The following is a 144,179-nucleotide window of genomic DNA, read 5'->3' on the forward strand; positions in this document are numbered from 1 at the left end:
TTAATTGATCTCTAGCTTGTCAATAGCTTGATGATCATGAATTTCCCGCTACAATAACCATCAGGTATTCTCAATTCATTTAACCATCGACAAACCACTTTAGCTTCTTAGGAAGTTAGACTTTAAGTAGCCTTGGGGTTTAATAACTTCTCATTCGGTTGAGGCTTCAACTCCAAGTCTTTTTGACTCCACCAAATTTCCATGTCTTTTCTAACCTTCTCATTATATTTTGTTTTGCCTTGAACATCCATCACTATGTTAAATATATTATCAAAAAAATTATTCTTGATATACATAACATCAAGATTATATCGCAACAAATTATCTTTTCAATATGGGAGGTCCCAAAATATACTTCTTTTGTCCAATTATGTGTGACCTCATATCCTTGAATTCTGCATGCTTTACCATTATCTGTGAAATTTGACAGTTCACGAACTCGGTTCCATACTTCACCTGATGACAATCGACAGGGAGGAAAATCTGTTACTCGCTCGTATTTTTTAAAATCATTCTTGTCGCTTAACATGATGTTCTGGTAGGAATCTGCGGTGACAGTCAAACGACGAACTTTCCCCTTTGTTTTCCAATGTAAATGCGTTGGTGTACTCCATACAATGAGAACAACCCATTTTTCCATGTGTACCCCAACCAGACAACATGCCAGTGAAAGTCGTTAATAGTCCACATCAAGGAAGCTCACAAAGTAAAGTTTTATTTACAGGATATATCATAAGTCCATTATCCAATCCACAACCTCTTCAAATCATCAATTAAAGGTTGTAAATACACATTGATTCTGGCTTTTGGAATCAACGGTCCTGGAATAAGGCAAGTCAAAAACATGTATAGTTTTGTCATTCATGTCTCAGGAGAAAGATTATAAGGGGTTACAATAACTGGCCAACAAGAAAATCCACTTCCCGACACTTGGACATATGAAGTAAAACCATCAAAGCATAATCCAAGTCTCACATTTCTAGGTTCTGCAGCAAAATTAGTATGTATCCGATCAAAGTGCTTCCATGCCTCGCCATCATATGGATGTCGCATAGTGCAAGAACTTATTTTGTTTCTATGATGCCATGTCATTTGACTTACACTGTGCATTGAAGCAAACATTCTTTTTAACCTTGGTATTATCGACATATAAAATATGGACTTCACTACTACACATTTTTGCTTATGATTAATGGCTTTACTGTGAATTTTATAACTTGGACTCTTACAGAACTTACATTCCTCCAATGCTTCATCATTAGTACCAAACTCATTGTCATAAAACAATATGCAACCACTAATGTAACAATCAATCTTTCTTACTTCTAAACCAAACTTCGACACCGACCTCTTTGCACAATAAAAACTTGTAGGCAAGTTGTCTTTCGTAGGAGTCGCGTCCAACATCATTTTTACGAAGAATTCCAAACACTGATCAGGAACATTCTAATTTGAATTGGCGACCAATAATCTCACACACATTGATAATTTTGAGTCTGACGACCCCTCAAACAACAACATATTCATTTCTTTCAACAACTGATAAAATCTCCGCGCTTCCTCATTCGACAACTCTTCCACATCAAAATCTTCAGGTTCATTATAGGTCACATTCACCCCCAAAAACACCATCAACAATCTCATCAATCACATTAAATTGTTCATCATATTCCATATGTGATCGACTACTTGAAGCATGCGTATTAGATGTCTCTGATACATTACTCGACAATTCTTCTCCGTTATATGTCCAAATCCAATAATTTTCAATGAAACTCCTTCTCCTCAAATTACGTTCTACTTTCTATGGGTCACTAATTATAGATCTACATTCACATTTAAGATAAGGATGTCTTACTCCTCCTTCGCTTCGACAACATTCTTGAGAAAATGCCCACGTGATAAATCTTGTAACTCCTTTCTCAAAATTTAGTCTAAGTGCATGTCTTCATAGATACACCCTATCGTACATTCAACTACGATAGTATCAATAATATTTCATACTGCAAATTTGTACAATCATTGTCATTTTAATTAAAAATATGATTATAATATATGCGAAATAATATGATTTTTTTGCACATAATTTAAGTTTCATACTATATATGTTTAGTCGAATTGTATTTCCTTACTTAAATAAAAATATTACTTACTATATATACTTACTATAAATAGTCATTTCATAACTATTACTTTATATATATATATATATATATATATATATATATATATATATATATATATATATATATATATATATATATATATATATTACTTAAATGAAAATACTACTTAATATATATATATATATATATATATATATATATATATATACTTACTTATAATATATTTTCTTACTAAATAGTATTTCCTTAAAAATATATATATATATATATATATATATATATATATATATATATATATATATATATATATATATATATATATATATATATATATATATATATATATATATATATATATAATATATATATATATATATATATGCTTACTTAATATATTAATAATATTTTTACTTACTAATATTTAGTTAAAAATATATACTTACTTAAATTGTATTTATTTACTTATTTAAAAAATATATACTTACTCAAATTTTCTTTATTTACATATCTAAAACATATATATACTTACTTATACAAAAATATTACTTACTAAATATATTTACTTACTTGATATATAATAATACCGACTTAAAACATTTAATTAAAAAAATATAGACTATCTTAATATATAATAATTATTTTTATATATATATATATATATATATATATATATATATATATATATATATATATATATATATATATATACATATATATATATATATATATTTACTTAATATATAATTTTTTAAATAAAATATATTTAGTTACTTAATATATATTACTTAATAATATTTTTACTTACTTAATAATATTTACTTTAAAAAGTATATTCCTACTCAAATTTTATTTACTTACTTATCTAAAAAAAATATACTTACTTATATAAAATTATTGTTTGATAAATATATTCTTAAAAATAATTTACTTACTTATATAAAAATATTTTTAAGTTATTACTTAATATATTTTGTTTAATATATTCTATATTTTATAAAATATTAAATAAATCTAATAATATATTAAATTCGAAAAAAAACTATTAATATACTATTTAATATATTATTTTTATTATTCTATAACTATTTAATATATATTATGTTTATTTTTATAAAATAATATATTATGATATTAAGTGTATATATATATATATATATTCTGTTAAAATAATATATTATAAAATATTATGTTAATGCATATAATATATAATGTTAATATCTTCTATATGTTATAAAATATTACATAATTTTAATAATATGTTTAATAATATATTAAATTTGGAAAAAATAAAAGTCTATTAATATACTATTAATAAATTTAACATTATATTATAAAAAATAGGATTTTTAAACCTAATAATATATATTTTTATATTAATATACATAATAAATTATACAAACATATAAAAAGTTCTAAAAAATAAATCTAAACAAACAGCAAAACCCTATAATATTTATATATGAGTTTATGGAAATAAAATAAAAACATAATTGCCAAATACCTCAAATGTAGCATCAAAATATATTTTGTGGAGATGCAACCTTGAATGAATCTCTTAATAATCTAAGTTAAAAACGGAAAAATAAAAAAATATTAATAACAAAACGAAAATAAATTAAATAAAAATGAAATAAAGGAAAAAGAAAATAAATAATTTTATACCTTTGAACTAAATGGATGAAGGTAAGATAATATTATGAAAGCATGAGAAAAGTGAAGTTTGAGGTTGGAAGAGAGAAGGATGAAGTTTGAGGTCGGAAGAGAGAAAGGAGTTGAGAATGAGAATGAGATGAAGAGTGAGGAAGAAATTTATTTCTGCATGGAGGAAGAACGTTGCAAATAATTATAGCCAAACCAACGTCGTTAAAATCACGTCGCAACTCAGTGACGCGTAAATCACGTGGCAACTGAAAAGTAACTATTGCGTTGCGATTTAATTTACACATCGGTAATACTGAGATGTTAGAACGGGCATAATCATGCCCAACCATCAATTCAAGTCAGTCAAAATTCCCTCTAATTTTTTTCTTTCTGAAAAGTGTTGTGAGATGTGTTTTACACCTCACAACTTAATTTTTTAAAAATTTGAATCTCCCATCATGTGATGACACCAATGCCTTTTTTTATTTGGAAATATAAGTTACGACGTGTTTAAAACGACACAATATTTTCTTTATTTTTTTTAAAACATCCCACAATCTGAAAAGCTGAGTTCCTTTATTTAATTATTAAAAAACCTTAGCGACATGATAATCAATAACATTTTTTTTTGCCACGTGATTTTCATGTCACAATATTATGACGCTGAGAGAAGGTTTTCTTGTAGTGAAAGTTGGCTGGTTTGAGCCTCGATTCTCAGCGCTTGCAATTTTATGTTTTATTACTAAAATGGTTCCTTTATTTTTTATAGTTTTTGCGTCAGATATGTTCTCTCGGTTTTTTAATAAAATCGAGATAAAAACTCTCTTAATAATTTTTTTATTCCATTAAATTTAATGTTAAGTCTCATTCACTTTTTGCGTCATAGCTAGCGAATGATACTGAAACACTATTCTTCTCCAGTGAATAAAACTAAAACACCATTATTCTCCAAGAAGGAAGGAAGCTCGAACCTTAAACCAACACTTTTCTTAGAGTCTCTCATCATATTTCTGGTATGTACAAATTCTCCATTACCGTTGTTGTTTGTTTGTTTGTTTGTTTGTTGTTGTTATTGTTATTGTTATTGTTATTGTTATTGTTATTGTTATTGTTATTGTTATTGTTGTTTCCGTTGTTGTTGTTGGTTTTGTGGTCGTCATTGATATTGTTGTCTCATTATTGTTGTTCTTATTATGGTTTTTGAGACTTATACAGTTCACTTTTATTGGTTGTGTACTACTTTTATTTTATTTTTAGAAGCTATATGTGATTATGGATCGTAGTTGGATGATAGTCAATAAATTAAGTAAAGAGTGTGAGAATGAAGTGATTCAATTTCTTGAATTCGCGAAAAAAACCTTCCTAACGATAATCGTTGAGAATGTATCAAGTGTGAGTAGTGCGGGTAATAGTCTCATATTGGTTGGAAATATGGAGACTTGAGCATTTATAAGTGAGAGAACCCACCCACCTATCACCTTAAGGTTTTGGGTGAATATGTGGTGTGTCTCTCACAAAGGTGTTGCTCCAAAAAAGAAAAGAAATCCCATAATATTCAATGCTCCATGATGGAAAACTCCCCCAACAAATGATATCATGAGCCTTTGGTTCGAGAAAGGGACCAACTTACTTGTATCGAAAGTCAACGGCGCCACAAAGGTGGTGAATAAGAAACGTTCCATTGAAAAGTGGCAACTACACCAAGGTGGTGAATAAGAAATATTTTGTGCGATACAATAGTTTGTGGAAGTAAAAAGAGCTTCCATTTGAGGGGGAGCATTGTGGACTCACACTTGAGGGAGAGTGTTGAAAATGTATCAAGTGTGAATAGTGTGGGTAACAGTCCCACATTGGTTGGAAATATGGATACTCGAGCATTTATAAGTGAGAGAATCCAACCATCTATCACCTTAAGGTTTTGGGTGAATATGTGGATTAGATGCTTTCAAGAAAGCTAATATGGTAGATACTTTGTAAAGAGACATGGAAGATTCGTTGTATCTGGGATGCAAAAGTTTTACAAGACTATCAACTCTGTTAAGACTATTTAATCTTAAGGCAAGATGTGGATGGACTAATAGAAGTTTCACTGAATTGCTTGAATTGTTGAAAGAAATTCTTCTAGAAGGTAACACGTTGTCGAACCGTAGTTATGAGGCCAAAAAGATATTATGCCCAATGGGTTTGGACTATGTCAAAATACATATATGTCATAATGATTGTATATTATATAGGAACGAGTATGAAAACTTGAAGGAGTGCCCGAGATCCGGGGAGTCACGCTACAAGTAGAAGGAAAATGGTGTTGAAGACGACGACTGTGTAACTAGAAAAGGTGTTCCTTCCAAGGTGATGTGATACCTACCGATATTCAAAGGTTCAAGAGATTGTTTGCTAATGTAAATGATGCAAAGAATGCTAGATGGTATGGAGATGAAGGAGTATGTTAGAACCTTTGCATAGTATGAGGTTGTATGCCTCAAGTACCTCTTTGGTTTGTGTAGATCCTGTAAGGACTAGGACCATAGTGTCAAATTAGTTCAGGATACCCTTAGAGCCGAGTGGCCTTATGGTTCAGTAGGAGCTCCATTAAGATGTAGCATCTCATCTCATTTTTCATTTTTTATTTTCAGATAAGCAGGTGCGAGTGATTAAAGAAGCAGAAGATCAGAGGAACTGGAAGATTATATTTCCTTTTTTGGTTCTTCTCCATGTACTATATTATCTGGATTATTTATTATATAATGTATCGTGAACATACTTGATGTATGAGTATGCAAAAATTCTATACTCATGTAATACGTATACTATTGTACTATGTTTGAGTACTAGTATTAAATTTCTGAACGGGGTAATTCGAGACATATCTCGTTTGGATTGTTACACTTGGTATCAGAGCAGGTCGATCCTGGACCCAATCAGCAGATGCAGAGTCATCCTCAACCTCAATCCTCTTAGTAAGACATAAGAAATCAGGGTTTCAGGAATTTCTACCGGATGAATCCTTGGAGTTTGGAGGAAGTTTGAACCCATTATTGGCTCATCGGTATGGAGAGAATTTTCAAAGTGATTCCTTGTAGCGAGGAAGACAAAGTGACCTTTGTCGCTCACATGTTAAGGGGATCAGCTGCAAGATGGTGGTCTAGTGCGTTGGCATATATGTGTACTCACAATCCTCCGAAGGACTGTCGCACTTTAAAGCGATATTCCTGAACAAGTACTTTCCAGAAAGCTTGAGGACTCAGAAAAAATTGGAATTTTAGTAGCTTTGACAAGGGTCGATGTCAGTAGCAGAGTTTTTAGAGAAGTTTGAAGACATGGCGACTTATTCAAGCTCGTCATGAGAGTCATATAGATTGACATAAAAAATCTTTGGAAATTGAAGGAGGATTCGCGCTCTAGTGAAGCTACCTAGTTGCGAGAGTCGGAAGCACGCATAATTGCTTCATATGTTGATGTGACCTTAAATTTTAAGGACTAAATTTTATTTAAGGGGGGGGGGGGGGGTGTAATATCGCAATTCTTCAAATCATAAATGTGTTCACTAGTTAAAATTTGATGGTGAAGTAGTTTGGATTAAGGACACAATTATGAGCATGCCATAGTTAGGAAATTGACTTTTAACAGACAAGAAAACATACCTTAAACAAAAATTCACTTCTTCACTGCTATCGAAATACCCTTTGCTCATCTTCGCGAACTTCAATTCCCAGAAAACAGTGATTGCATATACGATTCGCTTAAGCAACTATGGTTATTGAACATCGCTTAAGCAACAATGGTGATTAAACTTCACTTGAACAACAATGGTGAACTGAAGATAGGGGATTAGGGAAATGAGGGATTAGAGTTCTTCGTATTTTTCAGAAATGAGATTTTAAGGTTCTGTTTTGTTTGACAAATTAAAGTTATACTAATTTTTATTAAATTGGAATATACAACATTTTTGTTAATTAACAATGTGAAATCAATTAATTTAAATAAAAAATTGAAACAAATCTGACATAGTTCTACCGTACAATTGTCACGTCATTAATATGGATGTCAACTTGATAAAATTTGAAGAGAACCAACTAAATTTCAAATAATGTAAAATTTAGTAAATGTATTAGTGAGAGATTTAATTGCCTCCTCACCTAATATTTTATTATTAACCATATAAGTGAGCAAAAGTATTAAATTGGTATAATTAAATTTCCTTCCTCTCTTCATCTCATGATTATAATAAAATAATTTCACAATGACTATGAAAGTTAATTAAATATAATTAGTTTTTCTAAATTTTATTTATAATATTTTTAATTATATTTGATAATTAACTATCAATATTAAATATTCTTAATTAAATTAAAATAAGATTAATTGAAATACACTCTTCAATTAACATTGATCATTTTGACATATAAGCATGAAAGTAAAATAAATAAATTAAATTATAATTAAATTATTTTAATAATTACTCATTCTATATTTCTTTATCTCCTTATGTGTCAAAATGATGAATTTTAAATTGAATGACAATGTAAAGTATAATAACTGTGTATTTTAATTAATATCATTAAAAATATATCTTAATTATATAAATATTATTGAGTTTAATGATAGTTCACTTTCAATATAAAAAAATATTATATATATATTCAATCAATATATTTTAAAGTGTCAAATTATATAAGTAATTTAAAATTTATAATCTAAAAATAATTTATACTCGTCGGTACACTATCATTTTTTTTATATTAATTAGTAAAATTAATTTTTTTTATAATAATGACGCGAGGAAGAATCTTATATGTTACAATTAATTTAAATTTGGAGTTTTCCATTTTTATATATTTATTTATTTATTTATCAAATAGTTTCATAGATATAGTAAAATGACATAAATTTTTTGAAGGTTTCAAGTAAGATAAAAAGGATAACCGAGAAATGAAGATCAGCGGCGGAGTATTGTGTGGTGGAGGTGCTCGCAGCAACGCCGTGCCTCTGTTTCTCAGCCGCCGCATATCTTCTCTTCACATCTCTTCTTCTTCCTCCATCTCCGGTAAAATATCATCTTCTCTTCCCTCAGCTCATTCTAATTGTTTAGTTTTTTCCTTTGTTAGCTTCATTCTTTACTTTTTCCCGTTGCAGACCATGTTTCTTTTGTAAAGGATGTAGCTGCAACTCAACCGCCTCAGCATCTCTCACAACTCTTAGCTATCTTGAAAACCAGAGGTAAAACACTATTCCACATTTTCATGTTATTAAGTATGAAAGTGTGTGGTCTGAAATTTGAAATAACTCTATTCTAATTGATTTTTGTTTGTCATGGTTTGTGTATAACAGGTGATACAATTATTTCTCCGGGTGCCAAACAAGGTTTAATCCCCCTTGCTATTCCACTCTCACAAAACAGCTCTGGTATGGGTTTACTAGTTAAGAGCTTTTATAACTAGTGTGTTTTTGGATAAACAACTTAATTATGTATTTATAGCATAAACACTTATCATATAAGTACTTATCTATAATCTATTTCGAAAGAAAAAATAACATAAAGTCAAATTCTAAGCTTTAAGCTGTTTTCTTAAACTATTCTGAAGAGCTTCTGGAAACAACTTATTGAAATGTCATAAGCTGTTTTCATAAGTTTTTTCAAACTATAGCATGGATGCTTATGCGAGTAGATATAGGCTCAAATAAATCGATCCAACATGTGCTAAACCTTAAACTTATGCGTGGTATTGTTGTGATTTTTTTCCGCAGGTGCTGTAACCGCGCTGCTGCGATGGCCTACGGCTCCACCCAAGTGAGGCTCCATCTTCATCCCTTTTTCATGGATAGTTTATTGTTCTGAATCTGATAGTCTCATAGTTGCAAACACCTGCAGATTGGAAATGCCGGTGGTGGAAGTGAGAAAACATGGAGTGTGGCTTTTAGCTAAGACGGTAAGTGAAACACCACTCTGGTGAGATTGAAGGAAATGCTCGGCGTAATATACACATTGATTAATGCAGGTTATATATTTGCTTCATACAGGTAGACCAATATATTCACAGGATATTGGTTGAAGAAGATGCGAAGAACAGTCAAGAGAGAAATGAAGAACTATTTAATGCTTCAGCTGATGCTGGGGAAAAGCTTTATAGAAAGGGTGATTTTGCGGAGTCTGGAATTTCTAACTTAGATGGTTATCTTCTAAAAGAGGTATTCATAAATTAGCAAACCTGTAATGCATCATCCACTTTCACAATCAATCATTGCAAGAACCTAATTTGTTTTTAGGTTGGTATATTTCCTGATGTCTTAGAGCGCAAAGTGAAGCGGCATTTTGAGGAAGGAGATCAGGTATTATAAGATTCTTTTGAATTTAATTTGTTCCACAAGCGTTAGTCACTAGTCAACTGATACATATTGATTATGTCTGTATGTGGAAGGTTTCAGCTTTAGTAACGGGGGAATTTTATGCAAAGAAGGAGCATTTTCCAGGATTTGCACGACCTTTTGTGTTCAATGCTGAGGTTATGTTGAGGTTGGTTGTAAACAGTTTTTATTCGGGCACTTCTTGAATTTGTTCAAAATGAGAAATCTGAACTTACTGCTATCAACTTTATATAGGGTTGGGCGTAAAGTAGAAGCTAAAGATGCTGCCAGGGGAGCTTTGAAATCACCATGGTGGACTCTAGGTTGCATGTATCAGGTACGGAGTCTTTATTTAAGTATAACGTTATGATTCATCTTTCTTTCTTTTTAACGTATTCACATCTATTTCCTCCCTTTTCGGGTATTTCTTCCGTGAATTTTACTTGTTTAGGACGTTGCTAATATAGCCCAATGGGACGATGAGCAAATTGAGTATATTAAAGAGAAAGTGACTGAAGAGGGAAGACAAGAAGATCTTAAAAAGGGGAAGGCGCCTGCACAGGTTTCGTATAGTGTCAACTATTTATTATGGCTATCATTATCGAACATGCATGACAATGGCATAAGCTGGTACACACATAAATCTTTCTTATTTTCACTTTCAAAACAATTGCAGGTTGTACTTGATGAGGCAGCTTTCTTGTTAGATTTGGCTTCTATTGAGGGAAATTGGGACGATTATTTGGAACAGATAGCCAAATGTTATGAGGAAGCAGAACTCAACGATGTTGCAAAATTCATTCTTTATAAATCGTAATTCATCTGGCAGATTTTTATCCATCTACAGGTTTCAGAATCTTCCCTGTTCGGCGTTTCCAGTACTTCATATTAGAGTTTTGGATATAATTGCTTGAATTCACATTTCATTCAATTCGACATCTCAAATGTCCATTATTTTTCATGCCTTACATGTATGAATAATGACATTAACTCTTAGTTCATCATATATTACTTTATGAGTGCTCGCATGTGAAATAAGTCAATATTAACTGGATACTTGCAATGTCTCAGTTACTTGCATCCCTTACCCCCACTGTCAGTTCTTGGTATGTTATTGCAAGTTGATGAGAGTGTGTCTCTAGTAAGACTGCATCAACAAAGTGAGCAGCTGCTAAAAATGCTTATGAATCAGAGACGACATCTTGTGCTGCTTGCTGACTTAAACCTTAGTTAATAGTTAAGAGAAGTATAGTTAGCTCTGATTAGTGGTGCAAGATATAGTGATGAAATGTACTTTCAAGTAAACATCATATGGTATCACGAGAAAGTGATTATTAGTTGAATGTGAAAAATGAAAATACTATAGGTGCATAACATTACTCTACATCAGAATTCCACTTTGAGCAATCTGGTATATCATTGGATTATTAACCTTCACATTCCTATATGCAGGAAATCATCATTCTTGCTTCTGGTTTCAGAGCAAAACATCACAACTCTCCCTTACACTTTTTTCATACTTCATTCATTCTATCTATCTCTCGTTTCTCATGGCATTACTTGTTCATTTCTAAGTGTATAGATTGTGTAAAAGACATTACTCGAGTTAAATTTCTCTTTTGGTTTTGGTGTTGGTTTTGGTTTTGAACGACTATTGTACACTTCGCAAAATTGATCCATTTGATTTTGATTTATTTGGGATACTCTTGTATTTATTCTCTTAGGTAATATGTCAAAGATAAGAAACTCAACAGGTGATGGAATTTTTGAAATATATGTAAGTTAAATGACACGGTGACCTGGTTTTTGAACTTGTTCACACTTATAGCATCCAGGCCAACAATCCGAAAGGAGTGAGGCTTGAGTTACAAGACTTCACTCGAGCATCATCCTCCGTAGTGGTGTTCAAAATCGAATCAACTTAATAGAAAACCGCTGATTGAACTAAAGTAAACCAAACTTTTAAAAAATTCGATTTGGTTTGGATGTGTCTGAGTCATTTTTTAATAAAATCGCATGGTTTGGTTTACGATCTGTATTTTTTAAATTGAATCAAATCAAATTGTATTATGTTAGAATCAAAATTGCAAAAAACTACATTTGATTCAAATGTGTTGAGTCATTTTTTAACAAAATTGCACGGTTCGGTTTACGATTTATATTTTTTAAAAACTTTTCCTTCACCTACATCCAACACAAATATAAATCTATTATACCTTATCATTACGATTACATTTTTATCATACATCTTATTCTCTAATCTCTCAACTTTTGTGATATCTTCTTTGATCTCTAGTCTCCTATGTTTTTGATATTATTTTATGTTTTTTATTCCACTTTTAATTAATCTGGTTTTTTTATATTAAATGGATAGTTATATAAATATATAATTTTTTTGGTTGTTTGATAATGTATGAATTGTTAAATATAAAAGTTATATTGTCCTCTAAATATGTATATATAATTTTTTTTTGTGTGTAAAATATTGAACCAATTCAAATTATATTGGTTTTGTTTGGTTTGATTTTATTTCTAAAAGTTAATCGAATCAAATTGAACTGCACGTTTTTTTTTCTTGCGGCCAAAACCGGATTGCAAACGACCATATTCACCTCTCTCTCTCATATATATATATATATATATATATATATATATATATATATATATATATATATATATATATATATATATATATATATATATATATATATATATATATATATATATATATATATATATATATATATATATATATATATATATATATATATATATATATATATATGGATGGCATTAAGGCAAGGAGTAGCACAACATGTGAAAAGTTTCTCCAAATCCCATTTCTTGTTAGGGCTTGTTATCTCATGCAAACTTTAATTAGTGCTTGTATTCTTGGACCCCTTTCAATTAGTATAACCAAAGGGATATTGTCTCCAATCCACGAACAAATACAAGTACTTTATGTTTATGGCTTGCTTCTCTTTGGGAATAGTTCAACTTTTCCTTTCCTAATTATGTTTTCTCTTACTATCTTCACTTGTTTGAAATGATGTGATACTGAGTTTGTGCTCTCCCTCTCTTTTTCTTCTTCTTTTTTTTTTACGTGGAGAGAATAATAATTTATGAGTTGGTATCAATAGTTTTTTTTAATAAAAATAATCCACTTTTTAAAGAAAATTCCCAAAATACCCCCGATTTCAAAAAAATTCCCAAACTACCCCACTTTTAGGAGGAGTCGCCAATTGAATTGGAGACTCCTCTTAAAACTTGAATGGAGGCGCCAATTGGATTGACTAGGGCAGGTGCCCTAGCCAGTCCAATTGGCGCCCCTGTGTAGGGTTTAAGAGGAGTTGCCAATTCAATTGGAGACTCCTCATAAAATACAATTTGTTTTGGTAAATGGTATACGTGATAGATAAATTTGATATAGGACCACTTTATATTAATAAAATTTATCGTTTACACAAAGAAACCTAATGGTGATGACCGGGATCACCTAACCGACCTCCGGTCCCACATCCTCTAGCTACCCTAACCCACGTTGACGATTTTGTACCGGTGTTTGAGCATCTGAGGGGCCAAGAGCGTCACTACCAACTACAGGAGAATGTCTGTTGAGGTAGTCAGACAATTCAGCATAGTCTTCAGTATGCATCGATGGTGTACCGCCGTAGCTGAGCTCATGACCCATGCCAGAGAAGTTGGGATGTGGTTGACTCATTGATGGGCGACCGAGACGGTTGAAGGGAGACATGTGTGTGAACGATGCGTCAAGGAAAGGTTGGAAAGGTTGTTGGGGTGTTTGGTAGAGATAAGGTTGTTGGATGTTTTGGTTTTGTGATGTTTGGGCTTCTTGACTACGGTAGGAGGAGGGGCGGTTGGTGTTGAATGATCGTTGTTCTGGCTTAGGTGACTTTGGTAGGGTGATGGGGTGGGTGCGAAGCGATGTTGAGTCTCAGGTTGATGGTCAATTTGTTGCTGGTGGTATGGGGTATGCTCTTGGTATTGAGGTTGGGTGTATGGAATATTTTGGTTGTATGTTTGTGTGTTGGTTGAACGGAACGTTTGACGGACAGGGGGTTGTGTGTATCCGGTCTGACACTGTTGTTAGGGGTTTGATGTTGAGGTGTCAGGTGTGTAAGTCATCTGGCGTGGGTCGTACAAGTACATATCCTCGGCGATGAACTGAAAACAAACCGATTTGTACCAAGCCATATAAGTACGACTTGGTTTTTCTTCAGTTGGCATGACTGCGTCAGTTAACACATGGTCATGACGGTGCTTCCATTTGTGACACTCCGATCTTGCGAAGCTTTGCCATGGATTGAAGTTTCATTGGTCGTTAACTTTGCACAGATGCCATTCTCCTAGGCTAGCTGGGGGATCTGGGATATTTTGGAGCATACCGAACTGCAGCTTCACACGATCACTGTTGTGCATCTCCACAGTTGTGAACCGTATTATCGGTGTGCATGCAGTCCATACGGCCGCGTCTTCAGCGTTGACCTCATGGTCATGATCCAAATTAAGGTATGGACGCCAAATGAACTGAAATGTGAAAGAAGATATGATTATAGTCAATGTAGAAGAAGTTAACAAAATATAACGAAATAATTAAGTTATTTTCCTTACGTTTGTCGGTCGAAGGTGATCCAACAGGTTGCGATACTGAGTAATACAGTGTCTTGGACATCTGTTGTAACTCATACCACGTGCAGACCATCTACACCAAAAAGTCAAAAAATATTAGTTAGAGGTAATAAACTTTAAAGAAGTAAGTAAAGATATATCAATTTAAACAACTTACTTTTGTGCATATGGAAATGTGAAAGGGTTGTTATTGACGGGTGCTAGAGACGGTAGTCTTGACCAACCCCATGCTTGTAGCAAAACAACACATCCAGAAAATGTAGATGTGTCTTTGTGTGAGTTTTTGCATAATGAGCTATAGAGATAGGCTAGACAAGCAGATCCCCAACTGTAACTTCCTATTCTATCTACATGTCTAAGTAAAGGTAAATACATAATATGCATGCTAGAACCACTACCTTCGGTAAATAAAAACGAGCCAATTAACAGCATAATATAACACCTAGTTTTTATTATTCGGGCATCTTCGATAGAATGCTCATCTAAGTATAAACTATTATAGTACGACTTAAGGCGTGAGAGTAGTATGCCTTGACCTCTTGCATTATCATCTAACAAATCAGTCTCCAAGAGCTCCATGCAAATTGAATTTGCATAGTTGGTTTTACCATTAACATCCTTACCTTCAATGGGTAGTCCCAAAAGCATGTAGGCGTCTTCTAACGTCACGGTACACTCACCGGTTGGGAACCAAAATGTGTGTGTCTCTGGTCTCCATCTTTCGTATAAAGCTAGAATGAATTTGTTATCTATTGACCAAGACAAAATCTTGCTTATATGACCAAAACCGGCGAAGATGAAAGAATAAAAGAAAGAATATTCGTGGACCCTAGTTCAGAACCTTGATAAATCCTATAAAAGAAAGAATAAAAAACTTGACTAAGTTGGTATGTTAAAATAAAAGGGGGTTGGTGAAGATGAAAGATAAAAAGTTAACAAAAGAAAAAACTTACATATGTTGCGATATTTGCAACCGTTCCTCTATGTGATTCGCCCATATTGAGGATAGACATTTTGTCGGGGGGTTGGTGTAGATGAAACTACAAGAAGTTATTGTACATGAAATTGTAGAAGAAGTATTGTAGAAGAAGTAGTGAGAGTGATGGTGTGGAAGAAGTGTTGATGAAGTGGATGTATTTATAGGCAAATAGATGGGAGCATGAAAAGTTGTGCTTGCGTGGTGTCTTCACTTGAATTGGCGACCATGTACAACCTTTAAGAGGGGTCGCCATTCAAATTGGCGCCTCCATAGGGACATTCATGCAAGACCTAGGTCTGATTGCTTGGTTTCGAGGTCTGAATGCATGGTGTCTCCACTTGAATTGGCGCCCATGTGCAAGGAATGAGTGGGGGCGCCAATTCATTTGGAGTGTGTGTCTGCATGTCTGACACGTGACGTCTTGTCTCTTGCATGCTGAATATGTCACTTCTTAGTAGCTTGCATGGTTGACACCTCATTTCGGAGTAGCTTGCATGTGCGACACGTCATTTCAGAGTAGCTTGCATGTGTGACACGTCACTTCGAACTAGCTAGCATGTGAGACACTTCACTCCTCTATTTAAGTGTCTTACTATCAACATCCAAGACACTTCACTCACATTCATCTGCAGTAAGAAAATAGTTTTCATCTGCACAATGTCATCTTCATCATTATACAGTGTCAACGTTCACTGCAACGGTGAAACATACGAGTCTGAGCTATATGGTTTTTGTTTTCAAAACACAAATACCATTAGACTCACGATCAAGAGAAACACAACCTTCTTGCATTTGAAAAAAAGAATACAATCCTGTATAGGATCGGGTATTGTGTCAAAGATCACATATCAAAATCCAATATTTTTTGAGAATAGTCAATGCAAGTATTTCCCCCTTAAGGTACGAGACGATGAAGATGTTGAATACATGTTTGTTAGTCATGAACATTCAGGCTACAACTATATTGAGTTATACATTACTCTTCAACCATGTATACCATCTCAACAGTCTCAACTAACCGGTCAGGATGAATCTGGTGAAGATGATCCACAATGGTCAGATGAACTCAACCCAGAAGCAGAAGCAGAAGTGGACTTCGTTGATGATGAAGAAGAGGATACCGAGATACAGGTTGATCACATGCTGAACAACGACGACGAAGATGATGATCAACCACCACCAATACCTCCTAGTCATGTCTACAATCCGCCTCAGCATATGACAAATATGGATCTTCACGACGATGAAACATCCAACAGTGTTTTCTATAATCCGTATCCGAGATCAAAAGGCGAATTAAAGGTGGGGGACATGTTTCGTACCAAAGAAGAATGTGTTCTGGCTATCAAAAAATTCCACATGAACAACTCTACTGACTTTACAGTGAAACACACTGATTCTAGAAGGTATGTTATCGAATATCGTAACATGCTTTGTAAGTTTCGTTTGGCTGCATCTTACAAGAAGAAAAACGACTCTTGGGAGATCGCTTCAATAGACCCACCTCACAGTTGCATTGCAACTAATGTTGAACAAGATCACTGTAAACTAAGCGCAGCGTTGATATGTCAAGATATTCTACCGTTGGTTAATAAAGACCCATCAGTGAAGGTGAGTATAATTATATCCCATATCAGATCAACATATAATTATACTCCATCTTACAAGAAAGCCTGGATTGCGAGGACAAAGGCTGTTGAACAAGTTTTCGGAAACTGGGAGGATTCATATAAGGAATTGCCACGGTTTTTATGGGCACTAAAAACATATGTCCCAAGAACTGTGGCAATTATGGAGACATTGCCAGCGATGATGCCAGACGGAACCTGTGCTACAGGTAATAGAATCTTTCACCGTCTCTTTTGGGCATTTGACCCGTGCATCAAAGGTTTCGCATTCTGCAAACCTATTATTCAAATTGATGGCACTTGGTTATACGGAAAATACAAGGGTACTTTGCTCATGGCGGTTGCACAAGACGGAAACAACAATGTCTTTCCCATTGCCTTTGCTCTTGTTGAAGGTGAAACGGCTGGTGGATGGGGTTTCTTTCTTCAACATCTCAGGACGCATGTGGCTCCACAAGCCAATATCTGTTTGATTTCTGATAGACATGCTGCGATTGAGAGTGCCTACAACAACCATAACAACGGATGGCATGATCCTCCTTCTACCCATGTCTACTGTATCAGACACATTTCACAAAACTTCATGCGTGCTATAAAAGATAAGAATCTTCGCAAGAAGGTGGTGAATGCTGGGTATGCTCTAACTCAGCTGTCATTTCAATATTATCGTGATGAAATTAGACTGTCTAATGAAGACACAGGGAGATGACTAAATAACATACCAGTAGAGCAGTGGACAAGGGCATTTGACAGAGGTTGTCGATGGGGCCACATGACAACACACATTGTGGAATGCATGAACAGGGTATTCAAAGGAATTCGAAATCTGCCGATAACCACCTTGGTAAGATCAACCTATTATAGGTTGGCTTCTTTGTTCGCAACCAGAGGTGAAAGATGGAGTGCGGTGTTAATGTCCGGGAAAGTATTCAGTGAGTGTTGCATGAAGGTCATGAAAGAGGAGAGCATCAAAGCTAGCACACACACTGTAACAGTCTTTGACCGTCATAGGAAAAATTTCAGCGTCCAGGAAACAATGGACCACAACGAGGGGAGACCAAATTTAGCCTACGCTGTTAGACTAAACAGAAGTTGGTGCGATTCTGGAAAATTCTAGGCCTTCCGCATACCTTGCTCCCATGTCATTGCAGCATGCGCTTATACTCATCAAGACGCTTACAACCATTTATCTGATGTGTACAAGGCCAACACCATCATGAATGTATATAATCAAAGCTTCCCAGTACTACCAATGGAGGATTACTGACCTCCATATGAAGGTGATATTGTTTGGCATAATGACGAGATGCGTAGAAAGAAGAAAGGAAGGCCAAACAACACACATATCAGAACAGAGATGGATTCCACAGATAAAATGATAAGATTATGTAGTATCTGTCGTCAACCAGGACACAACAAGAACAACTGTCCCAATCGAGGAACATCATCTAGGTCTTAAGCTTTTTATAACATTGTATTTCTGTAACCTTCAATCATTATATATCATTAAGTTTTTGTTACAACGAGGTTCACAACAAACATCAGTACAAAATAAGCTATCTGAAAACATAAATATTTCTAACTGATTACAACAATCAAATTGATGCCGTCTCGACCGAACATCATTTCCCTAGCATCCTTATCAGTCTTCATTCGCACCCAACCAAAGATACTGTCAAGTCTCTCAATACTTCTAATTTTTCCCCCTTCTGATATTTTCCCATCTAACCAACGAACCAACTCCCGCTTCAGTTGATCGAACGTAGTGATGTTTCAGAACAGCATCAACATCTGAGGTTCGTCTCTCGCATAAATCACCTTACCGTATCGGCGACGAACACCAAACATGATTGCCAAATGTTTGTGTGAGATGTGGAACCTTTACTCACACAACGAATCTATTTATAACACAAAAATTACATTTTAGGAGGAGTCTCCAATTGAATTGGCGACTCCTCTTAAACCCTACACAGAGGCGCCAATTTGATTTGGCTAGGGCACCTGCCCTAGCCAATCCAATTGGCGCCTCCATTCAAGTTTTAAGAGGAGTCTCCAATTCAATTGGCGACTCCTCCTAAAAGTGGGGTAGTTTGAGATTTTTTTTGAAACCAAGGGTATTTTGGGAATTTTCTTGAAAAAGTGGGTTATTTTTGTAAAAAAACCATATGAATAAGGTAAAAGTAATGATTCATGACCACCATCAATAGAAACATAATCTACTTAAAAAAAAAAAAAAGTGAAAAGAGCAACAGCACTCCAAACCCTAGAAATAGGTAAAAAACGTCTAAGTTTGAGTGTCTTTTGACTTTTTTGTTGTTGTTGTTGTTAGACAACATACATTAAAAAAAAAGACATTTTACATAAATTGTTTACATATCCAAGTAAAAATGATTTTTTTTAGTTGGAAATAACATCTTTCATTGTCTTTCCTTAAATTAGTTTAGAACTTCTATTAAAAATTCTTTTACATCAGTACTACTATAACATATTTAAAAAGCTACATTTATTATATAACTAATAATTCTCTAACTGTTGTTCAACTAACTTAGAAAGACAAATGTGGCGTGATTAACGAGACTTTCAGCAGCATTTTAAATTTCTATAGAAGAATATTCTAAAGATATTTTGATACATACGGAAACAATAATGTAACATTTGAAACTCCAAGTCATTTTTTATAGCCTTACTAGGCTTGCCCATAAAGCGACAATAACATGTATTTTATACCTTACTAGTTTACCAAAATACAAGCATTCTAACTTAACATACGCCACAAATAAAGCAATAGTGAATACAACGTGGTTCAACAACCACTCAAGTGTCCACGGAAACATTTCAACATAATTTGTTCATTATCTCAAATAATATTAGGATAAAGTAACCCAATCTAATATGAGAATAGACTAAGGTCAACTTAAGAGTTACAACAAGTAATAGAACTCACATCTTACATGATAAATAATCACACACACACACCATCTTTTCTATAGGATTTTTGTTTGAGGCATCAAGTCTCCACATGATTACTCAGGTTTGATGTTTCAATTTTTCACAAATCTTTCTATTTTATAGGGTAGGGAAGTGACTCTCATGTGTGAATATAACATAGTGTATAGTGTTTAATGATTGTTTCCAATTTTTAAGTGGCTTGACTTTATAATATTAGTATGTTAAAAGTAAAACTCTTTGTAATAAAGTACTATTTCGACAAAGTATATTGTTGTCGAAATGTTATGCGTAAAAATTTGTATAGTTGTCGAAATGTAAACAAGTGTCTCTTCGATAGAAATTTAAGACTTAATTTTATTTTGTGTTTTTAGTTGAGTTAGTTAGTTGGAGATTGTTTGGTGGGCAAATAATCTCAACCTATAAATAGTGAGGCATCCTATCATTGTAAATATGCAGTTGCATAGAGAAAAGATTAAATAAACTTCAGTTTGAAGAGTTTGAAGGCAGAGAAAAACTCTGCAGAAATATTTTTCATCTTCTCCTTTTCTCTCAAACCTTAATTTCTCTTTTCTTCCCCAATTCATTTTTTCTTTTCTTTTCTAATTTATTTTTTATTTTCTTCTCAAATTTCTATGCAGCAGAATCATCTTGCAACTAAGGCGTGATTGATTCACTCGAGTGAAGAGTAAAGAACAAGAGGAAGAATCAATCCGAAGAATTCATTCTTGTTCATCAAGATTGATTCATAATTCTTCAAGATTTTGGGTGAAATTCCAACATATGAAATTCCTTAAAATTCCAACATCTGGTATCTAGAGCACTGGTTGTGTGATTCTTGGGAACCATAGCGCGATGAATCATCTAAGCGAGCATTTTTCAGCAAGTCTTCCAATTCTGAATGGTAAGAATTATGATAATTGGTGTAAGCAGATGAAGATCATATTCTGTTATCAAGACATGTGATATCTTGTGAAGGAATGAGTAACACCACTTGCAAAAAACACAACAAATGAAGAAAAGGCTACGCACAAAGAATTGAAGAAGAAAGATTATAAAGGTCTCTTTATAATTCATCAATGTGTTGGTCCAAACAATTTTGAAAAGTTGGGTGATGTTGAATCAACGAAAGAAGCTTGAGAAATTTTGCATAAATCGTTTGAAGGAGCTGAGAAGGTGAAAGAGGCGGGGTTACAAACTCACAAAAGAACATATGAATTGCTTAAGATGGGACAAAGTGAAAGAATAACTGACTTTTTCACAAGGGTTACAAAATTATTAATCAAATTAAGGTATGTGGCGAAGCATTGACATCAAGATCAGTTGTTGCAAAGATCTTGAGATCATTGACTGCAAAATTCGACCACGTGGTAATAACCATAGAAGATTGGAAAACTTGTCAATATTGACAAAGGAAGAGGTTCAAGGGACGTTTGAATCTCATGAACAAAGAATGACTGAAAGAGCTGTAAGCAAGTCAAAGAGTGATGTGGCTTTGCAGGCACAATCAGCAAGAGAAAAGAAAGGAAAAGGGAAATGGTTCGACAACAAAGGTAGATGAGGCTACAACAATTCGACTTGTAGAGGAAACTAACAAGAAGGGAATTCTTCGAATCAAAGAAGACCCTCATACCAAAGCAACCACAAAGGTGGTGTTGCAAGTACAGGAAGAGATGATGGACGAAAACCTGACAAAAGTCACATTCAGTGTTTCAATTCTCAGAAGTATGATCATTACTCTAGTGATTGTCTTGAAAAATAAAAGAATCAAGAAAATGATGCAAAGCTGGTAAAGCACGAAGAAGAAGAAATATTGTTAATGGTCACAATAAGAGATCAAGAAAGATTCAAGGGATAATCATATTTGGACTCAGTATGCCCATCACACATGACTGGTAGGAAAGATTGGTTTATCACCATAAAGCCCTTGGTGAAGACATGGTGAAATTTGAAAATGACAATACTCTAATAACTGAAGGTATTGGTGATGTTATGATTATGAATAAAGATGGCAAAAGGTCAATAATTTCTAATGCATTATATATACCAAGCATGAAAATCAATTTGCTTAATATAGAGCAGTTGGTAGAAAAGAATTACAAAGTGTTGATTGAAGACAAGATGATGAGAGTTCCCGACTCAGTTGGAGTTTAATCTTGAAGGCTTAAATGTCTCAGAATAGAACCTTCAAGATTGAACTTAATGTGATAGAGCACAAGTGCCTTGCAACTAAAGCTAGCAGAGATGAATGGATATGGAATTATATGTGAGGGCAAAGATTCTTAGTGCTTGTTTTAATGATGTCAAACCTTTTTAGTTGCTCATAATATGTACTTTGGACGGTGTTTGTTACTTGGTCTATGCATCATATATATATTCTAGAGTTTCTTTTTCAACTGTCAACAAGAAAAGTGAAAGATATACACTAAAGTTCTTCTTCATCTTCATTCTTCATTGCATTTTTCAACAACTACACATAACAATTTTTGTTGATCATAGTGCATTGCTGTGGTGATAACGTCCAAATAGGATTGTGTAATCTTAGTTTGGGTAGAGGCTTTGAGTGGGTCTTTCTTGAATAAAACCGTTAGGTTTTGTCCTCTAAGAATTGGGTTTTTTTTGCATAAATCTTTGCTTCATAGATTCAGCAGAGTGAAAGGTTTGAAGAACGGTGGGTTTGTTCAAACAAGTAACAGTAACCGGAGGATTGTGAAGAAAGGTTTGGGTTCAAGCGTCTTGCGATCGAAATAAGCCGAGCTAGAGTTTTGGAGAACGTGGAGTTCTTGCAATAAGGTAGCTACAATCGGAGGTTTGTTCGAACGCTTGAAGCACTTGGTTCAACTCGAATCAAGGGGAGAGAAGTAAATAGAATCTGCAACAAAACTTAGGTTTGCTTGGTGGTGATCATTTCTTTTCTTGTATAAACTTTGCAATTTGATAATAAATATCTCAATTCTAGTTTTAGAATTGGGGACAAGCGTACCCTAAGCGAGGACGAAAAGGGAATTGCCTAAACAAATCCGATGTTGTTCTCTCTTTCTCTAACTCTTTAAATTCTACATAAATTGAATCTTGTGTGAAATTAATTGTAAACTTCATATCGCTTAATTGTTGTGCATTAAAGGTGTTCAATATATTGGTGCAATCACTTTGATTGCAACTAAGGAAAATTCTGCACAATTAATTTGAGTGAAATTGGGATTTGGTGTGGAGTGCACACCAAGTGTTTGATAAAATTAACTTAACACAAGTTTATAAATATTTTACTTGTTCTCTTATTGTGTTAACTTATCATTAGCAGTAACTATATCAAGGATTGGTGTAATTAATCGATTGATTAAGATAGTTATTGATTATCTTTATCTTAGTCATTCCATTTGGTTTCACGCATATCCGATCTTTCCATTAACAGATCGTTTAGACGATTGTGGTCTAGGGAGCTTTCGCAACCTTTAAAAACAATTTTAAAAAATCGCTAAATTTTAAATACTAATCTATTCAACCCTCTTCTAGATCGGTACTATCGTCTAACAAGTGATATCACGAGCACCGGTTCATCTAGTGCTCCGCATATAACTTTTTAAAAAATGAGTAACGATCCTAAAGGGGCGCACAATAGAGCGCCTATTTTTACTGGTGAAAACTATAATTATTGGAAAGATTATATGCATATCCATATCAACTCTATTGATAGGAAGGTATGGAAAGTCATCCAAGATAGTCCTATGGAAATAACTATGACCAATGCGGATGGTGTTGTTATACCTAAACCTGAAGCACAATGGAACGAAGAGGATGAGAAAAAGTATATCTATGATTGGAAAGCCAGAAATATGATCATCATCACCTTAGGTGTTAATGAGTATTATAGGGTTTCCCATTGTACTAATAATAAAGCTATGTGGAACTCATTGCAAATTACCCATGAGGGAACCAATGATGTCAAACTAGCTAGAATTAACACTTTAACTCAAGAATTTGACCTTTTCTATATGAAGGATGGTGAAACCATTGCTAATATGCAAAAGCGGTTTTCTCATCTAATCAATCGGTTAAATGCTCTTGATAGAACTACCCTAATGATGTTGATACTAACAAAATCTTAAGATGTCTTAACAGGGAATGGAAACCAAAGGTCACCGCGATTAAGGAAGCTAATGATCTAAGAACATTGGACATGACAACATTGTTTGATAAGCTTCAAGAGCATGAGAAAGAGCTCATGAACCTTGAGAAACATGAGAAGAGTCAAAAGAAGGAAAAAAGGAGAAATCTAAGAACACTTAAAGGAAGTCTATCGCTTTAAAGGCTTCATGTCCTAAGTCATCCACTAATGATATGTGTGAGAGTGAATTAAGTGATGATGATAAAGATTTGAATGAAGACATGGGGCTGTTTGTAAGGAGGTATAAACTATACCTTAGAAAGAATGAAGTTCAACATTTGGATAAAAATCTTGTCAACTATAGAAGACAATAAAAGTTCCCAAATTGAGAGGAAGGTAAGACAACTAAGTCAAAAGGATCATGCTACAATTGTGGAAAGGCCGATCGCTATAAGTCGGGATGTCCCTTGTTGAAGAAAGACAAAGGAAGAGACAAACGTCACAAGAAATCTAGCAAAGCTAGAAGAGCATACATTGCATGGGAGAGAGATAATGAGTCCTCAAGCGATGATAACTCAAGTGATGAAGAAGAAAATTTCAATCTTTGTCTTATGGCTCATCAAAAGAAGAAAAAGAATGTAAGTCATTCTAAATATGATCATGTTGATAAAATGTCTTATTTTGATTTGCAAAAAGCCTTTAGTACTCTACACAATGAGGCCAAGGAAGCTTTTAAACGCTTAGCCTCAAATAAGAAAATTTTCTGGTATTTAGAAAAAAAGGTTTTTGATTCCGAAAAGGAATTAGAAACTCTTAAGAAATCTGTGATAGAGGCTACTAAAGGCAAAAATGAAGATGATAGGGGATTTTGGTTTAGATGGTATGGATATGAAACTTGTCATATTTGGCAAAGAGAGGTTAGAACTCTTCAAGCTAAATTAGACAAGGCTTTACAATATAAAGTTATCTTTGCTATTGATCAATCACATTTTAGAAGTAACATGAATAATCCTTATCAAAATTACACTTATGTGGTAAAGGATCAAGTTACCAAAAGTAACTCTCATCTGAACTTAAATTGTCTATATCGTTGCTAGAGGGGACATACTATTGCTAAATGCCGATTTAGGAGATTTTTGGTTCCTAAAGGCATTTTTCAATGGTTGCCCAAATGCAACCAAAGTTTCACTCACATACAAGGACCCAATGGAAATTGGGTACCTCATTCCCTTGTTTAATTTGTAGGTGGAATGTCTTGAGGATACAAAGAGAACATGGTTTCTCGATAGTGGATGCTCAAGACATATGACGGGTGACATTTCCTTATTCTTTGACTTTGTGGCTAAGAAGAAAGGATTTGTAACCTACGGTGATAATAACAAGGGAGCTATACTCAGAAAAGGTAGTGTAGATAATCCCTCCTCTACTACTATCTCAGACGTCCTTTTAGTTGAAGGCCTTAAGCGAAATCTTATTAGCATTAGCCGATTATGTGACAAAGGATATAGAGTATCATTTTTAAAAGATTGTTGCATGATTGAACATAATGATAAAAAGAATGATGTGCTTAAGGGCTGGAGGGTAAATAATGTATACATGCTTGACTTGAATGAAGTATCTTTGAATAGCGCTAAATGTCTCGTCTCCATGAGTGAAGACTCTTGGCTTTCGCATAGGCGATTAACGCATGTCAACTTTGACTTGCTAAATAAAGTTATTGCAAAAGATCTAGTAATTGGTCTTCCCAAAATCAAATTTTCAAAAGAGCACTTATGTGATGCGTGCCAAATGGGAAAGCAAACAAGGATCACTTTTAAATCTAAAAACATTGTTTCCACAATGAGACCCCTTGAACTTCTCCATATGGACCTTTTTGGGCCATCTAGAATTAAAAGTCTAGGTGGAAACTACTATGGTTTTGTTATAGTAGATGACTACTCTAGATTTTGTTGGACCATTTTCTTAGCAAGTAAAAGTGACACTTTTTCAGCTTTTGAAAAGTTTGCCAAGATCTCTCAAAACAAATTGAACACTAGCATAGTACTATCTGAAGTGATCACAGAGGTGAATTTGAAAACCACCTATTTGAGGAATTTTGTGAAACAAACGACATTGATCATAATTTTTCTGCTCCAAGAACTCCACAACAAAATGGAGTTGTGGAACATAAAAATCGAGTTTTAGAAGAGCTTGGAAGGACTATGATCAATGAAAATGGCCTTCCTAAATATTTTTGGGCCGATGCCATAAATACGACTTGTTATGTATTGAATAGGATACTCATTCATCCTATTATAAACAAATCTCCTTATGTATTGCTAAAGGGAAGGAAGCCTAATGTTTCACATCTTCATGTCTTTGGATGTAAATGCTTTATGTTTAATAATGGTAAATAAAATCTTGGTAAATTTGACTCAAAAGCCGATGAAGGCATCTTTCTAGGATACTCTCAATCTAGTAAAGCATATAGGGTATACAACAAAAGGTTACTTATCATTGAAGAATCTGTGCATGTTTTCTTTGATGAATCTTATCCGAAAATTGTCAAATAAAGTATTATTGTTGATGGTGCAGGTGTTCCTTCGGAAAACATAATAAAAGATCAAGAATAAAAGAGTGTTGAACCCCATCCGGAAAAAGCTAAGGAGGAGCCAGATCACATATCTGAAAAGAAAGAGGAGGATCATACGATTAATAACAATGATCTTCCTTTGGAATGGAAATCTTCTAAGAATCATCCCATCGATAATATTATAGGAGATATCTCAAAGGGAGTTACCACACGGTCAAAGATACGTAACTTTTGTTATCATTTCTCTTTCGTCTCTCAAATTGATCCTAAAAACTCCAAAGATGCATTACTCGATGAACATTGGTTTTTAGCAATGCAAGAGGAACTTAATCAGTTCAAGAGAAATGAGGTATGGGATCTTGTTCCCCCTCCGCGAGACCATCGAGTAATTGGTACTAAATGGGTGTTTAGGAACAAGTTAGACGAAAACGAAGTTATAACTCGCAATAAGGCTCGCCTTGTTGCTCAAGGGTATAACCAAGATAAAGGCATCGACTATGAGGAAACTTATGCTCTGGTCGCTCGGCTCGAGGCTATACGCCTTTTGTTTGCCTATGCTTATTCTCAAAACATCAAATTATTTCAAATGGATGTTAAAAGCGCTTTTCTAAACGGATACATTAATGAAGAGGTCTATGTATCTCAACGTCCCGGTTTTGAAAACTATGAGCATCCTAACTATGTTTATAAGCTTAAGCATGCTTTGTATTATCTCAAACAAGCCCTTAGGGCATGGTATGAGCGTCTTAGAAAATTTCTACTAGAACAAGGATTCTCAAGAGGGAAGGTTAATACAACCTTTTTTATTAAGCGTCAAGGTATGAGCGTCTTAGCAAATTTCTACTACAACCTTTTTTATGTAGATGACATTATTTTTGGATCTACTAACATAAATTTGGTCAAGGAATTCTCTAAGTTGATGTAGGGAGAATTTGAAATGAGCATGACGGAGGAGCTAAATTACTTCCTCGAACTTCAAATCAAGCAACTTGAAGAAGGAACTTTTGTGAGCCAAACGAAGTATTGCAATGAGTTACTCAAGCGCTTCGATATTGGAAAACTCAAAAGTAATCGACACTCCAATGCCTACTGCGGTTAATATGGACCGGGATGAAAACGGTAAGGCCATATGCATAAAAACATATAGAGGTATGATAGGTTCCCTCATCTATCTTACCGCATCTCGTCCAGATATTATGTTTAGTGTATGCATGTGTGCTAGGTATCAATCATGTCCCAAAGAATCACATTTAAAGGCCGTCAAGCGCATACTTAGATACCTTTGTGGTACTTCAAAGTATGGGCTTTGGTTTTCTAAGGGAATTGATTGCTCTTTGTTTGGCTACTATAATTTCGACTTTGCTGGTTACAAATTGGATAGGAAAAGCACTAGTGGTACTTGTCATTTTTATTAAAATTCCCTAGTGAGTTGGCACAACAAAAATCAAGTTTCAATTGCTTTGTCAACGGCCGAGGCGGAATACGTTGCACTCGGTAATTGTTGTGCTCAAATTTTGTGGCTCAAACAACAATTACTCAACTTCAATGTTCAACTTGAACGTATTCCCATTTTGTGTAACAATACAAGCGCCGTCAATTTAACCAAAAATCCTATACTACATTCACGCACTAAACATATTGAAATTCAACATCACTTCCTTAGGGATCATGTTGAGAAAGGTGATGTTGTCTTCGAGCACGTTGATAGCAAAAATCAACTTGTCGATATTTTCACAAAACCACTTGCAACAGAGCCTTTCTTCCACATCCGTAGGGAACTTGGTGTTCTCGATATCTCAGATCGCTTTTAAATTTATATATGATGCTTGCTCTATATCTATGCATGTCTATTCCTTGATTGACAAGTGCGATCTATGTGAGGGTATTCGTCGTCTCTCATCATTTGAGGTAATATCGTTCCTATCTATTTGAACTATCTTGATCAATTACGTATGTATCTACGTGTTCTATATAATTCAATTCTTGATGTTTATTTTATGGTTTGGTTTAAGCTTGATCCATTTCTATGTTTGAATTATGCTTGAACTTGCTTAGGTATCATATTTAACATGCATTCATCATTAGGAGAATTCTTGAAAATCTCATGCCTTCAAATCATTAACTTCGGGTCCTAACAGGTTGACCCATGAGTCAACTCGTCGTTGTGAGTTCCATCTTTGTATTACCTTCGGGTCCAAACAGGTCGACCCATGAGTCGACTCATAGCTGTGAATTCCATCTTTGTATTACCTTCGGGTCCCAACAGGTCGACCCATGAGTCGACTCGTCGCTACCCAGAGTCCATTCATATGAGGTTTCAAAGATGGATGTGTCAACTCATTATATGTATGAGTCGACTCTTCGTTGCCAATTTCATCGTTGCATTAATTTCGGGTCCCAATAGGTTGACCCATAAGTCGACTCTTCGCTACCCATAGTCAACTCATATGCGTTTTAACAGGTCCACTTATTTTTCAAGGCATCTCTTTTCAATTGCATAATCAATCCATTAGTTCTTCTCTCCTCCCTCCCTCTCTCTTCCTCACACAAACCCAAAAAACTCATTACCTCAAATCTCTTCACAATATTCAAATGGCTTCATCCAGAACCTCTGGAAAAAGAACAGCAAGGGGACCCTCTTCTCACACTGGTACTGCACAACCTCGCTCGAATATTCTGGTAACTGCTCTATCCTTACTCTCTGATGGTCTTGCCGAATCCTTTGAAAAGTAGTTCAAAAAGAGAATAGTTGTAAAACAGTATGTATACTCACCATTAGTGGCTGGATGCATGCGCATTCCAAAAGTTGTTGAGTGGTTAAATGCTGAAAGCATTGACTTATTCTTAGACTGTACTACTAAGTATAATGAAGATTTAGTCAAACTGTTTTATACTGGCGTTATTGGAAAGTCTGAGGGTTATGAGTTTACATGCAATATCGATAATAGGGTTATTGAAGTTAATGATGATGTTTGGAAATCTCTATTTGAAATTTCTCCACTATCTTCTCCTAATGATCTTAAGATTACCGACACTATATTTTCTCCAAACTATGAGTTTAGGAATGCCTTAAACTCAATGCTGAAGAGACCGTTTTCTGCAAATGTTGTTGAAAGTAATTTGTTCCATACCAATGTGACTACTGAACTTTTAAAGCCTGTTGACGGGATCTACACTGGGTTATGATGCATATTATCCTTCCTAAACAAGGAGGTTACTCAAGAGTGGACAAGGCCGAAGTACACTTGGTTTATATGTTGAAACACAAGCTAAAAGTTAACTGGCCACACTACATTGCAAGCAGGATCTTTTCCCTAAAGGAGTCAAGTCGAGGCACCGCTCTCTGCTATCCTTCATTTATTCAAAGTATCCTAAATTGGGCTGAAGTTTCTGTTCCAAGAATTAAATATACCTATGTGATTGCAAATCAAGAATTATGTAAAAAATTGTTAAGTTTGATGGGCTACACTTGGGATTCTACCGCGCGAATATACAAGATCCATACTCAAGCTTCAAGTTCTAATATTTGGCATTTGGAAGATGATGATGATGATGATGATGATTATGATGATCATGATGATGATGATGATGATGATGATGAAGATGATGAAAATGAAGAAGAGAACAATGATGACAATACTCACTCTATGGAGGATGATCAACAAGTTACTGACCATGGTGATTGGCTAGGTGCTACTCCTGGACAAAATCCATCTGATGACCAAGGATGGGGAGAGTGGCAACACACTGTTTGGACCAACCAACGATCTTCTTATATGCCTCCACCTTCTTCTCAATCTGATAATTTTGAAGTAATGGAAATGTTGAGAAACATACAAATACTTAGCAAAAATTTTCCACACTTCAAGAGGAGAGATTTATGACCCTGCAGGATAAGCTTCAGATTCAAAGTGACAACTTTACCTCTTTTTCAACTCTCCAAGAGGAAAATTACTCAGACTTAAGGAGTCAGATCCAAACACAAAGTGACAACTTCAATTCATTTGCCTCCATAATCATGCAACGGATTGATGCCACTCATCGCTCTCTCTCCGGATCTTTCAATACGCTTAACCGGAACGTCATTGAATTCACCGAACTCTATGAACAAGACAAACCTCCGCGTTAACCTTCTGGTTATAGAGGAAGAAATGACCTGGCACGGGAGAGACGACCTTAGATGATTGATTCATTCAGTGCATTTCCATTTCTTCATGCTTGCATGTTATTGTATTTAGTTATTTGTCTTAAAGTTTATGTTAAACAAATGTGGCAATGCTATTTACTTATTTTCTTTTGCTCCGTGCCTTATTTATGACTATAATTCTTACATTAACTTCATTTTATGTGAATGGTTATTAACATTAATCTGTTTCAAAGTAGTTGACTACGTGCTTATGAATATATTTGTTTCCTGTTGACCGTGTCCTTGTCTCTTTTTGATGTTGTCAGAGGGGGAGAAGCAATGGAAACACACACATATTGATTATGATAGCAAATTTATGATAGCAAATTTTTAAAGGAATGCATAAAATCAAGGGGAGGATGTCTATCAAAGTACGCGATTGTGCCACAGTTTGCCATCATCAAAAAGGGGGAGTATGTGAGGGCAAAGATTCTTAGTCCTTGTTTTAATGATGTCAAACCTTTTTAGTTGCTCATAATGTGTACTTTGAACGGTGTCATCATATCATATAATGAATTCATCCTACAACATGCTCAAAGTATAAGTTTAATGTGTCGATGCATATATGAGCATCTCATAGATGTGATTAATGCACTTGATCATCGTTGGTACCTTTGGTTCATAAGAGAATGGTTTGAATTAACCAAAATACGTCTCAAAAACTCATTTTTGACAGTTTAAGAACTTTGAGTCGACTCATGCCTTGGAGCGATAGACTCATTCATGCATATCCCATTCTGTGTAACTCTCGAGTCTGACCAGGTCGAGTCATAGGTCGAATCAATCCTGGGAAAACAAGATGAGTCAACTCATCCACCTATTGCGTCGACTCATTACCTATTTCATTTGAACCATATTGCCACAGGTCTGAACAGGTCGAGTCATAGGTCGACTCAACTCTGAAAAAACTTGTTTGAGTCGACTCATCCCCTGTTTGAGTCGACTCATCGCCTGTTTCACTTGAGTAATTTTGATGCGGGCCTGAACAGGTCAAGTGACCTGTGTGAACATGTCGAGTGGTCGCTATTGGTACTCAATTTTCTACCGTGTATTTTTGCAAAAATAGTCGGTTGTGTTTGTTACTTGGTCTATACATCATATATATATATATATATATATATATATATATATATATATATATATATATATATATATATATATATATAGAGAGAGAGAGAGAGAGAGAGAGAGAGAGAGAGAGAGTTTCTTTTTCAACTGTCAACAAGAAAAGTGAAAGATATACACTAAAGTTCCTCTTCATCTTCATTCTTCATTGCATTTTTCAACAACTACACATAACAATTTTTTTTATCATAGTGCATTGCTGAGGTGATAACATCCAAATAGGATTGTGTAATCTTTGTTTGGGTAGAGGCTTTGAGTGGGTTTTTCTTGAATAAAACCGTTGGGTTTTGTCCTCCAAGAATTGGGGGGGTTTTTGCACAAATCTTTGCTTCATAGATTTAGCCGAGTGAAAGGTTTGAAGAACGGTGGGTTCGTTCAAACAAGTAGCGGTAACCGGAGGATTGTGAAGAAATGTTTGGGTTCAAGCGTCCTGCGGTCGAAATCAGACAAGCTAGAGTTTTGGAGAACGTGGAGTTCTTGCAATAAGGTAGCTACAGTCAGAGGTTTGTTTGGAATGCTTGAAGCACTTGGTTCAACTCGAATCAATGGGAGGAGAAGTAAATAGGATCTACAACAACATTTAGGTTTGCTTGGTGGTGATCATTTCTTCTCTTGTATAAACTTTGCAATTTGATAATAAACATCTCAATTCTAGTTTTAGAATTGGGGGCAGACGTACCCTAAGTGAGGACAAAAGGGGAACTGCCTAAACAAATCTGGTGTTGTTCTCTCTTTCTCTAACTCTTTAAATTATGCATAAATTGAATCGTGTGTGAAATTAATTGTAAACTTCATCTCGCTTAATTGTTGTGCATTAAAGGTGTTCGATAAATTGGTGCAATCACTTTGATTGCAACTAAGGAAAATTATGCATAATTAATTTGAGTGAAATTGAGATTTGGTATGGAGTGCACACCAAGTGTTTGATAAAATTAACTTCACACAAGTTTATCAATATTTTACTTGTTCTCTTATTTTGTTAACTCATCATTAGCGGTAACTATATCAAGGATTGGTGTAATTAATCGATTGATTAAGATAGTTATTGATTATCTTTATCTTAGTCATTCCATTTGGTTTCACGCATATCCGATCTTTCCATTAACAAATCGTTTCGACAATTGTGGTATAGGGAACTTTCGCAACCTTTAAATATTGATATATTCAACCCCTCCTTCTAGATCGGTACTATCGTCTAACATTATCGACTTGACCATCTCAACATCAAAGACATCAGAAATCTGAAAAGAAGAAATTTGTGCATGCAAAGTATCACAAGAACAAATTTAAGAAGGATGCATGAAGTAAGTCGAAGGCAATTCTTGAGATCATATACTCTGATGTGTATGGTCATATCCAGGTGGATTTGTTTGGAAATAACATATACTTTGTCACATTCATAGATGATTTTAGTCGAAAATATGGACTTACCTGATCAAGAAGAAAAGTGAGGTGATTGAGGTATTTGCCAAGTTTATATCTATGGTCGAAAGATAAAGTGGTTGAAAGCTCAAGATTCTGAAGACTGGTGGTGGTGGAGAATATATGTTGAAAGACTTCGACACATTATGTGAGAAAGAAGGGATTATGCATGCAATGGTGCTACCGTACACTCCACAACAAATGGAATTGTTGAAAGGAAGAATAAAACCATCCAGAATATGGTGAGAAGTATGTTGAAAGACAAGCATCTACCCAAAGAATTATGGGGAGAAGTTGTATCGACTACAACATACATTTTAAACAGATGTTCGATGAAAGAGCTAGAAGAAATTATGCCAGAAGAATGTTGGTCTGCTGTCAAGCCTAACTTAAGTCATTTGAAAGTATTTGGATCTATAGCACATAGACATGTGCCTGATCAGTTGAGAAGAAAACTTGATGATAAGTCGAGTCAAATGATTCTAATAGGATATCATTCGAGTGATGGATACAAGTTATTCGAACCAGTGAACAAGCAAGTAGTCATCATCAGAGACATTCTCATAGATGAGCTTATGGAATGGGATTGGGCTGAAAATGTAAAGAAGGATTCAGTGAGAATCTTATGTGAAGAACCAGAAAGTGAATTCAAAAGAGAAATTCGACAGGAAGAAGTAAGAGGTAAAGCAAGCACAAGCAGACCTCGAAGAATAAGACACATGCCTGAAAGGTTGCAGGAATGCGTGATTACATAAGATGATGTGGTCAATGATGAAGGTGAGCTGGTATACTATGCTTTCTATGTAGATGTCGAACTAGTCAATGTAGCTGAGGCATTGAAGCATTCGACGTGGATGAAAGCGATGAATGAGGAACTGGAGTCCATCAAAGTCAACAACACTTGGTCACTTATCAATTTTCCTCAAGGCAAGAAGAAAATCGATGTGAAATGGGTATACAAGGTGAAGTTAAATCCCAAAGGAGAAGTAACTCGACATAAGGCACGACTTTTGGCGAAAGGATTTCTTCAGAAAGAAGGAATCGACTTCGACAAAGTCTTTGCACTTGTTGTTAGAATCAAAACAATCAGGCTGGTTGTTGGTCTAGCAAACATAAACAAATGACATATGTGTCAGATGGATGTGAAATATGCATTCCTTAATGGCCCATTAGATGAAGAAGTTTATGTTGCACAACCAGTTGGGTTTGTGAAATAAGGCCAAGAAAGAAAAGTATATAGGTTGTATAAAGCCCTGTATGGACTCAAACAAGCTCCAAAAGCTTGGAATAAGAACATAGATAGTTTCCCAAGGGATAAGGAATTTGTAAAGTTCACAATTGAGCACATAGTATATGTAAGAAGAAGCAAAAGTGAATTGCTTATATGTTGATGACTTATTAATAAAAGGAAGCTGCAAGAAAGAGATCGAATACTTCAAAGGTGATCTTAGCAAGGAGTTCAAAATGTCTGATCTGGGCAACATTTCATACTTCCTTGGTATCAAATTCTACAAGAGTAGTAAAAGCTTTATGATGCATCAGAGAATATATGCAAATGAAATACTCAAAATATTTGAAATGGGAGACTGCAATGCAACTTCGACACCTACTAAACCAAGATTGCAACTGTCAAAAAACTCAGATGAAGATAATGTTGACCCAACACAGTACAAAAGACTTATTGGGTCATTAAGATAACTTTGTCATATAAGGCCTGATCTAGCATACATTGTAGGTATGGTGAGTAGATTCTTACAGAAGCCAAAGGTATCACATCTAGCAGTGACGAAGAGGATACTAAGGTATCTCAAAGCAGCTCTCGACTATGGAATTTTGTTTCCTGTATCTGATGAAGGAAAAGAATGCAAGCTAGTGGGTTACACCGACTCAAGTTGGTGTAGTGATACTGAGGATAGAAAATCAATAGTTGGTTATGTGTTTATGCTACGTGGTATACCAGTTGCTTGGAGTTCAAGAAAAGAATCAATAGTAACATTATTGTCGTGTGAAGTAGAGTACATAGTTGCTTCCTTCTGTTCATGTCAAATAACATGGATGGTGAATTTGATCGAAGAAACTACAGGGAAGAATCATGAAGCAATTACTATGAAGATCGACATCATGTCTGCTATCAATCTGGCGAAGAATATGATAACACATGGACGAAGCAAACACATCAAAATGAGGTTCCATTATCTTCGAGAGCAAGTAGCAAATGGAAAGCTAAACTTGGAACACTGCAGAACTGAGAATCAAATTGCAGACATCATGACGAAAGGTGTATAGATCAAAGTGTTCAAAAGACTAAGAACAATTATGAATATAGATAACTTAGACACAATGAATTAGGTGATGCGTTAAAATATAATTCTTTGTGTCAAAGCACCATTTCAACATAGTCTTTTTTTTGTCAAAATGCTCTGCACAAAAATTTGTATAGCTATCGAAATATCAAAGAAGTGTGTCTTCGACATAAATTTAAGACTTTATTTTGTGTTTTTATATGAGTTAGGTTAGTTGGAGATTGCTTGGTGGGCAAAAAAATCTCAGCCTATAAATAGGGAGGTATCTTATCATTATAAATATGCAGTTTCATAGAGAAAAGATTGAATAAACTCCATTTTGAAGGCAAAGAGAAACTTTGCAGAAATATTTTCCCTCTTCCCCTTTCCTCTCAAACCCTAATTCATCTTTTCTTCCCCAATTCAATTTTTCTTTTCTTCTCAAATTTCTGTGCAACAGAATCATCTTGCAACCAAGATGTGGTTGATTCACTCGAGTGAAGAGTGAAAAATAAGAGGATAAATCAATCGAAAGAATTTATTCTTGTCCATCAAGATTGATTCTGAATTCTCCATGTTTTTGGGTGAAATTCCAATATCTGGAATTTGTCGAAATTCTAACATAGTAGACTATCTATATTCATCCACCACTTGATATGTATTATCTTCGTATCATAAAAAGTGTCATATTTGAATAATGCACGATTCTTAAGCGAATGATTAGATGTGCTGGTTTTGACTATAAAACCAATACCATTTACTAGAATACGCTTATTCATTGTATTAATAGAGTAATTGAATAAAGTGAAAGTTGGTAAACATGAGTATGTTAGTGAAAAAAATAAAAAAACATATTGATATTGTAAATAGACAATTATTTTGAGACAGCGAAAAAGTTCTTATGAGACACTTTTTATGAGACAGATGAAGTATCGTGTGGAGTGTAATGTGCCTTAAGAAAATGTAAGAAAATCAGTATATTTTCTATTCTACCCGCGAGGTGTCGATTCAAAAGAATTTTGATTATGCCTCAAATGCAAAGCGCTTGGGGTGAAGCATGATGGGCTTAGCAGAAACACAAGTGTTTGTCTCAAAATCTATGTCAGACTTAGAGAGAGATAAAGAGGTTTAGAGAGAAAAAGATAGAATTTTATAGAAATTCTTGCTCTAAAGAATTGAGTTACATTTGATTATAATCCAATTATATAGAAACAATACTAAACACTTCATGAATGAGTAATTCATAAATTAGGAGGTTAAAGAAATTGATTCTCAAATGGATAGAATTAGGTGATGATCTTATGATCATATTAAACTAATTTCTTATAACTCATTAGTAATCTTTGTTTAAAAATAATTGATCAATAATGAATTTGTTGTTTTACTTTCATATTAGCATGGTTGATATTATTCTTTATTTCACACATCATATTTCTTGATGCATTTTATCTTCATTTTACAACAAGAAACACCTATTATGAGGGAAAAGGTTTAAATTTGCAAGTGGGAACCTTGATTTCTAAATGGGATAACGAAAAGTTTTCTAGAGACAACAACTTTGAGTTATAGAAAGTTAAGATGCAATCAATTTTAATTCAACAAAAGCATGAAAAAGCATTGAAAGGTGAGACTTTAATACTGACAGAAACAAATAAGATCACAATGGTGGATAAGACCAAAAATGTCATTATCTTGTACCTCAAAGATAAAGTATCAAGGTAAGTGACAAAGGAGAAAACTGCAGTAGAAATATGATTAAGCATGCATCATTGTATATGATCAAATTCTTGCATCAAAGATTTGACAGGCCGCAAGTATACGTCTATATCGAGTAGTATACAAATTTACTATATTCACAGAGATCAAATTATAAGTACCATTATCTATTACTTCTATGCGTATCTAAGGCAATGCGAAAACTAGCTTTTTGTGCAAAATATGGAAAATAGTGAATTTAATTCAATATTAAAATAAGAAACCAAAAAAATGATTACTATCTACCAACTTTCCTCATATAAATCGCTCCACCTAATCATAACGAGAATTATATTTGATAGAAAATATTAAATTAGTGATAACACCCACTTTCGTCGGCGGGTTACCAGACTTTAAACCTGCAAAGTATCGACTTTCACAATATAAATTTTAAGTTTAAAAATATTTTACAAATTAGAAATAAATTTTGGATTAGTTTAGAGACGCTTTCAAAAACTCTAAATTAAAAGTTTGAATTACTAAGTCGGGTACCATGTACACCCTTTGGACGCATAAATGGTATTTATGTGCTCCTACTTTCGTAATGAGGCTTCTTTTCTTCTTTTTTTAAAACATAAATTGAAAAAAAAATTATGTAATCTCTCGATCAATTATGAATTTATTTCGCAAATATTAGACTCTATCGTTCGAACTCTTACGTTCGATACCATTTTTGCCCTTTCGGCGCGTAAACGGTATTTGGGTGTTTAAACTTTAGTAGCAAACATCTTTTTTTTTTTAAATTGAAATTACGAAACAAATGCATCATTTTTGTTATAATTGAAACTTACACGATTCACATGAGGTCCGCTGGTATGACGGTCCTCATGTCTCGGACTCTACCCAAAAAACTACTCAGACATATTTAATAAAATAGCATAACCATACATGGAATTCACAATAAAAAAGATAGGTAAATAAAACCGGGAAATTAAGTAAACAATAATGAAATTAATTATGCTATGAATGGAGACTTTCATCCAAATACAACAGTAGAAATATAGCAACAATACAACAGCAGAAAATGAAAAAAAATGGAACCTGCATAAAATTGTAAGTGCAAAATTTTAATGTAAATTTTATGCAAATAAAGCTTGGATCCTTTACAATCGGTTATAACCTTGTTTTATATCTCTCCTAGCACTAAGTGGCAGTTGGAATCACTAAAAATCATGCTGAAACTGATGGAAATCATTAAGAGAAAATGCTGCAACTGCTTTAGCAAAACCAGGAAATTGTTGTTCTTGGCGTCATGACGGACATCAAGGCCTATGACAGGTTGCGAGTCATGGTTTATAAATTTGTATTTTGAATCCATGATGGACGTCATGGAAGATGACAGTCTTCTAGGCATTATTTTCAACTGTGAAATTTGATTCCATGAGGGACGTCATTGAGGATGACAACTCAGCTGTTATGGATGTTATTTCTTTCTTATGGATATACATCAAAAGTAGCTGTCATCGCACATACATAAAAGAAAACAATGAGTTTTGTTATTTATTTATTTATGCTTGCAAACTAGCATTTTTTATCATGGATATACATCAAAAACAATTTTCTTTTCTTTAGGCATTGGGATCAACCACCGTTAGATTGAGTAATTGGGCGAGGGTTACCCAATTTAATAGATGTAATTGTCTTTTACTATCTTTTTTTTTTTAATTTGTCTTCTTCAATTCTTTTTAATTTTTTCTTGGCTAACCAAACTTAGTGTGTGAATCAAAAGTATGTCAGAATATGTAGATAAACTACTTGGAGATTGATTCTAAAAGGAATCATAGACTATAATATAAAATGGATTTAAATCGATATACAATTTGGGATGCTTTAGGTGTTCGAACAATAGCGGTTTTGTCAAAAAAAATTCAATGTCCTTAACCTTTCTTCTTTTGGATTCGATATAGTTTCTTAGCGCGGTACCAACATAATCCTTTCAAGAAAATTTTAAAGTAGTTAAAAATATGGTGTGTTGTTTTAATCATAAGCAGAAATCACATGCGTAAATGACTCGATGATACATGCAATAGACACACAAATAAAACACTATTAAGATAAACTAGAAATCATAACATCCTAATTAGAAAGCAGGAAATCCTAAACTAGAAAGCAATAAATCTAAACTAGAAAGCGGTAAAGTCTTCCCCCACACTTAAATCCAACATTGTCTCCAATGTTGAAAGATAAGAGAAAGCAAAAGGAGAGATGAAATCCGAAGTGAGATCTATTGTTGCTGTAGGAGCTAGAAGTAACATTATTGAATTCGTCACACAAACATCCTCTATATCATTACAGGCTTGTTAGGCTTCTTGCAAATCTATAACTTCTACTATGAGTATAGTTGTTACTTGAAAAAGTGGGTATCCGATCTTGAAACCTACTAATCTAAACACTATTCACTAGTAGGGAGGGGCTCATTTAAAGCTAGAGTAAAATCTATATATCCTGACCCAATACAAAAATCGCACATAATAAGATTCAAATTTGAGACATTGAAAGAAACACTCTCTTAGAATTTTGAAATGGTTATTACTAATATAGGGTTTATGATAAAATAAAATAAAAACAAAAATAATATGATTATGGTATAAGGCATATCTAACGAGGTGCAAAATATATAAATTACTACAAAATTGGATCCAATTGAAGGAAGTCGAAAACATGTCTAGTCCTTCCAAACTTTATAGAGTTTTTTCAATATAACAATTATAGATAATTTTATTTAAAAATGTGTTATGATATAGGCAGGGCCGACCTTGAGCAAAGGCAAGACGATCCTTAGCTTAGGGTCTCCAAATTAAGGGGCATCATTTTGTTTTAAAATAAGTAAAATATATAGTTAATATCATATTATGAATTTTTCAATGGCCTAGTGGAAGCAGAGAAAATTTGAAACATTGTAGTAAAAGTTGTGGGTTTGATCCTCTTGAATTCAATTTTTCTAATTATTTTTGAATCCATTAAAAAATGGGGTTGCTTAATTAGTTAATTGGTAAAGATACATGCACTTGATGCCCCGTCCAAGAAAGAGACCCAAGTCCTAGTAGACCTGCGAAATGGTGATTCAACATGGATTCTACATCTTGAAACCAAACCAATTTTGGAGCAGATTTGTGATAATGAAACCAACCAGCAAAACACATTAAAGCTGAAAAAACCAACGCACCGATTGTAGTACAATAGAGTTGTAATATACTAGTTATTCCAGATGCTCGCCAAATCTGGAAAAAACCAAATGTTATTTCTATTCCGCGGAAACTCCCCATACATCACCATTCAATATTTATCGGCCTACTATTGGCCAAAGCACCTGGGCACTAGGTCGAATGTGAGTAGGATGATTTAGCCATGCTTCATAAGTGTAAAAATGAGCACTATGGAAATACATGCCACTTATCCAAAGAAAGAAAATGGAGAGTTACCCAAAATGAGCACTAAATACTTTTCAAGAAATCTCCTCTAAATCACTAATATGGCTATCAAAATCATGAGCATCAACACATAAGTTCCATATTCAAGTAGTAGTATCTGGCCCCTTAGCTATTGTTCTTGAGAAATAATCATGTTTTGCCCATTGCTCGAAATACGTTTTTATGGGATCCCTATCTACCAAAATTTTGACTTCTGGATCTACCAAAATTTGGACTTTTGGTTCCGGCGAACGAATAATCATTGAGTCCTCCTCTTTCCGGACAACATATACAAAGAGATCTGCCAACATAAAACATAATTAGTGAACTTATGAGAAATGTTTATATTAAATATCTTTCTCTCATCTATCCATTCTATATTTTCTTGAGTTATTCGCTAGAGAAATTAGGATCCGAAAGTGAATCCAGGGCAATTGTTCGGATCTATTATGACATAACAGTGAGGCACTCAACGGACCCTTTTATTTGATTGATGGTGACAATAAACTATAAAAATTTCAATATTCAATATATATATATATATATATATATATATATATATATATATATATATATATATATATATATATATATATATATATATATATATATATAATGGATTCTATATATATTTTATTCTCTATTAGAGAATAAAATATAGGCAATAATATTAGAATTAAAACAAAAAAAGAAAATTGAGGATCAATTAAAGTGTAAATATGATGAATTGATTTCTAATAATATGATTCATGAAGGAAATATATTTTTGGGGGGTTGTAGAAGATCCTTTTTGTTATGTAGTCTGATCATTTTATTTAAAACAAAGATTTAAATAAAGACCCGAAATACAAATCTTTTTTTTCATTTTTTCTTCAATCATAATTGTATTTTTTATACATTATTTTTAATTATTAAAATTATATATATTTTTAAATTAGGCATTTCAAAATTAGAATAAGGTTTTCAGATTGATTACGCCGGTCCTAGACAATGACACATGCAATTACATTTAATTTATTTAATTTATTTAATTTTTAACATTATTATCATCGTTGACATGTCACTATCGTGTACGATGTTGAAGGCGCGCATACGGCTGAAGCTCTTGTTGGTTTTGTAAACATGGAATATGGTATTTATGTGAATGTATAAATGATTATTGTATTCTTTTTCAATAATATTTAGCATAAGATCGTTCTTTCTTTGTTAATTTCATCATTTACTACATATTTTCAGCAATCACTAGCTTTTACATATTTTGAATTAATATTATGAATACTTAGCAGTATAATCTAACCACTCCATATTGTCTTTTAATTTTAGTCATGTCTTATAGATTATCACTGGTAAATTATATATTTCTTTGATAGTTAGTCATCTATTATGTTATTCATAACATTTTGAATGTTTTTAAACTTTATTTCGTTGGCGCTAGTATTTGATATGTTATCAAGAAATGTCACAAAATATGATAATTTTTACTCGTGGCTAACTATATCAAGGTTGATCCTAAGATTGTTTTTGTTATTTATTTAGACTTATGAAAATGTTGTCGTGGTATTCAGGTTGGAGGAGGAAGTTGTTATAACTAATGTCGACGCTGACGAATACAGGATTTGATAGAGAAGTGAGTGCAGTAAAATCTTTTATTTGACAAATACAAAAATGTTTTTTTTTAAATTATATTTTTTTATTAAGGATACATTTTTATTATTTTCTCTGGGCCTCTAAAAAGTCGAGATCGGACCCCATAAGGTTTCTCCCATATTTTTCATCTTGATTGAGGAATATGTTGAAATCACAAAAAATGTAGTCATTTGTCTTATCTATCAATATAATAGAGAAAATGAATCATCTTGCAAGTTGTTGATTTTTAAAAAATTAAATTCTTGTATTTCAAGTTACCTTATTATTTTACATTAATTTAGGTTAAAATTCTGTTTAATCATTAATAAGATCTCATACATAATGTTAAAACAATGTGTAATAAAATGTGATATGAATTAAGTGATGATTAATTAAACATATAATAAATAACAGACATAATAAATTGGTAACTCAATTCGGTACAATTGTTACCTACGTCTGGAGGATTGCAGCTCAACGAAAAGAAATTAAATAACAAAAAGAAAATTAAATAATTATAAGTAATCAATAGTACACTAAGATCTCATCTAAGCTCTCACAGTTCAATGTTTTTTCCCTAATACTACCAGTGAATTTCAATCTAGGCTCCTCCTGAATGTGAGATGATCTCACTTTTACTCAAACACTCTCTCATGTGTTTATAATTTTCAATGTTTAGGATGTGGTAAATTTTACAAGTTCAGATTTTTTTTATCTCTCATAAGTAGAGAAGGATAACAATGATATTTTATACAAGCATAACACAATATAATACTCGAATTGATAAGCCCTCGCACACGTAATTATTCTCTCTAAGATGTATCTACCACAAGGTTAATGATCTATTTATATAGAGATGATGATCGGACCAAAAAATGCAATAAGGTAAACAAAAATCTGACAAAATCCAATCTTCAGCGAAATAAATCTTGTAATCAAAGCAAATTCAATTAAATATTATTAAGTACATTCTAATAATTAAATCTTTTTCAACTGGAATATTTTCAAAACATATTAGTAGAATCTTTAGTGAAACAAATATTTCTGAAACAATTCTTTCTAAATTCATTCTTTCTGAAATAAATCTAGAATCAATCTATCCAAATAAATCCTTGTAAAAAGCATGCCAGAGAAAAACCGAGTCAAGATGTCTCAATAACATTCGAAACATCTTTCTTAACATCTTTCCTATAATTAAGTTAATCTAAATGTAATAACAAACTCTTCATTTGGCTATTTTTTAGGTAAAGAAAAGATTAAAATATTTCTTCTAGAATATCATAAAAGGCAACCACATTCTGAAGGTAAAAAAACACTAACATCATACATTAAATATAATCCAAATTATAAGTGTATCTTTCTCCCTCAATCTTCCATAAAAGAGCCGAGAGAAAAGATAATCAAGAGTCAACATAATTACAATCAACAGGCAAGGAGAATTAACAGGTTCAACCAAACAAATCAATCCATAAAACAACAAAAAACCAATAGAATAACAAAAAACATCAAAGAGACGGAGTAGGAGAGTCACTGTTAGAGGTGTCTTCATCCATATCAACACCACCATCTTCATTTGAATATCTAACATTAAAGAATCTTTCTCTCCTCAATATAACATTTAATTCACGTCAATAAATTGTGTCAAGGGTTACCTCTTGCAATGCAGAATGTCAAAATTTAACATTTTATTTACCTAGGCTTATCCCTTGCTACACATTATTTGAAAATTTAGATCTTTCCTCCTTCAAACTTACGAGGGGTTTTTTAGTACATTTATTTATTTTTATAGAATTTTTACATTGCAAGGGATTACTATTGATAAATGAACTTTTCTTTTGCAAAGGGTTATACCCTTGACATAAACTTCTGACAATGAGGCATATTTCTTATAGTAGCTTGAACATAATTATCATTAGATGGATAATCAAGAAAAAATGTTAAACACCGGGTAAATAAGATTATTTGTCTTTTTCAGAATTGGGCTCACTCCCATTCTCTAAGTCTCAAACTCTCTATTGTAGATTGGGAGCAAGACCTTCCCATGTGCTTATAGGGGCGTGTTGGATGGCTAAGTGGCCTCTCGGATCTTGTTGGTGTTCTTTTCAGCCTTCCATCAACTTGTTATTTCGAAAGGGTCCTGTGCTGGAGTTTTGGATTTCTAGTGTTTTAGCTTGGCTCTTTTGTTGGTTTAACTGTTTTGTATTGTTTTATTTTCATTGTTTTTGTTTCCCCTCGATTGTTTATTGTATATTGAATACTTCTTGTGCGTTGTTACTTTGATCTCACATTTCTCTTTTATCTATGTATACAATCTATTTTCCATAAAAAAGGTTAATAGCCATTTCCCCTGCCATATAGGCGAGCTTTAAAATCTCTCGTGTAAAAGAGAATCAAGATTCCATCCTTACCATTTCAAGATTCTTTGATTTTAGACATTCATTAAACCAAATCAGCAAAATAAGTGACATGGCATGTACATGTTGTCTTATTTTGTTATTTTTAATTCCTTTAATTACACGTGGCATATTTACCCACAGTAACTTGTGTAGTGAGTTAATTAATAACTTTTCAACTTCAATACACTCAGATTTAATTGTTATCTTTTCAACTTCAATACTCTTTGTTAGACAATAGACATAGATCTAGAAGGGGTGAATAAATCCTGAGTTAAATTTTTTGACAAAATAGTTTTAAAAATTTATGGCGCGGAAGCAAGTTAAAATATCCCGGATCAAAATTGTCTAATCGAACCTGCTATCAAAAAGCTCAGATATGCGTAATAATGACAATGGTATGATAATGAATAACCAATTGATCGAACACAATTAAACACAACCTGTTGAATGCAAAGCAATAAGGAAAGTCTACTTCCAATGATAATTCACAAAAAAAAAATCAATATAAGCAATTTGTTGAACACTTTGTTTGCAGATATATGAATACAAGAGAGATGTAGCAATTCAACCCTACAAACCCTAAGTTTGATGTTAATTTTGACACACTCTCTTCCCTTCATCAAAGCTTGATCAAGTAACCAACAATGCCGCTTCGGTTCATCTTCTCACATTACTTCTTTGCAAGAAACCCCTTGTTCTTCAAAGCTTTCACTCGATCGAATCCAAAACACGCATTTGTTGAAACCCAAGATTTACTAATGCGATACACTGTCCAACGTTACTCCTTTGTAAGAACCCCCCGTTCTTAAAAGACTTCACTCGATTGGATCTAGATTTTGTAATCTTGTCCAAAACCTTCAAACCCTAAAATATCTTGAAGGAAAACCCCATCTCAGTTTTCTGATTTGAAACCCTCAAAGTTCTCAACCCAATTTACAATACAATCAAAACCTAAATTGGACGTTATCAACCCTAATCTAGATGACACCCAATCAAAAAATGATTATGTGTAGTTTGATTGTGTGTATACATAAAATGAGGTTGAATATGATGAGAATGTATAAGACCTCAATTTTGACCCTAACATCACTCATGCTATTTCATCATATGCATTGGCTTTGGGATCACACATTGGCATCCTCCTTACCCCTTTTATCACTGGGTTTGCATTGGGAGAGATCATCAAGAACATTTGATTGTATCATACTTTTTTTTTCTTTGTTTACTAACCTAAATACCAAAAAATATGCCAATGTATAGTTTACTTCTTCTGTAGGTAGTGTGTGTGTTCACCTATGCCTCATCAAGCTCATATCTAGGGTTTGAGACCATTAATGCAAGGATACTAATCAAGGTATGGTGAAAATTGACTCTATACATCATATATGGATCCCCATGATCTCCATTTATCATTTTGATCAAGAATTCATCAAGAATTTGAAGCTTGTTTGCCTTGGAAGCCCTAATTCATCTAGGTATCTTGTGTGACTTCCTCAACAAATTTCTTCATCATTTGATCAAATATTTTAAGGTATACTTCATATTACATCATCTTATTCATATATGATCCTCCATGAGTCCAAAAGATCAAGAGAATTTCAAGTTTGTAAGTTGGTTCATGGTGGTTGACCCGAGAAAGCCAACTGGTCAAAACTGGGGTTCACTAGACCCTATCTCCTATAATTTGTGTCATATGAAAATGATTACAAGAGAAAAGGTACGCCTTATGACATTATAAACAACTTTCATGTTTAGGTTAAGATCTAGTTTTTCTTGGAAAGTCATTTTTTATAGTGAAAAATTATAGGTCATTTTGTCTGAAGCCTAGTTAGGAGGTCAACTTCCAAGGACATAACTTGCTCAATTTTTATGATATGAAATCCATTAAAGTTTCATGATCAAATTAAATATGTCCTATCCAACTTTTATTCTTTGAAGAAATTAAAATTCAACTTGCAAATGCATGTGCCAAGAGGAAACATTATAGGTCACTTTGGGCCATTACCATTAAACAAGATATTTTCCTCAACTTCTAAAATGCATAACACATTCATGCCAATTCTAAATGAGGTCAAATTTGTGACCAATTTAATAGGTTTGAAATATATACAACTTTGATGAAGGAAGGTTCTCCATTTGAATCCCATAGTAAAAGTTATTCAAGGTGGAAGAAGATGAACATTTGGCTTGGTACTTAGAAAAATTTCATTTATGTTTGATTTTCCAAAATTCCACCTCAAAATTCATCATGATACAAGCTTCAAATGGAAAAGTGTTAAACATTAAAGTTGTTCCCCTTGATATCACCTTTCCAAAAAGTCCAATATCATCACATTTGGCCAAGAATTAAGGGACTTGCGCATGTGTTCTTTGCAAGGTTCCATTTGGTAAGATTTATGGTTAACATTCATTTCCTTTATAAATGGTAATGTGACATCATTTCAGGTTGAATAACACATAATTATGGATCGTTTGGCATCATTGGATGGGCCTATCACACGCCCATGCATCCATGCAAGGGAGATTTCTGTTTTTGGCATTTTGAATGAAGTGTGTGAAAAGAAAATACATAACATATAATTAAGACCCCTCATGCTCAGAATTGGGGACACCTTGCCCAAGCTTTGAACCTGCAATCCTAACCCTCACCATTAGAGGACAAACTTGAAGGTTTTCAATTGAAAATCGAGTTTCAACTTCACTTCAGCTTGAAAGTTGAAACTCCAAGAATCCAAACCTTTCCTTGATCCAATTCAACTCCTGCAAGCTTCTGAAGTCAAGCCAAGGCCAATTGGAAGCAAGATCAAGCAAGGTTCAAGCTCTTTCGAAGGTGAATTTTTAGAAACTTCATCTCTTCGATTCTCTCTCAATTCCTCACCATTCTCTTTGATTTTTGGTTGGCTGAAGTCCTACCAATGTAGGCAACAAGATTGAGTTGCTTTGAGGTCAAATCGAAGCAACTCAGTTCATGATCCTCAAAATTCAAACCCCTGTGTCTTTTGATATACTTGGAATTAGAGAAAATTGAGGCCAAATTCAAGATCCTGAGCATTTTCTCTTTGAAATAGTGTCCTTGTTTTACATTTTCCATTGAGATGAAGTTGGACCAGTCTAATGGAGGTCACCGGAGAAGATGACCGAAGCCCTAGCTCCGGTGGTGTGTTGGCACACCTCCTGGCCATCTGATCATGTTTGAATGTTTTAATCTGAGCCATTGCCTTTGAATACAACTTCTGTCACGCGTTGACTGTAATGTACCATGGAACGCGTGCACTAGGCCATAAGATTTTCCACCTCAATTAATGAGGGAGATCTGATGACCCTCGTTTTTTCTAATTTCTTTTTATTTTCTGAATTTTCATTTAATCCTTTTATTTTGTTTAATTCATATTAATTTCATTTTTAATCCCAAAAATATGGGACTTTCACTAAAAATCTTTAAATATTTTTCTTTTCCATATTCTGAATTAAAATTATTTTTTGGATTAATTTTGATATTTTTCATGAATTAAATGTTTTTGTGCATATTTTTAATTGTTTAAAAATACTTTCGACTTTTGAAAAATAGTGAAATTTTTTGCCTAAGGTCCTTTGACCTTGTTTGACCTAGGATAAATCCCTTGGCCATTTATTTGGTGTTTTGAAGGGATTTTAGTTTTTGAGCAAATTAAAATGTATTTTAATTCACTTTTAATTGAACTTTTAATTGATTAAATGCTTAAAAATTTTGTTGAGCCATTTTTATGGTCTTGTGATGTTTGACTTTCTGTTTGGGCCTTGGTCAAGATTGATTTGACTTTTGTTGGATCAAAACCATTGGATTTAGGAGATTGATGAAATGTACATTTCATCTCCCAAAATGAATGAATGGTTTTGATTTGATGCAAGTTCTCCCTTGGTAAATTTATATTTTTATCTTCCCATCCCTCTTCATCTTCATCCCTATTCTTTCCCATTCCCTCATTTGACCAATGAAATCTCTAATGTCTTAAGGCTAATTGGTTCATCAATGACCTTGTGTCAGATGAACCAATACAAGTATGACTGAGATATGTCCTTCCCTCTTGATCTTTTCTTTTAGTGTGTGGTATGTTTTAGGAGTTTGGTTCTTTATACCAAATCTCTAACATGCATTAACACCTAAATTTTTATTGCCCGACCTCAGATAGTTGTGACTTCTACATAAGTCCAATTACGATTGCTTAACATAGAGCTAAATTTGACTCTAATGGCATATCATTCTAGTAAGTGAGATTGTAAGTCTCCCATTCTTCATGGTATTATGTGGAGACTTGACCTTTTATCCTTTCATGAGAGCTATTGGCATACTTGTTGAATTATCCAAGTTGGAGCCCTTCTCATAGAAGATGTCTTAGTTTAAGGATTCATACTTGTGAAAGAATGGTTGAATGTTCTCCAAAGAATGACTTAATCAATTAAAAATCACCACTAATACTTAACTAACTCTTAACTAACATTTGAATAATTCTTATTAATAATGTTTTACTTTCAAGTCATTTACTTTATGCATTTTAAGCTTAAGTCATTTATCATTCATTGTCATTTACATTTCAATTGACTTGTTTATGTTTATGTCATTTTCACTTTGCTCATTTGAGCCATAACTTGTGATTGTATACATTGTTTATGTATTTTGGCTTTGTTTGTGGTCTTAGGACCTTAAAACATCTAATAACAACAAAAAAACCTATAAAACATCTGGTGGACTGTTGATCTTGATCTGAACTCTTGGACTTAGGATTAGCCAACATTCCCTATGCAAAAAAGGACTTGGCCAATGCCAACATTTTTAAGACCAAACTATTATGAACTGAGCTTTCATCTAATACATGGGAAGACAAAGAAGACTGATAGCTTTTGGATTGCTTGCTTGGATGTAGCTATCTTTATTTGTGATGTCTGGATATTTCTCATTTGCTTATTGATTATTGCTTGATTAAAGTCCAAGGGAAAATGGGTTTCTATATGACATTCTTGTCTGTTGGATTGCATCCCATTGGTCAGATTTTTTCAACTCTTAACTTTTAATTTTGTGCTTAGGATAGCCTCTTCATCTCCTCCCACTTCTTAAATTTCAAAATCTCTCCCCTTTTTCAAAAACTTTCTTTGCTTGTATTTTCAAACTTAGACTTTTATTTTAATGATTAGAAACTTTGGCCTTATGCCAACGAATTTTAAAAATCTTTTCTTAATCATAAATTTGTAAATAAACTTAACCATATTTGACTTAAAATTTCAAAAAGACAAAAAGAACTAACAACCTCATTCAAATCTTTGGCTTTTTTTCTCTTTTACTTAAACTTGTTTTTTTGTTAAAATCAATTCACCAACTCATTTGAAATTTTTACCACGAACTACGAGGTTTTGATCCCTCATTTTTATGTTGGTACATAGGCACAAGTACGAAGATCTTGTCAAACACAAAAATGTAATCAATGAATTCTTTTCTCATCCCCACACTCTATTTTTTCTCAAACATCATTTATACCAAAAACACATACACACATAAAGAAGGGCTCCCTAGGAGTACCTAGGACACTTTGGGTGCTAACACCTTCCCTCTATGTAACCAACCCCCTTATCTATAATCTCTGGCATTTTATTAGTTTTGATTTGAAAACTTCTTATCTTTGGGGTTTTGTTCGTACTTTTCCCTTTTCCTTTGGAAACAATAAAAGCGCGGTGGCGACTCTGGTTTTATTGACGTCAAGTTTATCCATAACTTGATGGTCATGAATTTACCGCTACAGAAATTAAGTGGCGACTCTGCTGGGGAGTAGTCCTTAGTGGGTTTAGCCTACTTTCTAATGTGTATATATTTGTATATTTGATGTTTGAATATTATTTGTGTGATATAATATGTCTGTTATGCTTGGTGATCTCTGAATGGTGAGATAAGTTCTAACCCAAACTTAACTGCAATTAAGATAGGAGGATGGTATAGCCATGTTCAGCTTGTGTGGAGTAGTCCTTAAGAAGTTGGCTTGAGACTCATCTACTCAGTGGAGACCCTTTTAGAGTTACTAATGTCACAGAAGTTATTTGTGGTTAGGCATTACTTTCTCTGATTTGGGGTCCGAGAAGTTGAGGACCATAGACCATTTAACCCAACTTGGCCTATTTAGGACGTAGTGCGGAGATTGTTCATGTGTAGACTTGATAACAGTTGTTACGCGATACTACACTCAGACGAGTTTCTCTTGAGAATGTTATGGGTTGATGAGTCAGTCATCCTAACCTATAATATCCGATAGATGGGATTAAGACTCTAGGAAATTTTTAGAACATGATCTACAGGTGTTTATCCTTAGTACACTCCTTTGGGATGGTTCTTAACCTGACTCCATGCTCGTGACTCACAATAAACCCTTTGATTCTTTGTTGATCCGATCAATTCTTATCAATATCAATGGAACTTGGGTGTTGATAAGGTGAAAACCATAATCCACTAAAATGGATGATTGATCTTGATGATGACTTGATCCATCCCTTGACCTTTGCTTGTGTTTTCCTTGTGTGTGATCCCTTCTGTGTGATTGTTGCATTCATGCATACATGCGCATCATGACATTCATCACAGAAAATAAATTTCAAGGAACTAAGGTCTTGTTTGCAAATATTTTCAGACCATGGATTGTGGATGAAGGAACACTAAGAAGTACGGTTCCAGATGTCCTGATTTGAAAGAGCTAAGGAAGTTGTCATCCTTTGTATTAGATCCCTTGGACTTCAAGTAACTTTATGGGAAGCTCTTGTCCGCATTATCTACTGATGTGGTTGAAGGACTTCTCAGTGTGTTGGTTTAGTTTTATGATCCTCTCTACCGGTGCTTCACTTTTCCTGATTATCAGCTTGTGGCTACATTAGAAGAGTATGCCCATATCTTGGGAATACCTGTATCTGATAAGGTACCTTTTAGTGGATTGAAGGAGATTCCCAGATCTCATATTATAGCTGAAGGTCTTCATCTGAAGAAATCTGAGATTGATGCTCATTTAGTGAAGAAAAGGGATATTCTTGGGATGACTTATGTGTTCCTCATTGGAAAAGCTACTGTCTTTGCTCAAGCCAGTAGTATGGATGCTTTTGAAGCCATCCTTGTATTGCTCATCTATGGTCTAGCTTTGTTCCCTAACATTGACGGTTTTGTTGATGGTAATGCCATTAGAATCTTCTTGATTGGGAATCTTGTTCCTACTCTATTGGGTGACATGTATTTCTCTTTGCGTTTGAGAAATTCTAAAGGTGGTGGGACTATTGTGTGTTGTGTTCCTCTCTTGTACAAGTGGTTTATTTCTCACTTTCCTCAGACGCCTGCTTTTTTGGAGAACAAGTAATGTCTACGGTGGTCTCAGAGACTTAAGTCTCTCACTAATTATGATATTGTTTGGTATGATTCTGCATTGAGTAGTGTGGACATTATTGATAAGTTGTGGTGAATTCTCTAATGTGTCTCTCATTGGTACACAAAGAGGAACCAACTACAACCCTGCTTTGGATCGTCATCAACTTGGGTTTCCCTTGAGAGATAAACTTAATACCACTCAGTTAGAAGGTCTTTTCCATCAAGAGGGTAAAGATCCCCAACATTTGAAGCAAAAGATGATACATGCGTGGCATAATATGCATAGGAAAGGAAGACCCGAGCTTGGTCGGTGCAACTGTGTAGCTTTGGAAGCTTACATTATTTGGTCGAAGAAGAGAGATTTGGAACTGAAGATGTCGTGCGTCTGTGAAAGGCCTATGTCTTTGGTTATGGATGAGCCATTAACTCTCCCTAACCAAGATATAGAGGAGTTGGAAGACGCACTCACCAAGATGAAGCAAGAGAGAGACATGTGGGAAGAGCGGTTCCATGCTTTGAGTCCAAGATTCGACGCATCCGAAGGAAGTATGCACCCACAACCAGATCATCTAATACAGTTTCTAGGGGTCCTTAGGATGATAGTTTCCTTTTCTCTTGTATTTGTACTTTGGTTTCTAAAATTGTACTCAGTGTAATCCTTCCAAATTTTATGAATAAAAAGAGATTTTATGGTCAATCAAATTGTTATTATTTAACTATATATATTCGCAAATAGAACTTCACATGTTCCTTGAAATTAAACAATTAAAAACATTGCATTTCATGCATCATTTGCATAGCAGGTTTTCTTCCGCCAAATGTATTATCAGTTCTTATTTTGTGCATCAACCAAGCTGACTCACCGTTATAACACTCGTGCTAATCAACCAAGGATCATGGAGCATCTAGAGCAAGAGAACCGAGAGCTGAAGGATGAGATCTCCAGATTAACAGTGCTGATGGAATTTGTCATTGCTTCACAAAACCAGTCATCACCAACTCCGGCAACTCCTCCCCAGAGGACTGTTATCTTTGAGGTGGCTACCTTAACGGTTCCAATTACTGATATCAATCAATCCATGCCTGATGGATTCCCTTGGGGAATGCCATCCAATTTTATGCCAGAAGGGTATGCGCCCATATTTGTTTCTATGCCAGAATCTAGCCCGGTTAGTGCCACCTCCTGTTGTTCACACTTTGCCTCGTGCTGAGGACACTGTCTACCATTCTGAGCCATCTGAGGGTACAAATATGAATTAGAAGATGGATGATATGAAAGATTAATTCCTCGGGCTGCTTAAAGAGTTCAAGACTCTGAGAGGAAAAAAATTTGTTTGAGAAGAGTGCCGCTGAACTCTGCATGGTCCCCAATGTTAAGATCCCGGTGAAATTCAAGGTCCCAGACTTTGAAAAGTACAAAGGGAATACTTGCCCGCTAATCCATCTTATGATGTATGCCAGAAAAATGTCTACTCAGACTGATAATAATCAGTTGCTGATTCACTATTTCCAAAACAGTTTGACGAGAGCTGCTTTGAGGTGGTATATGGGTTTGGACAGTGCAAGCGTCTGTACTTTCAACGACTTGGGCGAGGCCTTTGTCAAGTAGTATAAGTATAACGTGGATATGGTTCATGATAGAGACCAGTTGAGGTCTATGTCTCAGAAAGATAAGGATACATTCAAAGAGTATGCCCAGAGATGGAGAGAGTTGGCTGCCCAGATAAGTCCACCTCTTGAGGAGAAGGAAATGAAGAAAATCTTCTTGAAGACGCTGAGTTTCTTTTATTACGAACGTATGATTGCAAGTGCCCCCAATGATTTTACCGAAATGGTAAATATGGGGATGAGGTTAGAAGAAGGAGTTTGTGAAAGACGTTTGTCTAAAGAAGAAGCATCATCCAGCAAGAAATATGGTGGGAGTTTCTCCAAGAGGAAGGAGGGAGAAACTAATTCAGTGTCAGTGGGGAGGAAGAGGAGGCCTCATGTCATAAAAAGTTCTCAACCTCGTCAGCATCAACATCAATTTTCATCAGTAATTCCTATATTTTCCAACAATTCTAATCAATCAGTTCCACTTCAGCAACAACAACATCAACAACAACCACAACAAAGAACCAACCACAACAACAACAATAATCATCAGCAAAATTTTGAGAGGAAAAAGGTCTCCTTTGACCCTATTCCTATGTCTTACGCAGAACTGTACCCATTATTGGTTCTCAAGAACCTCATTCAACCAAGAAATCCTCTGCAAATTCCTAAGCCACTTCCATGGTGGTCCAAACCTGATTTACACTGTGCTTTTCACCAGGGAGCCCCTGGCCATGACATAGATGTAAGAACAAAAAGTGTTCTACAACAGACTCCATGATTTTGATGATAACAAAGGATGAAACCAAAAATGGCACCCTAACGAAAAGTTTCTAAGTGTGCAGGGTTCTAAAGAAAGAAGAAATAAATCTGATGATGTCATCAGATGCAAAACAAGATCAGATGCAATATCTCAAGTATCAGAAGCATCTAAAGAGGAATCTCGTTTCAAGAAGCTCTGACTCTGGACAAAACTGCAAAGTATCAGAAGCATCTGAACATGAAGTAAAGTCTAGAAGCTCTGACTCTGAACAAATGTCTTCTGTAAATTCTGAAGTTATCAGCGCCATCTGAACTTTCAAGAGATAACATCAGAAGCCAGTTTCTCCAGATACACAAAGACTCTAATCAGAATTGTTAATCATGATGAAGTAACGTTTAAGCCAAGTTAAAGTTCTGCAAATGGATTTCCTCAATCAGAAAAGAGACGTTAATCTCCACTTCCAAGAGAGAAGATACTAATTGTGGTAAGTAGTCACTTCCAAGAGAAAAAGTCTACTGCAGAAGCTATTAATGGAATGGCGTAACTACATCTCAATATCCAACAGATTCAACGCTACTTCAACTCTACTTCAACTCCTATAAATAGAGAAGAAATCTCATTCAGTAAACACGAAGAAATCACTAGCCAAAACTATACTGAAATCATATCACGCTCAGAAAAACATCTTTGTTCTTCAAAGATTTTCACTAAGCTTTTGCTTATCAAGTGAAAAATTTGTTCTTAAGTTTGTAATATTTGCTTTCTTAGAAGCACTCTAGATTACACATCTTGTATCTAATTTTTATTTGATTTCCTCAAGTGACTCCTTGTAGTCTGTAGACTTGAGAGGACTAAGAGATTTTCTTCTCTCTTAGGGGTTGTTTGTAATCTTTCAAGATTAGTGGATTAAGTCCTTGTTGAAGGCGAAATCACCTTGGCCGGGTGGACTGGAGTAGCTTTGTGTTATAAGCGAACCAGTATAAAATCATTGTGTGATTTCATTTTGCAAAAGCGCTTATTTTTCAAACAATTCAAACCCCCCCTTTCTTGTTTTTCTCACCTTCAATTGGTATCAGAGCTCCGGCTCTGTTATTGATTTTCAAATCAAACACTTAACCGTGTAGAGAGATCCAGTGCGAGAAAAACAAATGGCCCACTCAAATGAGAAAGATTCTTACAATGCCAAGCCTCCTGTTTTTGATGGAGAAAAGTTTGATTACTGGAAAGATAGAATCGAAAGTTTCTTTCTGGGTTATGATGCTGACCTCTGGGACATTGTCACAGATGGATACAAACCTCCAACCTTAAATGGAGCTGAAGTTCCCAGAAGCAAAATGTCAGAAGATCAGAAACGTGAGTTCAAAAATCATCACAAGGCCAGAACAATACTTCTAAATGCTATATCATACAACGAATACGAAAAGATCACCAACAGAGAGACGGCTAAAGATATACTTGACTCTCTGAAGATGACCCATGAAGGAAACTCCCAAGTCAAGGAGACGAAGGCTCTGGCGTTGATCCAGAAATATGAAGCCTTCAAGATGGAAGATGACGAAGCTATAGAAGCTATGTTTTCCAGATTCCAAACTCTTATTGCAGGTCTTAAAGTGCTAGACAAAGGATACACGACTGCAGATCATGTTAAGAAGATAGTCAGAAGTCTGCCAAAGAAATGGAGACCAATGGTTACTGCTCTGAAGCTATCAAAGGATCTGAACAATATCAGCCTTGAAGAACTTGTTAGTTCTCTCAGAAGCCATGAGATAGAACTAGAGGAGGATGAGCCTCAGAAAAGGAACAAGTCAGTGGCGCTGAAGTCCAGACCTGAAAGACGGAAGTCAGACAGAACCAAGGCTCTTCAAGCAGAAACTGCAGACACTGATGACTCTGAGCCTGAAGACTCTGATGATGAAGAAGAGCTGTCCCTACTAACCAGAAGAGTTAAGCAACTCTGGAAAAGAAGGAACAACAACAACTTCAGAAGATCAAGACCCAGAGGGGATAGATCAGAGTCAACTTCAAAAGGTAAACCTAATAAAGATATTACTTGTTTTGAATGTAAAGAAACAGGTCATTATAGAAATGAATGCCCCAAGCTGAAGAAAGATAACTCTAAGAAAGAAAGCTTCAAGAAAAATGCCTTCAGAACAAAGAAGGGATTAATGGCCACCTGGGACGATAGTGAATCAGGATCATCAGAATCTGACTCTGATGAACAAGCCAACGTAGCATTCATGGCTACCACATCCAGCAGCTCAGATGAAGAATCTGAAGAGGTATTTTCTGAACTTTCTAGATCTGACTTAGAATCATGTTTATCAGAAACTCTTACCTCTCTTCAGAAATTAAAACAAAAAGTTAAAAGCATTAAAGGCCTTCTTAAAGCAAAATCTGAAGAATGTAGTGAACTTGAGACAACAATTCTAGCACATGAAGATACAATCAAATCTTTAACGTTAGAAAGAGATGGAGCTAAAACAAAAAGCTTAAAATTAGAAGAAGCGTTGTCTCAAGCACCACAAACTTCAAATGAAATTATTTATAAATATGAAGAAGCCTTTCAGAAGTTTCTGAAGAGTGGAATAGATAGGAGTATTATGGCATCCATGATTTATGGAGTAAGTCAGAATAATAAAAGGGGAATTGGGTATGATTCTGATTCTGATAAAACTTCTACCAGTAACCAAATTAAATCACCTTTTTCATACCACTATACACACACACAAGAACACAAATTTAAAAATGCTAGAAGACCCAAAGTTGTAAGAAACTCTGGGAAAACTAATCTGAAAGGACCCAAGAGATTCTGGGTACCGAAAGATAAGATTATCTATGTTGCAGATATCCTATGCAGCAAAGTTCAGACACCAGTCATGGTACCTGGACTCTGGATGCTCGCGACATATGACGGGAAGAAAGTCTATGTTCCAAAGCCTGGAACTTAAAGACGCTGGTTTTGTAGGCTTCGGAGGAGATCAGAAAGGAAGGATCAGAGGCTCCGGAACTATTGGTAATGGTACTCTTCCCTCTATATCTGATGTTCTTTATGTAGAAGGATTAATGCATAACTTGTTATCCATAAGTCAATTAAGTGATAACGGTTATGATGTAGTCTTTAATCAAAAAACGTGTAAAGCCATTAGTCAGAACGATGGCTCTGTCCTTTTCACAGGCAAGAGGAAAAACAACATTTATAAAATAAATCTTTCTGATTTAAAAGATCAAAATGTTAAATGTTTAATGTCAGTTCACGAAGAGCAATGGGTATGGCATAGACGCTTAGGCCACATTAGCATGAGGAAACTTTCTCAGCTAACTAAACTTGAGTTAGTCAGAGGCTTACCTAAACTGAAGTTTTCTTCAGATGCTCTGTGTGAAGCTTGTCAGAAAGGAAAGTTTTCAAAAACATCTTTTAAAAAGAAAAATGTTGTTTCTACCTCCAAGCCTCTGGAGCTTCTTCACATTGACTTATTTGGTCCTGTGAAAACAGCATCAGTCAATGGAAAGAAGTATGGACTTGTAATCGTTGATGATTACAGCCGCTGGACATGGGTAAAATTCCTAAGGCACAAGAGTGAGTCTCACTCTGTATTCACCAGTTTCTGTTCTAAAGTGCAAAAAGAATTTGACTCTAAAATTGTTAGAGTCAGAAGTGATCATGGTGGAGAATTTGAAAATAAAGATTTTGAAGAATTATTTGATTCTAATGGAATATCCCATGATTTCTCCTGCCCTAGAACTCCACAACAAAATGGAGTTGTAGAGAGGAAGAATAGGACACTCCAAGAAATGGCCAGAACCATGATCAATGAAACAAATGTAGCAAAGCACTTTTGGGCAGAAGCTGTAAATACAGCGTGTTACATTCAGAATAGAATCTCTATTAGACCTATTCTGGATAAGACTCCCTATGAACTGTGTAAGGGAAGAAAACCCAACATTTCATATTTTCATCCTTTTGGATGCATTTGCTTTATATTAAATACTAAAGAACATCTGAACAAGTTTGATTCCAAAGCACAGAAAGGTATTATGTTAGGATACTCAGAACGCTCTAAAGGCTACAGAGTATACAACACAGAAACCAAAATTGTGGAGGAATCAATTCATGTTAGATTTGATGATAAGCTTGACCCTGAAAAGTCAAAGCTAGTTGAAAAGTTTGCAGATTTAGAGATCACTCTGGTAGAATCTGAGAAAACTCCAGAAGCAACTGTCACTCCAGACTCTGAAGAAATTAAATCTCCAGAAATTCCAAGGAAAGTCAAGAGTCGTAGCAACGTATCTGAAGATTTGATTTTGGGAAACAAAGATGAACCTGTTAGAACCAGATCTACCTTCAGAACTTCTGAAGATATTCCTCTGGGACTAGTGTCTCTGATTGAGCCTACGTCCTGTGATGAAGCTCTTCAAGATAATGATTGGGTGGCAGCTATGCAAGAAGAGTTAGATCAATTCTCCAAGAATGATGTCTGGGATCTCGTTCCTAAACCCAGAGGCACTCATGTCATTGGAACCAGATGGGTGTTCAGAAACAAACTGAACGAGAAAGGAGAAGTTGTCAGAAACAAAGCTCGACTGGTAGCTCAAGGTTATAGTCAACAAGAAGGTATTGATTATAATGAGACTTTTGCTCCAGTCGCAAGGTTAGAATCTATTCGTCTCCTTGTATCTTTTGCTATTAATCATTCTATCAAATTGTACCAAATGGATGTCAAGAGTGCATTTCTTAATGGTTATATTTCAGAAGAAGTGTATGTTAATCAACCTCCAGGCTTTGAAAACTCAAACTTTCCAGAACATGTTTTCAAACTTAAGAAATCCTTATATGGACTTAAACAAGCTCCCAGAGCTTGGTATGAACGTCTGAGCAATTTTCTTCTGGAACAAAATTTTATCAGAGGGAAAGTTGATTCTACACTCTTCTGTAAAAATCATGAAAATGATCTCATGATATGCCAAATTTATGTTGATGACATTATTTTTGGTTCTGCTAATATCTCTGTTTGCCAAGAATTTTCCAAGTTAATGCAGGCAGAATTTGAAATGAGTCTAATGCAAGAACTAAAGTTCTTTCTGGGAATTCAAATCAATCAAACTCCAGAAGTCACGTACATTCATCAAAGCAAGTACATTAAAGATGTTCTGAAGAAGTTTGATATGTCTGAATGCAACTCTGCAAAGACTCCTATGCACCCAACTTGCATTCTGGAAAAGGAAGAGGTAAGCAACAAGGTTTGTCAGAAGCTCTATCGAGGTATGATAGGCTCTCTTCTCTATCTGACTGCTACTCGTCCTGATATTCTCTTTAGCGTTTGTCTTTGTGCCAGATTCCAATCAGATCCTAGAGAATCTCATTTAACAGCTGTTAAGAGAATTCTTAAGTATCTGAAAGGAACTCCTAACCTGGGCCTGATGTATGAGAAAACATCAGAGTATAGGCTTTCTGGTTATTGTGATGCAGATTATGCAGGAGATAGAATAGAACGAAAAAGCACATCTGGAAATTGCCAGCTTCTGGGAAACAATCTAATCTCCTGGGCTAGCAAAAGACAGTCAACTATCGCTCTATCAACTGCAGAAGCAGAATACATCTCAGCATCACTGTGCACAACTCAGATGCTCTGGATGAAGCATCAGCTAGAAGATCTTCAGATATTTGAGAGTAACATTCCTATCCTTTGTGATAATACTGCTGCTATTTGTTTGAGTAAGAATCCTATTCTACATTCCAGAGCCAAACACATAGAAATTAAACATCATTTTATTAGAGACTATGTTCAGAAAGGAATAGTAACGCTGAAGTTCATTGATACAGAACATCAATGGGCAGATATTTTTACTAAGCCTCTAGCTGAAGATAGATTTCGTTTTATATTAGAAAATCTGAACATTAAAAATTGCCCTGAGTAAAATTTGGCTCTGAACATGTAAAATGAGAATCTGATAAAAACAAATACACTTCTGCCTCTGACTCTGATACTTCTACCAAGTTAAGAAGATATCTGAGTTAGAAATCTTCAGAAATCCTTTGGTATTCCTGAAGATCAAATACATCAACACGTGGGGAACATGCGTCTAACCCTAGAACTTCTAGACAGCTGTCAAAAGAAATCAAAGGTCAGAACGCTTGAAATCTCCTCGAGCAGTGTGCTTACTGTTGGGATTAGACATTCATTTATTAGCTATAATCATTTTTCCTCCCCTAGCGTGCAAATCTTGTGTTCTGTTCCAACGCAATTAAATGTGTCGTTTTGCATGTGTTTTACCCTTAGGTATATAAACACTTTTCTCACATTTCACACACTTATCACTCTTCACTCACTCTTAAACCCTAAACCCTCTCTCGAAGTTTTCTCTGCAACCTTCTCAGTTCTTCATCTTCTTCATCAATCTTCGTCATGAATCCTCAAGAGCAAGCAGTTTTTAACTTCTCCCAACAAATGGAAGCCGCTTCTAACCCCCAAACCTCAAACACTCAAACACCCATGGTTGTAGACGTTACCACAACCCCAGTCTACAAAGAACCTCACATTCTTGAACGTGAACAACACATAAACCTTTCAACTCCCTTTGAAGGTTTGGATGTTCTGTGTGAATCACTGGTGGATTTTGAGAATTTGAGAAGAAATGGCGTTGATTTAACTGAAGATCTTCGCAAGCAAGGTTGGGAAACCTACTTCAACAGGCTTTATGGTCCAATCTATCCTCTACTGGTGAAGGAATTCTGGAGATGTGCAGATGCTGATGACGAGTTCATCGTTTCTTTTGTTCTGGGAGTGAAGATCATTATCACAGAAGCGTCTATTGCTTCTTTGCTGAATATGGAGAAAGCTGGAGGTAAGAGGATTTACAACATTCCTCCAAGGTCCAAGCGCATCACAGAAGTCATTAACCCTACAATCTTCAAAGCAAATGTTGAAGGAAACCCATCTAAGAACAAGGAGCTTCATCAGAACCTCCGAGTTTGGCTGAAGATTATTCTGGGAACAATCCATCATCGTCCAGCCTCCAATTCTTCAGATTACATAAATGCTGATCAGAAATGCATCCTCTACTGTATTCAGAAGGGTATCCCGATCAACCTCCCTGTTCTCCTCTTCAGATATCTGAGGGATTCAGTCAGAGAAACGAGGAATAACATGAAGCCCAGATCCTACATTCCTCTGGGAAGATTGCTCTCTGACATCTTCATTGAGCATGGGCTGGTAGATGCTCTGGAGAAGACCAGATGTATGGATGATCTGGCAATTGATGTGGGAAAGCCTCTGAATGCCAGAAACCTAAGGAGTATGGGAATCATCAAAGACATCAGAGTCAAGCCCACTATGGAAGTAACCTGGGAAGCTCTGAAGGATCAGAGGAAGATGCCTCATGGCCTTGAAAGGTTCTTCAAGAATGAACCCAGAGATGCCATTGCTATCTACCTTCAGGATCGTCTGGATGAAGGCATTGATATCTCTGATTTCCGCCTTGAAGACTGTCTGGACTCTGTAGAAGATCTGGTCAGATACAAAAGAGGTCTTTCTGAGAAGAAGATAGCTGAGGAAGCAAGGAAGGCAAAGAAAGCCAGACTTGGAGAAACCTTTGGCACCAAAGCTTCAGCACCTCTGAATGTTTCTTCTGGTAAGTCCCTTCCTCCTGTTACTTCTGTACCTGTAATGGCTTCTTCTACTCCTCTCCCAACACCTCCCATATTCACTACCTCTGAAATCCCTCCCTCAATCACCAGAACCTCTCAACCTCCACCTGTTCTAAAAATTGCTCGAAATTTCACAACAACCTCTGACCCTAATCAACTATATCACCACAGCTCCTCCTCATCCTCTGAATATGAATCACCCCCTTACCTTTCCCCTTCTTCTGACCAAGAGTTATCTGATCATGAGTCCTCTGATCAAGAACACTCTGACCCAAACTCCCCAACAATAGCTGAAATTTATGCTAAAAATTTCGCTCCACAACCCTCAACCCAAACTGAAGTAACCTCTCCCCTCCAAACTTCACTTCCACCACCACAAACAACAACCTTACCATCTGAAACTCAACCATCTGATCCCTTCACCTCTAATATCACTCCACCATTCATTCCCGCTGTACCTGGCCCAGACTCTGACCCTTTAGACCTAAATCCACTATATGCTTCATCCCCTAGTCTTCAACCAGACGCAGATTCTGAACTTCAAGCAGAATCTGAACCTCAACAATCTGAACCTCAACAATCTGAACCTCAACAATCTGAACCTCAACAAACTGAACCTCAACCTCTAAATCTCAGCCCTCAAAACTCTCCACCTCATTCACCTGAACCTGAACCTGAACTTACCATACCTACCCTTGAGGAGGCCATTATACAGGTTGCAGAAGCCTCAGTCCAGAAGATCAAGTCTCTGGCTAAAAACTCTGAAGTTAGTGATGATCCTAAATCTGTTAGGACACACTGGAACAGAGTCATTAGTTGGATGACCTCTGAGTCTTATAGGCTGAAGAGTATCTCTGAACAAGTCAGAAATGGCTACATCAGAGACTCTGAGGAAAGGCTCCAAGAGAGACTGGCTAGAGAAGCTGAGGCCAGAAGGTTAGAGGAAGAAAGATTGGCTAGGGAAGCTGAAGAAGAAGCTAAGAGGTTGGAAGAAGAACGCCTGGCAAAGGAAGCAGAACTTCTAAGGATTCAGGAAGCTGAAGCCAAGGCTAAGGCAGATGCAGAAGCCCAAGCTGCTGCTGAAGCTGAAGCTCAGCAGGCTCTGATTCAGGGGGAGTCTTCCTCTGCGATCCCTCTGATTCTTAACACTCTGAAGGAGATCAAGCAAGATCAGCAAGAGATCAAGAAAGATCAGAATGAGCTTCGTGCCAGGATGGACAAACAAGATGCCCTGAATGAAAACATCCAAAACATGTTTGCCATGTTGCTTCAGAGACTTCCTCAACCTCCAAACCCTTAGGCACTTAGGATTTATTTTGTTTGCTTGCCAAGTGTTTTTGCTTCTGTCTTCTTTTTTAGCTCTGATATTCTGTTGAATCTAATGTTTTGACTGTTGATTGCCTTTGTGCTTTTTAATGAAGTGTTTTTCTCTTTATTATTCTTTTTTTTATTTTTTATGCCTTTTTGATTATGCCAAAAAGGGGGAGAAATTATTAAATAGCTCTGATGAAAATTATGTCTAAAACCTTAAGCATTCTGCAACAATTATAGAAATAGTTCTGATATAAATAGCTCTGATTAAATAATAGCTCTGATTAAATAACTCTAACTTTAAAGTTAAGCACTTGCAGAAAGTTTTCAGAAACCTAATTACTTGGAAAGCTCTGGTAAGAACTTCTGAACTCCCTAGTACTAACTCAGGGGGAGCTTTTGTTTATCTGATCTAATATTTTTCATGTTTCATCTGATAATTTTATTTGTTTTGTCATCATCAAAAAGGGGGAGATTGTAAGAACAAAAAGTGTTCTACAACAGACTCCATGATTTTGATGATAACAAAGGATGAAACCAAAAATGGCACCCTAACGAAAAGTTTCTAAGTGTGCAGGGTTCTAAAGAAAGAAGAAATAAATCTGATGATGTCATCAGATGCAAAACAAGATCAGATGCAATATCTCAAGTATCAGAAGCATCTAAAGAGGAATCTCGTTTCAAGAAGCTCTGACTCTGGACAAAACTGCAAAGTATCAGAAGCATCTGAACATGAAGTAAAGTCTAGAAGCTCTGACTCTGAACAAATGTCTTCTGTAAATTCTGAAGTTATCAGCGCCATCTGAACTTTCAAGAGATAACATCAGAAGCCAGTTTCTCCAGATACACAAAGACTCTAATCAGAATTGTTAATCATGATGAAGTAACGTTTAAGCCAAGTTAAAGTTCTGCAAATGGATTTCCTCAATCAGAAAAGAGACGTTAATCTCCACTTCCAAGAGAGAAGATACTAATTGTGGTAAGTAGTCACTTCCAAGAGAAAAAGTCTACTGCAGAAGCTATTAATGGAATGGCGTAACTACATCTCAATATCCAACAGATTCAACGCTACTTCAACTCTACTTCAACTCCTATAAATAGAGAAGAAATCTCATTCAGTAAACACGAAGAAATCACTAGCCAAAACTATACTGAAATCATATCACGCTCAGAAAAACATCTTTGTTCTTCAAAGATTTTCACTAAGCTTTTGCTTATCAAGTGAAAAATTTGTTCTTAAGTTTGTAATATTTGCTTTCTTAGAAGCACTCTAGATTACACATCTTGTATCTAATTTTTATTTGATTTCCTCAAGTGACTCCTTGTAGTCTGTAGACTTGAGAGGACTAAGAGATTTTCTTCTCTCTTAGGGGTTGTTTGTAATCTTTCAAGATTAGTGGATTAAGTCCTTGTTGAAGGCGAAATCACCTTGGCCGGGTGGACTGGAGTAGCTTTGTGTTATAAGCGAACCAGTATAAAATCATTGTGTGATTTCATTTTGCAAAAGCGCTTATTTTTCAAACAATTCAAACCCCCCCTTTCTTGTTTTTCTCACCTTCAATAGAGAACTTCTATCCATTGAAATATGAAGTTCAAAAGCTTGTGAAGAGTGGTATGGTGTCCTTTGAGGATAGAGTGCCAAATGTGAAAGCTAATCCATTGCCTGGTCATGATAATGCTACTATCAACATGGTAGATGGATGTCCAGGGAATTTCTGAGTTTTTGATGTACGACGTATCTGTAGGTCGTTGGTAGAGATGCATAAGACTTTGTGTTCAATCAGTGACTGTGAACATGACCACGATGGTTGTGCAATCTACAGTGTGAACCCCCGTGGGTGTATGGTTGTCAATAGGGATATCCAGAAGTTGATAAATGAGAATGTAATCCAGATTCAACAGTCGAGGGATATAGACGATGTGAATGTAATTGTACCAATGTTTAAAACCCCTAAGCGGGTAATTATTCAGTTTGATAGCATCCGCAGTAATAATGTCAATAGATCGGTATCATCGTTGGTTATATGGTTAGCGGGCCCGGATCTGTATGCATCAGATAAAGCTGTGCCATATCAATACAATGTCACTATGATAGAAAATGGTTAAGAGGTTCCTTTACCAATTTCAGATTCAGTAGTGAACATTGCAGATGTAGCAAAGGTGACTCGTAATAGTCGTGTGTTTGGTCCAACTCTTCCAAAAGAAATAGAAGATGTTCCCGCAAGTAAGAAGGCAGAGATTCCTGTAGCGAATTCGGTTAGTGCTTCAATGTGTCAGTCTGGTGAATCTAGAAAATTGAAGGCTAGCGAAGATGATGAAGTTTTAAAATTGATTAAAAGAAGTGAATTCAATGTCGTGGAGCAGCTGCTCCAGACTCCGTCAAAGATCTCGGTGCTGTCACTACTAATGAATTCTGAAGCACATAGGGAGGCATTGCAAAAAGTTTTAGAGCATGCTTATGTTGACCATGATGTAACCGTGGATTAGTTTGACCACATAGTTTCCAATATTACTTCTTTCAATAATCTAAGCTTTTGTGATAAAGAGCTTCCTGAGGAAGGCAGAAATCACAATTTGACATTGCACATTTCTATAAACTGTAAGGAGGATGCTTTGTCCAATGAGTTGGTTGACACTGGGTCATCTTTGAATGTGCTTCCAAAATCAACTTTATCTAGACTCTCTTACCAAGGCGCCTTAATGAGGTACAACGGCGTGATTGTCAAAGCATTCGATGATTCTCGTAAAACTGTCATCGGTGAAGTGGACCTTCCAGTTAAGATAGGTCCGAGTGATTTCCAAATTACTTTCCAGGTAATGGATATCCACCCGGCCTATAATTGCTTATTGGGAAGGCCATTGATTCATAAGGCTGGAGCGGTAACATCTACTCTACACCAGAAGCTGAAATTTGTGAAGAATGACAAGCTTGTTGTTGGTGGTGGTGGAAAGAAGGCGTTGTTGGTAAGCCATCTGTCATCTTTCACTTATGTTGATGCTGAGGAGGAGGTTGGAACACCGTTCCAAGCCTTGTTCATTGCTGATGAAATGAAGAAAACTATAGCACCCATGTCTTCTTTGAAAGATGCACGAGAGGCTATTGAGACTGGCAGCATTGACAAATGGGGTTGTATGATGGAAATTGCCGAGAACAAGAATAGAGTCGGATTGGGTTTTCAACCAGGACCGTTCAGCGCTAAAACTGAAGTTGTGCAACCAATTTTCTGTAGTGGGGGGTTCATTCATGGGAATGATTAACACTCAGCTGCCGTAATTGAAGACGATAGTGATAAAGACGAAGCTTGCGCCAACTTTGTGACGCATGGCCAGACTTGCAAAAATTTGGTTGCTGTTGATGTTCATGCTATTATTCATCGCTCTAAGTAATTTGTTTTAATTTATTTTAAAGAAAAATCCTTCTCCTATGCCTAAGGGAGAAGTGAACATTGTTGGGCATTTTCCTGATTATCATCAATAAAAGAGAATTTGATTCATCCACATCTATGATGTTTTATTTTCACTTTTTGCTTTTTCTGAAAATGGTAATCACAAAAAACAGGAATAAATAATAATCGTCCATTTGCATAATATTTGGTCGCACTCCACTGAAGGTGAGAAAAACAAGAAAGGGGGGTTTGAATTGTTTTGGAAAATAAGCGCTTTTTCAAAATAAGAACACACAGGATTTTATACTGGTTCGCTTATAACACAAAGCTACTCCAGTCCACCCGGCCAAGGTGATTTCGCCTTCAAAAATGACTTAATCCACTAATCTTGAAAGATTATTACAACCAACGTCTAAGAGAAAGATCTCTTAGTCCTCCCAAGTATACAGACTACGCAGAGTCACTTGAGGAACAAAATCAATTTAGTAAAAGAAGAATAGTAATCTAAAGTGCTTCTAAGATAAAGCAAGTATTACAACAATTAGAGCAAGCAAGTGATTTCACGTTTGAGCAACAACTTCGTGAAATACTAATAGAGAGAGTAGAGTTTTTCTGTGCGTTCAGGTGTGCCTCTCAATGAAGTTCGCCGTCCTTTATATAGTGGTGAAAGGACCATTGTAGTGATGGCAGATATTTTGTCTTTGATGAGAGTTTAATGTCATAACTTATGTGTTTCTTGCCAAAACAAGTTTGTCTCCCTGAATAACTTCTTTCCAATTATGATTTCTTTCCATTTGAAGTTGTAGTTCCCGTTACTCTTTCTGGATAAGGAAATTCTTCGTCAGAATCTTCGTTACTCTATTAATCTGAGATCTTTGTGATGTGACATCAGAGCTTCTGATAGTCCTGGTCTTTTAGATCCTCAGCGTTGATTCAAGAGGAAGTTTAGAGCTTCTGATATTCTGCTATGCTGTTTTGCTCAGAGTCAGAACTTCTAGAGCGCGCTTCTTTTTCAGATGTTTCTGATCTTCTGATACTTTGTATCTGATTCGATTCTGTATCTGATAAAGCGATCAGATTCCTTTGTTCTTGTTCAGAGTCCTACACACTTAGAGAATTTTCGTTAGAGTGCCATTTTTGGTTTCATCCTTTGTTATCATCGAAATCCTGGAATCTGTTGTAGAACAATTTTTGTTCTTACAATCTCCCCCTTTTTGATGATGACAAAACAAACTGATTAACAGATGAAACATTTAGATAAGAGTTTATCAGATAAGATAGAAGTGAGCTCCCCCTGAGATAAACTAGGGAGTTCAGAAGTTCTTACCAGAGCTTCCACGCAGTGAAGTTTCTAGATACCCTTCTGCATCAAAGAGTGTTAGATAGATTTTTATTGAAAAGTTTGTTTGCAGAGTACTGAAGGAATTAGATAATTTTTCATCAGAGTTGTTTGATTTCTCCCCCTTTTTGTCAGAATCAAAAAGACTTAGTAAACAAATAATAAGCAGGAAGAAAACATATATATATATATATATATATATATATATATATATATATATATATATATATATATATATATATATATATATATATATATATATATATATATATATATATATATCCAAATAAGAGCAAAAACATCAGAGACAAAACATAAAGCAACAAGCAAGAAAAAATCCTAGGTGCCTAAGGGTTGGGAGGAGGAGGCATCCTCTGAAGCAGTTGGGTCAGCAGATTCTGGATGTTGGCGTTGACTGTGTCCTGTTGATCCAATCTGGCTCGGACTTCCTTCTGCTCTTTCTGAAGCTCCTCAAGGGTCTTGAGAACCAGAGGGGCAAATGTAGAGGACTCCCCCTGAGTCAGAGCATTCTGTTCTTCAGCACGGAGAGCTTCAGCGTCTGCAGCGGCTTTAGCTTCAACTTCAGCAACAGCAGCGTCAGCTAGAGCTTTGGCTTCAACTTCCTTAACCCTTTGAATCTCTTCTTGTCTTGCTCTTTCTTCTTCTTCCCTTTTGGCCTATTCCTCAGCTTCTCTGGCTAAGCGCTCCTGTAGTCTTGCCTCAACGTCTCTGATGAAGTCGTTTCTGACTTGCTCAGAGAGGTTTTTCAGCTTAAAGGCCTCAGAGGTCATCCAGCCAATAACCCTGTTCCAGTGTGTCCTAACAGAGGAAGGATCATCACTGATGCCAGAGTTGATGGTCAGAGACTTGACCTTTTCAACTGATGCTCCTGCAAACAGCATAATTGCTTCCTCTAGGGTTGGCAGGGAGTTTTCTGGTTCAGATGGTAGAGGTGAAGGATTTGGAGGGCTTAGGTTGAGTGTTTGAGGTTCAGCGGAAGTGTTTGGAGGGGTAATGTCAGAGGTGTTTGGGTCAGAGGGTTGAACGTCAGATGGAGTGATGTTTGGTTGTTCTGTGGGTGGTGAGGTTACTTCAGGTTCAGGTGGAGGTTGTTGTGGTTGTTGTGATTGTTATGAGGCAAGGTTCTGAGTCTGAAGTTGGGCTAGAGTAGGAGAAGAGGGGTCAGAGAGTTCTGTGTTGGATGAGATGACAAAGTAAGGAGGTGATTCTGGGGCTGAAGATGAGGAGGTGGTTTCATATAGCCTTTCAGCTTCAAATAGGGGTAAGGAGGTGGTGATAAGGTTGAATTTTGGGAGAGGTTGAGATGTTCTGGTGGTTGAAGGAGGGGTTTCAGATGGAGTGTATAGAGGTGTTGGTAGAGGGATAGAGGAGGAAAGTTGTTGTGTCTGTACAGAGGGAGCAGGAGAGACAGACTTACCAGAAGACTCATGCAGAGGTGCTGGAGGTCTTGATCCAGAGGATTCTCCTAGCTTCTCTTTCTTCGCCTGTGATGTCTTCTCAGATGGACCTCTTTTATGCCTCATGAAGTTGGGAGCTTTATCTGGCAGATCGTTTAAGTTGAATTCTGAGATATCCACTCCTTCATCCTTCAGACCTTGTAGATAGAGGAGGATTGCCTCTTTAGGTTCTTCCTTGGAGAACATATATAGACCATGGGGAATTTTCCTCTGATCTTTCAAGGCTTCCCAGGAAGTGTTCAGAGTAGGTATAACATTGACCTTATCCAGAATCCCCATGCTCTTTAGATTTTTTGAGTTCAGAGGCTTTCCAATGTCGATTGCCATGTCTTCCATGAGCCTGAGCTTTACCAGATGGTCCATGAGACCACTCTCTATGAGTACATCTGAGATGAGTCTTCCTAGAGGAATGTAAGTTCTGGGCTTCATGTGATTTCTGGTTTCTCGTACAGAATCTCTGAGGTATTTGAAGAGAAGTGCAGGGAGGCATATCTTCAGACCTTTGTGAATGCAGTACATAATACATTTCTGATATGTATTGATGTAGTCTGAAGAGTTTGACGTTGGGCGATGGTGAATGGTACCCAGAATGATCTTCAGCCAAACTCGGAGGTTCTGAAGTAGTTCCTTGTTCTTTGAGGGGTTTCCTTCTGCGTTTTGTTTGAAGATTGTTGGGTTGATTTCTTGAGATATGTATTTCGCCCTGGGATTGATGTTGTAAATTCTTCTGCCTTCATCTTTCTCCATGTTTAGAAGAGCAGCGATGGACTTCTCAGTTATCACCATCTTTACTCCCAGAACGTAGGAGACGATGAAGTGATCGTCAGCATCAGCAAATCTCCAGAATTCTTTAATAAGATTTGGGTAAACTGGACCGTAGAGGCGTTGAAAGTAGTTTCCCCAACCTTGTTTGCGAAGTTCTTCAGTGAGGTCTACGCCATTTCTTCTCATGTTATCAAAATCCACCAAGGATTCACACAACACTTCCAGTTTGCCAAAGGGCGTTGCAAGGTGAATATGGGGCTCACGATCAAGAATGTGAGGCTCCTTGTAGATTGGTGTTGTAACGACGCCTGTAACCGTTGGAGTAGGGTTGCTGCTGCTTTAAACTTGATCACTTGAACCCATTTGCTGAGAATAGTTGAACACAACTTGTTGTTGAGCATCCATGATGTTGATGAAGAACTTAGATGAAGATGAAGAACTGCTTGCAGAGATGCCTTGAGAGAACTGAGGTTTAAAGAGTGAGTGGGAGTGAAATGTGTGCAAAGTGAGAAATGAGTGTTTAAATACCCAGATTAGGGCGCATGCAAAACGACACACAAATCAGAGTTTTAGCATAAAAACCAAGTTAGCACGTTTAGAGGGAGAAATGATTATAGCTCATAAATGATGTCTAATCCCAACAGTCAGCACACTGCTCGAGGAGATCTCAAGAGACTGTTCCTTGATTACTGCTGGACAACTGTCTAGAAGTTCCAAGATCAGACGCAAGACACTCCACATGTTTTGATTTATCTGATCTTCAGGAATACCAAAGGATTGGTTCCTGGAGATTTCTAACTCAGATAACTTCTAACTGGGTAGAAGTATCAGAGTCAGAGGCAGAATCCATTTGTTTATGTCAGAGTCTCATTTAACAACCTCAGAGGCACATTTTATTCAGGGCAATTTTGAATGTTCGGATTTTCTAAGATAAAGAGGAATCTATCTTCAGCTAGGGGTTTAGTAAAGATATCTGCCCATTGATGATTTGTATCAATGAACTTCAATGTTACTATCCCTTTCTGAACATAGTCTCTGATAAAATGATGTTTTATCTCAATGTGCTTAGCTCTGGAGTGCAAAATGGGATTCTTACTTAAACAAATGGCAGTAGTATTATCACAGAAGATAGGAATGTTACTCTCGAAGATTTGCAAATCTTCTAACTGATTCTTCATCCAGAGCATCTGAGTAGTGCACAGTGATGCTGAGATGTATTTTGCTTCTGTCGTGGTCAGGGCGATAGTTGATTGTCTTTTGCTGGCCCAGGATATCAGATTGTTTCCCAAGAGCTGACAATTTCCAGATGTGCTTTTTCGTTCCAATCTATCTCCTGCGTAATCTGCATCACAATAACTAGAGAGTCTATACTCTGATGTTTTCTCATACATCATACCAGGTTAGGAGTTCCTTTCAGATATTTGAAAATTCTCTTAACTGCTGTTAAGTGAGTTTCTCTAGGATCTGATTGAAATCTGGCACAGAGACAAACACTAAAGAGAATATCAGGTCGAGTAGCAGTAAGATAGAGAAGGGAGCTTATCATACCACGATAGAGCTTCTGACAAACCTTTTTACTTACTTCTTCCTTTTCAAGAATGCATGTTGGATGCATGGGAGTCTTTGCAGAGTTGCATTCAGCCATGTCAAATTTCTTCAGAACATCTTTTATGTATTTGCTTTGATGAACGTACGTGATTTCTGAAGTTTGGTTAATTTGAATTCCTAGAAAGAACTTTAGTTCTTGCATTAAGCTCATTTCAAATTCTGCCTGCATTAACTCAGAGAATTCTTGACAAACAGAGGCGTTAGCTGAACCAAAAATGATATCATCAACGTATATCTGGCATATCATGAGATCATTGTTAAGGTTTTTACAGAAGAGTGTGGAGTCAACTTTCCCTCTGATAAATTTATGTTCCAGAAGAAAGTTACTTAAACGTTCATACCAAGCTCTGGGAGCTTGTTTAAGTCCATATAAAGATTTTTTAAGTTTAAAAACATGTTCTGGATAATTTGGATTTTCAAAACCTGGAGGTTGGTTGACATACACTTCTTCTGATATATAACCATTAAGGAATGTGCTCTTGACATCCATTTGATAGAATGATTTATAGCGAAAGATACAAGAAGACGAATAGATTCTAACCTGGCGACTGGAGCAAAGGTTTCATTGTAGTCAATACCTTCTTGTTGACTGTAGCCTTGAGCCACCAGTCGAGCTTTGTTTCTGACGACTTCTCCTTTCTCATTCAGCTTGTTTCTGAATACCCATCTGGTTCCGATAACGTGAGTGCCTCTGGGCTTAGGAACAAGATCCCAGACATCGTTCTTTGTGAATTGATCTAGCTCTTCTTGCATGGCTAGAACCCAGTCGTTATCTTGAAGTGCCTCATCACAGGACGTAGGCTTGATCAGAGATACTAGTCCTAGAGGAGTTGCTTCATAGGTCTTGAAGGTAGACCTGGTTCTGACAGGTTCATCCTTGTTACCCAAAATCAACTCTTCAGATATGTTGAGGCGACTTTTAGCTTTCTTTGGGATTATTGGAAGGTTAATTTCTTCAGGATTTTGAATGGCAGTTGCTTCTGGAGCTTTGTCAGATCATGCAAGAGTGATTTCCAAATCTGCAAAATTCTCAACTAGCTTTGACTTTTCAGGATCAAGCTTATCGTCAAATCTGACATGTATTGATTCTTCCACAATTTTGGTTTCTGTATTGTATACTCTGTAGCCTTTAGAGCGTTCTGAGTATCCTAACATAATACCTTTCTGTGCTTTGGAATCAAACTTGTTCAGATGTTCTTTAGTGTTTAAAATAAAGCAGGAACATCCAAAAGGATGAAAATATGAAATGTTTGGTTTTCTTCCTTTACACAGTTCATAGGGAGTCGTTTCCAGAATAGGTCTTATGGAGATTCTATTCTGAATGTAACACGCTGTATTTACAGCTTCGGCCCAAAAGTGCTTAGCCACATTAGTTTCATTGATCATAGTTCTGGCCATCTCTTGGAGTGTCCTATTCTTCCTCTCTACAACTCCATTTTGTTGTGGAGTTCTAGGGCAGGAGAAATCATGGGATATTCCATTAGAGTCAAATAATTCTTCAAAAAATTTGTTTTCAAATTCTCCACCATGATCACTTCTGACTCTTACAATTTTAGAGTCAAATTCTTTTTGCACTTTGGAACAGAAGCTAGTGAATACAGAGTGAGACTCACTCTTGTGCTTTAGGAATTTCACCCATGTCCAGCGACTGAAATCATCAACAATGACTAGTCCATACTTCTTTCCATTGACTGATGCTGTTTTCACAGGACCAAATAAATCAATGTGAAGAAGTTCCAGAGGCTTAGAGGTAGTAACAATAGTTTTCTTTTTGAAAGATGCTTTTGAAAATTTTCCTTTCTGACATGCTTCACATAGAGCATCTGAAGAGAACTTCAGCTTAGGTAGGCCTCTGACTAACTCGAGTTTATTTAGCTGGGATAACTTCCTCATGCTAATGTGGCCCAAGCGTCTATGCCATACCCATTGCTCTTCGTGAACGGACATCAGACACTTCACATTTTGTTCTTTTAAATCAGAAAGATTTATTTTATAAATATTGTTTTTCCTCTTGCCTGTGAATAGGACAGAACCATTGTTTTGATTTATGGCTTTACATGTTTTTTGATTAAAGATTACATCATAACCGTTATCACTTAATTGACTTATGGATAACAGGTTATGCATTAATCCTTCTACGTAAAAGACATCAAATATAGAGGGAAGAGTACCATTACCAATAGTTCCGGAGCCTCTGATCCTTCCTTTCTGATCTCCTCTGAAGCCTACGAATCCAGCGTCTTTAAGTTCTAGGCTTTGGAACATAGACTTTCTTCCCGTCATGTGTCGCGAGCATCCAGAGTCCAGGTACCATGACTGGTGTTTGAACTTTGCTGCATAAGATATCTGCAACGTAAACAATCTTATCTTTTGGTACCCAGAGTCTCTTGGGTCCTTTATGATTAGTTTTCCCAGAGTTTCTTATCACTTTGGGTTTTCTAGCATTATCAAATTTTTGCTCTTGTGTGTGTGTATAGTGATATGAAAATGGAGATTTAGGTTGGTCACTAGTAGAAGTTTTATCTTCCTTAGGATCATACCCAATTCCTTTTCTATTGTTCTGACTGACTCCATAAATCATGGATGCCATTACACTCCTTCCTATCCCATTTTTCAGAAACTTTTGAAAGGCTTTTTCGTATTTATAAATTATCGTGTTTGAAGTTTGTGGAGCTTGAGATAACGCTTCTTCCAGTTTTAAACAATTTTTCTTTGCTGCATCTCTTAGTGATGTTAAAACTTTGTTTTCATCTTTTAGTTCTAGAATTGTTATCTCAAGTTTGCCACATTCTTCAAATTTTTCTTCAAGGCAACCTTTTATTGCTTTAAATTTTTGTTTTAGTTTCTGATATGAGCTAAGAGTTTCAGACAAGCATGATTCTATGTCAGATCGAGAGAGTTCAGAAAATACCTCTTCTGATTCAGATTCTTCATCTGAAGTGTTCCTGGATGTGGTAGCCATGAACGCCATATTGGCCTGTTCATCAGAGTCAGATTCTGATGAGTCAGATTCACTATCATCCCAGGTAGCCATTAATCCCTTCTTGGTTCTGAGGGAATTTTTCTTGAAGCTCTCTTTTCTGGAACTGTCTTTCTTTAGCTTGGGACATTCATTCCTGTAGTGACCTGTTTCTTTACATTCATAACAAGTAACATCTTTGTTAGTTTTACCTTTTGAGGTTAATTTTGATCGATCCCCTCTGGGTCTTGGTCTCCTGAAGTTATTGTTTCTCTTTTTCCAGAGTTGTTTAACTCTTCTGGTTAGGAGGGACAATTCTTCTTCATCATCAAAATCTTCCTGTTCAGAGTCATCAGCATCTTCTGTTTCGGCCTGGAAGGCTTTGTTTCTGTCAGATTTGCACTTTTCAGATCTGGACTTTAATGCTACTGACTTGTTCTTCTTCTGAGGCTCATCTTCCTCCAGTTCTATCTCATGACTTCTGAGTGAACTAACAAGCTCTTCAAGACTGATGTTGTTCAGATCCTTTGAAAGCTTTAAGGCAGTGACCATGGGTCTCCACTTCTTTGGCAAGCTTTTGACTATCTTTTTGACATGGTCTGCAGTTGTGTATCCTTTGTCTAGAATTTTAAGACCTGCAATAAGAGTTTGGAATCTAGAGAACATTACCTCTGTGGCTTCGTCATCCTCCATTTTGAAGGCTTCATATTTCTGGATTAGAGCCAGAGCCTTTATTTCTTTGACCTGAGAGTTTCCTTCATGAGTCATCCTCAGGGACTCAAGTATATCTTTAGCTGTCTCCCTGTTGGTGATTTTTTCATACTCGTTGTAAGATATGGCATTGAGAAGTATCGTTCTGGCTTTGTGATGATTCTTGAATTCTCGCTTCTGATCGTCTGACATCTTACTTCTGGGAATTTCAACTCCAGCATCTGTTACAGGAGGTTTGTATCCATCTGTGACAATGTCCCAGAGATCAGCGTCATAGCCTAGAAAGAAGCTTTCAATTCTATCTTTCCAATAATCGAATTTCTCTCCATCAAAGACAGGAGGCTTAGCATTGTAACTGTCTCTTTCATTTGTGTGGGCCATAGTTTTTCTTGTTCTGGATCTCTCTACACTGTTAAGTGTTTGATTAGAAAATCAATAACAGAGCCGAAGCTCTGATACCAATTGAAGGTGAGAAAAACAAGAAAGGGGGGTTTGAATTGTTTTGGAAAATAAGCGATTTTTCAGAATAAGAACACACAGGATTTTATACTGGTTCGCTTATAACACAAAGCTACTCCAATCCACCCGGCCAAGGTGATTTTGCCTTCAAAAAGGACTTAATCCACTAATCTTGAAAGATTATTACAACCAACGTCTAAGAAAAAGATCTCTTAGTCCTCCCAAGTATACAGACTATGCAGAGTCACTTGAGGAACAAAATCAATTTAGTAAAAGAAGAATAGTAATCTAAAGTGCTTCTAAGATAAAGCAAGTATTACAGCAATTAGAGCAAGCAAGTGATTTCACGTTTGAGCAACAACTTCGTGAAATACTAATAGAGAGAGTAGAGTTTTTCTGTGCGTTCAGGTGTGTCTCTCAATGAAGTTCGTCGTCCTTTATATAGTGGTGAAAGGACCATTGTAGTGATGGCAGATATTTTATCTTTGATTGAGAGTTTAATGCCATGACTTCTGTGTTTCTTGCCAAAACAAGTTTGTCTCCTTGAATAACTTCTTTCTAATTATGATTTCTTTCCATTTGAAGTTGTAGTTCCCGTTACTCTTTCTGGATAAGGAAATTCTTCGTCAGAATCTTCGTTACTCTGTTAATCTGAGATCTTTGTGATGTGACATCAGAGCTTCTGATAGTCCTGGTCTTTTAGATCCTCAGCGTTGATTCAAGAGGAAGTTTAGAGCTTCTGATATTCTGCTATGCTGTTTTGCGCAGAGTCAGAACTTCTAGAGCGCGCTTCTTCTTCAGATGTTTCTGATCTTCTGATACTTTGTATCTGATTCGATTCTGTATCTGATAAAGCGATCAGATTCCTTTGTTCTTGTTCAGAGTCCTGCACACTTTGAGAATTTTCGTTAGAGTGCCATTTTTGGTTTCATCCTTTGTTATCATCAAAATCCTGGAATCTGTTGTAGAACAATTTTTGTTCTTACATCCACTTCTCTAAAATCAAAATATCAAATCATTATACATGTTAGTTCTCAAACCCATTGAATACAATGATCCTACTCCCTCTCCAAACTTTGATTTCCTTGTGTTAGAAACTGAGGAAGAGAATGATGATGAAGAAGTATATGATGAATTATCTCGTTTACTTGAGCACGAGGAAAAAACTATTCAACCATTTGAAGAGCAGATTGAACTATTCAACTTGGGTTCCGAAGACGATGTGAAGGAAGTCAAGATCGGGTCTCAACCGTGTCCAGAAGCTAATAAGGGGTTGATTGATCTTCTTCGAGATTATTCAGATGTGTTTGCTCGGTCCTATCAAGACATGCCTGGGTTGGATTCTGAGATTGTGGAGCATAGGTTACCGTTGAAGCCAGAATGCCCATCGGCCAAGCAGAAGTTGAGAAGAACTCATCCTGATATGGCAGCGAAGATCAAAGAGGAAGTGCAAAAGTAGATTGATGCTGGTTTTCTTGTGACCTCCGAGTATCCATAGTGGGTGGTCAATATTGTGCCTGTTCCAAAGAAAGATGGAAAAGTCCGCATGTGTGTTGATTATAGAGATTTGAATAAATCTAGTCGGAAAGATGATTTTCCTCTGCCACACATTGACATGTTGGTAGACAATACATCTAAATTCAAAGTCTTTTCATTTATGGACGGATTTTCCGGTTATAATCAAATCAAGATGGCACCTGAAGATATGGAGAAGACCACATTCATTACACCCTGGGGAACATTATGTTATAGAGTGATGCCTTTCGGCTTAAAGAATGCTGGTGTAACGTACCAGAGAGCAATGACCACTCTTTTTCATGATATGATGCATACAGATATTGAAGTTTATGTTGATGACATGATTACTAAATCAAGTGATAAAGAAGAATATGTGGAGCATTTGTTGAAGTTATTCCAACATTTGAGGAAATATAAACTCCACTTGAATCCCAATAAGTGTACTTTTGGTGTTCGTTCTGGTAAGTTGTTGGGCTTTATTATCAGTGAGAAGGGTATTGAAGTTGATCCTGCCAAGGTTAATACAATTCAAGAAATGCATGCGCCCAAAACAAAGAAGCAAGTTAGAGGTTTTCTCGACCGCTTGAACTATATCTCAAGATTTATATCGCATATGACTGCCACATGTGCGCCTATATTCAAGCTTCTTCGGAAAGATCAGTCTTGTGATTGGACTGAAGATTTCCAGAAAGCGTTTGATAGTATCAAAGAATATCTACTTGAGCCTCTGATTCTGTCTCCGCCTGTTGAAGAAAGACCGTTGATCATGTATCTGACTGTGCTTGATGAGAGTATGGGTTGTGATCTTGGTCAGTAAGATAAATCTGGAAAGAAAGAGTATGCAATTTACTACCTCAGTAAGAAGTTCACCGACTGTGAGACTCGATATTCTATGCTTGAGAAGACATGTTGCATATTGGCTTGGGCTGCTAAGCGTCTGCGCCAGTATATGTTGAATCATACTACTTGGTTGATATCCAAAATGGATCCAATCAAGTACACTTTTGAGAAGCTTGCTTTAACTGGGAGGATTGTCCGTTGGCAGATGTTGTTATCCGAGTATGATATTGAATACTGATCTCAGAAAGCAATTAAGGGAAGTGTCTTGGATGACCATTTGGCTCACCAACCAAGTGATGATTATCAGTCAGTGCAATATGATTTTTCCGATGAAGAGATCTTGTACTTGAAGATGAAAGATTGTGATGAACCATTGCTTGAAGAAGGGCAAAAACCTGGTTCCTGTTGGGGCATGGTATTTGATGGAGCTGTTAATTCATATGGTAATGGCATTGGGGAAATGATTATTACTCCTCAAGGCACTCATTTTCCGTTTACAGCTAGATTGCCTTTCAAATGTACAAATAATATGGCTGAATATGAAGCTTGCATTATGGGGCTTGAAGAAGCCATTGATCTCAGAATAAAATATCTTGACGTCTATGGATATTCAACTTTGGTTGTGAATTAGATCAAAGGTGAATGAGAGACGAATCAACCCGGTTTAATACCATATAGAGACTATGCGAGAAGGATTTCAACTTTATTTACAAAGGTTGAGTTTCATCATATCCCTCGAGATGAAAACCGGATGGCAGATGCTCCTGCGGCGTTGGCTTCAATGATTGTTGCAAAATTTTGGAATGAAGTTCCCAACTTGACTATGATGTGTCTTGATAGGCCAGCTCATGTGTTTGCTATTGAAGAAATGAAAGATGAAAAGCCATGGTATTTTGATATCAAGTGTTTCCTCCAAAGTCAGATTTACCCGCCTGGGGCATCTTTGAAAGATAAGAAGACTTTGAGAATATTAGTTGGCAATTTATACCTGAATGGTGATGTACTTTACAAGAGAAATTTCAATATGGTTTTTCTCAGATGCGTGGATAGACACGAAGCGGACCTATTGATGACTGAAGTCCATGAAGGTTCCTTTGGTACTCATTCCAATGTACATGTTATGGCAAAGAAGATATTGAGAGCAGGTTACTATTGGTTGACAATGGAATCTGACTGTTGCAAGTTTGTGAAGAAATGCCACAAGTGTCAAATCTGTGTAGATAAGATTCATGTTCCTCCAACACTATTGAATGTCATTTCCTCTCCATGTAGGGAATTGATATGATTGGTATGATTGAGCCCAAAGCTTCGAATGGACATCGTTTTACTTTGGTGGCTATTGACTACTTCACAAAGTGGGTTGAAGTGGCATCATACGCGAATGTAACCAAGCAAGTTATTGTAAGGTTTATCAAGAATCAGATTATATGCCGGTATAGTGTGCTAAGTAAGATCATTACTGATAATGGATTAAACTTGCACAATAATATGGTGGAAGCTTTTTGCAAAGACTTCAAGATTGCACATCATAATTCTTTTACCTACAGACCTAAGATGAATGGGGTTGTTGAAGCTGCAAATAAGAATATCAAGAAGATCATTCAGAAGATGGTTATGACATATAAAGATTGGCATGAAATGCTCCCAGTTGCTTTGCATGGGTACCGTACATCCATCTGCACTTCAACAGGGCACCCCTTTCTCCCTTGTTTATGGAATGAAAGTTGTGCTCCCAGTAGAGGTTTAGATCTCGTCACTTTGTGTGCTAATGGAACCTAAGTTGATAGAAGCTGAATGGTGCCAGACCAGATATGATAAGTTGAATTTGATTGAAGAAAAGAGATTGACTTCCTTGTGTCATGGTCAATTGTATCAGCAGAGAATGAAGAAAGCTTTTGATAAAAAGGTCAAGCCTCGTGTGTTTCGAGAAGGTGACCTCGTGCTCAAGAAAATTTTATCATTCAAACCTGATGCTAGGGGCAAATGGACCCCTAATTATGAAGGCCCATATGTTGTCAAGAGATCCTTTTCCGGCAGTGCTTTGATTCTTATAACTATGGATAGTGAAGAGTTCACTCGTCCTGTGAATGCCGATGCAGTCAAGAAATGCTTCGCCTAAAAAGGAAAGAACAACTCACTAAGTTGAAAACCCGAAAGGGCGACTTAGGCAAAAAAGAGCGTCTCGGTGGATTGAAAACTCGAAATGGTGATCCAGGAAAAAATTAGAGACATAAAACAGAAAATTTATCCCGGTAGATTGAGTACCCCGCCTTGGGGCAATCTAGGCAAAAATTAGGGATTATGGCAAGTAACTGCATTCGGTTGGTCCTAATCATGGAGGCAGTTTTGAGCAGGTCGTTTGGTTCTGATTCGTTATTCTCAACCGAAGCCAAGAGCACGATGGATATTGAAATTTGTAGGGAGAGTAGTGATCATTATATTCAATGTAGCCCTTTTCCATGTAAATTACCATTTTTAACTTTGTAAAGATCTACGGAGTCCTGCCATTCACAGACTACCATTCTATTAAATAAAGTTGAGCTTTTATCCAATTGTATATATTCTTATTTACTTCTGCCAAATAAAATTGAATTTTTATGATGATAATTTTGAAATAAATTAATGAATAAAAATTCATCTTCTTAAAATAATAAAAAACAATCACTTTAAGAATAACCGATTTCAGCAAGGAATATCAACGACAATCTAAGAATAGGTAAGTCTTGAAGTGCGAAGCCTTGTTTGTCTTCCCCAAGCAGTCGGTTTGGTAACTATTTTCCTTAACAGTTCGTTAGTTATCCCCAACTGAGTTGGTGGGTCACATCCCTAGTGGAGTCGAGATGATAATTGACCCCTTTTACAAATCCATATTCCCCAGATGTGGTGCTCCTGTTGATATCCTCTAGTTTTTGGTTGGACCCAGAGATCCGGAACCTTTATTTGGTTTCCATTAGCATATTTGTGTTGCATAACCTCGATAGTTTCTCCTTTATGTGAATTAGATCCGGTTATCTTTGCCTTGGAATTAGTTAATTTCGCAATTTCCAAGAAGAATTTGATGATTTTTGAGGAATGCGACGATATTTGTCATAACATCTTCAACAATTTGCATAGATCCCCATGCAGAGTTTTACCTCTTATGTTCCCCGAAAAAGTTCATCTTCTGAAATGAAGACCCCTGGTTCTCGGTAGTTTTGGATTCTGAGCAGTATTTGTCTTTATCCCCTGCAAGGTTGTCTCCCATTTGATATGGTGTGGATCTAAAATTCCCCGCAGAGTTGAAAATTTGGATCCTCAGCAGATCTTTTCTCTAATCCTCGACATGTTTGTCTATCCTTCAGTAGTGATCTTTCTCCCTGTAGAGTTTTCCGTTATTGGTTAGAATCATGTTCTCCATGATTTCCCAACCATAGTTGATTTGTGCAAAGCTAGATGATTTATTTTCATCCCTAGTGTTTTCTCCAGTTGGTGTTTCCATCTTGTAGAGATTAGCTGAGTCTGACAGCAGTGATTCAAATCTTTGTTGTTTGTATCCTTTGTGTTTTTTCGTCAACATAATTATCATCATATACATACATATTCATGCATAAAATTCAGCATCAGATATTTCATTATGCATTTTTATTGCATTTGATTTCTTTATTCTGATTCCCTATTTTGGTGATATCATTTATCTATGCAGATTTGGTGTATCTGTCCTCCTTCAAATGTAGAGTGTCAGTCCCTTAAGTAGAAAGAGTTTAACCTTTCTCATTCCCCACTGAGTTTTTTCCTCGTGGACGATTGTTGTTTCAGTTTCCTCCCCAACTAATTATCTGGATGAAGCCACTCCCCTTGAGTTATATCCTCATTGGGTTAAGCCTTTGTTTGATCGTTTCTTTCTAGCTATTACCTAGATAGATATTTTGGTCTCTTGAGAGTCTATTACCCAGTAACTGGTAATATTCTTCTCAATTTTTTGAGTACTTTACTTTTTCCCAATACCTGATAAATGCAATTTACTTCCTTTGTTTTCCCCAGCGGATTCGTTTTCACGTTTCCCCCAGGAAGTCTATCCTTGATATGTTCATCCTAACCGATGACGGATATTCTTCCTTTGTGGTTTTCTATCCAATAAAATGGTAGTTGTAATCCCTACTTTTATTTCCCAGGGAGTAAATCCTTGATATGTTCATCTTAACTGATGACGGATTTTCTCCTCTTTGTGGTCTTCTACCCAATAACCAGTAGATGTAAATCCTACTTTCCCCTCCGAGTCTATCCTTGATATGTTCATCCTAATAGGTGACGAATATTCTCTCTTTGGTATTCTATCCAGTAACTGATAGATATAATTCATATTTCTCACCGGAAGTTTATCCTTGATATGTTCATCCTAATTGATGACGTATATTCTTCCTTTGAGTTTATCCTTGATATGTTCATTTTAACCAGTGACGGATACTCTCTTTGGTCTTCTGCCCAGTAACCGGTAGTTGTAAATCCTATTTGAGTTCTCTCCCCGGTAGGTTATTCTTACCCAGTAACCAGTAGTTGTAAATTCTATTTGAGTTCTCTCCACAGTAGGTTATTCTTACCCAGTAACCGGTAATGGATACACCTCTTTTTCCTCATTGAGTCATCCTTGATATGTTTACCTTAACCGGTAACGGATGTCCCTCTGTCAGAGTGCATTACCTTCCTACCAGTAACCAGTAGTAGATAATATACCTCTGGTACTCCTGTGTTGAAGTTCATTCTTCCCCAGTTGAGTTTGAGTGTGTATTTCCTTAGTGAAATCGCCAACCCTCTGTTTGGTTTGAATATTTCAGTTTTTGTTCTGATCTATCCCTATCCTTTGCAGATTTCCCTTATCCCCGGACCAAGTTCTTCCATTGGTTTATTTTTTTTGGAATTTTCCCTCATGTCTCCAGCAATTTTAAGTCATAGTCTGGCCTACACATAGCTTTTTATCCCCCCCAGAGTCTCGGTCTCCCCAGTGAGTGTTCCTTACAGAATGCACTTTGCTCCTGTGGACTTTCAGTCTCTCCGGATTCTTCTCCTTTGTGGCAATATATTCCTCACAAAGATTATTTTAACATTCATATCATATGCATCATGAGGTCTCTTAGGGACAAAAATTTGTTTCTATATGTTATTATTTAAGTCCATTCTACTGAGTTGATACGAAGATTTTAACCTTCACATCCTCGGTTAGAATGTCCTTAAATAGGGGCAGCTGTAAGACCCTAATTTTGACCCTAAGATCCCTCATGCTATTTCATCATATGCATTGGCTTTGAGATCACACCCTAACATCCTCCTTACCCCTTTTATCATTGGGTTTGCATTGGGAGAGATCATCAAGGATATTTGATTGTATCATACTTTGTTTTTCTTTGTTTACTAACCCAAATACCAAAAAATATGTCAATGTATAATTTACTTCTTCTGCAGGTAGTGTGTGTGTGTTCACCTATGCCTCATCAAGCTCATATCTAGGGTTTGAGACCCTTAATGCAAGGAGACTAATCAAGATATGGTGCACATTGACTTTAGACATCATATATGGATCCCCATGATCTCCATTTATCATTTTGATCAAGAATTCATCAATAATTTAAAGCTTGTTTGCCTTGAAAGCCCTAATTCATCTGGGTATCTTGTGTGACTTCCTCAACAAATTTCTTCATCATTTGATCAAAATTTTTAAGGGATAATTCATATTACATCATATTATGCATATATGATCCTCCATGAGTCCAAAAGATCAAGATAATTTCAAGTGTGCAAGTTGGTTCATGGTGGTTAACCAGAGAAAGTCAACTGGTCAAAACTGGGGTTTACTAGACCCTATCTCCTACAATTTTTGTCATATGAAAGTGATTTTAAGAGAAAATTTACTCGTTATGACATTTTAAACAACTTTAATGTTTAGGTCAAGAGCAAGTTTTGCTTGGAAAGTCATTTTTTATGGTGAAAGATGATAGGTCATTTTGTCTGAACCCTAGTTAGAAGGTCAACTTCTAAGGACCATAACTTGCTCAATTTGTATGAGATGAAATCCATTAAAGTTGCATAATCAAATTAAAGATGTTGTATCAAACTTTTATTCTTTTAAGAAATTCAAATTCAAATTGAAAATGCATGTGCCAAGAGGAAACATTATAAGTCACTTTGGGCCATTACCATTAAACAAGAGATTTTCCTCAACTTCTAAAATGCATAACTCCTTCATGCCAAATCCAAATGAGGTCAAATATGTGACCAAATTGAATAGGTTTGAAATATCTACAACTTTGATTAAGGAACATTTTCCATTTGAAGCCCATAGCAAAAGTTATTCAAGGTGGAAGAAGTGAACATTTGGCTTGGTACTTAGAAAAATTTCATTTATGTTTGATTTTACAAAATTCCACCTCCAAATTCATCATGATACAAGCTTCAAATGGAAAAGTATTCAACATGAAAGTTGTTACCCTTGATCTCACCTTTCTAAAAAGTCCAAAATAATCTCATTCGGCCAAGAATTGATGGACTTGCGCATGTGTTCTTTACAAGGTTCCATTTGGTAAGATTTATGGTTAACATTCATTTCCTTTATAAATGGTAATGTGGCATCATTTCAGGTTGAATAACACAGAATTATGCATCATTTGGCATCATTGGATGGGCCTATCACACGCCCATGCATCCATGCAAGGGAGATTTCTATTTTTGGCATTTTGAATGAAGTGTGTGAAAAGCAAATGCATAGCCTATAAATAAGACCCCTCATGCTCAGAATTGGGGACACCTTGCCCAAGCTTTAAACCTACAATCCTAACCCTCACCATTAGAGGACAAACTTGAAGATTTTCAATTGAAAATCGGAAGTTGAAACTCCAAGAATCCAAAGCTTTCCTTGATCCAATTCAACTCCTAGAAGCATCTAAAGTCAAGCCAAAGCCAATTGGAAGCAAGATCATGCAAGATTCAAGCTCCCTCAAAGGTGAATTTTCATAAACTTCATCTCTTAGACTCTCTCTCAATTCTTCACCAATCTTTTTGAATTTTGGTTGGCTGAAGTCCTACCAATATAGGCAACAAGATTGAGTTGCTTTGAGGTCAAATCGAAGCAACTCAGTTCATGATCCTCAAAATTCAAACACATGTATCTTGTTTTTCAAACCCCTGTCAAATTGAGTTGCTTTGAGGTCAGATTCGAGATCCTGTGCATTTTCTCTTTGAAATAGTGTCCTTGTTTTTTATTTTCCATTGAGATGAAGTTGGACCAGTCCGATGGAGGTCACCGGAGAAGATGACCGGAGCCCTAGATCCGGTGGTGTGTTGGCACACCTCCTGACCATCTGATCATCTTTGAATATTTTAATCTGAGCCATTGTCTTTGAATACCACTTGTGCAGCACACTGACTGCAATGCACCATGAAACGCGCGCTAGGCCATCAGATATGCCACCTCAATTAATGAGGGAGATCTGATGGCCCTCGTTTTTTCTAATTTCTTTTTATTTTTTGAATTTTCATTTAATTCTTTTATTTTGTTTAATTCATATTAATTTCATTTTTAATCCAAAAAATATGGGACTTTCACTAAAAATCTTTAAATATTTTTCTCTTCCATATTGTGAATTAAAATTATTTTTTGGATTAATTTTGATATTTTTCATGAATGAAATGTTTTTTTACGTATTTTTAATTGTTTAAAAATACTTCTGATTTTTGAAAAATAATGATTTTTTTTGTCTAAGGTCCTTTGACCTTGTTTGACCTAGGATAAAACCCTTGATCATTTATTTTGTGTTTTGAAGGGATTTTAGGTTTTGACCAAGTTAAAATGTATTTTAATTCACTTTTAATTGAAAATTTAATTGATTAAATGCTTAAAAATTTTGTTGAGCCATTTTTATGGTCTTGTGATGTTTGACTTTCTGTTTGGGCCTTGGTCAAGGTTGATTTGACTTTTGTTGGATCAAAACCATTGGATTTAGGGGATTGATGAAATGTACATTTCATCTCCCAAAATGAATGAATGGTTTTAATTTGATGAAAGTCCTCCCTTGGTCAATTTGTGTTTCTATCTTTCCCATTCCCTCATTTGACCAATGAAATCTCTAATGTCTTAAGGCTAATTGGTTCATCAATGAACCTGTGTCAGATGAACCAATACAAGTATGACTGAGATAGGTCCCTCCCTCTTGATCTTTTTTTTTAGTGTGTGGTATATTTTAGGAGTTTGGTTCTTCATACCAAATCTGTAACATGCATTAACACCTAATTTTTTATTGGCCAAACTCAAATAGTTGTGACTTCTACATAAGTCCAATTACGACTGGTTAACCTAGAGCTAAATTTGACCCTAATGGCATAACATTCTAGTAAGTGAGATTGTAAGTCTCCCATTCTTCATGGTATTGTGTAGAGACTTGACCCTTTTTCCTTTCATGAGAGCTAGTGGCATACTTATTGAATTATCCAAGTTGGAGCCCTTCTCATAGAAGATGTCTGGGTTTAAGGATTCATACTTGTGAAAGATTGCTTGAGTGTTCTCTAAAGAATGACTTAATCAATTAAAAATCACCACTAACACTTGACTAATTCTTAACTAACATTTGAATAATTCTTATTAATAATGCTTTACTTTCAAGTCATTTACTTTATGCACTTTAAATTTCAGTAATTTATCATTCATTTTCATTTACATTTCATTTGACTTGTTTATGTTTGTCATTTTCACTTTGCTCATTTGAGCCATAACTTGTGATTGTATATATTGTTTATGTATTTTGGCTTTGTTTGTGGTCTTAGGACCTTAAAACACTAATAACAACAAAAAAAACCTAAAAAACATCTGGTGGACTGTTGATCTTGATCTGAACTCTTGGACTTAGGATTAGGCAACATTCCCTATGCAAAAAACGACTTGGCCAATGCCAACATTTTTTAGACCAAGCTATTATGAACTGAGCTTCATCTGATACAAGCCTTGGGTTTTGTTTGAATTCATCTGCTACTCTGTTTGTGTACATAATTGTTATTTTGATCTTGTGTCTAATGCTTTGCTCTGAGTTGATAAATGAATATTTCATCTGATACATGGGAAGACAAAGAAGACTGCTAGCTTTTGGATTGCTTGCTTGGATGTAGTTATCTTTATTTGATGCCTTGATTTTCATGATGTCTGGATATTGCTCATTTGCTTATTGATTATTGCTTTATTAAAGTCCAAGGGAAAATGGGTTTCCACGTGACATTCTTGTCTGTTGGATTGCATCTCATTGGTCAGATCTTTTCAACTATTAACTTTTAATTTTGTGCTTAGGATAACCTCTTCATCTCCTCCCACTTCTTAAATTTCAAAATCTCTCCCCTTTTTCAAAAAATTTATTTGCTTGTGCTTTCAAACTTAGACTTTATTTTAATGATTAGAAACTTTGGCCTTATTATGCCAATGAATTTTAAAAATCTTTTCTTAATTAAAAATTTGTAAATAAACTTAACCATATTTGACTTAAAATTTCAAAAAGACAAAAAGAACTAACAACCTCATTCAAATCTTTGGCTTTTATGCTCTTTTACTTAAACTTGTTTTTTTTGTTAAAATCAATTCACTAACTCATTTGAAATTTTTACCACGAACTCCGAGGTTTTGATCCCTAATTTTTATGTTGGTACGTAGACACAAGTCCGAAGGTCTTGTCAAACACAAAAATATAATCAATGAATTCTTTTGTCATCCTCACACTCTATTTTTTCTCGAACATCATTTATACCAAAAACACATACACACATAAAGAAGGGCTCCCTAGGAGTACCTAGGACACTTTGGGTGCTAACACCTTCCCTCTGTGTAACAAACCCCCTTACCTTTAATCTCTGGCATTTTATTAGTTTTGATTTGAAAACTTCTTATCTTTGGGGTTTTGTTCGTACTTTTCCCTTTTCCTTTGGAAATAATAAAAGAGCGGTGGCGACTCTGGTTTTATTGACGTCAAGTTTATCCATAGCTTGATGGTCATGAATTTACCGCTACAGAATGCTTGAAATCCTGGTTTCGTATAGGTTTTACTCTCTAGAAACCTTACTAGAAAATGATGCATGTGTGAAGTATTTATATGCATGCATGTTTGGAGGCAAAATGAATGCAAAAGATTTGAAAAAATGTGAATTTTTGGAAAATTTCGTTGCATAGGCCGACCTATGAAAGCCATGTGCCTACCTGTTCGACGCATGTGCCGACCTATTCAGGTCATGTGTCGACCTGTAAAAGTCATGTGTTGCCTGTGTGTTAATATGTAAAGGCAACACATATAATAGAGCCTACAAGCTTTAATAATGCAATAAATGAGTCAACCTATGAAGCAAATGTGTTGACACATAGAAAAAATTTCTTCTATGTGTCGACCTGAAATATGCATGTGTCGACCTATAGATTGATTTTTCACAAAAAAAAGTTTTGATGATTGAAACATTTTCAACCTTGTTTCCAAATGCTTTTATGCTTTCTAATGTTAAGATGCACATTGAGAATCAGAGGATACCGTCCAATATACATTAATGCTAAAGTGTCCTAGTTTTGGCATCATGAAAAATGCATATAATGAAAAGTTGTACTCACATGCTCCCTCTTTTTGATGATGGCAAAACTTGAGACGTTGTGTTTCATGTTTTCAATGAAAGGCTCCCCCTGAATGTATGCATCCCAACTTTATCTTGCTTCTCCTCCTTTGACAACATAAAAAAGAAGCAAAGAAATCCATGAGAAGTGTGTTAAATCATGCATAAACCAATATAACACGGAGAGGTGGTTTGCAAAGATAAGAACATCAATACTACAACACTCACATAGACTAATGTACATATTGAAAAAAAAATGCCTAAACATAAATAAAAGCATACAAAGCAACAATATAACATGGTTGCCACAACTTATGCCAAATAACATAACACAAACATGACAGATGGATGATACAATGTAATAAAAAAACTCTTAAGTTATAACAAAAGCGACACGATTACATGATATATGTCTTTGGTGCTCCCGAAATATTGCACACGCATGTGCTCTTGCAAGGCGATATATAGATTTACTACCACTTAAACCAAAAATAGAGATGTTATCATAATAATGCCACACAAAAAGAATTTTGCTAACATTATAACATGTTCAACCATATTTTATGCCGGAATAGATAACAAACCAACACACTAAGAGCATATTTCAAGCATGAAGAAAGAATATCACAAAGTCACTATAAGCACATAAATTGATATACATCAATATAAATTTCTGGAAGTGAACATTCATGTACTATTTCAAACATCAAGAATATCAATCATTTGCAAAAGTAAAAGCTTACTTACAAAAGGGAAAAAGAAAATGGAAGAATATTACCTCGGTAATGAATTGATGAATGGGGCATTCTTATGTAATTGAACTTCCAAGGAAAGTTAGAGCAAAAGTATATAAAGTGCATCAAACAAATCATATTTAGGCAATATTTGAGATATCAAGTATCCCTAATTCCCTTAAAATGTTGAAAAACGGTTCGGTCGCAAGAGTTTTTGTAAAGATATCCGCAAGTTGATTTTTGCTATCAACATGCTCAAATACGATGTCTCCTTTATCAACATGGTCACGTAGGAAGTGGTGATAGATCTCAATATGCTTAGTGCAAGAGTGTAGCACCAAATTTTTGGTTAGATTAATAACACTAGTATTGTCGCACGTAATAGGAATACATTGTAGTTTAATATCAAAATCAAGTAGTTGTTGTTTGAGCCATAAAACTTGAGCACAACAGCTACCGTGCATTATGTATTCCACCTCGGCAATTGACAAATCAACGAAAACCTATTTCTTACTATGCCAACTTACTAGTACTCTTCCTATCCGATTTGCAACCGGCAAAGTCAAAATCGGTATAACCAACCAAATTACAATTGCTTCCCTTAGAATACTAAAGCCCACACTTAGAAGTACGTTGAAGATACCTAAGAATATGTTTTACAACTTTTAAATGAGATTCCTTAGGAGCCGATTGATAACGAGCACACATACATATGCTAAACATAATATCTGGCCTAAATGCAGTAAGATATAGAAGAGAACCAATCATACCTCTATACTTATTGACATAAACATCCTTACCATTTTCATTCATTTCCAAGTTCTCATTTGTAGGCATTTGAGTGTCAATTGAGTTTGCATCTTCCATACCAAATCACTTTAGTAATTTGTTACAATAATTGGTTTGACACACGAATGCCCCTTCATTGAGTTGCTTTATTTGAAGCCCAAGGAAGTAATTCAACTCCCCCATGAGACTCATCTCAAACTCAACCTGCATAAGCTTAGAAAACTCCTTGACAAGTTGCATGTTAGTGGATTAATACAAGGATTCGTACATACCACATAAGATAAATTTACTGAGGCAGATATTCCTCCCCTCATGAAGTTGGATGGCCAGAGGTACAAATCTTCTGGCCACTTGGATGGAGCGAGAGCAGAAGACATAGAGATGGCGCTGAAAAGTCATGAAACATGATCTCTAACATGATATGTCGAAGCATAATGCTCGTCGATGAATGTGTTGTAGGAAGTTTTGCTAAAAACAAAGCCAAGTTTGGTCTTGGTGATTCTTGAAGGCTCAAAAGGCTTTCCGGTTGGTTGAAGGCCATCAATACCAACAATGTCGAAGAGTGTAGGGGTTACCATCTGTTTACTATAAAATTTAGTAAACAAAAACAAGTTTGAATTTACTTAAGGGATTAAACTCGAAAAGATACCATGACATATTTGTGTGAATCATAAAGTTTAAATGATTCTGACATGAATGTCAAAATATGTAGTTTAAGAATAATAATTGAAAAATCGAAATGCAAAGTTTGACAGTAATGGTTGGAATTTAAACTGAAATCGAAATGCAAAAAGAATTAAAGTAAAGTGACTGAAAATAAGTTAATTGCAGAAAATGCTTGAACATAAAGGATTTAATTTGTAAAAAGATGGAACACATACGTACATTTTGAAACTCTTTTCTCAATCACACAAATACTTTGAGTTATATAGAATTTGCATACAATTACGGACCCTTACAACTCAAAATGAACCCTACTTATATATTAATCTTAGGTTAACCGTCTACAATGGACGACTAAACATAACATGCCATATCTTCACTTCCATGCAACCTTCGTCTTTGATAAACTTCCACGTGTCTTTCAATAATTGTTTAGTCTTATCCATTTACACCTCATTCGATTGCATATAGAGTATCTTGGAAACTCTGAATTTTACTAAGTCCCAAAATTCTTTGGTCCTTGTCTGACTATAATTTCGACCACAGTGAAACTCCTTGTCGACAAATTGAACTCTTCGAAATCTTCATGGCCGTCATTAACCATTTTGACTCCATCAAAATAATTACTACATGATTCTTATCATATTAATGCTGGTGTCAAAAATATGAGATAACACCATCCCACAAGGTAGGTGAAATTTGTTGATTTAGGTATCCCAAAACACATGACTTCAAGAAGCATGCGAGAGTTGTACCTAGGGCTAACTCTTGAGAGTTATATCAGATCAAAGATACCCAGATCTTTCTAGGAGTGTTTTTTTCTTTTGTTGAACCCTATTTAACCACTGGATGTAAGAAGAGTTGTCATCAGTCGGAGGAGATGAACAAAATAACCTATGTTTAAAGAAACTAAAATCAAAAGGTTCATCCTGAAACATTAAGGGTTCATACAAAGGGTAGTTAGGGAAGAAATGTTTAAGAACATGGGGTTTCTTAATGCGCCTAAGAGGGGATTCGTGAAAGTGAAAATGGTACCTGAAATGGAGTAAGGAATCAGTATATCAGAATACCATACCTTTATTCTTCAATCTTCCATGGGAGGTTCTAGAACATAGGTGCGGCCATCTATAAAGAGGGGTTCGTCAATGGTAGCAGCGAAGGGAGTGCATCGAGTAGGTTTGAATGCATTTTTTGGAGCCATTGTTGATTCTCAAAAGCTTTTTAGAAAGAAATGTATTGAAAAACATAACATAAATCGAAAAAATCTCTCTAGGGTTTTGTTAATATTTTTAGAGAAGAAAATGGTTAACGAGAAGAGAGTTGAGGAAGAAACATTTAAATAGCCAAAAGGGAATAAAACTTTTCAGTTTTTTCCCTCCAATTTTTTGGACAAATGACACAATCAAATCGACAGTTGACGCTAAGAGGTAATGGGAAAAAGATGAAAATAATGAAATTAAATTATTTTGTTTTTAATTTCATTTAAGTTAATGGTGCGTTAATCTCCTTTGAAATATGGGATGATGATCATCATCCGCACGCGCATCTGTGACGTGATGGTTTGGTAGAAAGTAGTCATGATGACCAATAAATAACTTTTTTTAAATAATAATAATAATAAGTCTAGTTGAAGTGACGTGTACAAGCTAGTTGAATAGTGTCAAAGAGTTACAAAAAATACCATTTTTCTTCCAGCTGACACATGATCGATAGTGAGATTTTTGGGAGGCATATGTTAGCCTAGATTTTAACTTGAAGAAAAGTCAACAAGGAAGACTACGTTGAGGAAATACTAAGTGTTAGAATTTATTGACAAGTTTCGAAAGGAACAAGCATGTCGATTGGAATGTTTCGACTAGCGTGTTGAACATGGTTTGGAAGAATCTCAGGAACAGATCTAGTTGATCATTCGAAACCATGTCGAAGTCGAAGCATTCGACAAACATCAAAGACATAGAATATTTACAAATCCAAATATTTATAAGGTTATATCAGTGCTAGAATTCTTCACAAACTACTTTCGACAAGCAGACAATTATATGCTTTGAGTACTTGCGAACGTGGGATAATGGTTTTCAGTAGTTTGCAAGTTCTGACAACATGAAGGCGCCTCAGAAGACTAAGTTGCATGTTCTTGTTACGTGTCCATTTTTTTAGGAATAAATTGACAAAGAGAGTTATCTTTATATTAGTATAAATAATAGACTCATGCGTTGTAATCGAGGTCTCAAAAATTCATATATTTCTCTATGGAACTGAAGTACCTGAGTCAAATAGCAAAACAATTTCTGAGTAACATGTACGAGTCTGCGTCCCTTTTCTTCATTGCTTTTATGTTTCCTTAACTGAAGCATTATGCTTTAATTGTCATTTACTGTATTTTTGTGTTTAACGTCATTTATTGCACTTTTTATTTATTACATTGATTCAAGCTTTTTCGCCATTAAAGTTTGTGTCCATTTTGTCTTCGTACAAACATTCACATTCAATTCACAAACACTTTTCCTTGTACACTTGTTTTGCACATTGCTTCCAAGATTTTTTGAGTTAATATCATAAGTTAACTAAACTCGTGACTATTTACTAAAAACACCTGCGAACAATGGTGGGAAAATGACTATTAACCCTTAAAAAAACTCCACATTTAAAAGCTACTAGTAGATCACAAAAAAGATGATTTGTGCTAATGAAAACTTGGTATTTCAGTAAAAAAATGAAAAAGAAAACAATCAAGTCTTATATATTCTTACATAACCATTCAAAACAATTCATAACTCAAAAATTTAAATACATATTTTAAAGGAAAATGTTTATTTGTAAGGAAAAGTTAAAACAAGAAAGACAAGAATAAATCTCGACCAGTCATTATCACCACTACCCCATAACTGTTAAGATTGTAATTCTCTGTGTCAAAAGCAACATTTTTGCAGAGTCTGTTGTCGTTGATTTGCTTTATGTTGTCGAAACGTCGAAGTAGTGTAACCTCGACAGGAATTTCGGCTTAGGTTTAATTTTGTAATGTTAGTAGAATTAGGTATTTTGGGATTTGCTTGAGGAGCAAGAAAACTCAAATCTATAAATAGAGAGTAACCCCTATCATTATAGAGAACTTGCAGTTGCAAAGAATAAAATTCTAGTTTGGAAGAAGAGAGAAACTCTGCAGAAATTTCTTCTTCCTCCTTTGCTCGAAAACCCTAATTTTCTTTTCTTCCCCAATTCAATTTTTGTTTCTTTTCATTATCAATTGTGCAGTGAAATCTTGCAACCATGGTTGGTTAATTCAATCTAGTGAAGAGTGAAGAATAAGAGGGAGTATTCAATCAAAAATATCGATTCTTGTTCATCAAGATTTGGTTTGGAATTCATCAAGTTATGGTGAAATTTTCGAATGGGAATTGGAAAATTTCCAACATATGGTATCTAGAGCACTGGCTGAGCGATTCTTGGAAGTTTAACATGATGAATCATCAAAATGGGAATTTTTCGGCGAGTCTCACAATTTCGAAGAATCAGAATTATGAGAATTAGTGTAGGCAGATAAAGCTTATATTTTTCTATCAAGATCTTTAGGATCTTGTGAAGGTGGGAGTGACGCCGCTTGCAACAAATATAACAAATGAAGAAAATGTTGCACACAAAGAATTGAAGAAGAAAGATTATAAAGCTACCTTTATGATCCATCAATGCGTTGATGTAGGAAATTTCAAAAAGGTTAGTGATGTTGAATCAACGAAAGAAGTATGGGAAATTCTGGAAAAGTCATTTGGAGGCGTAGAAAAGGTAAGAGAAGTGAGGTTACAAACTCACAAAATAACGTATGAATTGCTTCATATGGAAGAAAATGAAAGCATAATTGATTTTTTCACTAGGGTTACAAAACTGGTGAATCAAATCAAGGTATATGGAGAAGTGTTGACATCAAGATCAATTATTGCAAAGATCTTAAGGTCATTGGCTCCTTAGTTTGACCTCATGGTAATAACCATAGAAGAGTTGAAAGACTTGTCAACATTGACAAAGGAAGAGCTTCAAGGGATACTTCAATCTCATGAACAAAGAATGGCCGAAAGATCTGCATGAAAGTCGAAGAGTGATGTGGCTTTGCAGGTACAATCAGTAAGAGAAAAGAAAGGTAAAGGAAAGTGGCTCGATAGAAAAGGTAGAGGAGGCTACAATAATTCGACTGGTCGAAATCATCAATATTGAGGTTGGTCAAATCAGAGAAAGTCCTCATACCAGAGAAACCAAAGAGGTGGTGTTGCTAGCAGAGGAAAAGGTGGTGGTCAAAAACTTGATAAAAATCACATTCAATGTTTAAATTGTCAAAAGTATGGTCCCTACTCTAGTGATTATCCTAAAAAACAAAAGATTCAAGAAAATGATGCAAAGTTTGCAAAGCATAAAGAAGAAGAGATATTTTTTATGGTCACAACAAGAGATGAAGAAATATTATAGGACCAATGGTACTTGGACTCAGGATGCTCATCACACATGACTGGTAAGAAAGATTGGTTTGTCAACATAAAACCCTCAATGAAGAACATGGTAAAATTTTCAAATGACAATACTCTAGCAACTAAAGTTATTGGTGATGTTCTGATTATGAGGAAATATGGAAAGAGGTCAGTAATTTCCAATGTATATTATATACCAGGCATGAAAAGTAATTTGCTTAGCATACGACAGTTGGTCGAAAAGAACTACAAAGTGTCGACCAAAGACAAGATGATGAGAGTTCTCGACTCAGGTGGAAGGTTAATTTTGAAGGCTCCAATGTCTCATAATAGAACCTTCAAGATTGAACTAAATTTGATGGAGAACAAGTGCCTTGTAGCTGCAGCTAGCAGGGATAAATGGATATCGCACTATAGACTTGACCATCTTAATTTCAAAGACATCATAGATATGAAAAGAAGAAATATGGTTTTAGGGTTACCATAAATCGAATTCCAAATGAAGTGTGTGAGGAATGTGTGCAGGCGAAGCAACATAAGAACAACTTCAATAAGGATGCATGAATAAAGTCAAAGGAAATTCTTGAAATCATATACTCTGATGCATGTGGTCTTATCCAAGTGGATTCTATTGGAAGTAAGAGATACTTTGTCACTTTCATAGACGATTTCAGTCAAAAATTATGGACTTACTTAATCAAGAAGAAAAGTGAAGTGATCGAAGTATTTGTGAAGTTTAAATCTATGGTCGAAAGACAAAGTGGTTGAAAGCTCAAGATTTTGAGGACTTATGGTGGTGAAGAATATGTGTCGAAATACTTCGACATGTTATGTGAGAAAGAAGGGATTGTGCATGAGGTGGTGCCACCCTACAGTCCACAACAGAATTGAATTAGAAAAAGGAAGAAAAGAACCATCATGAATATGGTGAGAAGTATGTTGAAAGGCAAGCATCTATCCAAATAATTATAGGGAGAAGACATGTCAACTGCAGCATATATTTTAAATAGATGTCCGACGAAGAAGCTAGAAGGAATCACATATGAAGAATGTTGGTCTGGTGTCAAGCCTAGCTTGAGTCATCTGAAGGTATTTGGATCTATAACACATAAATATGTGCCAGATCAGTTGAGAAGAAAACTTGATGACAAGTCAAGTCAGGTGATCCTAATAGGATATCATTCGACTAGAGGTTACAAGTTGTTCGACCCAGTGAACAAGAAAGTAATTATCAACACGGACATGATCATAAATGAGCTTAAGAAATGGGATTGGACTGAAATGTAAAGAAGGATTCAGTGAGAATCTATGTAAAAAACCAACAAGTGAAGTCAAAAGAGAAGTTTGACATGAAGAATTCAGAGGTCAATTAAGCACGAGCAAATCTCAGAGGATAATACACATGTCTGCAAGGTTGTAAGAATGTGTGATTGCATAAGATGATGTGGCCAATGATGAAGGTGAGCTAGTACACTATGCTTTCTATAAAGATGTCGAACCATTCAATGCAGCCGAAGCATTGAAGGATGCGAAATGGGTGAAATAATGAATGAGGAACTGAAGTCCATCGAAGTCAACAACACTTGGTCACTTGTCGAATTGCCTCAAGGCAAGAAGGAAATCAATGTGCAATGGGTATACAAGGTGAAGTTGAATCCTAAAGGAGAAGTAACTCGATACAAGGCAAGACTTGTGGCGAAAGGATTTCTTCAGAAGGAAGGAATTGGCTTCAACAAAGTCTTTGCACCTATCACTAGGATTGAAATAACCAAGTTGGTTGTTGATCTAGCAAAAATGAATAATTGGCATATGTTTCAAATGGATGTGAAATGTGCATTTCTCTATGGCCCCTTAGATGAAGAAGTTTATGTTGCACAACCAGCTGGGTTTGTGAAACAAGGCGAAGAAGGCAAGGTATACAGGCTACATAAAGCCCTGTATGGACTTAAGCAAGCTCCAAGAGCTTGGAATAAAAATATAGATAACTTTCTAAGAGAGAAGGAATTTGTGAAGTGCACAACTGAGCATGTAGTATATATAAGAAGAAGCAATAATGTATTGTTTATATCATGTCTCTATGTCGATGACCTATTGATAACAGGAAGTTGCAAGAAGGAGATCGAAGCCTTCAAACATGATCTAAGTGAGGAGTTTGAAATGTCAGACTTGGGAAATCTCTCATATTTCCTTGGTATCGAATTCTACAAGAGTAGTAGAGGCCTGATGATGCACCAAAGAAGATATGCGGGCGAAATACTTAAGAGATTTGTGATGCAAGAAGGCAACCCAACTTCGACTCCAGCTGAACCCATATTACATCTGTTGAAAGACACAAATGAAGATGATGTCGATCCAACGCAGTACAGAAGACTCATTGGATCACTTTGATACCTGTGTCACACAAGGTCTAATCTAGCATACATTGTAGGTATGATAAGCATATTCATGCAGAAGCCAAATGTATCATATCTAGCAGCGACGAAGAGGATACTAAGGTATCTAAAAGGAACTCTCGACTATGACATTTTATTTTCTGCAACTGATGAAGGAAAATAATGCAAGTTAGTGGGACACACCGACTCAAGTTGGTGTAGTGATGCTGAGGATAAAAAATCTACAGCTGGCTATGTGTTTATGCTAGGTGGTGCACTAGTTGCTTGAAGTTCAAGAAAAGAACCAGTAGTAGCATTGTCGTCGTGTGAAGCATAATACATATATCTTTCTCTCTGTACATGTAAAGCAACATGGATGGTGGATTTGATCAAAGAGATTACATGGAAGAATCATGGAGCAATTACAATGAAGATCGACAACATGTCTGCTATCATTCTGGGGAAGAATACGCTAGCACATGGGCCAAGCAAACACATCGAAATGAGGTTCCATTATCTTCTAGAGCAAGTGGCAGATGGGAAGATGAACTTGGAACACTACAGAACTGAGAACCAGATTGCAGACAACATGACGAAAGAAGTACAAGTCGAGGTGTTCAAGAAGTTAAACTCTATGATGAATATAGATAGTTTAGACACAATGAATTATGTGGTGTGTTGAGATTGTAATTCTCTGTGTCAAAAGCAACATTTCGACAAAGTTTGTAGTCGTCGATATGCTTTTTGTTGTCAAAACGTCGAAGTAGTGTACCTCGACAGAAATTTCGACTTAGGTCTAATTTTGTAGTATTAGCAGAATTATGTGTTTTGGACTTTGCTTGAGGAGTAAGCAAACCCAAATCTATAAATATGGAGTAACCTCTATTAGTGTAGAGAACTTGCCGTTGCAAAGAATAAGTTTTCAATTTGAAAGCAAAGATAAACTCTGCAGAAATTTCTTATTTTTCCTTTGCTCAAAAACCCTAATTTTATTTTCTTCCCCAATTCAATTTTTATTTCTTTTCTTCCCCAATTCAATTTTTATTTATTTTCATTATCAATTGTGAAGCAAAATCTTGCAACCAATGTTGGTTGATTCACTTGAGTGAATAGTGAAGAATAAGAAAAGTATTCAATCAGAAAGATTAATTTTTTTTCATCAAAATTTGGTTATAAATTCGAATTTTTTTTAAAATATCCAGAATTTTTAAAAAAATTTCAAAAATATCCATTTTTTCCAAAAAATTACCAAAATGGGCAATTTTTGCCCTAGTTTCCTACATGGGCGCCACCCTAGTTGGCGCCTACCCTTAAAGGGTAGGGCAAGTCGCCACTAGGAGTGGCGCCTACCCTTAAAATTTTTTTTTTTTTAAATATATTTTTTTTTTTTTTTTTTTTAATTTTTTTAATTTATGAATTTATATTTTTTCTAAATTATATTAATTTATATTAACACATATATATAAATAAAATTATTTACAAGATATATATATATATATATATATATATATATATATTATATATATATATATATATATATATATATATATATATATTAATTTATATATATACTAATTTAATTTATAAGTAATTATTATTATTTAAATTTTTTTGGAAGAATTAGGGTTAATCATGTTAAGGTTAATTTATCAATTATAATTAGGGTTTATTGATCGGTTATAATTAGAGTTTGGTAGTTATGACCTAATTGAAACCCTAATTCCCTATAAGATTAAGTAATCAAGTGCGACACTAATTAGGGTTAGGTAGACTGGTGTACAACCCAGATCTTTTCCTATAAATAAAGTGTTATTTCCTTGCATTTTCTTCACCACTGTTTCCTATCAAGTTGAGTTCATGGCATCCCCAAGACCGTCGTCATGGCAGCGAACATCATCAAGGCGCCCGGATCCTGAACCAGTAATCTTAAAAAGGGATGGGCATGTTATTTTCTCGCCTTTGAAACCTCCAATGGAGATGAAATTTTGGAACATCCGTTCGTTGGACCAACTAAAAAGGTCCTTGATGTCTTGGTTAGAGGGAGATTACCAACCTGGTGAAGTCATCAGAAGGATTCAGAGGCTTAGAACAAGGTTCTCATTTGAAACTGGAGAAACGATACGTTGGTGGGTTGAAGTTGAAAGCGACATTGATTGCATCCAAATGATGCATGGATCAGACGACATAGTGTTAACTGTTGTAATTTCTTAGATTTTAATGGTTGTTTGTCATGTTGTTGTTGTATTTGTTATTGTTCTAGTACTTGTTCTTGTTTTAGTACTTGTTTTTGTTCCAGTATTTGTTTTTGTTTTAGTAATTGGTGTTGTAATGTTAGATGTTTGTGTTTGTTGTTCAAGTGTCATCTTCTATTTGGAATAAAAAGTAAACTTTAATTTAAAATGATTTTGGTACACAGATTTATGAAAGTGAAAACTAAGTTGTGGAACTAGATCCACGATATGGACATTTGTTCTTATTATGCCCTAGTTGTCTACATATGCTACACTTCCTCTGCATTTTCTCTGCGACGTCCATTTCAGTTCTAATGCGCCTGCTATTTGGGCGACCACTTTTATTCCGCCGCATCGATTCGTTGTGCCAAACAATTTCCCCGTCATACTCTGGCCAATACGCCTCCAATGCTACCACCGGAAAGGGATTGTCGTATACATTGAGCAATGTTGCAACTTTGTAGATTGGAGACACTAGCGATAATGCATCGAAGTGGCTGTGTGAACACGCTGCAATGACATGGGAGCAAGGCATACGATAGGCCTGAAATTGACCACAGTCGCACCAACGGTCTGGTATTAGGACCCTATACTCTTGCCTGGGCAGCCCTTGGTTGTGGTCAATTGTTTCCTTGACACTAAAAGTGTGGCCATGGCGGTCGAATTCCGTAACCCGATGGCTGCTGGCTTTGGCAGATTCCTGCCTCATAAACTTCATGCAGGCATCACTATATACTTGACTCGTCTGCAACACTTCATTCCAGCGCCTGCCTCTTGTTACGAACAACGTTGCCATCCGAAAATAGGTCGCACTCACCAATGCGGTTATCGGGAGGTTACGTATGCCCTTAAACACGCCGTTCATTGATTCCACAAGATTTGTTGTCATGTGGCCCCACCTCACCCCATCGTCGTATGATCTAGTCCACTTCGCTCTGTCGATATTATCGATCCACCTCCCTGCATCAGAATTTGCCAACACTATTTCCCGGCGATAGTATTGGAATCCAGGTTGGTTTAATGCATACCCCGCGTTTATCAAATGTTGCTTCAAGAAGTTATCCTTGAACTCCCGCATAAAATTTTGAGCAATATGCCTGATGCAGTAGACATGGGTAGACGGGGGGTCATGCCAACCATTTGCTGGATTATTGTATGCACTGTCTATTGAAGCGTGCCTGTCAGAAATCACGCAGATGCCAGCTTGTGGAGTCACGTGCGTTCGAAGATTCTTAAGGAAGAAACTCCAAGCAGCAGCCGTTTCTCCTTCCACCAATGCAAAGGCTATTGGGAAAATATTTGAATTGCCATCTTGTGCGACCGCCATCAGTAACGATCCTTTGTATTTCCCATACAGCCAAGTTCCATCGACTTGAACAAGTGGTTTGCAGAATGTGAACCCGATGATGCAGGGACGGAATGCCCAGAAAAGTCTATGGAAAATTCCATTACCTTCTAGACGAGTTCCGTCAGGGGATTGTGCAGGCAAGGTCTCCATTATAGTAACCGTCCCAGGTGAATACAATCGTAGTGCAGCCAGGTAGCGTGGTAGTTGTTTGTATGATTCCTCCCAGTTACCGTACACCAGTTCAATTGCCTTGGTTTTCGCTAACCAAGCCTTTCTGTATGACGATGTATATTTGAAAATAGCCACACAATGGGAGATAATTGTTTTGACCTTCAGTGACGGGTCAGCCTCAACTAGAGGTAATATGGAATGGCAGATCATGTCATGGCTAAGTTTGCGATGATCCTGTGCCATGTTGGTGTTGACGCAAATGTGAGCTTGAGATATGGACCCTATCACCCATGCATTATGCTTCTTCTTGTACGATGCCATCAACCTATATCCACACTCCGGATTTTTGCATACAATAACGTATCTTTCCGGATTTGATTTGATAACATCGTAGTCAACACAATTTTTCAAGTGCCAGTTCTTTATTGCTAACAGACACTCTTCCTTGGTCCGAAATTGGTCACCCTTCTTTAAGTCCTCATCAGACCTCATATATGGGTTGTAGAACATATCTGATGAGGGCTCATCCTCGCCCAAGTTAAGTGTTGTGAAGTGCGCAGGAGGTGAGTAGCGTTGCGCTATAGGTATTTGAGCTTGGTCTTCGTCTTCAGAATGACGGTTCACCAAGTCATCAACCACGTCTTCAGCATCATCAACCACATCGTCTTCAACGTGGTGCTCAGCATCTTGTTCGTCATCAATCACAGGATCAATAACCTGTGATTGAATATTCTGAGTTGGTTGAGGTTGTTCCAACACAATGTACAACACTATGTATTCGTAACCAGAGTACTCATGGTTACGAAGCATGTATTGTGTCTCCATGTCATTTTGAATCAATGACTTATAAAACTTGACAGAGTTGTTTTCTGAAAAAAAAGGTTGTTGATAAAAAATTTGGGACACGGGTTGTCTTAGTTTGGACTCAATCTTCCTCTTCAGATAAGAGAAGTCAGCTCCTCTATTTAGACAAAAACGAGTGCATTCGGTGTTTCTAAATAGGAAGCCAGACATATCACATTCATAAGTCTCACCATTGACGTGAGCTTTGATTTTGTATTGTGATGAAGATGCCATGTTTTGTGAAGACATTGTGAAGGTTTTGTGAAGATATTGTGAAGGTTTTGTGAAGGTTTTGTGAAGGTTTTGTGAAGGTTTTGTGAAGATATTGTCAAGGTTTTGTGAAGATTGCTGTGAAGATATTGTGAATACCTTTGCGAAAATGTGTGTGAATATTTATACTGCAAGAATCTTACTGCCTATCCATCAAGTCTTCACCACCAAGTCTGAACTTAGTCTCAGAGATTCCCATGCATGCCTGTTCCCCATCAAGTCTTCACCACCAAGTCTGGCAGATTCCCACGCATGCCTTACACGTGTCACACCCTTGAATGCAATACTCCCACCTAGTCTGTACTAATGCATGCCAACCTATCCACCTAGCCTGAACTTAGTCTCAGAGATTCCCATGCATGCCTGTTCCCCATCAAGTCTTCACCACCAAGTCTGGCAGATTCCCACGCATGCCTTACACGTGTCACACCCTTGAATGCAACACTCCCACCTAGTCTGTACTAATGCATGCCAACCTATCCACCTAGCCTGAACTTAGTCTCAGAGATTCCCATGCATGCCTGTTCCCCATCAAGTCTTCACCACCAAGTCTGGCAGATTCCCATGCATGCCTTACACGTGTCACACCCTTGAATGCAACACTCCCACCTAGTCTGTACTAATGCATGCCAACCTATCCACCTAGCCTGAACTTAGTCTCAGAGATTCCCATGCATGCCTGTTCCCCATCAAGTCTTCACCACCAAGTTTGGCAGATTCCCACGCATGCCAACCTATCCACCTATCCATATTTCCCCCCATTTTGATGAGGACAATGCATCTCTCAAGGGGGTGGTAAATAAAAAATGTTGGATAAATATTTGGAGTGATTAAACGAAAACAAGGGAGAACTAAAGCCACATTTATTCACAAGCATACAGTGAACTCATAGAATTAACATTTGAAATCACAAAAACTCTCAAGAAAAACCATCTAAAATGGATTCCAGTCCTAATCAAACCCAAAAACCACATGCTGTATTCGTACCATTTCCAGCACAGGGTCATGTGAATCCTTCCATGCAGTTAGCCAAACTCTTCCGTTGCAACGGTTTCCACATAACCTTTGTCAACACCGAGTTCAACCACAAACGTTTGATTAAATCTCTTGGAGAAGAGTTTGTGAAAGGTCTCCCAGATTTTCAATTCGAGACCATACCTGATGGTTTACCAGAATCAGATAAGGATGCAACACAGGATATTCCAATCAAATAAACTTTTGGTGAATTTTAAGATCGATTACCCATAACCATTAAAATAAATATTTGAAAGTCAAATTTCAACCGTTAAATAAATTATTGGGGGATATCAAAGCTAAAATTGGATTCTACTATCTCTGTGACACTTAACTTCTAATCTGACCTGTACAGTCTGACACTGTACAAAACAAATCTCAATAAATCACGTGAAAGATTCCCATCTAGTCTGCACCAATGCATGCCAACACTACCACCTAGTCTGCACCAATGCATGCCAACACTACCACCTAGTCTGCACCTATTCTGCAAGATTCCCATGCATGCCTTCCACGCGTCACACCTTTGCATCATCAGATTCCACCAAGTCTTCCCCAAGACAAGACAACTCCCACCTAGTCTGCACCAATGCATGCCAACACTACCACCTAGTCTGCACCAATGCATGCCAACACTACCATCTAGTCTGCACCTATTCTGCAAGATTCCCATGCATGCCTTCCACGTGTCACACCTTTGCATCATCAGATTCCACCAAGTCTTCCCCAAGACAAGACAACTCCCACCTAGTCTGCACCTATGCATGCCAACACTGCCACCTAGTCTGCACCTATTCTGCAAGATTCCCACGCATGCCTTACACTTGTCACGTTTTTGCATCATCAGATTCCACCAAGTCTTCCCCAAGACAAGACAACTCCCACCTAGTCTGCACCAATGCATGCCAACACTGCCACCTAGTCTGCACCTATTCTGCAAGATTCCCACGCATGCCTTACACTTGTCACATTTTTGCATCATCAGATTCCACCAATGCATGCCAACACTACCACGCATGCCTTACACTTGTCACATTTTTGCATATTCAGTCTACTTGAAAACGAGTATAAATAGAGGGTCATTCTTGCAAGTTTTCATCAACCACTAACACTTTTATTCAGAGAACTCAGGCGAAACTTCTCATCCACCAAGCTTCTTCCTACATTGCAGTCATGTCGCTTCTTACCATGGGCCAAGAACACAGAGGAACTAGGGCAAACATTGCCTCATTCGTAAGTTTTTCTTGAACATTGCCTCTTTCGTATGTTTGTAATTAGTTTTTTAAAAGTCCAATATAATGATTGTTTATATTGTTTGTTTTTAAAGGATCCCAAGAAATTTCGTCAACGTTCACACCCAATGCCTTATCCAGACCCATGGTGCGTACCTTACATAGAGCGTGCGGGTTTCGGTCATGTAATGCATGTCGTAAATGCCACCTGTAACACCCCGATAATAATAAAATAATTATTTAAATTGAGTTAATAATGTAATTATTAATTTAATTGAATAATTAGAAATTTTATTATTATTTGTGGATTATTATTATTTTGGAAAATATATATATGTTGGAATAAGGAAAAGTTCTCATTTTGGAAAAGCATTTCACGTGAAAACAGAACAGAGAAGCATCGTGAGAGAAAAGGGAAAAAGGGCAGAGAAGAGGAGCTGAAGAGCAAAGGTTGGAGAACGAAAACTTGAAGCTCAAAGATTTTGCCGGATTGTTAAGGTAAGGGGGATTTCTCTCGATTAATGGGTATTATGGGAGAATATGTGATGGGTAGTAATAAGCTGTTAATTCGACCCTAATTGGGAATTGTGAATGCTGAAAATTTGTTGGATGAACCGTGTTAGAAGTTGAAATTAAATCGGTAGTTGAGTCTGTTGTAATTTTCCGATCGTATAGCTTTTTACGGAATCGGATTCGGAGGTCCGGAAGTCCTCCAATGGCGGAAAATGCGGAGAATTCTGCATTCTGCCTTGAGTTAGCGCAGGAACAGCTTCTGTCTTGCGTTAACCGGTTAACCCAGGGTGTTAACCGGTTAACAATGTGTTGGATTATAAATATGTGTTGTTTTGTCTGCGTTAACCGGTTAACCCAGGGTGTTAACCGGTTAACACTGTTGTCATTTCTGATATTTGGCTGTTTGTGCTGCGTTAACCGGTTAACCCAGGGCGTTAACCGGTTAACACTGTTAAAAATTGAGACAGAAGGCGTGTTGTGCTGCGTTAACCGGTTAACCCAGGGCGTTAACCGGTTAACGCTGTAGCAGAATGGAAAAATTGTTGTTTTAATTGTTGTGTACCTATGTGAGGGTTGGCCTATGTTGCCTATGGTGTGATAGGGATTAATTCCCGCTGTTTTGAGCAGGAGATGTAATATTAGAATGTACTAATATTGTAGTGGTTGTTTGGCATAATCTGACATGCTTATGTGATGAAATATTGCTGATGTATATGATGCGGTGAATGTATATATTATGCATGATGTTGTGAATGTATGCAGTTGTGAATAGACTATTCGATGGCGTAGAGTGCGAGCATGTGTCTATTCTTGAGTTGTTGTTGATGTTGTATTGCTAGGTGATTAGCATGCGTAGTTTAGCCTTTGGGGCTGTAGCTGATTCCCATGGTGAGGAATTAGTGAGTTGTGAATTGTTGTTGATGTTTGCATACTAGACGATTAGTGTGCATAGTCTAGCCTTTGGGGCTGTAGCTAATTCCCATGGTGAGGAATTAGTGAGTGAGGCATTAGATCTCAATGAGTGGGACTAGTGAGCTCAGTAGCCGTATCTGGAGGGATCGGTGAGCTTGAACTATATGTTCGAGAAGAGTCGGTACCGCATTTCATGGAGTCTCATTGCATAATGAATGCATGGCATAGCCTGTGGGGCTGTAGCTAATTCCCATTGTGAGGAATTAGTGAGTAAATCGTCGTGTTGCGTTGTTGGTGTTGAATATGGTTTGAGGATTTTACATATGATATATATTATTGTTGAATATGATGTCTGGACGGATATTGCCGTTGCTGAATGCGTAGTCTGGTTAGGGTGAATTGATGTGTTATTTACTTAGCATTACATGTTGTTCTATAATGCTTATTATATTGATTGAGGAACTCACCCTTACAACCTATTTTTCAGGTAACGAGAAATGAGTCGAGTAGAAGCTAATGCTTGGAGTCTAGAGTAGTTCTTATGGGTCATGCTCTGATAGATGTAACATCGGGCGGGAACACTTTGATTATTATTGTAGTTGTTGTTGAACTAAATTATATGTGATGTTACATGTTTTGCATGATTGAGTTGATCTCTATCTGCTGCGTAACTGTGCAAATACTTTATATTTAAATTAAATAAAAGAGCATGACTGTTATATTGGTTGAATGGTGTGGAATGTTTGTGTGACACCCTTGGTGCACTATTACTCTGATTATATGTTTATTATTTTAAATAATTTTTGGGGTATTTTAGAAGGGTGTTACACCACCATTGATGCCAAATTCATTTTGGCTCTGTGTGAACGTTGGAGACCTGAGACACACACTTTTCACCTACCAACTGGTGAATGTACCGTCACATTAGAGGACATGTACATGCTTTTAGGTCTTAGAATAGATGGTAAGCCTGTGACCGGAAATGTTCAACAGCCTAACCAAATATGTGTTCAAATGTTGGGGGTAGATCTGGTCGAGGGTGAGGGGTCTGCCAAAGCAAGGGGTCAGGGTATTAAATTATCTAGCCTACAATTGTACCACGACTCCATAACTTTGACTGAGGAATCCTCCGAACAAGAAAAAGTCATAAAAACCCGGGTTTACATTATGCTATTGTTTGGGAACTTGCTATTTCCCTAAGGGACGGGAAATAGCATAAATTTTATGTACTTGAGTTTGCTCGGGGACATTGATAGAATAAGCACATATAGTTGGGGTTCTGCAGTATTAGCATTCCTATATAGCTCTTTGTGTAAAAATGCACAAAATGAGCACTGTACATTTTCTGGATGTGCTTTTTTGCTCCAAACATGGGGGTGGTGGAGATTGCCGAGGCTAGCCCCAGAAAATCCTAATGACTACTCCTTCCCCTACGCAACTAGGTAAATTTATGAACTTATTTCATTTTGTATATTTATTCTATAAATATTTGTAACTAATATTATTTATCTTTTTTTGTTTAGGTTCATTACAACCGGACTGGATTACAGTCTTACCCCCAAAAATAAAATTATATTTTATCGTCAACTGTTGGATCGTCTCCGAGCACAGGATGTATTACCACTAAATCACTCAGCTTCTAACTGATTTATTAATATCATGCATTCTCGATAAATAACATATTTACTTTTTTCTTTGCAGTTTATTTGGAGGCCATATTTGGGATTGGAACATCAACCCAACCCCGAAGATGCAGCTGTTTGGACAGCAAAAACGGCCATAATGCGGTTCACCACTGTGGAGATGCACCAAAGTGACCGTGTCAAGCTTCAATTCGGAATGCATCAAGAAATCCCAGGCCCCCCAATGTCTATGGAACCTTGGCATCTAAAAAAAGTCAGCCACCAGTGGTATGCCCAAAATTGGAAGGAATTTGCTAAGGACTTTCGTAAAATGTGGAAAGACCGTGCCCACTATGTTCTACAATTTCCGGTGGCGCCCAACGAAATGAAGCCGACAAGGGAATATGTGGATTGGTATAGAGCAAATACCAATCCAGAAATGATTGTGTCTGACCCGTTCTATTTGGACGATCCCCGGATGCAACAACCATATTTCCAACAACAACAACCACCACAGTATTCCCAACAACAACAACCACCACAGTATTCCCAACAACAACAACCACCACCTTATTACCAACAACAACCACCACAACCATTTTACCAACAACAACCACCACCACCTTATTACCAACAACAACCACCACCACCATATTACCAACAACAACCACCACAACACATGTCCACCCCCCAACCAAATCAACAATACATACCACAAACTCAATCCCAATACCATGAAGACTACCAACAACAAACTCAACATTCCCACCACCATCAACAGTCCCAACACCTACCACAATATCAATCCCCCTACTTCCACCAATCCCAACACTTCCAACACGACAATTTCCCAAGCTCTTTCAGTCCTCCACCTAGCCCCGACACGGGTATACAAGAGGACTACCAACAGGACTACTACACACCACAACAAACATTGCACTTTGGCCAACCCGATTCAACCCTAAACTACCAAAGACCACAATTCGAGGGCGCACCCAGCAGTAGTCAGTTTGTCCCACCGAGACAAAGCTTCGAGGGCGCAGAGGGGACCCGTCTTTCCTACAGCACTGAAGGGACTTCGACCCAACCACAACGGCAAGCGGCAAGGGGGCGCGTTAGGGCAAGGGGTGGTAATAGGGAAGCACCACCACCACGTGAACCGTCTAGGCGAGTAACTAGACCTCCCCCGTGCGGATCGTACCAGGGACCGCATCATATGTGATTAATCATATCTTTGTAATATTTGTCTTGTCTATTATTTAAATAAAAATATTTTCTGTTTATTATCTTTATATCTTTATCTTTATCTTTAAAAATATTGTCTATCATATCTTTATACGTATATAAATTAATCTTTTTTCCAAAAATTTACAAATAATATTAATTACTTATAAATTATATTAATATATATATATAAATTATATATATATATATATATATATATATATATATATATATTGTAAAAAAATTTATTTATATATATGTCTTAACATAAATTAATATAATTAATAAAAAATATAAATTTATAAATAAAAAAAAATTAAAAAAACAAAAAAAATAACATTTAAAAAAAAAAATAAAATAAAATAGGAATGGGCATAGGCGCCACTCCTAGTGGCGACTTGCCCTACCCATTAAGGGTAGGCGCCAACTAGGGTGGCGCCTAAGTGTAAAAAATGGCCAAAATTGGCCATTTGTGTAATTATTTTGAAAAATTGTATATTTTTGAAATTTTTTTTAAATTTTTGGATATTTTAAAAAAAAATTCTATAAATTCATCAAATTACGGTGAAATTCTTAAATGAGAATTGACGAATTTTCAACAATAATTTTTATTAAAAATAAAATAAAATATATAATAAATTAAAAAATATTCTTTATATTAATAACATGCGTAGATTTTTGCCCTTTTTTTTATAAATTGTTTCTTAATAAATAGCACTATTTTATTTTAAATTTAAATTCAATTAACATTTTGAAGTAGTAGTACTAACTTAAGAACATTGTGTTTCAACTCAATTTTGTTTGTGGAAGTTTTCCTCTCCACGTTGTCTGACACAAAGTTTTTGATAGGCCAACTTGATTCCATGCTCATAAATGAGGATGTCAGCATTGTACTGCAATCATAAATAAAAGCAATAATGAGAGTACCGACATTGTAATTTGTAAGCAAGCATATGCTTACAACTCCATAAAAATGCTCAAATAAAAATTGCCAAAAACTCAATTAAACAATTTATTACTGCATAAAAACATATACAACAAAACTTAAGTAACAAAAAGTTCCCTAAAATAAAACAAGAATACCGACATTGTAGTTTGTAAGCAAATGCAAAGACGTGTCTAACAAAATGCCTAAAATCAGCAAAAGCCAAGAGAAAAAGAGATCTAAAAAGCAATAACACAACGTGTGGTTGGTTGTTTGTTGCTTTAAGATAATACATAAATTTTCACAAAAATCTTCATCAAAACTTCTAAACCATTTCAACACAAAGCAAATGTATTATTCCATCTCATATTCTCTCCCTTCCTCCTCCATTTCAGCAACTCAAATCTCAAAACTCCATACAAACAACTTCATGGCAAAATGCACCAACTCTTTACTCACTTTCCCAATCCTCTTCCTCTTCCTTTCATTCCCACAACCTTTGTTGTCTCAAGAGAACAATTTTGTTCGACAGCCAGCTAGTCAACTCATCATCACACCCCATCAACGCTCCAACTCAGAACCCCAACAGGTGCATATTTCGTTGGTGGGGAAAGACAAGATGAGAGTGTCGTGGATAACAGAAGACAAGGAAGCAAAAACTGTGGTGGAGTATGGGAAAAATCCAGGGGAGTATAGTGAAAAAACAGTTGGAGACAAAACCTCGTACCAATATTTTTTCTACAAGTCTGGTAAAATTCATAACGCTGTGATTGGGCCATTGGAACCAAACACAAGTTATTTTTACAGGTGTGGAGGTTTGGGTCCTGAGTTTTCTTTCAAGACACCACCGTCCAAGTTTCCTATTGAATTTGTCATTGTTGGTAAGTTATGTTTGGTTTCTTTTAATACTTGACAGAGTCGTATGATTAATTGTTTTACTTTTAGGAGTTATGTTATGGTTTGTTACTTAGGATAAGTGCTTCTTCAAGCCAACGCAATCTTGAAAGTGGCTTAGGATAAGTTCTTAATAATTGAAGGGTGCGTAAAGTGTACACGACTTTAGATAGTTACATAACTTTCCAACCAAAAAAAACCAACTTTTTCGGTTCGGGAGTTTTGTTCAAATTCGTTTTAATCGGGTTTAATTTTGAGTTTGAGTTTTTATTGATTATAAAACATGAGTCGCGTAATTGAAACACTAGTGAAACTGCCATCAAATCCACCCATTTATTTTATTATATATATTATTATTTAATTATTATAATTTAGAATATTAAATGTGTGATTAATTTTTTTATATTTTAATTTATATTTATTATTTAAAACGTATGTATAAATTTTTTTAGATCTTTTTATTTTATTATTTGTAATGTAATTAGAAAAAATAAATACTTTTATTAAAGAAATTAATTTTTTTAAATGGATATTGGCGGGACAAAGATATCTGAATCCAACCTGAATCCGTTTGAGAAAGACTTGGGTTTTAATTCTTCATCTAGATTGAGTTTGGGACAGGAAACCGAGATTATTTGAGGATTAGAGTTTGAGTTTGAAGGAGGTAAAAAATTATCACCGATCCACTCCGTTGTCGTATTTACCGGTAATTATTAGTTGATTCAATGATATTTGATCATGCAAAATTGAATACCTATGAAAAAAAATACACTTTTTGACTTTTTGTGCTAAACTTAAAATAATCAATTGGGAATATTTAATTTTAGAAAAATATAATTTACATATTATGCTATTTGTAGGAGACTTGGGACAAACTGAATGGACAGCATCAACCCTAAAACATGTCGACAAAAACGACTACGATGTTTTCTTGTTACCAGGAGATTTGTCCTATGCAGATTCACAACAACCATTATGGGATTCTTTTGGTCGTTTAGTAGAACCATATGCTAGCAAAAGACCATGGATGGTAACCGAAGGAAACCACGAAATCGAAATCTTTCCATTTATATACCCAAAAGGCTTTGAAGCTTACAACACACGTTGGCCAATGCCATTTCAAGAGAGTGGTTCCAACTCAAATCTCTACTACTCTTTTGATGTTGCTGGGGTTCATATCATTATGTTAGGTTCATATGCCGATTTTAACGTTGATTCGGAACAGTATGAATGGCTTAAATTAGACCTTGCTAAGATCAATAGAGCGAAAACACCTTGGGTTATTACATTGGTGCATGCTCCTTGGTATAATACTAATGAGGCACATCAAGGTGAAGGTGAATCCATGAGAGAAGCCATGGAAGAGTTGCTTTATAATGCTCGTGTCGATTTGGTTTTCGCTGGACATGTTCATGCATACGAACGCTTCGTAAGTCTTCATGTCTTTGATTGGTGTTTTCGTAAATTTTAGTCATTTTGACATATGATTTATTTTGATTGATTTCATTTGCAGACTCGAATTTATGATAACAAGGCTGATTCGTGCGGTCCAATGTACGTGACAATCGGGGACGGAGGAAACCGCGAGGGACTTGCATTGAAGTAAGATAATGTGATCTTTAAGTTTAAACTTTTATTCAGCTGTATTAATGTTTTCTTTACCAACATACCTCTATATTGTTTGTTAATAACAGGTTTAAGAGTCCTCCAAGTCCGCTTTCGTTGTTCCGAGAACCCAGCTTTGGTCATGGAAGGTTGCGAATAGTAAATGAAACTCATGCAGATTGGTCATGGCATCGAAACAACGATAGGGATGCAGTTGTAGCTGATAGAATCTGGATCGAGAACTTAAGCAAGGTGAAAGCTTGCTCAGAAATACCAAGTTCCCAACAAGTTGTTAATGAAGAGCTGTAAATTACAATTTTGAACAATATTTGTTGACACATAATTTGAAGTACGTTTAATTGGATTGTAGTTATTTCCTCTACTTCTTGGATGCTATCTTGAGTTAGGAGGAGAAGTGAAAAATGGCATACCAGATATTAGTACTTTAGTTTTAATCCATTCCATTAGTGAAAAATATAAGCACAATGATGAATTGCATTCAATGATGATAGATTAATCATACAAGGTGTTCTACACTATTATATACTATCTCACAAACTAACTAACTTCTATTGTTAATAACCAACCATAAAATTAGTTATGACTTCTACCAACCAACTTAACTAACTTTTAGTTATATCCTATAATTAAATTAACTAACAACATGCTCCTTGAATTCAATCATATAACATCAATTTGATAACAAACAAACCTAATACATTCCTTAAAACTAAAAAATTCCGATCTTTAGTCATTTGGTTAACACATTTGCAACTTGCGCAATAGTAGGGAAATGAGCAACCTCTAACTTTCCTTGATTGATCTGATCTCTCAAGAAATAGAACCTTGTTTCAATGGGTTATTTGCTAGGTTTATAAATGACTTGTTATCAATTTGTCGTTTGATTGGCTCCTAGACTTTATCTTCAAGGTCTTTAAGATCGGTTATATCCATATTGTCTGACATGCATCATAGGACCCATCTACATACTCTTAATCTCATGATGAAAAAGCTACTTTCGTGAAAGTATCCAATTGATCATCCGATTCTATTATGAGAAACAAACAAAGTTATAGAAAATAGATAAAAGAGACAACATCTACTTTCGTCAGCGTATTGTCCTATCTAAGATAAAGATTTTCGTTTGCTTTCGCTAGTTCGAATTATTCATCAGAGAGAAATCTATGCACAACTATAAAATTGAGACTTTCTCAACTGTGTCCGGGACACTTTAGTTGTCTCATACTCAGTTGTCTAGAAATCCTATATCGGATACCAAAACATACCCTTTAAGTGTATGGTCGGTACTTGAGTTACCTCTACTTTCGTAAACGGTATGTCTTTTAGAAAACTCGGACTCTAAAATAACGTATATATCAAATTTCTCATAATTGAATATTGGTGGATTCAAATAGGATATCTTACGAGACAAGTCTTATGACCCTTAGTCCCTAATTGACTTCTCACTAATATTTGATGATAAAACAAATAATACATGCATCTTAATTTCATACATGATTCAAAAGAAAATAGTAATGCCAACAATAAGATTAAGATAAAACATGGACTAAAGATAAAAATACTTGACTAAAGAAAAATCTCCAAATAAACTTGAGTTATACATCTCTTGAAACGAGAATAAAATTTGCACAAGGAAATAAACTTGCTGAAAGCAAATTTGCAAATGAAAACTAGAGCATTAAAGATAATGCAAGGCGAGGTTCTCCAATGGAACATATGCTATTTATACATAATTTTTGATAATCAGTCATCCAAAATACACATAAGTATTCTTAATGACCATTGAGTTATGTATTGGAACAGTCTGGAACCCCAAAATGTTAGAAAACGTTACAGAAAGTTAAAAGTTTGCACAAAATAGGGTCGGACATGGGTGTCCAATTCTGCAGGGGGGAGGGGTAAAGGTTAACACGACCAATGCAAGGTTGCAGGACCCAACCGTGTTGTCCTTTGGTCTTGTTTATTGGAAATGGTTCTGGGCCAACTGGCTCAAGCAAGGCTGCACGACCTAATTGTGTTGGCTGTAGGAATTTGTACTAGTGGACTCCCTTTTCGCGCATTATTCAATCCTTTTCACTTTGAATTGGCCCTAAACATTATTTATTACCTGAAAACACAAATAACACACCAAGTTGTATAAATGAAGACAAAAATGGGAAATCACACAATAAAAACGGAATGAAAATAAGATAAAAACACAATGTAAACACCACATATCAAACACCCCCAAACTTAAATTGTTGTTTGTCCTCAAGCAACTTACTCGCATAGAAAGAATTTGCACAAGCATATCATCATGTGAAAACTTACGAAAATGAGAATATCAATGTTCATACGTGAATCCTTGGTCCAATCGGTTAAAGACCAATTCTCCTCATACTAGTCTGACTTAAAATCTATTATATGAACACATATCGCACAAAATACAAACTAAATTATCCCTTCTTTGATGTCAATTTAACTATGACCTTGTACTTAAGCCTCGTTACCTAATTTTCTCTCTCTTTCATTCGAAACGGTCAGATTAACGCAATGTAGTAAATATAATCATCGCATACATATAAATTTAACTGAGAGTTTATTTTATTTATTCATTTAATTACAACGCATAAGCGAACTAGTGTTTGGGAATGGTGGTTTTTTAAGGAAATCCCAACTTACTCTGACTAGCTACTTTTTATTCACAAATAACTTCACACATTTTTTTTCTTTAGCTTGGGGATCAACCACCGTTGGGTAGAATAATCGGGTGAGGGTTACCCAACTTAGAGGGTGCAGTTGCCTTTTACTAACAATTTTTTCACTTTTTAAATTTTTTTCTTTTTTAGTTTTTTTTCTAATTAACTATATACAATACACTAATCAATATTATGCCAGACTATTTTAATAAACTACTCGAGGGATACTTCTCAAAATTTTAAGACTATGGTACAAAACGAGTTAAACTAATATCTCATTCGGGAGACCTACAATGTTCAAATAATACCTAAGTCATCAAATTTTTCGGGGGCGCTAAGACTTAACCTTTCTTCCCTAAGATTATATATACTTTTTCGATAAAATCAAGATCAAAAGTTTTATTAAAAAAATTGACACAGTTTAATTTTGGGAGAATCTAGCAAAGGTGTACACGTCAAACACAAGGACAACAAACTAAACAAAATGTAATAAAAATGAAAAATAAAAGGGATATACCCCCCCCCCCCCCCCTCAAAAAAAAACTTGAACTGGACATTATCATTAATGATCTGATAAAAGTAAAAGAGGGTGCAAAAAAACTCACATAAACCTCATTGCGGAGGTGGAAAGTGCAACATTAGTTGTTGCATAATTTGATGAACATCATCAATCAGAGTGTCTTATCTTTGTTTCTCGACCCCTTATCTCAAGTGTTCCTCTTAGATGCTTTGTACCTTGGCCTACATCCACTCCCACTTATCCTAATATACATTAGATGTTCCAGCTTCATTATAGATAGATGGGGGAGGTGTGTAGTAAACTCTTCTTCTTTGTGTGTAATTGCATCATCATGATCAAAATCGGGAAATCCATCATCCTTTGATTCTTCGTCATCTGCGGTATCCCAGATATAAATCTAGTTACTCCAAATATCGACCTTATTCTTCCTATGGTTAAGCAAGTAAAACATTAGTCCCCCATTTACCAGCAAACCATATGAATCCCCTGGGTGATAAATCATTCCCATACTCACCTTCTTGAGAGATACGTTGTCATAATCAAATGGGGGAGAATTTGGATCTATGCGCTTGTAGATATAGGCAATAAGTGATCAAAGATAGTAAAGTTTATGGATAGCAAACATGTAAGTTAACTAGTATCTGCTTAATTTTGATGATGACAACACTTGAAGTTAAGGAACTGCTCAAGATAGCTCAAGCTCAAGCGATCAAAGGCGCACAACATGGTTGATCATTTTATCCTCCCGAATTAAGTTATGCTTTTGAAGACCAATACACTTGTTTAAAGTCAATGTTGTAGTCCAACAATTTTCAAGTGAAGACTTATATTTCAAGGATCATCGATTGTTCAACCTTTCAAACTCTTATATGATGGTAATTAACATGGGGATATATCAAGACTCATCAAGAAGACTCAAGGTTCTTGTGTGATGTTAAATTCAAAGATAATGATACTAAGATTTGAAACTTTAGAGTTGTGAAAGAGAAGAAGTGTTAAAGCTTGCTTGGTTGTGTCCTTCTGAGTGACTAGTTTCTTGTAAAGATACAAGGGCATTTCTCTAAAAATTATGGCTAAATCACACCCACACAACAAAAACATTTATAAGTCTCTCATTATTTTATTTAAACAACTAGAAAATTATTTTTGAGGCCTAGCCAGTTGATTAGGGGAGTATTTAGTTGATTATGAGACTTTTCTAAATGTCTAATCGATTAGATATTTTGTCAAATCGATTAGATGATATTTGGTTGAGTCTATAATCTATTGGTACAATCTCTTAATGATTGGTAACAACTATATGTCAAAGCCATGTATTTGTGGCCTTAACAATTAATTATTTAGGTTTCCTAATTGATTATCATATTCTATTAGAGCATTCATTTGGCTCATGGATTATTTCCAATTTTACACCACATATTGACCTATAAATAGAGAGCTTATCTATCACTTTTTTATATCCAGAAAACGTGAAAAATCTCACTTTTCATTTCTCTCATCACCTCTCTAAATCTCTTATATTTTCTCACATATTTTAGCCATAATATTTAGAGAGTGTTTTTGAGTCTAAGTGAGGATATTTGTTATGGGTGAGGGCAAATTTGTAAATTTACCAAGAGAGGATTTTTCTCTAGTGTAAATAATTGTTCCATACAAAATTGTTATTTTGGTTGCGAGTTAAACATGTTAAAAGCTCTTGTATTTTTGGAGGATTGTCTTAGAAAGTCTTTGTTTGGTTCATGAGTTTCTCCATTGAAGAAAAAACTCTCTTTTGATTTGTAAAGATCAGTCAGTGAAAATCTCCATAACAATTCTTGAGCTCAAGTCAGTTAAAAGTATTATCGGTTCGAAATCAAACCGATTAAAATCTCTCTTGATTTTTGAGTTCAATAGGTTCAAGATCATCCTGATAAAAATCTCAATTCAGTTTGTGGTCAATCTGTGTAAAACCTCGATTCAATTCAGAAGATATCCAACTCAAAACTCCAGTTTGATTCGAGATTAGTCTGTACAAAATATCTATTTGGTTTGGAGACTAACCGCTCTAAACCTTATTTGTTTTTTTTCAGAAGTTGTTTGAAAACTTCATTTCCTTGTATAAGGAGGTTCGTGGGCATAACCTTTTAAAAGTTTTAAAGACTATTGGATACTCTAAATAATAAATCTTGGGGACATGATTATGTCTTCTTGGTTGAACTTGTATAATTCTCTAGTGTTATTTCTCTTTCCTTATCGCTTTTAATTTCCAGTAATTTTTGTTACTTTGGTTTTTCCGTTGCGTATTTACTCAAAATATTTTCAAACTCTAAGTTCTCAAATGATTTATTTTAAACCAAATTTTTCAAACCTCTACATTCCTGTTGAAAGTTATAGTGGTAATTCAAGTGTTGGAACTAATTAACACGAGAGTGTAACCGATTACAGCAAAGCCATAACCACCTCTGAAGTAGCAGAAAAGTAAAGTTTTCAAAGGAGTAACCGATTACCACTGAATGAAATTTAATTCATTGTCAGCTGTAACTAGTTAACCAAATGGTGTAACCGGTTACGAGCCCGAGTTTTGATTTTTCTGTTATTTCACTTGTTTGCTTTTTATCCCAATTATATTGTAACCTTTGTAAAAATTTATAGAATGTATTCTCATCCTAAATTAATGAAGTAATCACTTCTCACCCTTAACTCTCTCTCTCTCTCTCTCTCTCTCTCTCTCTCTCTATTTTTCCTCTATCTTCTCCATATTTCAATTCTCTCCACCATTATTCACCAATCTTGTAATTCAAAGTTCCAACATTTGGCATTAAGAGCCTAGTTCTGATCCACAAACACCTAGTGTGCAACATAAATTAAGTTTCTAATGAAAGAATCCTTGCAAACCTACCTATCCTTGATGCGAAGATTTACGACAAACGGTGCAAGCAAATGAAAGTGATTTTTGGTTACCAAGATGTTCTTGAAGTGATCAAGAACGGTATTACTCCTCTTGTCGCGGGTGCAACTGATGCACAATAAGAAACACATAAGGAAGAAAAGAATAAAGATTTCAAGGCACTGATTTTTATCCATCAATCTATGGATGGTGACAACTTTGAGAAAGTTGGTGATTGTGAATTATCAAAGCAAGCGTGGGAGATCTTAGAGAAGGCATATGCAGGGGATGAGAAGGGAATGGTGGTAAGGTTACAAACTCACAAGCGTCGTCTCAAATTGATTCAAATGGAAGAAAAGGAGACAATAAATGATTTCACAATGAGAACCACTCGATTGGTGAATCAAGTGAAGTCATGCGGATAAACTGTTAAGGAAGAGTATGTTGTCGCGAAAATCTTGTGTTCTCTAACACCAAGATTTGACAATGTAGTTGTGGCAATTGAGGAATCGAAGGATCTTGGGACGATGATAAAAGAGGAGCTGCAAAGCTCTCTTAAGGCTTGTGATAAAAAGATGGAGGAGAGAAATTTCGATAAGGCAAATGCGGAAATTGCTTTGTAAGATCGTTTCAACAAGAAGGGAAAGCGGTCAAAAGGAAAATGCCCCATGAAGAGTAAAGGGAATTTTCATAATGTTGGTGGAATAAAGTCCCAAAATTCCAAGAATTCGACTTGTTAAAGGGGTGAGAGCAGTTGCAACAAAAATGGGTGTCAAGATAACTTTAAAGGTGAAAATAAAAGGTTTGACAAGAGCAAAGAGCAATCCTTTAATTGTCAAAGGTTCGGAAAATTTTCAAGATAGTGCAATGCAAACAAGAAAGAACCTCAAGGGGATGAAGCCAAGGTTGCAAGACAAAAATTTGATGAAGAGAATACACTCTTGGCCATGATCACAGAAGAAGAATGCAACAACAGCAACAACAACAATTCAAGGAATTATGAAAAACTAAGTTGTAACCGGTTGAATTATACGATTAACTGGTTACATGCAGAAGAAAACTCCATGATAAATATCAAAGGAGTTCAATGTAGCGAGGAATGGTATTTGGACTCGGGTTGTCCAACTCATATGAATGGGAGGAAGGATTGTATTTTTAAAATCAATCTAGCCATAAAGAACAAAGTGAAGTTCGCAGATGACACCACTCTAGCGACCGATGGGATCGGTAATGTTTTTATCAAGAGAAGGGACGATGAACATTCCTTAATCAAAGATGTCTTGCACATTTCAGAAATTAAGTGTAACCTTCTAAGTATTGGCCAATAACTTAAGAAGGGTTACAATATTCACATGAAAAACAAGGGGATACGCGTTTTGGACGTAAAAGGAGCTTTGATCCTTAACGCACCTATGGCTGCTAATAGAACCTTTAAGGTTGAGATAAAGGTTATGAAGCATAAATGTCTTACTACTGCAGCAATTAGAGAAAAGTGGACATGGAATTATCGTCTTGGGCATCTCAATTTTAGAGATCTTAAACACTTGCAAAAGAACGGAATCGTAGCAGGCCTGCCATCTATCAACATACCGGAATTTTTTTTTGAAGAATGTGTGCAAGAGAAGTCACATAAGGGTAAATTTAGAAAGGATGCATATCATAGAACCAAGAATCACCTTGAGGTGGTGTGTTTGGATGTGTGTGGACCGATGCAAGTAGATTCCATTGGTGACAATATGTACTTTATCACACTTATCAATGATCATAAATAAAGTTATGGACATACCTAATCAAGAAGGTGTTTGAAGAGTTTAAGAAGTTCAAGTCCATGGTTGAGAGGCAAAGTGGTCAAAAACTCAAAGTGCTCAAAATGGATGGTGGAGGCAAATATGTCTCAAAATACTTTGAGAGGTTTTATGATCAAGAAAGGATTATACATGAGGTAGTACCACCTCATACACCACAGCAAAATGATGTTGCCGAAAGGAAGAATCGATCGATCATGAACATGGTGAGAAGCATGTTAAAGGGGAAGAACTTGCCGAAAGAATTATAGGGAGAAGCAGTATCCATAACTGCCTATTTGTTGAATATGTGTCCCCAAAAGAAGCTTGAGAAAGTAACACCGGAGGAAGCATGGTTGGGATTCAAACCAAATCTAAACCATTTGAGATTTTTTGGTTGCATTACATACTGACATGTTCCTGGACAGCTTAGAAAGAAGCTTGAAGATAAGGGAGAAGTGATGATACTTGTAGGGTATCACTCTACTGGTGGTTACAAGTTGTTTGATGTTGAAAACACGAGGATTGTGATTAGTAGAGATGTTGTGTTTGATGAATTGAAGCAAGTGGACAACTATTAACCGGTCACAAGCAGTCATTTACCAGTTATATGTAGTCGTTAACTGGTTACCAGAATGTTGTAATCGGTTACAGGTTCGAAATTTCAGATTCTCTTGAAACAGGAAGTGCAGAATAACCTGTCTTAGAAGCCTGAAATGAAAGGGGAGTTAGAAGATCAATAAGGCAGAGGGGTTTTCCTGAAAGACTCCAAGATTGTGAGATGTTACGACACAATGAAGTCAATGATGATGGTGATTTTTTTCGATTTTGCACTTATGGCTGAATTCGAACCCGTTAAAATGGAAGAGGCTTTAAGTGATCCAAAGTGGATTTGTGCTATGAAGGAGGAGTTGGAATCCATAGAGAAGAACAATATTTGGGAGTTGGTTGATTTATCGGATGGAAAAAAGCCAATTGGTGTGAAATGGGTGTTCAAAGTGAAGGCAAACCCCAAGGGTGAAATAATCAAGTATAAGCTCAATTGATGGCTAAGGTATTTTTGCAAAGAGAAGGCATAAAATTTGATGAGGTATTTGAACTGGTTGCTAGGATTGAAACTATTAGGCTTAATGTTGGTATTGCAAATAACCACAATTGGCAATCAACCAAATGGACGTCAAATCTGCGCTTTTCAATGGACCGCTTGAAGATGAGGTATATGTAGGATAACCCCCTAATTTTGTTGTGAGAAACCAAAAGCTGAAACTCTATAAGTTGAAGAAGGCATTTTATGGCTTGAAGCAAGCTCCAAGAGCTTATAATAAATTAACATATGGTTTTCTAAAGGATGTTGGCTTCAAGAAGTGTGTATCCGAGCATGGAATGTATGTGAAGACGATTATAAATGAAGGAGTGATTATCCTTTTTCTATATGTAAACGAATTTTTGATAATGGGCAACAACGAAAGGTGTATTTATAAGTTCAAAGATAAACGTATGAAAGAGTTTGAGATGACTAACATTTGCCTCATGACATACTCCTTGGAATTGAGTTCCACAAGTTCAAAAGGGATCTGATCATGCACCAAAGAAGTTATGCTTTTAAGATATTGAAGAAGTTTGAAATAGAGCATTGTAATGATGTTATTACGCTAGTTGAGCCAAGCCTGCAGTTGTTTAAGAATGAGGATGAACAAGATGTTGATCCAACTCAATATAGGAGGTTGATTGGATCCTTGCCTTATTTGTGCAATACGCGACCTGACTTGGCGTTTAACGTCAGTATTGTGAGTAGATTTATGGGGAGACCGAAGGTGTCTCACTTGGAAGCGGCTAAGAAAATCCTAAGATATGTCAAAGGTTTTGTTGGCTGCAGAATTCTCTTTTCCACAGGGGATACGGGCAGAAAATGTAATTTACTCGATTTTACCGATTTCAATTGGTGAAGAGATAAAGATGATCAAAAGATTACAACTGGATACATATTTATGTTCGGTGGAACACTAATCTCATGGTGTTCGAAGAAGGAACTGGTAGTTGCACTATCATCTTATGAGGATAAGTATATTGTCACTTCGTTTTGTGCGTGTCAAGCCGTGTAACTTATGAATCTATTGGAGGAGCTGGGCAGCAGTGAGGGTGAGACTGTTGCACTCCTAGCTGACAATGTTTCCGCGATTAATGTTGCTAAGAATACAATTGCACATGGGAGGAGAAAACATATTGAGATGAGGTTTCACTACATGAGAGAACTTGCTAATGAAGGAAGGTTACGGTTGGGATATTGTAGAAGCGAAGACTAAGTGACTGATTTATTAACTAATGAAGTCACAGATGATGTGTTCAAGAGGTTGAAGATGAACATGAGCATGGAAGACTTGGAGCACTTGAATTAAGGTGGTGTGTTGAAAGTTATAATGGTAATTCAAGTGCTGTAACTAGTTAACACGGGGTGTAACCAGTTACAGCAAAGCGAGAACCACCTTTGAAGTAGCAGAAAAGTGAAGTTTTTCAAAGGCGTAACCGATTAACATCAGGCGTTAACCGGTTACCACTTAATTGTATTTTAATTCATTTCTAGTTGTAACCGATTATCCAAATGGTGTAACTGATTACGAGCCCGAGTTTTGACTTTTCATGTTATTTCATTTGTTTGTTTTGAATCCCAATTATATTGTAACCTTTGTATAAATGTATATGATGCATTCTCATCCTAGGTTAATGCAGTAATCATTTCTCACCCGCAACTCTCTCTCTCTCTCTCTCTCTCTCTCTCTCTCTCTCTCTCTCTCTCTCTCTCTCTCTCTCTCTCTCTCTCTCTCTCTCTCTCTCTCTCTCTCTCTCTCTCTCTCTCTCTCTCTCTCTCTCTCTCTCTCTCTCTCTCTCTCTCTCTCTCTCTCTCTCTCTCTCTCTCTCTCTCTCTATATATATATATATATATATATATATATATATATATATATATATATATATATATATATATATATATATATATATATATATATATATATATATATATATATATATATATATATATATATATATATATATATATATATATATATATATATATATATATATATATATTTCCTCTTTCACTCTCCACATTCCAATTCTCTCAACCATTATTCACTAATCTTATGGTTCAAAATTCTAACTATTTCATCATTCTTTTGTGCATGGAGTCACATGTTCCAACAAATCTTAGAGTTAGCAATGGAGAAAAAATTATTTTAACGGTAGGAACTTTTGAATTAACTTTACCTAGTAATTTTATTATTTAGATATAAAACTGTTATTTTGTATCCACAATTAGTAAGAATCTTGTTTCTTTTTTTTAGACATGTTTGATTTTTCAATTTTAATAAAATAGTGTTGCTCTATTTATTTAAACTAAATGAAGATTTGCAAGATGCGGATGTAAATAATTTATTTATTTATAATTAAAATTTAAATATCATAATAATTTATTTTGACATAATATGATTATAATTAATTTAATTTTTATTTATGAAAATGTATAAACTTATTTGACTTTTTCGTTGATATCAATTGAAATATGAGGGTTTGAACTCGTGACCTCTAATAGAGTAAAAGTATTATATTTAACCTTTTGAATAGTAAAAATGAATTTTGAGAAGTGTCACATAGGAATATAAGATGATGTGGCACAAATGGAGTAGAAGTGTTAGCATGAGAATGCGCGCTTTTATTTTAATATATTATAATAGATGCTAGTGCACAAATGAATAATTGACCTTATGTTCTTGATCTCAAAAGATCAATCTATAACATTAGTGACAGATTAAACCAAATGAGTTGGATCCGACCAACTTTTGACATTATCGTTTAGGACATATAAATGACAAACATATTTCTAAACTCCATAAAGATAAATTCTTAAACTCTTTTGATTATCAATCATTTAAAACATGTGAATCTTGTTTATTAGAAAAAAAAATGATAAAAATGTAATTCACAAGAAAATTGGTCATTCAACCTTTTAGAAACTTGATAACACTATCTTGACCCTTAAACTTTCAAAGACTAGAACCGGCGCTATCTTGATTCGTAGACTTTCAGAAACCAAAAGCGGATGAGTTAATTTGCTCGTAAAGAGAGGTGAATTTGTGAAATAGGTCAAAATGTCAAAGTTATCTTGACTTCGTAGACTTTCAAAAGCCAAAAACGGAGGAGTTAATTTGCTCGTAAAGAGAGACGTGAATTTGTGAAATAGGTTAGAATGTCAAAGTTACCTTGACGAAGATTGGTAAAATCATATAAACCGGTAAAATCATTTTGAATATCTAAAGGTACCAACCTCAAAAGTTAGCTAATCCCTCTCCCTTGAAAAGATCCCTTGTGCGATTCCTTTATAGATAGACCATTGTAGCCAAGAGAAGTCCTTAAAAAGACCATCTTCCAAAAAGCAATTTTACAAAACTTAATGCAGTTACATAATTTTTTCAAGAATAAAAAAGTGGTTTCTGACGAGGAGCTTTTCCTAATAGCGTCATAATTGCAAGGCATGAAATTCATTTATAAATGTATAACTTAAATATGTTGTAAGGCATAAAAACTATTTATAAATGTATAACTTAAAGGGTGTTGCTAACTTGTGCCATTAAAGTATAAGTTAAGGATACAATAATTATAAAATTTATGTGGAATAAAATAATATTTTAAATTTCAAAAAATTAAATACATGTATTCTAAAAAAAATATTTTTATAAATAAATCATTAACTTGCACATATTAGCACTAGCCTAATTTAAATATACTAACTTAAATTTACTTAAATTTACGATGAAGAATGTTTCTTAGAATTTTGCTTTTGATACAATTCTTTTAGAATATTTTAAATGATAACAACTCAATTCGATTGAGATTTTCTATGAAGAATTCAGCCAGCTTTCTTAAAAATAATATAGTAGAGGCTTGCATTTTAACCTATTCTACTCTTTTATTTCCCTTCATATCAAACATATATATCTAGACAAACACTAGTGACAACAAAAGAAATGAGAATGACTAGTTTCACTTTTCACACAAACCAAATGCTCCACCAACTAGAAATTGCCATATATATACTACAAATAAAATATGAAACGGCAACGCTTTACATTTTGACAACACCGTAAATTCCAAACGCGTCGATGTGGACTTAAAATTTTCAATTTCATTCAAATAAGAAAATCACTTTTTTTTCCATCTAATACACAAAGCAAAGAGCCACGTAAAAAAAAGACTTATTCAACCTTTTTTAATAGATAGATTATTTTACATCATTTCATCAAGCGTCGCCACATGATTCGTTTGTGTAGGTAAGTTCCCCAGCGAACGGTCCAGATGAAATCATCGAAATCACATCAAACGGCGGAAATCAAATCAAATTCTTCTCAGCTTATCGGCTTTGATCACAGGATTCGCTTTAGCTATCTCCTCTCTTCCCACCGCCTTGAAATCGAAACCGCACTCGTGTTTCTCCGGATACCTGTGGGTCCCACAAAACGTGATTCCACATCTGCACTTGAATCCGGTTAACCCGGTCCGTTTTCTACACGTCCCGCACCGGTTTGGTTGAACCGATCCGATCGAAGATTCCGACGCGTTAGTCACGATCGACGGTACCGGTGGTTGAGGGAGAGATTCGATCTCTAGAACCGCAGATTCAACAACTACGGTAGCGGCGGAGGAGGAGGCAGAAGAAAGAGCGGTTTCGATTGTGGATTTGGTTTTGGCTTGTTCTTGCTCCTTCAAATGAATGTCTCGGTAACATTTTGAACAGAAATTCATCGTAGCTGAGCTCCCGAAGAAGCCGCAGTTGTTAGCGCAGAGTCTGTGACCTTCCGGAGTTTCGCATCGGTGTTCTTCCGCCATAGATTCAGGTAGATCTGTTCTTTCAGATGAAAAAAAACCTGCGTAAATTTCAACAACGAATATACCGTCACATCACACCTATGAATATTCAAATTTCACAAGCGTTCAGATTCCAAGAAAATTCGAGGAATAATTGAAACGGTGAATCTGATTACGAATCGCGAAAATAAGAGAAAATTACAAGAATTATGAATAAAATTGTACCTGATTGAAGAGAAGGAGTGGTTGAGGAATTGAGAGGAATTGAGAGGAATTGAGAGGAAGAGATAAGAAAGGTGAAATTGAAGAGAAAGAATGTTAACGGGGAAAGATAACAGAGTCGGAAAGGTTATGATGAAAGAGAGAGGAAGAAACGGCGAAAGGTGACAAATCGGTATTAATCGTTTTCTAGAGAAAAGATTAGTTAATTAATAGAATGAGAATAAAGAGTTGTAATTGAGGATTAGTGATAATTAAACAGGTAAATTATTAATGAATGGGATTAGAACAAAAGACACGCTGGCTGTGACGGCTGTGGTGAAGAACGTAGCGGCTGAGAAAGCTTAACGTATTAAATTTAATTAATTAATAGTATTATCTTATTTCTATTCAATGAAAGTAGACGTATATTTAAATTCAATGGATTCATTGATATTTTTATTTTATTTTATTTTTGTTTTTAAGGAAAGGACCCACAGTTTTATCTATTTTCTTTATTGAACGGCGTTGATTGATAAAAATATATTAATGAAGTTGGAGAGTTGATGCGTGTTTGGAGGGAAGGCGTGGCACCAAGTTGGAGAGTTGGGAGGGTGGTAGGGTCGTTCCTATCTAGTGTTGTGATGGAAACAATATTATTGTCATAGCACTTGGTCGAGAAGTAAGAGAAAAATAGGTAAAAATAATTTAAGATTAAATATGTCACGATTCTTATAAATAAGTCTATATTTAATTTTAACCCATTAGTTTTCACTAACTACGTGACATTGTCGGGTGTTTTTTTTTTTGTTTTTTTAGTCAAATATCTCATATTTTTAATTTTTTTAAAAAATAATTCAGTTTTCAAGTAAATTTTCAACCTATCCCAGTTTTTAAAAAAAATACTTAAGGTATAGACGGCAGACCAATTGGCGGCTACCCTTAATTTTTAAGAGTGAGCGTCAATTGAATTGGCTACGACACATGATGCTGCCAATCCAATTGGCGCCCATGTGTAATTTGGAAGAGTAAACGTCAATTGGTATGACGCCTCAGTGTAATGTGCAATTTTTTATATAAATAGAGGTGTTGTGTGATTCATTTTTCCACGTCGCATTTCGTCATATTGCAAACATGTTTGGTGTTCGTCGCCGCTATGGAAAATTGATTTATTCGAGAGACAAGTCTCCGATGCTGATGCTCTTCTAGAACATCTGTAGTTTCGATCAACTGAAGAAGGAGTTGATTCGTTGGTTAGATGGAAAATACCAGAACGGGAAAAAATTAGAAGTATTGAGAGACTCAATATTATATTTGGTTTGGTGCGAGTAAAAACTGATAAGGATGCTAGGGAAATAATGTTTGGATGAGATGACATCAGTTTGATTGTTGTACTCAGTTAAAAATGTTGTTTTTAAATGTTGTGATTAAGTATTTTCATCTGTTTCGATATTTGGTTTTTGTATTCTTTATTTAGACTTCTTCTGTTTTAAGTGTGCTTATGTTGAAGTGATGTTTGTTGTTAACTTTGTTGTAACAAAAAGTTAATGATATTAAAAATTCAAGGTTACAAAAATTGAAATGAGGTACTAAATTATGATGCAGATGTTGCTCCTAGATTGGGACATTTGTTCTTATTGTGTCCGGGTTGACGACATATACTAAATAATCTTATCATTTTATCAGTCGTATCAATTTCTGTTCTAATACGTGTGTTGTTTGGCCGTCCTTTTTTTCTTTCTTCGCATCTCATCGTTGTGTCAAACTATGTCACCTTCATATGGAGGCTAGTATTCCTCCATTGGTTGCACTGAGAAGCTTTTGTTATACACATTCATGGCGGTAATGGCCTTGTAAACATCATATAGATGGTTGTAAGCGTCCTGACGAGTATGTGCGCATGCCGTAATGACATGGGAGCAAGGAATACCAAAGGCCTGGAACTTTCCACAGTCGCACCAACTTCTTTTTAGTTTAACAGCATAGGATAAATTTGGCCTCCCCTCATTGTGGTCCATTGTTTCCTGTACACTAAAATTTTGCCTATGACGGTCAAAGACTATAATCGCGTGTGTGCTAACTTTGAAACTTTCCTCTTTCATCACTTTCATACAACATTCACTGAATATTTGACCTGACATTAACACTGCACTCCATCTTTCACCTCTAATTGCGAATTTAGATGTCAATCTAAAATATATTATTCTGACCAATGCGGTTATTGGTATATTTCTAATGCCTTTAAATACATTGTTCATGCATTCCACAAGGTTTGTTATCATGTGGACTCATCGACACCCTCTGTCAAATGCCCTTGTCCACTACTCTAGTGGTATGTTATCCACCCACCTGCTTGCATCTGCATTAGACAATCTAATTTCGTCACGGTAATATTGAAATGATATCTGAGTTAGAGCATACCCTGCATTCACCACTTTTTGCGAAGGTTCTTATCTTTGATTGCACACATGAAGTTTTTTGTAATATGTCTAATGCAATAGACATGTGTAGAAGGAGGATCATGCCACCCATTATCATGGTTATTATAAGCACTCTCAACGACAACATGTCTATCTGAAATCAAACAAAGATTGGTGTCATACCCCAAAATTTTCCCATTAATACTTCAAGACATTTCTCAGGGCACTCCGACTCATTTTTATGACACAGATCTTAAAGGAACAAAGGCCCAGCTCACGAGTGGCCCAATCCAGAAAATGGCCCAAACTGGCCTGCTCGCTAGGCGAGCAAATCCTTCGCCTAGCGAACGTTCGCTGCACGCTCGCCTAGCGAACGTTCGCTACACGCTCGCCTAGCGAAGCTGGCAGACATCAGAATTTTCGGGCTTCATTCTGAGCCCATTAGGTCACAACAAGACATTATAAATAGCCAAGCTTCAGTCACGAAAAGGGACGGAGGAAGACAGACGGAAACCCTGGCACAGAAACCCTGGAGGCTACCTTAGAGAGTTCCGAATAAAGAAACCCTGAAGGCCGCTCCTCCGCTCCGAAGCTACCGCCGCCCAACTCCATCCGATACCAAAAGTGATCAGTCTCTCCAACATAGCAACTTAGTTGCAAACAGGTTTGCGCATCACTATTGTTTTATGCTTTTAATCGGTAATCTCTATATACATAAAGCATCATGATTGAAGTTTCGAATATGTAATTTGATTTCACATGCGAATCTAAATATGCTTGAATATCATGAATGTTTGTCCATGCTATTCCTGTAATCAAATGCCATAAAAGTTCAGGTTTTCGGAGGTCATGCTGCTGTCAAACTCCAAACCTGTGGCCGCTCGCTAGCACATCGCTAAGCGAGCCTGTAGCGAGCATTCGCTAAGCCTTCGCTAGGCGAAGCAGAGGCGAACGGGACAGTGGCTGCTTTGTTTCTTTTCTATTCTGCCTTATGTCTATCTAACCAAGACTTATTATAATTCTGCATCATTTGGCCTGAGATTATGACTGTTGTGTTGTAGTGCAATTTTCAATTATACTTTACTTTGATGCTCTAACCCGTGTGCTGAATTGTGTAAAGGTTTACATATTCCCGAGGAAATGGCCGGCTAGGTATTCCACTTTATGTGTGGGATACCCTTATGGAGATTCACCCTGAATTACTCAATTGATTTTAATGTATTAATTTCATGGTGAAGATCCACCCTAATGGCTTAATTGATCTTAATGTACTGATTTTAATATGGACCTAATTACTTATTCGACTACGGCTATCTAATTAATTGTAAAACTTTGCCTTTTAATATGCGATCTTGGACCTCTCTTTTGTTACCCTACGATTACGGTATTATGGTCATGTCCCGTGAATATGGGGATACACTTAGCAAAGACCCTTCGGTTAAATCATCATAGTCCCTCGAATGTTGCCTTTGTCCCTCGATGACCCTTCGGTGTAGCCTACGGTTAAATGATGATCGTCCCTTCGAATGCTAAGGTATCCTCACAACTGTTGCCTTCAATGACCAATCGATGACCCTTCGATGACCCTTCTACATCCAAAGGATAAAACTGCTTACTTCTCAATAGTAAGGACAGTTTTACCCTCATAAGGATAGGAAATGCCTGGAAAGACCTCGGATAGGTATAACTCTTAATTGCTTATTCACAATTTAAAACTACTTTTCACACCTTACACCTTTCAAAACCTCCATCAGAAAATCACCACTTGGCATACATTCGCACTAGAATCATTGCCGAGTTATATTTTTCTAAACTATTTTCAAAACTAAACGAGATAACCACTTTGTATACATTCATTCAAGAATCATTACAAAGTTAAATTCTCATTTTCAAAACATTTCCTACACATTTCTCAACCACTTTTTCAAACTAGAAAAACATAAATGATTGAGCAATTAAGAGCCCATGGATAACCATGGATACAAAGGGTGCTAACACCTTCCCTTTGTATAATGTACCTCCCGAACCTAAGAATCTAAATTAAGGTCTTTCCTGTTCTTTTCCACCTTTCCTTATTGGATAAAAGAAAAGTCGGTGGCGACTCTTGCTAACCGCGACATTGCGATTAAAAACACATTAAAGTCAGTTCACCGTATGACAGAACTGGCGACTCTGCTGGGGACTTACAAAGAGAGGTCACCTTAAAAATCATTTATGTTTTAAACTGTTCCTTCTTTTGAGGGTATTTTATGCTTGAGTGAAAGATCCTACACCCGGATCTAGTGTACCTTAGGTAAGTAGCAATAGATCATCGCGACTATCCGACGTATACTGGAATGGTTAAAATGATGGCTACGGTTAATGTGACACTTTGGATGTCCTGATGTTCCTCATGTTTACTTGAGGAAAAATTTGGCATTCGCGTGGTGTCATCAAAGCATTAACCAGACCTTTAGAACCCTAATTGACTCATCCTAGCCATTAGAAAGTAGTGAGATAACTGACTTCGGTTCCGACTGGGGTTGGTTGAGACTCGATACTACACTCTTTGAGATTGGACTTTAGGGAAGCTTTGGTCAACCACTTGGCGTTGCACTGAAGTGGACTTAAAGAAAGGTCGATGATCTGAGATCCTTCTAGAACCCGGTTACTATTCTAGGACAGGTTGAACCAACCAAACTTCAGTGGGGAGGGTACTTACCAATGGAACTCATGCAAGCCTTAAAACTTAGGAATGATGGTTGTGTGACTTGCTTGGGCTTGTTATTTACTTAACATCATAACATCATGGCATTGAACTAACCATTTCGAGGACTTAGGGATTTAACTTTGCTCTATTTTGTAAAAAAAAAAAAAAAAAAGTTTCCTTTTTTGGTAGTTTATGCAAAGTTAAATTCCAAAAGTCCTTGAAAACATTTCATACATTGCATATCATAACATTGCATAACAGGTGTTCTAAAGGGATCAATGTTCTCACGGTTTTCATGCAAGCAGAAAAATGGACCTCGAACAAGCTGTCAAAAATCTCCAAGCTCAGAATGCTCAACTCCAGGAGATGATTTTGAACTTATCCAAGGGGCAGGAGGAACTAAAGGCTCTATTGCTTGAGAAGAAAGACAAGAAACCTGTGAGTTACATTAACCTGGGAAGAAGGCTTAAAGGACAGGCTGCGGGAGTCAAGATTAGACTTCCAAAGGATCAAGAAGAGGAGACAGAAAATGATTCGGAAGATGAGAATGCTAATCCTCTCAACCAGGAGGACGACGATTATGAAAATGAACTGTACTCTCCAAAAGATGCTAAATATAAGTTGTTGGAGGAACGCATGCTAGCTATGGAGGGTCAGAAGGCGCCCGGTCTGGATTTCGAAAGCTTGGGTCTGGTCTCCGATGTGGTCATTCCTCGCAGATTCAAGATCCCCACTTTCACTATATACGATGGGGCATCTTGTCCTCAGATGCATCTGAGAGCTTATGTGAGAAAGATTCAGCCGTATACCACTAACAGGAAACTATGGATCCATTTCTTCCAAGAGAGTCTGTCTGGCACACAGTTAGAATGGTACTATCAGCTCGAGAGCTCTGACATCCACACCTGGACTGACTTAGCGACAGCTTTCTACAAGCATTACCAGTATAATTCTGAATTAGCACCTACTCGGTTACAATTGCAGAATATGACTATGGGATCTAAAGAAAGCTTCAAAGAATATGCTCAAAAATGGAGAGATTTGGCTGGCAGAGTCAAACCTCCTCTGACTGACAGAGAGTTAGTGGACATGTTCATGAGCACACTGACTGGCCCATTCTACAGCCATCTATTGAGGAGTTCCTCATTGGGTTTCACTGAGCTTATATTAACAGGTGAACATGTTGAAAGTGGCGTTCGAAGTGGAAAGATACCGGCAGCTACCTCTGATCCTCCGGAGAATCCTAATGTCATCATTGCTCCTCCGCCTAATCATGACGAGACTGTTAATGCTGTAGAAGATGTTGATAGCGATTGCAACCTGGATAGCTGGATTTCCCCAACAATTGGTGACGGACTCAATAATGGGAAGGCTGAAGACACTATCCCGATTTCCTTTAGTCAGGAATAATTGTTATTGCTCATCTAATGTATCAAATTTGGTTAAATGTTTGTCATTTTCATAAGCATATTCACATTCAATGGATCAATAGATTTTTTTTTTTGCATTCAAATATTGCGCTCTTTATCTTTCTTGTCATTTTTCAAACAAGCTATGTTCTCTTGCACACACTCACGTAACAGTTTTCCGGTCCATATCCACTCTGGATCCTGTTGATAATAGTTCTGCTACTGTTCATTATGACTTTGAAAATCCGATCTACCAAGCCGAGGATGGAAGTGAGGAAGATTGTGAAGTCCCTGGAGAACTTGCCAGACTGGTACTACAAGGAGAAAAGACCATACAGCCGCATGAGGAATCAATTGAAATTGTAAATCTGGGTACTGAAATAGACAAGAAAGAAGTCAGAGGTTTCTTGGGACACTTGAATTACATTGCCCGATTCATTCCACACTTGACTGCTACCTGCAAACCCATATTCAAATTACTAAAAAGGAAAAATCAAGAGATGGCATGGAATGATGAATAACAAAATCAGGAAATATCTCCAAGAACCTCCAATTCTGATGCTACCAGTTGAAGGAAGACCTCTAACTATGTATTTGACCGTGTTAGAAAATTCAACAGGGTGTGCTAGGGCAACATGACGAGTCTGGTCGAAAAGAGCATGTCATACACTGCCTTAGCAAAAGGTACCGACTGTGAAACAAGATACTCACAGCTCGAGAAAGCTTGCTGCGCTTTGGCTTGGGCTGCTTGCCGACTAAGACAGTATATGTTGAATCATACCACTTTATTGATTTCTAAGATGGATCTTATCAAATATACATTCGAGAAACCTGCTGTCTCCTGAAAGAGTTATCACTGATAATGGTACTAAACTGAACTCTGCATGCAGTTCAAAATAAAACACCATAACTCTTCTCCGTACCGGCCAAAGACGAACGGCGCCGTGGAGGCTGCTAACAATATCAAGAATATAACGGTAACATACAAAGACTGGCATGAGATGTTACCTTTTGCTCTTCATGGTTACCGCACTTCGACAGGGGCAACCCCTTTCTCTCTAGTCTATGGAATGGAAGCCGTTTTACCCGTGGAAGTTCAGATTCCTTCTCTAAGAATTGTGAAAGATGCAGGCTTAGATGAGGATGAATGGATTCAAACTCGACTCGATCAGATAAATCTGATTGATGAAAAGAGACTTGCGGATGTTTGTCATGGGCAGATATATCAGAAGCGCATGACCCAGGCATTCAACAAAAAGGTCAAGAGACGAGTGTACCAAATCGGCGACTTAGTTATCAAGCGTATCATTCTACCACAAGGTGATCCCAGGGGCAAATGGACTCCCACATACGAAGGGCCATTTGTAGTTAAGAAGGTATTCTCTGGTGGAGCCATGATGCTTGCTACAATGGATGGCGAAGAGTTCCCGCATCCTGTGAACGCTGACATAGTTAAAAAATACTACGCATAAAAGAGACCCGCTAGGTCGACGTACCTAGGCAAAAGTAAGGGCATCCCGGCGAACCAAAAGGGTTCGGGCAAAAATTAGGGATAAACATATAAAGACGTACACCCGGCAAGTCGAAAACCTGAAAAGGCGGCTTGAGCAAAAAAGGGTATCCCGGTGGACTGAAAACCTGAAAAGGCGGTCCAGGCAAAAATTAGGGATTAAAGCGTATGACTATGCCCCGTTCTCTGTCTGATTCAACCAAGTTCAAGGGACTGAACAAGCCAATCACTTCTATCCGACAGCAGGAGATGAGATGCTTGAAGACATAATGACAGTGGTGGAATTAGAATCGATAGGACTTTTTCTGCATAGCTTTCTCTTTGTTTGCCTGACAATTTCCTCTTACTAGGATTTCTGTCTCCTTGTACTCAAATTGCCTATTTATAGGCCCTCTTTCAAAATCAATACAATTTCATTTCCAAAAAGATGCTTTTGTTTTACTTTCTCTGTTTTGTTTGTGTAAACGTCCATTGATTTAACTTGAATTGATATATGCATTTGAATATGATCAATGTTTATCAAAATACATGCATAAAATAACAATGACAATTACTAAAGGACTTCAGGATCGAGGAGAAGGTCTAACCAGGCTTTCCAATGAATCTGTTGCCAATTCTATTCCCCGGCTAAGCCATTTATTCCCCAGAAGAAATGGGCATCACTAGACGAATTGGTCATCTCTTCTATCCCCAGCCCGGCTCTGTCGAATGTTTCTACCATCAGACAGAAATCAAATACCCCAGCTGAGACAGGGTCATCAATACAAATATCTCCGACCAGAAGACTGAGATTTATTTCCCCAGTAGAGTCCCCTGACGCATAATTCATTCATTTCATAACATATACATGCATACAATGTTCGCATTTATTTCAGACGCATAATTCATTCATTACATCATTTCACAGCACAAGCATGCATACAACATTTGCATCTCATGCATCATGACATGGCATGGAGCTAACTTTATTTTTCAGGTTAATTATCCTCTTAATACAATCAAAACAAAGGTCCATTCAGACAGACATCCTTATCAATTACATCTAGGATTCAACTACATCTTTCAGATATACTCCATGTCACCATTCATTCTGACATCCTCCTAACGATGGCATCTATAAGCCCATCCCAGGCATTTATTGCAAATACAACATATACAAATACTATCAGATATAGTCTAACATACGGTTCATTCTGGTTCAGCTCAACATATGACTCCTTCCACTCAGATACGATCTAACGGACGATCCATTCTAACCTTCAACCACTCAGAGACGGTCTAATGTACGACCCAGTTAGACCTTCATCTCCTCAGATGCTACCTAGTGTACGGTACATTTCTGAAGTGTAGTCTAGCATACGACTACCCCCTTTATCATCAGATCCAGCCTAACGGACGACTCGTTCTGCTCAGAGACGGTCTAATGTACGACCCAGTTAGACCTTCATCTCCTCAGATGCTACCTAGTGTACGGTACATTTCTGAAGTGTAGTCTAGCATACGACTACCCCTTTTATCATCAGATCCAGCCTAACGGACGGCTCGTTCTGCTCAGAGACGGTCTAATGTACGACCCAGTTAGACCTTCATTCCCTCAGATGCTACCTAGTGTATGGTACATTTCTGAAGTGTAGTCTAGCATACGACTACCCCTTTTCGTCATCAGATCCAGCCTAACGGACGGCTCGTTCTGCTCAGAGACGGTCTAGCGTACGACCCATTGGGATGTTCATTCCCTCAGATGCTACCTAGCATACATACATCTCTGAAGTGTAGTCTAGCGTATGACTATCCCTTTCATCCTCAGATGCAGCCTGACATGCCACAACTCCAACACGGTCTAACGTACGACCCATTTGGACCTTCAACTCAGATACGATCTGGCATACGATCCACTCTGATCTCTCATCCCCAGTGAAGTCATCCACCCAATGAACAACTCACTCTGCTATTCAGATGCGGTCTAGCGTATGATCCATTCTGATCCCTTATCCCCAGCAGCGTATAACACACTCTGACTCCCCCAGCAAAATCGACAGCATAATGGAGGACTCACTATACGGTCTAACGTACGACCCGGTATGACACCCATGTCTTCAGATATCGCCTAACGTACGACACAATCTGAAGCTCTCTTCATCAAACTTCCTGGATGGTATCTTTAAGCCCATCTTCATCAAGACTAACCTTTGATTAACAAGAGCAAATTTTTGGGGCATTCTAGTGTTCAATAATCTTCCACCTCCAGACCACGAATGGCGTACACACCATTCTAACTCTCTCGGTTCAAGAATATTGAACAGGGGCAGCTGTCATACCCCAAAATTTGCCCATTAATATTTCAAGACATTTCTCAGGGCACTCCGACTCATTTTTATGACACTGATCTTAAAGGAACAAAGGCCCAGCTCACGAGTGGCCCAATCCAGAAAATGGCCCAAACTGGCCTGCTCGCTAGGCGAGCAAATCCTTCGCCTAGCGAACGTTCGCTGCACGCTCGCCTAGCGAACGTTCGCTACACGCTCGCCTAGCGAAGCTGGCAGACATCAGAATTTTCGGGCTTCATTCTGAGCCCATTAGGTCACAACAAGACATTATAAATAGCCAAGCTTCAGTCACGAAAAGGGACGGAGGAAGACAGACGGAAACCCTGGCACAGAAACCCTGGAGGCTACCTTAGAGAGTTCCGAATAAAGAAACCCTGAAGGCCGCTCCTCCGCTCCGAAGCTACCGCCGCCCAACTCCATCCGATACCAAAAGTGATCAGTCTTTCCAACATAGCAGCTTAGTTGCAAACAGGTTTGCGCATCACTATTGTTTTATGCTTTTAATCGGTAATCTCTATATACATAAAGCATCATGATTGAAGTTTCGAATATGTAATTTGATTTCACATGCAAATCTAAATATGCTTGAATATCATGAATGTTTGTCCATGCTATTCCTGTAATCAAATGCCATAAAAGTTCAGGTTTTCGGAGGTCATGCTGCTGTCAAACTCCAAACCCGTGGCCGCTCGCTAGCACATCGCTAAGCGAGCCTGTAGCGAGCATTCGCTGAGCCTTCGCTAGGCGAAGCAGAGGCGAACGGGACAGTGGCTGCTTTGTTTCTTTTCTATTCTGCCTTATGTCTATCTAACCAAGACTTATTATAATTCTGCATCATTTGGCCTGAGATTATGACTGTTGTGTTGTAGTGCAATTTTCAATTATACTTTACTTTGATGCTCTAACCCGTGTGCTGAATTGTGTAAAGGTTTACATATTCCCGAGGAAATGGCCGGCTAGGTATTCCACTTTATGTGTGGGATACCCTTATGGAGATTCATCCTGAATTACTCAATTGATTTTAATGTATTAATTTCATGGTGAAGATCCACCCTAATGGCTTAATTGATCTTAATGTACTGATTTTAATATGGACCTAATTACTTATTCGACTACGGCTATCTAATTAATTGTAAAACTTTGCCTTTTAATATGCGATCTTGGACCTCTCTTTTGTTACCCTACAATTACGGTATTATGGTCATGTCCCGCGAATATGGGGATACACTTAGCAAAGACCCTTCGGTTAAATCATAATAGTCCCTCGAATGTTGCCTTTGTCCCTCGATGACCCTTCGGTGTAGCCTACGGTTAAATGATGATCGTCCCTTCGAATGCTAAGGTATCCTCACAACTGTTGCCTTCAATGACCAATCGATGACCCATCGATGACCCTTCGATGACCCTTCTACATCCAAAGGATAAAACTGCTTACTTCTCAATAGTAAGGACAGTTTTACCCTCATAAGGATAAGAAATGCCCGGAAAGACCTCGGATAGGTATAACTCTTAATTGCTTATTCACAATTTAAAACTACTTTTCACACCTTACACCTTTCAAAACCTCCATCAGAAAATCACCACTTGGCATACATTCGCACTAGAATCATTGCCGAGTTATATTTTTCTAAACTATTTTCAAAACTAAATGAGATAACCACTTTGTATACATTCATTCACGAATCATTACAAAGTTAAATTCTCCTTTTCAAAACATTTCCTACACATTTCTCAACCACTTTTTCAAACTAGAAAAACATAAATGATTGAGCAATTAAGAGCCCATGGATAACCATGGATACAAAGGGTGCTAACACCTTCCCTTTGTATAATGTACCTCCCGAACCTAAGAATCTAAATTAAGGTCTTTCCTGTTCTTTTCCACCTTTCCTTATTGGATAAAAGAAAAGTCGGTGGCGACTCTTGCTAACCGCGACATTGCGATTAAAAACACATTAAAGTCAGTTCACCGTATGACAATTGGCTTGTGGAGCGCCATGTGTTCTAAGATGTAAAAGGAAGAAACCCTAACCACCGGTGATTTCACCTTCAACCAGAGCAAAGGCAATGGGAAAGACATTATTGTTGTCATCTTGTGCGACAGACATAAGCAAAGTACCCTTGTATTTGTCTTATAATCATGCTCCATCAATTTGAATAATAGGCTTGTAGAATGCAAAACCTTTGATGCATGGTTAAAACGCCCAAAAGAGGCGGTAAAAGATTCTACTTCCAGTAACACAAGTTCCATCTGGCGTAAATGTTGGCAAAGTCTCCATAATTGCAACAGTTCCTGGTGGGTATGTTTTAAGTGCCCATAAAAATCGTAGCAAGTATTTGTATGAATCCTCCCAGTTGTCGAATACCTGTTCAACAACCTTTGTCCTTGCAATCCACGCTTTCTTGTAAGATGGAGTATAATTATATCTTCTGACGATATGAGATATCATTATACTCACATTCACTGATGGGTTTTTATTAACAAGTGGCAAAATGTATTGACATATCAATGCAACACTTAATTTACGGTGATCTTATACAACATTAGTTGCAATGCAACTGTGAGGTGGGTATATAGAAGCTATCTCCCAAAAGTCACTTCTCTTCTTGTGAGACGCAACCAACTAAAACTTGCAAAGGATGTTATGACATTTGAAACATACCTTCTCGAATTAGTGCATTGCACGGTGAAATCAGCAGAGTTATTCATGTGAAATTTTTTGATAGCTCGCACACATTCTTCTTTAGTGTGTAACATATCTCCCACTTTTAACTCACCCTCTGATCGTGGATACGAGTTATAAAAAAATTGTTGGGTGTTTCATCGTCATGCAAATCCATGTTTGTCATATATTGATGCGGATTATATACATGACTTGGAGATAATGGCGTCATCTTCAATGTTGTTGTTCAACATATGATTGACCTGTGTCTCGGTCTCTTCTTCTTCTTCATCAACGACGTTGACTTCTGCTTCTGCTTCTAGGTCGGCTTCATCTGAGTTTTCTGAATCAAATTCATCAGATTCAACTTGATTAGTTATCTGAGATTGCTGAGATGGTATACTTGGTTGAAGAGTAATATATAACTCAATAGAGTTGCAACCAGAATGTTCGTGACTAACAAACATATATTCAACATCTTCAGTGTCCTGTACCTTTAGCGAGAAAAATTTACATTTGACCAGATCCTAAAAATAAATTGGATTTTGATACGTGATTTGTGACACAAGACCAGATCCTATGCAGGACTCAATTTGTTTTTTCAAATGCAAGAAATATGAATTTCTCTTGATCGTAAGTCGGATAATATCAGTGTTTCGAAAACAAAACCCGTATGCATCACACGCATATGTATCACCGTTGTAGTGAGCATTGATATTATATTTGGGTGCAGATGACGTATAAAGTAACTCATTTTGTTGTTTATTTTTTATAAAGTAACATATTTTGTTGTTTCTTTTTTAGGATGCTTCTAGGTTCCGAACTCGTGTCCACGAATTTGTACACATGGACGGGATGATTCAACCTTATGTCGAACTCGCCGGTTTTGGACATGTAAGCAAAATAATCTCTTGGTCGGTTGATACTAAATTTATTCTTGCATTATGTGAAAGATGGCGTCCTGAGACACACACATTCTGGTTTCCAATCGGTGAATGTACCGTGACATTAGAAGACGTCTACATGTTATTGGGACTGCGTGTCGAAGGTAAGGCGGTAAATGGTAAAACCAACTATGCGAGTTCAATTTGCATGGACCTCTTGGATGCTGATTTGTTAGATGATAACTCGAGAGGTCAAGGTATACTCCTTTCACGACTTAAGGCATATTATAACAACTTACAGTTAGATGAGAATTCTACCGAAGAGGCTCGAATAATAAAAACTAGGTGTTACATTATGCTTTTAATTGGTTTATTTTTATTTCCCGAAGATAGTGGTTCTAGTATGTATGTTATGTATTTAGCTTTACTAAGACATGTACATAGAATAGGAAGTTACAGTTGGGGGTCCGCTTATTTGGCTTATCTTTATAGCTCTTTTGTGTAAAAATGCACACAAAGACACATCTACATTTTCTAGATGTGCTGTTTTGCTCCAAGCATGTGGTTGGTCCAGACTACCGTCCCTAACGCCCGTCAACAACAACCCATTCACATTCCCGTACGCACAAAAGTAAGTTCTTAAAAATGGACTATATTTACTTACTTTACCGATTATTATCTCTAAATAATATTTTTACTTTTATGGTGCAGATGGTTGGCACATGGTATGAGTTATAACAGATGTCCTAGACACTGTATTATTCAGTATCGCAATCTCTTGGATCACCTTCGACCGACGGATGTATTTCCATTAACCTAATTATTTCGTAAAAATTTGTTAATTTCTTCTAACAAATTTATAATCTAATATATGTTCATATTTCAGTTCATTTGGCGTCCATATCTAAATTTAGATCATGACCATGAAATCAACGAACAAGTGTTGTTTCGTCAATAATCTCTAGCCTTCCTATAAGAGGGTTACTTGCAGGACCGACTACAAAGTCTTGGACTTAGTGTTTGAGCGTATGGCGTTTTGGTAAACAATGTTTTGAAAGGTTTAAAAAGTGTAAACGTAACTCTTGATGAGTTAGGGGTATGGTAAAAGTAAGACAAAAAAAAGAATGTATAAATAGTAAAGAAAGAAATCAAAGGTAAATTTGGGTAAGATGAAATGACTTATAAATGTAAGATGGAGGCAAAGTACATGTTGGTAAATAACTACCCACGTTCTTTGATTGCCCACGACTGCCTTCACCATTCAAGCACTTCGACTTCGACCGAAACTTGCAAATGTCGACCTATGGACGCGTCCACCATCCTGTCGAGGATGCTCCGACAGGTTCCTCAGTCGAACTGGTTTTCTTCTCTTGCCGAAATTGGTCAGCTAACAAATTTCCCCATGAAAAGGCTGGTTTCGACATGACCATGTCGATCGAGGAACTGGCCTTTTGATGTCCCAAATTTTGGCTAGCCGTCTTATCACTACTCATGACCTAGTACGTGAGGATGACTTTTTTTGGCCGCACGATTTCCAAGACACTCCACCATCATTAGCAACTATCCCTAGGTCGTGGGATCCCAACCGAACCCACTAACTCTTCTTACTACTTCCTAGCCAACCACTTGTCAATCACTTAGGGCTCGGTTGTTCACCTTGCCATCCTATAAATAGATCTTTTCTTCTTCCTTAAACGTTTTCAACTTCCATACCCAAACGTATTTCTTGCTCATACTTTCACACAAAATCTGCATTGTAACTTGTCACCTAGAGTCTCTAAACTCAAACCATTTTCTTCATCCCACAATGGCTTCTTCTTCTCATGTTAAAGAACTCAGCACCTACACTACTGGACATAACCCCATTTCTTTCAAACTCACCGCTAAAGAGGTTATAAACTGTATTCCTCAACCCACGTCTTCTGATGAAGCGGTGATGAAGAACTCGCAACACTAGATGCTGATCCCCTTCGTGGTTGATAAGAAGCTGTTAGCGTTCCATGGGCCTCTAGCGAACCAGAAATCTTCCCCAAAGGATGTTGCAGCCTTTTTCCTTGGATATAAACCCGCTGCTCCTCCTGCCTTCGACAAATCCATCGTACTCGATGTTAGATTCATGGAGGCGAAAGCCGGGGTCTTTAGGTCCATGCCAACTCTTGGAAACAAAGAATATATGGCATGGCTTAATAAATTCCAACGCAAATGTCAAGTCCAATGAAGCAGTGTAGGGATCTACGACCTCATTCAAATATCAAGGTACACGCATCGTGTAAATCCCTGCATGTTACTAGCGTGCCTATATTTTTGGGAAGGCTCGACCAACACGTTCCAGTTTCCTTGTGGGATGTTTACACCCACCCTTTTCGACGTGGCAGCGATCATCGGCCTTTCTCCCCTTGGGGAAGTCTTCGATCCCACCCTTTCGACGGAGAACACCTTCTCGTTTGGTCGGGCCAGCCTTTTGAGCTACATCGAAGACCACCACAACAACGATTCTGTCGAAGTGTCAGACGAGGAACATATATCCTTCCTCACTTTGTGGCTCTCATACTACATGTTCTTCCATGGTTCATTGCAGATAGCGAAGAGCTATATTGCCCTGGCGATCCTGATTCTTGAGGGTCGACATGTGTCTCTAGGTAAGCTACTAATGGCCTCCTTATATCAGGCTTTAGGGATATCAGCCCTGAAATTGATGTTTCTCTCTAATACTCCTAAAGCCTTGAGTTTATCGGGTCCTCTATGGCTTTTGCAATATTAGTTAAATGTTACTTTTGAGTATCAGCTGGGATACCCCGTGTCGAAGCGTATTATGAGGCTGAATGAAGATCGATCGATCGAAGGAGCCAGGTTAGCATTGACGACCTATCAGGAGACTCCCAACATACATCTCTTCATGAAATACTTAAATATGTTCATCAAAGCAGACAAATTTGCTCCTGGTATGGCGTCATTTGCTGACCGAACCTTCGGCCCTAAGTGGTTCAAGGATCCTTTCCCAGGTGGC

General features: G+C 36.3%; 3 protein-coding genes and 1 pseudogene across 3 annotated transcripts; 2 read left to right on the top strand and 2 right to left on the bottom strand.

Annotated features, from left to right (window-relative positions):
- Nucleotides 1–8,640: 8,640 nt before the first annotated feature.
- LOC127125661 (protein IN CHLOROPLAST ATPASE BIOGENESIS, chloroplastic) lies at nt 8,641–11,803 on the top strand. Its single transcript, XM_051054452.1, has 12 exons — nt 8,641–8,811; nt 8,901–8,984; nt 9,096–9,170; nt 9,513–9,555; nt 9,637–9,694; nt 9,786–9,953; nt 10,032–10,094; nt 10,184–10,278; nt 10,365–10,446; nt 10,561–10,671; nt 10,786–10,956; nt 11,562–11,803. Exons 1-11 carry the CDS (start codon nt 8,697–8,699, stop codon nt 10,924–10,926), a joined length of 1,035 nt encoding a protein of 344 aa, XP_050910409.1. The 5' UTR covers nt 8,641–8,696; the 3' UTR covers nt 10,927–10,956; nt 11,562–11,803.
- A 28,937-nt stretch (nt 11,804–40,740) lies between these two features.
- LOC127129932 (photosystem I P700 chlorophyll a apoprotein A1-like) lies at nt 40,741–91,129 on the bottom strand (annotated as a pseudogene).
- A 19,785-nt stretch (nt 91,130–110,914) lies between these two features.
- Nucleotides 110,915–113,861, top strand: LOC127125662 (purple acid phosphatase 22). Its single transcript, XM_051054453.1, has 4 exons — nt 110,915–111,726; nt 112,600–113,168; nt 113,253–113,341; nt 113,434–113,861. Exons 1-4 carry the CDS (start codon nt 111,195–111,197, stop codon nt 113,651–113,653), a joined length of 1,410 nt encoding a protein of 469 aa, XP_050910410.1. The 5' UTR covers nt 110,915–111,194; the 3' UTR covers nt 113,654–113,861.
- A 12,511-nt stretch (nt 113,862–126,372) lies between these two features.
- On the bottom strand, nt 126,373–127,782 carry LOC127125663 (zinc finger A20 and AN1 domain-containing stress-associated protein 4). Its single transcript, XM_051054454.1, has 2 exons — nt 127,298–127,782; nt 126,373–127,131 (listed from the first exon to the last, which is right to left on the bottom strand). Exon 2 carries the CDS (start codon nt 127,091–127,093, stop codon nt 126,602–126,604), a length of 492 nt encoding a protein of 163 aa, XP_050910411.1. The 5' UTR covers nt 127,094–127,131; nt 127,298–127,782; the 3' UTR covers nt 126,373–126,601.
- Between the last annotated feature and the right edge of the window lie 16,397 nt (nt 127,783–144,179).

Source organism: Lathyrus oleraceus, chromosome 3 (genome assembly GCF_024323335.1).
Source record: "Lathyrus oleraceus cultivar Zhongwan6 chromosome 3, CAAS_Psat_ZW6_1.0, whole genome shotgun sequence".
NCBI classification, from domain to species: domain Eukaryota; kingdom Viridiplantae; phylum Streptophyta; class Magnoliopsida; order Fabales; family Fabaceae; genus Lathyrus; species Lathyrus oleraceus.

What these genes read in the sequence shown, in the direction of transcription:
- LOC127125661 (XM_051054452.1), top strand. Translation starts at nt 8,697, where the DNA reads ATGAAGATCAGCGGCGGAGTATTGTGTGGTGGAGGTGCTCGCAGCAAC. An exon ending in TGGCCTACGGCTCCACCCAA is followed by an intron (nt 9,556 to 9,636) that starts GTGAGGCTCCAT and finishes AAACACCTGCAG; the next exon opens with ATTGGAAATGCCGGTGGTGG. An exon ending in TGTGGCTTTTAGCTAAGACG is followed by an intron (nt 9,695 to 9,785) that starts GTAAGTGAAACA and finishes TGCTTCATACAG; the next exon opens with GTAGACCAATATATTCACAG.
- LOC127125662 (XM_051054453.1), top strand. Translation starts at nt 111,195, where the DNA reads ATGTATTATTCCATCTCATATTCTCTCCCTTCCTCCTCCATTTCAGCA. An exon ending in TTCATGCATACGAACGCTTC is followed by an intron (nt 113,169 to 113,252) that starts GTAAGTCTTCAT and finishes TTTCATTTGCAG; the next exon opens with ACTCGAATTTATGATAACAA. An exon ending in CGCGAGGGACTTGCATTGAA is followed by an intron (nt 113,342 to 113,433) that starts GTAAGATAATGT and finishes TGTTAATAACAG; the next exon opens with GTTTAAGAGTCCTCCAAGTC.
- LOC127125663 (XM_051054454.1), bottom strand. Translation starts at nt 127,093, where the DNA reads ATGGCGGAAGAACACCGATGCGAAACTCCGGAAGGTCACAGACTCTGC.